Below are 144,179 nucleotides of genomic sequence, written 5' to 3'. Positions count from 1 at the left end.
GGAGTGTTGTTTGCTACTTGTAAACTGCGATCGCAATGTACGCGATTTTGCCAATCTTTCTTTTTGCATTAAATCTCCAAAACTGGCTTAAAAAGTCACTTGCTTATTTTACATGACACCCTGTTCTAGAAGTTTCCATAGCTTTTTAGAATATTTACAATCAATAATATCCAAAATATAAAAATATTAGTTTTGTCCAAAAATCTAGTATTTTTGGACCATCCATACTATAGACACTGACACAAATGACTAATATGGCTCATAACTCTCGTTCAAGTGGTAACATACGTGATGGATGGCTACAGTCCTTGTTAATCCAAAAAAAAAAGTCTTGTTATGATGCTTGGGTTTTTTTTTCTTGAGATATTTTCTATTTAATGATTTTACAGTTCTTCAAATCCATTTTGCGAGAAGTCGAGAAGATTTTATATCAAAGTCGAGATATCACAATAGTGAAGTACAATGCTTTATAGAAGTTGGGTTATTCCACTCTCCTCATTGTGCATATGGGATTCAGGACGTCTCTTCCTAGAGCATACATCATTTGTCTATTTCTCAACAAATTGCTCCAAATTAGTTGCATAAAATAGGCTTTGATGGGGATTCCTCTACACTAACAAAATCTTCTCCAATACATATTTCCTTTGTTGTAGGGGTATATAAGGCTTCTACATCAGTTATCTCTTCGTATCAACAAGTTGTTTGGTTGATTTCTTATCCTCTAGCATCTTCGTATGAACTAAATTGGAAAATAAATAAATATTTAGAAAAATAAAAAAATGGACCTCAAATTGACCCAGACCCCATGACTTGCTAAGAGACAATACGCAATGCAGGGTTCGAGCATAAAATGTCCCCAATTCTATCAATAATGACATGTGCGATGTGTCTGTAGGACTTTACAATGCATAACATACCAACAAAATGGTAGTTTATTACCTTAAAATAATGAACCCAAGCTTGGAACCATGCTGAATCCAAATGGAGATCCTTAATTCTTACCTAAAACCTTAGCTCTATGGCAAACATTTGTTTGGAAAGAAGCACTTTGGAAACAAATTAGACCCCTTGGAGAGTCTTTAACATTTCCTTTGGTGCACTCAAAGTGAAATATATTGCACAGGGTGCAAAACACAATGGCATCAACACTGTGTTGGAAGGAAACCACCCTTGCATAAATAGCCATTTAGGCATTAGTCTTTGACCTTGGGCTCGTGCATAGGATTCAACCCTTATCTAAACCCAATAATTTTCATGTTTCTTGAAGTCCTAAGATTTGTTCTCATGAAATGATAGTTTCTATTCCCAAGAAAGATCCAAATGTGTACTCTTGAAGACACAAAAGGGTTCTTGAAATACCCAAAAGTTCACTTCAAGCTAACCAAGAGCACCTACAAGTTTGTGCTTTCATGCTCCAAACTAATGGAAAATAACCTTTAGTCATAGTATCTACACATGATCTAGCTCAAATTCTCCATAAAGCCAATGGAACAAGACTTACCATTGAATAATGAATGCCAATGGCACTTATTCCTAGAGAGGACTATATTGGCTACAAAAATGACCAAGCAAAAAACTCCAAATAAGGCTAAGCTACAACAATAGTGTACTTTAGATGTCAAGACTAGTAATACAAGAGTTGCATGAGATGAATAAGGTCGCATTACAAACAAATTCTCAAGCTTGGATGTCATCAATATTACATGTGAACCAATGGATCCCCATATATTGCAACATGCCTACTATGTGTTGACCGGTCAATTGCATAGTTTGTAATTGTATACAAGTTTCATCCTCTCTATCATGCCACATGTCACCTTGAATTCTAGGACTAGTGTGTAGATTCCACATGACAATTGTGAGACATTTCTTACACATGCAATGACCAAGGTATAGAATCAAAGTCTACCTCTTACTTCTTATCTAGCCCAAGTGATATCTCAAGTTTTTTCTTCCTTTAGTCAACCTCCCACAATCTCCACCTTGCACACTCTCTAGTCCAATTCAAGGTATTTATCTTAGCAAATATTGAAGACCAACCATGAAAACAAGGTATCTACACTTTTTTTGCATGCATTGTGCCTAGCACATTATAGGTTTAGACAACTATTTCAAGTTTTCTCATCCATCTTCCTTCTTTTTTTGTTTTGCTCATTTAGCTAATTTCTTGTCCATTATTTAACATAATTTGAGTGCTTCTCATATCTATAGTTTTATTTCATCATGCATAAGCATTGGCAAGGTGGAAAGACTAGAAAAAAAAGCTCCAAATGTCCAAGTAGAGCCAAATACTCAAGAAACTAAAAGACCAAAAGAAAAACATAAAAGATCCCTAAAGCATGCCAACACAAGAAACATGTGCATCAGGTCCAAGTAGTAGCAATGTCACTTCCCTTAAGGTGTAGAAGTCTAGTAAGCTATAGGCAATAAACTTTGGGAAAGGTAAACAAGGTGTCTTTACCCATGTAAGGACAAAACCCAAAAGCCCATCCAAGGTGGAAACTTCCAACAATGCATACTTATTAATACTCCAAAACTCTATCAATATAGGAGGGTAAGCTAGATGCCCTAAGGGACATCCAAAAAGCACAAAAGGCCATCCGCATGCTTATTCCCAAGGCTCCTTTCTCGAGATTGGTTAGGGATGTCTATGAGACCAATCCAAAATACTTGTGAGGTGGAAAATCACTACATTGCCTTGTCTTTAAAGAGTCTATAGAGGACTTTTTGATTAAATTCTTGTAGGGTCTCTATATTTGTGTTGCCATGCTCACAAGGTTATATTAATGGACAAGGATATGCACACTACAAATTTTATCGTTGGATAGATTTGATAAGCTCTTGTTTCAAAACATACAATAACCAAGAAGTCTTATGTCATTTAAAACATTTCTCTTACAAGAAAGCCAAAGAAGAGCACAATCCAAGTGGAAGACATTATATAGGGTAGGATACCATTGAAGAAAAAGGGGGGAGAGAGAGAGAGAGAGAGAGAGAGAGAGAGAGAGAGAGAGAGAGAGAGAGAGAGAGAGAGAGAGAGAGAGAGAGAGAGAGAGAGAGAGAGAGAGAGAGAGAGAGAGAGAGAGAGAGAGAGAGAGAGAGAGAGAGAGAGAGAGGAGGCAAAGAGGAAATATGATCAAAGGTTAAGAGATGAGGAAGTAATATTCAACCATCTTATGGATCTTGAGAAGTAGAATAGCAAAAGGCTATTTATAATTCCAAGTTAACTTGTTATTGATTCTAGGAGTGAGAGAAAAGAATAGTATTTAGGCATGTCTCCAAAGGACACCATTTTCCTCAATAGGAAGAACAAGGAGATCAATGACACAACTATACCCTCCTAAGTTATATCTTTCTCACATTCTATTGAGTTGTTATCACATTGAACAATTTTATGACTAAAACAAGGCTAGACCTTATGGCATGCTAAGAGAGGATGTCATAGGTTCTAGGTCTCAAAATGCCTTCTTTCATGCATATAAACTACACACTATTGTATTCACATAATTGTTGACTCATTGTTTTGGGAATTTTATGCATTTTGAAGGCATCAAAACAATTTTGAGCACCAAATCCTACAACATGCCATAGGAAGTAAATATAATGCATTCCTTTTTATTGTTGATAAGATTCTAGTCTGAGTTCATATTGAATTGTGATTTTTAAAGGTGTCTAAAACTCACACTCCTAGTTGACAAATTAACCAAAGTCTTTGTTGTGGATCCTATCATCTTTTCGAAAAAGCAATGCAAGAATCATGGATTTTTTCTTGTAAGATTGAACTTAGGAAAATGTCAATATCTTCTCCTTCTTATATGAGATGTAAGTTCAAGCTTTCAATTGTTGCATTCCTAGACTTGATAGTTAGAAAAGTACTAAGACTCTTATGATTTCCTAAGATAATTTCCCCTATCATGTAGTTCACGATAGAATGCTACCATCCTTGAACTGAAATTCAAGAAGATAAGCCTTATGAAGAGGGTATGTTGCATTGGAGGAGAAGGATCCCCCCACTAAGAAGGGATAAAAAGATATTTATGTACACCCTTCAAGTCCCACACAAACTAGACAAAACCTCTTGTGGATGGAGAGTTAATAGCCAATTCTTGGAGGTTTTTGGAGGGAAAATCTATGCTTGATAGCAAGAGAATGACTATGAGCTATCTACCATGTTCCTTTTACATAAGAACATTCACGCTCTCACCTTTGTAATTCACTATATATTGCTATAGGGAAGGATTTGTATAGCTTCTAAGAGTCAAAGTCATTCTTAACAAACTTTTGGAAATTCCTACAGATCCACATTCTCCACCATATGGATGGCTCTTAGAAGGAGAAGAGAGCTACCAAGACAAGAAGAACCCTAAGGTTATCAAGGGTAAGAGGTCCAAGCTAGCCAAGAGTAGCACAAAAGCTAAGCCTAATGTAAAAAGGAAAAACAAAAATGAAGATGAGGGACCCAAGGATGAAACAACTACAAAAGAAGATTCATGACTGAAGAGAAGAACAAATTTAGAAAACTTTAGAAAGGAAGTCTCCACGAAAGAGTCCAAGAATAAGCCCTCAAAAGGGAAATACAAATTATGTATCCACAAAAGGATCCTTAGGAGGACATGAAGCAAGGAAGTGGAGGCTTGGGGGTAAAGGCCAATGGCCAAGCACCCTTGTATATGTATAAGATATACATTCATATATTAGGGAATAAGGGTAGCTGAAGTAGCCATGAAAAACTTCTCTCAAGCTAGTGACTCTGTATCCCATCACTTCCTCTCAATTTCTACTAGAGTCCCATCCTTGGGGACTTGTGGTTTGATCACGGAGTGTGAGGACTCAATGCTTTTCATGAGATAGATGAGTCAATCTCAACCATGACATTGATTCTCATTGCCCAAATATGAAAGAGATACAAATACTATTACCAAACTCTTCTATTTAAGAGAAACATGTGCTTTAACTTAGGGATCCATGAAGAGTCAATTCGCAAGCTACCATAGCCCAAATTTGAAGTGATTGGATAGCCAATAGAGGTTGGAATCAAGGTCGATCAATTTGGGTTTTGGATTTCTCAAGAAGAGATTTGGTTCATGCATTGATGTATGCAAGCATAAGGTCTACCTAAACACAACGTAGCTCTTTTTGGAAGCAAGGGGTTAGTTTCTTGAAACAAAAAAAGGGAGCTTTCTATTTGGTAGAATAAGCACAAGGTTTGTTACTATCAAAAACTGGGAGGAGAAGGGATTTATTATTTTAAAGTTTGTGTCTTGGTTTTAAACCTTAGTGCCTCCAAAATCAATAATGTGTATCTCGATTGTGTTCCAAATTAAATCAATTGATGTCAAGAATATACTTTTGTTCTAATGAATCCATACAACTCAAAGGGTCCCCCTCCTTCCCATCCCCTCTTTCCATTAAGCTTTAATCTTAAACCTTTACATGTCTAAAGCTCAATCTTTGGTCAATAAAACAATTTTCACACTATCTCTTGATGAAATAGTCCACAACAAAACTAGGTCGTTTTCACACTACAGATTTGGAAGTAGTTAATTTTCAAGTTGATTTCACACTATGAATGCATCTAAGATGGTTTAGATTGAACCACTTCGGCAAGAAACTATGTTCCACATGCAAAGAACTATTTTTACACTAGGAAGTATCTAAGTTGGTTATTTTAATCAACTAATTCAACTATTGTTCACAATGTAAAGAGGAAAAGTGGTTATCTAGAAGGCCCAAAAGGTGGTTTCTATGTGATATTTCAAGGGCTATGTTTTCTTGGAATGTTTGTCGAAATTTTGCCAAAAATCATAGAAATTTGCCATGTTTTGAGGAGTGTTTGGACCACATTTGTGGCATCAAATTTTGACTAATTGACATTGTGTAACCACTTAAATGATTTTAATAATATTTTTAGCTAGTTGTCAGCTCAAAAGATTGCTTTTGAGGACTTCATCAAAATCATGTTTTTGCTTATAACATCGCTTGAAAGTTGGGATACTTTTAGGACTACTCTCAGCAATTTAGCACTTGCTAGGGACTTGACTACTTCAAATGTTGAGAGCATTTTGCTTTACTAAAGAGGTCAATAGAAATAATAATGCAAGTACAAATGACTCCACTACACTCCTTGTGAGAGGGAGATCTAATGCAAGTAGACAAAAGAAGAAACTCTAGAAGCAAATATTGCACAATGAAAGATGTTGAATGTTTCTTCTATGGAAAGAAGGGTCACACAAAGAAAGATTCCTTCAAATGGAAGGGCAAATGCAAAGACAAGCAACAAAATGATGATGATTAAAAAAAGTAAGAGCTCCAAGGGAAAGATGGAGGAATTAACACTATCTACAGTAACAATGATGATGGGGATATCTTGTATGTCTCTACTCTTGGTGATGCATTTATTGTTGCTATTGATGCTAGTACATCATAGGATTGGATCCTCGATTTAGAAGTATTCTTTCGTATTACTCCACATGAGTGCTCAACTTCTTATGATGAAAAGATTAAAAAATGTGTATGTTTGGAAACAATCATGTATGTAAGATAATTGCAGTGGTAGATGTACATCTACTACAATAATGATGTACATCTATATCTTAGTAATGGTTCTTCTTTCTTCTCAAGAATGGGCAACATGTACCAAATCTAAGAAAATCTTGAGTAGCACTAGATAATTAGATAAATGTGGATATCGTGTTGTCTTTGGCAATCACTCTCATAGAATATTTCCAAAGGGTCTCTTGGGGCCAAAGTTTGGCACTTTATCCTCTTTGCATGTGTCTAGTGTCAAGGATCACACTATAGTTGTGACTGAGTAGCCATCTCTATCTCTTTGGCATCACCATTTGGGTCACATGTCTATGACATATTTGAATTTTTTTCTTATTTTTGTAGTTTCTTCCTTCTTTTAACTTTTCATACTTTGAGATGTGTGAGTGTTGTATTTGTGGAAAGAAAACTAAAGTGCCACATAAGAAGAATGTTGGTATGAAAAAATCCAAACCATTGAAAATTTTTCACATTAATATGTGTGGGCCTATTATACAATGTCATTGGGAGGAGCATCACTCTATGACCTCATAAAGACCAACCCATAAACAAACATAGAACTCCAATGCCTAGGCTAAAGCTTTAACATTGATCTTGTTGTATGCTTTTGCAAAATGACAAGGTGATTCCCACTCCTTCACTCTGTCACATCACAAGGACCAACCCCCCATAGACAAACATAGAACTCCAAGGCCTAAGATAAAGCTCAAGTTTGATCTTGTTGTATGCTTTTGTGAAATGGCAAGGTGATTCCCACTCCCCCACTGTGTCATATCACAAGGGCCAGCCCACAAATAAACATAGAACTCCAATGCCCAGGCTAAAGCTCAAGATTGATATTGTTGTATGCTTTTGCAAAATGGCAATGCGATTCCCACTCCTTCTAGGGAGTAGAGCCCTAGCCCCAAACTTATTGCTACAAACATGAATTTTGAATTCCCTCTAATCAATAGGATCAATTCTTGAGACTAGTCCTCTCAAGGATCTCATTGATCCAATAATTGACCTAGTCAACCAAGAAACTTCAAACCATAAACGTAGTACTGTAATAAAGCATAGGTTTAGGGAAGAGTATAAAAGGCTAAGAATGAAACATGCACACATCTTTTTGCCATTAATTGATTTTCCACTTACTCCTAGTTTTGGACCTCCCATCATAACAAAGGGGTGTGTACCTTGCTCCACCATAGCAAGAGTTGTGGATATCTTCTTGCCTTCCACATTTTCTCCATTTTATTTCTTCCATATGATAATTTGAGAATTAGATATGGACACCTTGCTTATGGCTTTTGCAATATTTCTTGGTTTACTTTGGCATTTCTTATTTAGAAGAAACTATATTTCTTACATTAGTATCAAGGCATGGCTTTGATCTAGTTGCAAGATTATTTTTTGGTCATAATCTAGTCATAGGCATTAAAGACAAACAACTACAATTGAAGACTTGTCACATGGTTTAGTTAGCTCAATATCGTTTGACTAGTTAGGGACTTCTACAACAAATCATGACTATTTTGGAGCTTCTAGAAAGAGATTTTGAAGATAATGATAGTACTCATGCCATTTTAGCAAGTTGTGACCTTTCTTTGAAGTCATTTTTAGTGATTCTTGGAAAAAATGGGGTTTTGAGACTTTGGTAGAGACTAAAAACTTCACTACTTTTCAAGAAACAGGGTTTTCCCTTCTTCTTCAAGCTTCATTACAACTCTCATGGAAGATTTCTACTTCTACCTTCTGTAATGTGCCTGCCAATCTCATTCAAGGTGCACCTTTTGTAGTCCATCGGTAGGTTTTCAAAATGATGCTACCTAGCGCTCCCTTGGAGTATCACGGGGTTTATCACTTAGGCCCTACTGAGTTTACATCGCAACGAAAGAGTTCTAGTGGAACCCGCTAGGATCGACCTAAAATTCAGGTCCCTAAAATCAATCAAGTCTCCTAACAACCAGACAATATCAGTAATTCGAGTTTCCACTTCTCACATAGGATCACTCGAATTGAAGCGTGGACTTGCCATTGCACTTGGTTCAAAGAGAATGGTAGATGAAGGGGAGACATGTCAACCCTCCTATGCCCATAAGGCAAAATCCCATTCCGGCCCCCTAAAACAATGTCAGTCAGTTCTACCTAGCAACTAGTTGGTCAATTTATCATTTTCCTATTTCTATCACCGATTTAGAAAAGCTCCCAGCTAACCAGAACCACCCTACCATTGGACGAACTTGTTGGGGTCACATCCACCCACTTTCCTTCGATGACGGTATCATCTTTAGTTTTTTAATTACCTACAACACATTTATTGAAACATATACAACTATCTTCCTTAATTAATCCGTTAGATCATAGGTTCCTTCATGTAATTTATCTCACGGACACACATAGAATTCAAACAATCCATGAGTAAAACAAATTCCTTTATTATATCAGAAGTTTATTACAATTTCTATATTTTCCAACCCTATGGAAGATATACCAAATTCCACGAGGGTATTCTACCCACTAAGATTCCACCCTTGTAACTAGTATTAGGATTCCAAGATCCCATCCTGGGTCACGAAGGGGCTCGTCAGATCCAAGAAGTAATGCAAAATTTATAGCCAGTGCCCCCCCTAGCATCCACATTTCCTACTACTCAAGACTATCCCTATGGACAGACCTTTCCACTACGAAGCCGGTCTAAGCCTCTCGAAGCGATAACCATGATCCCCTTAGAGTAGGGTCTTGCAGCTAGATTGGGGATAGCCTAGCGCGGTCTTTCCTTTATCCTATTTGTCAATGTTTTTAATCAAAGATCTAGATTCTAGCAAACACAAACAATCCTTTCAAACATATATCAATGATACAAAGACAATCACACCATCATGCAGCTCATAGCTTCACATAGCCAAGGTAGACCTTAACCTAAGGCAACCTTACAATCTAGTGAGGATTCTCCTCCCCATAAAGAAGTGTTGAGTACATCTCTTTCAACTTTGTTATGCAAGGCATGAATTTTCCACTTAGAGCTAACTTACCCAACATAAGTGATACCATTGCATAAACTATTTATAAAGAATATGCAATATTCCTCCATTTCAATTTCTAGGGGTTTTTAGGTAATACGATAGATTGGGAGGGTCTAAGTTGTTTTTCAAAATTTTTAAAAAGATTCCATCCAATATTTTCTTAACATTAAACTATCATAAGAAATAGTGAATTTCCTTTAGTAGTTGGTACTACTTAGAGAAATACAATGATGATAACCTAATGAGATGATTTACATGGTTTTTAAATAGAATTTTACTTTCGTATAACAAGTGTCATTTAATACTTAATCTTGTCGCATTCGACAATAGATATATCGAGTCATTTTACTTTAACTAATCTCGAGTGCGCATATAGTCATTTACTCATTTCATGCAATGCAATTAGAAATTCTTTTTGTGTGCTAACTAATGCATAGCTTGTAGTTCAAATAGATTGCATAGATCGTTCCGTAATACTAAGTTCTTTGTTTATGCAACCATCTACACAACTACCTAATAGTTTAGTATCTAGTGTAGTTTTTTCTACTTCATAACCTATGCAATATCCACCTATAACTATTTCTATCATGATTCTATGGATTATAAGCTTGACTAATCTAACTACAAATCATAGGTTGCAGTTATCAATTTATGCATGTACTAATGCACATTCTAGATTAAATTTATCATTTCATGTAAGTGTAAATATGAAATCCAATATTTTATGTACTTAATTTTTATATGGATGTTGTCATGCAATCTAACAAGTAGTTCATGTATCATTTAATGCAAAATTTAACATTTTAAGTAAAATTTTGGCAAAAACCTTATTTTTTAATGTGGCAATATGAAAAAAATAGCCTATTTCTGAAACATGAGTAACCTGGTTTGGCACAACGACATTGGGAATTTCGTCTTTGCTTGAAATTGTATTCTCCATACCAATGTTTCATTGGTAGTGGCAACTCCAACACCCTCGATCACTCTCGTATTTCTAGCAATACTCGTTCCATGGCCGGTTGCAACGGTTCTCATGGTCTTTGCACCTTGTTGCTTTGGAGCCATCGTCAAGAGTGGGGTTGAGAGATAAAGAAGAAGGATTGAACTTAGGATGGGAGAGCATGAGAGAATATTACCTAGTAGATGATTGAGAGGGGGGGGATTGAGTTAACTCTCTCTATCACTAACTCTCTATTCCTACTAACTCCTTATTCTCTCTCTCTCTCTCTCTCTCTCTCTCTCTCTCTCTCTCTCTCTCTCTCTCTCTCTCTCTCTCTCTCTCTCTCTCTCTCTCTGTGCCTCTTGAAGTATCTTTCTACTATGTTTTCAAGTAGAGGTCATGCCTTTATATAGGCAAAAGGGAGTATGTGCTACCTCTCCTTTCCCTTCTCTTTCTCCTCTCTTTTTGGCCATAATAGCTCCTTCACTCTCAATTTTAGAGTGGGAGATTTAAAAAAAAAACATGTCATTGACGATGACATCGATGATAATGATGATGATGATGATGATGATGAGGAGGAGGAGGAGGAGGAGGAGGAGGAGGAGGAGGAGGAGGAGGAGGAGGAGGAGGATCATGGCTTGTTCGTTAATCCGATTCGGGAGGTGGCACCCTTTATGGCGACGATGGCCAGTCAATTCACGATGCTTTTCTCTCTTTTTTAACATTAATTGTAACATTAGTTATAACGCTTATAATAAGTAATTTATATAACATAGAAGTTATATAACGTTAATACTAACCTTACTAACTTATTAAGCTTACTAACCAACAGATAAACTAACTAACTTATAATCTTATAAAACTAACTATCTTACTAACTAGCTTACTAACTTACTAGTTCTTCAAATAAGTCTTCAAGGTTAGGATAGAATTTCATCCAACAAAAGAGAGGTATTTAAGTAGGAAGGAAGATTTCCAAACCCCTACAACAAAGTCCCAACTTATCCTACAGTTTATAGGGCAAAAAATGTATAAATTCTAGGCCTAATATTGAAGTAAATTCAAATTTTAAGAGAACAAACTTTAGTGGAAGACGTTTGGCTAACAATGCACAAGAAAAGCATGTAACGAATGATAAACTAAAGGATATGTATAACTAATTATAAGAATAAATCCAAATCAAATAATTCCAAAGTTAGCATGATCATTGAAGAAGGATTGGATGAAGAAGCAAATGAAATGAGCTATTTCAAATTATATCCTTGGCTAGAGGAACCATATGAGGAAAAAAAGTTACAAATGAGGAATTATATGATCTTATGGATGGGTTTCCTTTTGACCTAGGTGGTTCTTCTATATTGTGCATTAGTTCTCATGATGCATAAACGTATAGTAGAGGTGAAAATACTCTTTGGCTCAAAGGACTTTGAATGGTAAAGTTACATATATTCTTGAGGATATAGGTAACACACATAGTTTTATGAATATAAAATCTTTGGATGGGCTGAAGCTTCTATCTAAGAATATGGAAGTGCTATTAATGGTGTAATTTGCCCATGGGGCATTTGAAGGTAGTCATGAACTATGCCCATGCACTCCTATCAAGTTATCACCATCATGTACGATTTGAGATAATCTTATAGCCTTAGAAATGGGACCCATTAGCATAGTTATGGCTATGATTACCTAAAAACAGTCGAAAGGTTTACATGGATTCAAGTTGAATACAAATGGAATTTTCTTGGGGTGAAAAGAAAGTAACATTGCATGGGGTGGTTTAAAAGTAAGTGAAGCTTATCTCTATGAAGAAGTTGAAGAGAGAGATCAATGCTAAGTCTTGTATATTCACTCTCCTTCTTTCCAAAGAGGATGAAGATCAGCCCACACCCAATTTAAAGAAGAAGAATTCAGCGTTATACAAGTCATTAAAAGAGTACAAAGACTTATTTCATCCTCCATCTTCATTGCTACCCAAGAGAGAGGTTGATCATCCTATTGACTTGGCACCTAATACCAAGCCCATCAATAAGCCTCCCTATCGATTATCTAAGTTTGAGCATTGGGAGGTGGAGTGGCAAGTGAAGGAGTTGTTGCAAATGGGGTTGATTCAACTAATCCAATCACCTTTTGCCTCTCTAGTGTTATTAGTGAAGAAGAAGGATGGGACATTCAATATGTGTATTGATTATAGGGAGTTAAACAAGTCCACAATAAAAAATAGATATCTTTTTCATGCATCAATGATCTCTTGGATGAACTTAAGGATGCAAGGACTTTTACCAAGATAGATCTTCATATCATCAAATCTTTATGAAAGAGGGGGATGAATACAAGACTATATTTAGGAGTGAATGAGGATTATATCAATTCTTGGTAATGCCTTTTGGACTTTCAAACATTCCAGCCACTTTTTAAACACTTTGAATAAGATTTTGTAGCCCTTCTTGTTCAAAACAATCCTTGTTTTCTTTGACATTTAAGGCATGTAGAGGAGGTATTTAACACATTGCAAAGGGACAAACTCTTTGCAAAGGAATCAAGGAATCAAACTGTTCTTTTATAGAGGATAAAGTGGAATATTTGGGTCACATAGTCAGTGTGAGTGGGATTAGAGTGGACTCAAAGAAGGTGCAATGTGTTAACAATTTCCCTATCCCTACTAATTCTATATCTTTGAGAGGATTCCTTGGATTATTATCTTTCTGATGGTGGTTCATTAAAACATATGCGCATGTTGTGGCTCCATTCACCAACTAGCTAAAAAAAGAGGCTTTCTTTTGGGACTTATAGTGGGATAAAAGCTTCAATGAGTTGAAGTCATTCCCAAATTCAGTTGGTATGTCCTCATTTTTGTAAGGAATTCACTATATATGTGGATGCTAGTGGAAGAGGTGTATGGGGCTATTCTATATCAATATTATTAGGTCATTGCCTATAAAAGTAGGAAGCTTGATGACAAGGAACATCAACTTCATATATATGAGCAAGAGATGTTCACAATTCTTTATGCTAACAAAAAGTAGTACCACTATATATTTGGTACCCATTTTAAGTTCAAGAGCAATCCCTATGTGCTAAAAGATTTCCTTTCATAGCCTACTTTATCTTCTAAGCAAAGATGGTGATTATCTACAAATATTACATGACATAATCTTTAACATCCTTCAAGCCTATTCAAGACATTTGGCACGATCCGTAAGAGCTTTTTTTGGAAGGGCATTTGATAGGATGTTAAAGATTATGTCATACAATGTTTGTTGTGCCAAAAAAATAAAGATTCCATGCTTCTACCTAGCAATTTGCTTTAGCCATTACCCATTCATTAGGAAAAGTGGATTGATAAGCATGGGTTTTATCATAGGATTACCTATTATGAAGCATGGATGAAATAGCATTTACGTGGTTGTTGACTAGTTAACTAAATCAGTCCATTTCAAACAGACTAAGGTCAAATTTTCAATCAAACAAGTGGTTGATCAATTTATGGAGGGTGTTTTCAAGCTCCATGGATGCCATTAAATATTGTATTCGATCGTGATACTAAGTCCATGGAGAGCTTGCATATAAACTTGAGTTGTCTTCTTTAACACACATTCAAGATATCTTTCATATTTCTAAATTCAAGAAGTATGTGGGTCCAACCAAGCAAGTTTTGGAAGACCTGCCTCCCATGGATAAAGATGGTCTCATTATTTATGAGCCCAAGAAAGTCATCGAAAAGCAATAGATAATTTTTAGGAACCAATTGTTGTTGGAATACCTTATTAGATGTGAGGCTTACCTATGAAAGAGCCTACTTGGAAGCTATCCTCATATATTGACTCTTTTCCTTGGTTTTTACATGAAGAACAGCAAAATTTTGAACAAGGAAACTTGTTATAATAAATTTCTATCATAAATAAAATTGTCCTAACTTAGTCAAAGTGTCATCTTTATGGCTAGAGAAGCTTCTATATGGTTTACTTTCTAATGATCTTTCATTTGCTAAATGTGGACATGAATATCCCAATTTATGATACAGCTCCTTGAGATAATGACTAGTCTTTAGCCACAATTTCTTCCTTGAGATAAGAGATCTCCTCCATAATTGATGATGGTCTCAAGAAGCTTTTTCCAAAGGTAATCCTCTCCATTTATAAAATATTCTTTGATTGTTCTTGATCTAAGCTTCTTGACTTGCTAGCCAATGACCTCCACATTATGCACATATTGAATAATGCCCTCCTCATCCATGGGTGGAAGCCTCTCAGCATAATCCATAGTAGATCCAATGAAAGGAGGACAAAGCTTTTTTACGTAGGGTAGGCTTGTAATAAAGCATCGGTTTAGAGAAAAATATAAAAGGCTAACAATGTAATATATGCACATCCTTATGTCATTAATCAATTTTTCACAAGGATTCCTAGTTTTGGACCTCCCACCATAGCAAAGGGGTGTGTACGTTGCTCCACCATAGCAAGAGGTGGGTATCTTACTACCATCCACATTTTCTCTATTATATTTCTTCCATACAATAATTTGAGAATTAGCTATGACCACCTTGGTTATGGCTTTTGCAATATGTCTTGGTTCAATTTGAGCATTTTTTATTTAGAAAAAGTTGTCTTGTTTAAAGTATGGATGAGGCAACATCGTTGGGCTCTCTTCCAAGGGATGTCTAAGTGTCCTTGGAGAGCTATTGACGAAGGAAATTCAGTATGGCAGCCTCTATACTATGCCAAACTCCCTTCTGCCACAAAGTGAATGAGGTAAGGGCACCGCAAGAGGGAGAGGAGCTTGTGAGGGAGAAGAGAGGAAAACTGAGAGAGAGAGAGAGAGAGAGAGAGAGAGAGAGAGAGAGAGAGAGAGAGAGAGAGAGAGAGAGAGAGAGAGAGAGAGAGAGAGAGAGAGAGAGAACTACAAAAAATAGATGAATCAATAAAACTTAAGAGAGCACAAGAGATGGAGAACCCTCAAGACATAACCAATATACACAATATGGATACCAATAGCATGGGCTTATTACACTGTAGAGCATGCATAAGCTATAGTAAGGGAATGAACTGCATAAGCTCATGAGAGAGAATGGGGAAGGCTCAATAGGGATGAAGAAGGCCTCTTGGCTCTCTCTCTCTTTTTTTTGCAAATCACAAAGAGAATGCCTCTTTATATAGGCCTTGAGGGTGTTTAGGGAGGAGGTTAAGATAGAATAGGAATTAACACCACCAAAGCTGCATTAAGGCGGTTCCACCAATGTGGAAGCTCCATCTAGATGTTTTGTTGACCAATTTTGTACTTAATCAAGTTCCATCATAGGTGAGTTTTCTCCATTCTCCCCCCCATAGCTCGAGTCCAAGAGCTCTCCTATAAAAAAATATAGAGAATATTTATAAAATAAGATCATATCTAGCAATAATGGAGAGAGAGTAGTGAGAATTCATACATTACTACTACAATTAAGGATCCCTGGGCCTTGAATGTACCTATTTACTGATGATTTTACAAATCATTCCATTTATCTTCTCCACCAATCCATTGCATTGAGGATAGTAAGGGGTAGAGTGTCGTCGTTGAATATTTAGCTTTTGCATGAGTTCACCCACCACATTAGCTCTAAACCCTAGTCCTCTATCTGATAGTATTTCAAGAGGGGTACCAAACCTACAACAAATGTGGTCAAAGATGAATTTACTCACTTCCTTAGCAGTGATTCTTCTAGTTGGCATAGCCTCGGACCATCTAGTCATGTAATCTACCCCCATGATAATATACTCTTTTCCTCTTAATGGAGTGCGTGGTAGAGGCCCTATGGCATCAATTCTCCACTTGTCAAAGGGTCCATAGACCTTGATTGGGGTTTGGGGTTCTGCTATGAGCCGTCATGGTCCTGATTTTTGACATTCTTCACATGTTTAACACCAATATTTGACATCTCTGGGCCAAGTAAAGCCGGCTTGTAGAACCTTTCTACTTGTGATGTTGTATGCAAAGTGGCCTCCACACACATCATCATGGAAAGCTTTTAAGATTTCTTCAATTTTCCACTTTAAAGGCACTTTCCTAAGCACACCATCCTTACCAAGACAATACAAACTATCATTTACCATGCGATATCTTGTAGCCTTCTGAATTAGCCATTGTCTTTCTCCCTTAGTCAGGTGTTTGGGAGCTTCTCCTTGCTCTAAGAGGTGTAGAATATCTTCTAAGTCTTCCTTGCCTTGCTGAAGTGGGGGTTTGATAGTCACTACTCCCACTACTGACTCATTCAGCTTTAATGATGCTAGATGGTCGGCATCCTTGTTCTGTTCTCTTGGCACATGATGTACTTGTGCCTCCCTATATCTTCTCATAAGAGATTTGGCCTCTCTCATTTTACTAGAGAGGTTTGTATTTTTGCATGCCCACATACCTTGCATCTGCCTTACCAATAGCATGGAGTCTTCAAAAGCATTCAACCTCTCGATTGAATTACTAAGACACCAACAAAGACCATGAATTAAAGCTTGATATTCTGCCTCATTGTTAGAGTGGACACCTTCCAAGATGATTCCTTCACCATAGATTTTCTCCCCTAAAGGAGAGAAAACAACAATGCCTGCGCGGCTGCCTTATCCTTAGTTCTCTTGTATGCACCATCAAAGTAGAGGCTATAAGCATCTACAAGAGTCTTTATGGATGGGGGTGGTGGAAGATCCTTTATTTTCGCCCTGAGATTTTTCTCATAGCACCTGTTTGTCAAAATATCAACCATGCATGCTCGAGTTGTTTTTTCAACTTGCACTGTATAATCAAATTCTTGAAGTTGGACCACCCACTTTGCTATTTTTTCAAAGATTTTCATATGTTGTAGTGCATAGGGAAACATATCCTCCACAGTGATGATCACAAACCTCTTTGGAAGCAAATATGGCCGAAATTTGGTTACTGCAAACATGAGGGCCAATACTAGTTGTTCCATGGAGGTGTAAGCCTTCTCTGAGGCTTTCATGAGGCGGCTGGCAAAATACACAGGCCTCATGAAGGATGTTTTTGAATCTTTTTGTAAGAGAGCAGCACCAATGGCCTCTTCTCCCACGCTAGGGTTTACAAAGAATGTTTCTTTCCAACAAGGCTGGAGGATTATAGGAAGTGACCACAACATTTTCTTTATCTCCTCAAAATGTCCTTCACTTTGTTCACTCCATACAAGTGTTTCTTGGCATGTCAGTTGCTGTAGGGAATATATGGCATGAGAGAGTAAGTGTATAAATCTACCCAAATATCTTAGCTTTTGTAAGAAGGAGACTAATTGTTTGATGGAGGTTGGGGAAGGTAAAGCTAGTAATGTTTCTACCTTTTTTGGATCTACCTCAATTCCTTCAATTGACACTACATGCCCTAGTAGTGTAACCTTGCTTTCCCCAATGTGACATTTTTCCTTATTTAGTTGTCCACCCAACCTAGCTAAGCGAGTAAATCCTTCATCAACCTTGTGTAGATGTATGTTCCTTGAGCTGTAAATACAAAAGTCATCTATGAAAACCCTTATGGACTTACCAAAGTAAGGTTGGAAGACCATATTCATGAATCATTGAAAGGTTGCTGAGGCATTTGTGAGACCAAAGGGCATGACCCGAAAGGCAAAACAACCCCATGGTGTGATAAAAGTGGTCTTCTTTTGATCCTCCTCTACAATGCAAATTCGGAAGTAGCCAGAGTAGCCATCACACACTGTATACCGCTCATGTCCCGCTACTTCATTCAAGACTTCATCCTGAAATTGGAGAGGGAAGTGGTCCCTCTTTGTTGCAGCATTTAGTGGCTTGTAATCTATGCATACTCGCCACTTACCATTTTTCTTTGGCCTCACTACTATCGAGGAAACCCATTCTGAATCTTCCACTGGGTATATGAATCCTACATTCAAGAGTCTCTTCACCTCTGTCAACAATGCATCCTATTGCACAATTCCCAGTCTTCTCAATCTTTGTACTACATGTTTTCTTCCTTTTTTGAGTTGGATGTGATGCTTCACTGTAGTAACACCTGTGATGTGAGTATAATCAGAAATAAACAATGATGCATGCTTCTTGAGAACATTCACATAACCCTCCCTTTCTTCATCCTTTATATCCTTGGATATCATCTTCTCTAGGCTAGCATCCCACACATCTTCTCCTTGGATTCTTGGGTTTTCTTCTGATGAGGTAGGTTCCTTTAAGGTGATGCCCATAACTTCGAGAGTGCTATCACTCTCTCCACTTGAACTCTCTTCTGCTTCTACCGATGAGGAACATCCACTTGAGCTCCACTCATTGGCAAACGTTTCTAGTTCAAGGTTCTCTTGACGCCCACTCTTCAAGTTGTAAACCACCTTTTGATCATGGCCACCACCTTACGTGGCCTCAACTCCAGATCCCCTGTTGCCCAATCTTGCCTAGCTCCGATGCCCATAAGCCAAGGTCTCCCTAGGATGAGGGAATATCCCTCTCCCTTTACTGGCATCACATAAACATCCACTGCTGCAGTGATTCCAAAAACAAAAACTCTCAAAGCTTTCACTACACCCACACATGTGACCGCATCATTGTTGGCCATCTTTGCCCTAAAGGTTGAGGATTCCATTACTTCTAAGCCTAATTGAAGCATAAGCTTTTTTGTCATGACACAAACCTCTGCTCCCCTATTGATGTATGTTTTTCGAATCTGTTGACTTTGATTTAAGCCTCCACTAAAGGCGCTATATCTTTGAGGCCATATGCCTTGATTGCACTAACCATTTTACCTTGCCTTGCCCTTGTGCTTACCATTTTTTACCATTTTCGTCGTAGCTTTGGAGAGGCATGAAGTAGTTGTGGCCAAGTAATTTTTGGCCCTTGAGAGCTCACATTTACTATCAGATCATAAGGTTGTGTCCGAGAACCCAAAGAGAAGTCAGAGATATCAATTTTAGACCTAGTTCGAGTCTTTCTCTTCTTCCCTTCATCTCTAGGTGCCCGTGATGTACTTACCTCATTGATTGCTTCCTTGCTTGCCTTAGTTTGGACACGTACCCACTTGATAGTCATGGTCTCTACTACATCTACCTTCATCTTACCTCTCGTTGTTTCTTCTTGGAGCCTTCTATCCCTGTCCACCTCCTCTATTTTTATGACATTAACATTTGAACAGCAAAGGCTTCAGATTGAACATAAGGTGGTTGTAAAACTGCAAGTCGTGACTGCTCTTTCTCTTGAGTCCTAGCACGAGGAGGGCTTACTTGTTGTCGAGGACCTCTAGCAGGGTGATCATATCTTCTAGGGTGAGGACAATTGTACATGCCATGTCCATTTTCTCCACAGTTGTAACACAACATCTCCCTTGCTTGTCACCACATTTGTGGTCGATTCCCACCATTCCCCTCGATAGGTCTTCTTGCACCTTACACAAGATTCACTCTCAAACCCTCTAGCTGATTAGTAAGATTGTTTATTTGTTGGATCATGTCTTCTTGACCTCTAACAAGGCCTGGTGCATTAGATACATTTGGGGGAACTTAAGAGGCCTCCATAGTTGTGATGTTGTTTCGCAAAACTGCTTGGCTAGCTTGGGCTTGGTAGAGAATCTTTTGATTCTTTTCCCTAGTGATTCTCAAAGCATCTTCAAAAGTGTTTGGAAATTTCACCTTTACCTTCTCCCTGAGCAAGGGGTACAAACCTGAAATAAATCGATCCTTTTGAAGGCAATTTGGAGCTCTCTCACCAGGATTCAGTGAGTCTGACCATTGCCCCCAAAGCTTCAAAAACCCTTCCTCATAAGTTGCATAACCATAAGGATCGCTTTGATGGAGGGCCGAAAGCCATTTCCATAACTCTTCAGCTAAGTTAGTTTGTTGAAATCTCTACAAGAAAGCTACCTTCGATCTCTCCCATTCAGCTCTTTGGACCGAATTTAGAGTTTGGAACCACATTCTAGCTTCTTCCTTGAGCACCAAAGGAAAAGCCCTCAACTTTAATGCTTCATCATCCCTCCCATAGACAAGGAAGGCCATCTCAAGGTTGTCCAAAAAATCCACTGCATTTTTCCCATTGCACCCAAAGAAGCTTGGAAATGCCATGTTGCCTTAGTAGAGTACAAAGATGAACACGTCTAGACTTAAGTTGTATTTTATGAGGGGAAGGATGAATGGGTTCACAGATGCATTGATTTCAGCAAGATGTCTAGGCCCCAGTATGCTTCTAATAATGCCTTGGAATCTAAGCTTTGTGATGGCTACAATATGCACAATTTGCATAGCAAGAGGTTGGATTGGTCCATACAACTCGCGATGATTCATAAGAAACTATTATAATAAAATAAAGACATGTACATTGAAGGATGCATTGTAGTCTTACATTGGGAAGATTATAGGTTCTGGTGATACAAGAATCTCCCTTAATCTTTCAGTCCCAAAGTACATGACAAGACGTTGCTAGAAGAAAATCTTCCTATTGATGCATACATTAACTCGAATGTTTTGTATAGAGTGCAAGGTGTAGAAATTCGGGCCATTATTATTATTCGTAAGTGGAGACTACTTAAGGGAGTAGAGAAAATGCACTTTCTTGAATTATAAAGGATTTTTCCCAAAGTGTTTCTTTCTAGAACCCACCAACTTTGCTATACAAAGAATTTGCTCACTAGTGATTGTTCTTGTCTTAGTGTGTCCATCCTCGGCGACATATATTTCATAAGGTGTGATGGCCACCTTTTCAACCACACCCAACCTTCGAGCTAGCAACAGTTGAAGGTAGTCTCCATACTTTGCACCTCTACAAAACTCCACACCGTTCATGCATAGTTGTCCTCCTTTGATGTGGATTAGGCCAGAGAAAGAGAGGGATTTGATGATTTGGAGACGAGGATCTCCGGAAAGGACCTTCACTTTGTTTGCAAAACACTCACCACAATTATGAGAACCTAGCAATTGATGGCAACATGTTTTTTTCTGTTGTGAGAGAATGGAATTTCTAAGGTGAACACCTTTTATCCGCATACGTACCGTCATCCAGTAGGCATACTTCCTTTCTTGGGCTTCCTTGGGAGACCATTATGGGAGTCGTGGACTTCGACCAGCTTCAAAAAGAGTTGGTGAAGGCATTGGAGAAGAGCCACTTGGAGCACTTGTTATAGAGGATGCACCACTATGTATTGTATCATCCCGCATAAGGAGGCATAGAATTGTGGATGAGAATGTCCTCAGTGGGGGCACCAATTTATGACGAAGGAAATTCGGTATGGCAGCCTCTATACTATGCCAAACTCCCTTCTGCCACAAAATGAATGAGGTAAGGGCACCACCTAGTTATGTAAGAGTGAACTAGGACGCTATGCAAGAGGGAGAGGAGCTTGTGAGGGAGAAGAGAGGAAAACTGAGAGAGAGAGAGAGAGAGAGAGAGAACTACAAAAAATAGATGAATCAATAAAACTTAAGAGGACATAAGAGATGGAGAACCCTCAAGTCATAACCAATATACACAATATGGACACCAATAGCATGGGCTTATTACACTGTAGAGCATGCATAAGCTATAGTAAGGGAATGAACTGCATAAGCTCATGAGAGAGAATGGGGAAGGCTCAATAGGGATGAAGAAGGCCTCTTGGCTCTCTCTCTCTCTCTTTTGCAAATCACAAAGAGAATGCCTCTTTATATAGGCCTTGAGGGTGTTTAGGGAGGAGGTTAAGATAGAATAGGAATTAACACCACCAAAGCTGCATTAAGGCCGGTTCCACCAATGTGGAAGCTCCATCTAAATGTTTTGTTGACCAATTTTGTACTTAATCAAGTTCCATCATAGGTGAGTCTTCTCCATTCTCCCCCCCATAGCTTGAGTTCAAGAGCTCTCCTATAAAAAAATATAGACAATCTTTATAAAATAAGATCATAACTAGCAATAATGGAGAGAGAGTAGTGAGAATTCATACATTACTACTACAATTAAGGATGATTTGAGGGTGATTTAGGAGGGAAATTCTAATGGTTTATTAGCTTGAGAAAGAGGAGAAGAGAGGGGAAAGGGTTGGGATTCTAATGAATGATGTTTTATGAAAGTGTTAAGTGTGGGGAAGAAAGTGTGGGTGTGTATAAAATTGGGAGGTGGTCTCCACCACAGTTGGGAAAAGTTGGTGTCCACCATTTTGGCCATATCACCAGACTCGTAGCTCCAAAAAATTATTAAAAAATACTAGCCAAAACTTTAGCTCACTCGCTGCAATTTTCAAGTTGAAAAGTTTTTTTGGATCGGAGTGGAAGTATTTTTGAAAAATATTATAAAATCATGTGCCTAATTTTTCTTCCACTAATGCTTCCAAGAAGGGTCTCATTTGTTTGAATTATCATAAGGCTCCAAAGCCATGACATTATGAGCCTCACATGCCCTTTAGATGGCTCCAAATCCATTTCATATCTTTTCTTTTCACGTTACACATTTTCCCTTCACCTTCTTCCATTGATCTTTACTCTTCACCCCCCCTTGGTAAACCGGTCCATGAAATATTTCCATCCAGTGATTTCTTGGATTTCCCAAGAGGTTGTTCCCACCCTCTTCTTTATTTCAAACCTCCAAATGTACAAAAAATCAACAAAGTGTTAGACAAATATTTTTTTGTGATTTTCTCGGATCACTATAAAAAATCTACACACTTTGACTATGCCAAACTCTTAAATGCAAACTTGGAAATTATCATCTTGGCTCTTAAGGACCAAGTGACTAGTAACTTTAGAAAGATCCTCAAACACACAATGGACATGCAATAATAGTTTCTCACCATGAAATAAGAATTAGATAGGATGAAGAATATGATTTTGAATGCAGGACTTTCAAGATTATCCATTGACACCATAATGGACCTAGTCCGATACAAGCTCTTTGATCACCCAGACTTGATAATAGTAGAAGCTCATATAGCCCAAACCTTGATGTGATCGGGATGGGGAATACACCTGCCCAACAAGATGCCAAACAACTTGACAAGTATCATGTCAAAGATTACCCATACATCTTCATAGAGCAATTCAAACAAGTTTATGAGGCCAATAACCTTATAGGACATGCTAAGAAAGTTCAAGCTTTTGGGCTCAACATGGGCGAAAGATTCACCCTTGGTTTACTCGCCTTCATGCAATTGAGAAGTCTTCCTATGCAACCCTTAAGTATCTTTTCATTAAGAGATTCAAAAAACTAGGCTATGGGGATAATCTAATTGTTCATATAATGAACACATCGCAACATGATGATGAGAGTATGAGAGACTATGTCTAGATTGAGAGGACTATAGAAGAGAATTCCTGTAGCAATAAATTTTTTTGCGAAATTAGTCGTGAAGGCTTTCATCAAGGACATCCACGATGAAAATATATGTCAGATGTTGGCTAGCAACTTTGTGCTTGGTTGCACGAATCCCAATGGAGAATAAATGAAGCAATCAGAATAGAGTATCTACACAAAGAGAAAGTCAAGGAAAGAAAAAAAAGACCTAGAGTTTTAATCCCAATCTAGCACAAGCATAATTGAGGTAGGAAACATCCAAAATCAAAACCTTATGGGACCGAGGTGATGAAAACAATAAGAGCTTTTGGAAATGATCAAATCATTCAAGTAAATCGGACTCTAAACATACAGTGCATACATTGCAGTGGTGATCACTTGCCATTTAAATAATCTCGATAGAGTAGGATGACTTGCACAAATTGTGGGTGGTTTGGGGATGAGTCATCCACTTATAGAGCCCTTGGGTGGCTCGCTTACTTTAACCATATCTCACATATCCCATACCATAGCAAATAGCCTTCCCTAATCCCCCTAATCAAAGACCTACATCTCCTACAACTAACACCCATCTATCTAGTTCCCCCCATGGCAATCGAGCTTGATCATAGCTCATCCACCTAGTGATATCCTAATTCATTATGTTGAAGAGGCCATTAAGAAAGATGATTATATCAATCCATTTGCATGTTATGATGAGGAAGGAAACACAAATCTCATGGATTATGATCAGTACCAATCATGATACTGAGAAAAGTTTGAGGGTGAGGCATGATGCACACTCAAGAGACCCATAGGTACCCATTGTATTAAAAAGTAGACCTAGGACTTTTAGCTACATTGACCTATACAAGTATCTCAATACCATTGGGTATGTTGTTCAAAGGAAATATTGCCATTTGGAAAACTTTCAAGACCTAGAATGATGGAAGTGACGAAACCCAACCTATCAAGGAGAATGCAAAAAATCATATGAATAGCTTCCCACCTACCCTAGCACTTGGTGCTTTAGGAGCTGCTACATTTTGGGAGAATGTTGCACAATATGTAGTTCTGCCACTAGTGGAAGCCCTTCATGACTCCACAAGAAGAGGCATTATAGATATACACGATAGTGTCAATATCATGAATTGGCAAGTGCTTAAGACATGGGGAAACCCTTTGATTGAGCCTATCAATTTTAATCTCATAGCTGCTGATGGTTCTAAAGTGCACCCGTAGGTGTGCTACAGGAATACTTAGTGAAGATTGCTAATATCAACTTCTCTATCATGTTTACGATCATACAAGGAGTTGACTCTAACCTATTTCTTAGATGATCTTGGATGCATAATGTAGGACTCATTGAAGATTAGGGAATGGTCTAGCATTTTTTGGGAAACCAAACTGAGGCTCTGCACATTGAAATGAATATCTATAATACTATCATAGTCAACCTAGACATTATTTCTAGCTCATTGCAAGGTGACACAATCTATCCCTCAACATAGAAGTCGTTGAACAAATATGTTCCATGCCTCCAGGATGAGCAGTATTGGCTTCATATTCGTGCCACCTTAGAGCTATCATTTAGAGAGGAATGAGAGTGCAAAGAAGACACTAAATACCCAAGTCAACACGGGATGAAAGAATCCCCTATCGATGTACTTCATGCTCTAGAAGACCTTCATTCTATGATATTGTTGATGAAGGCTAGTCTATCAACAACATCTAAGCCACAAGCTTCCATGCACCCACAAATAGACTTGAACTTCATAAAATCCTTTGACTATGGAGACTAGCTTGCAAGAACTTGAGAAAGGCCAACCTAATCATACTTGAAGAGCTCTTAAATAGCCCCTCATGGCACTAGACTAAACTAAACCTAGTCATGTCTGAATACCACATAACTTCCTTGCCTCCATGATGGCACCTAAAGAATCTAACATAAAATAGGAAAGTAAGTCTAAAGATGAATTAACACAGTATGAAAGTGATATAAATTCTAATGAGGACTATGAATTTGATAGGAGAAATTTTGAGAAAATCATAGTTGACCAAAAACCTTCAAAACATGACTCATTATTTCATTTATGTAAGCTTTGTCTATGTCAAGTCATAATTAGAATGATTGGAGTACTTGAAAGCCATGGACTACAATTAGCTAGAGTGTCACACCTCTGAACTAGCTTCCAACCCAAATATGTTCACTATCGAACCTTCATAAGACCTCCCTTTTGGTGCTTCTCCATTATCTAGGCATTGACTCATATCTTGAGATACCTCTGCCTATCCTAGCTCCCTACTTAAATACTTAAGAAGAAATAAGCTTATCAAATCTCAAAAGAACCCTGACTCCAATGTAGGCTCTCAATGTAAGCTTCAAAATATTTTTAAATGATTTACAAAGTTCAAGAAAGGAGATTGGATCATCATTATGCTTCATGCCAAATGACAAGGCACAACTAGTTGGCCCAGCTAAATTTAAAGGAAGTTGACCTTGTGGAGGAGGGGAAACACTAAAGGTGTGTTCATTGTTGAGGATTTGAGTAAAGAAGATAAGGAGGTGCTAATTTTTCAAGGAGTTTCATGATGTGTTTGCTTGGAATTACACAAACCTCAAAGAAGTGCCACTTTAGGTACTTACTCATGCCATTCCCTTATGGTTAGATGCCAAACCCATCAAGTAGAGGCCTTATCCCATGAATCTTCACTATACTCACCATGTGAAGGTGGAACTTGAAAATTGCAAAAAGCATGATTCTTTATAAAATTGAGCGTACTAACTAGGTATCACACATTGTTATGATACTCAAGAAAATTGTGAAATTAGAGTATGTGTCAATTACAAGAAGGTCAATGTAGCAACCAAACATGATCATCATTCACTACCTTGCATAGATGATAGACATAAGATTGCTTTTTTGCCACATAGTGGGGTGTCTTTGATTAGATTGTCATGTTGTTTGCATTGACTAATGCACCCATGACATTTCAACAATTGATGTGCACCATTTTTAAAGACATTGTATAAGTTTCTTGAAGTCTTCATTGATGATCTATGTGTCCATTTCATTTGGAAAGAGTGCTTAGCCATCTTTGAAAGATGTCAACAACATCAATTATCCTTAAATCCTCATATACTAATTTTGGGTAAACATGGTATTATTCTTGAACACATTGTGTCCAAGAATGGCATTGTGACTCATACAACCAGGATTAAGGTTACTATCAATCTTCCACCTCCCATCAATTCAATAGGCATTCAATGCTTTCTTAGGAATATTGGCTATTATCATCACTTTGTTTTAAACTACGATAATATTGTCATGCCACTATATAAGCTTGTTTTATGTCGGAGTGGAATACCAAGAAACCCATGAGGCCTTGAATAAGGATTTTATTTCTACACCCATTTTATTTGCTCTAGATTAGAGAATCACATTCCATGCACATATTGATGTATCCAAAATTTCCATTGAAGCTATATTATGCCAACTTGGTGAATATAACATAGACTTTGCAATGAGATTTTGTTGAGATATTAAGCTTAACACGAGATAACACTAACGTACCCATATGTCTATTTCTACTTTAATATCATTGATGTGGTTGGTACTGACATTGGTATGCCATTCCAATGATACTTAAATAACCTACTATTTAAGGTAAATATTTGATAATTTACCTTTTACAGCTTGTCACTGGACTATTTATGGGTTTTACACAATGTTTAAGGGATTTAATCAGATTTTCAAGCAACAAGCTTGACAAGCATAACTTTCATGTTTAAAAGTTTAGATTGACCAATTTCCTTATAAGTAAAGGTTATTGGGACTACATTGAAGGAGATAATGCTAAAACTCTAGCATTACTAGGGGAAAATGCCACACTTGAGTAGGCTAAGGCATTTAAGAAATGGTACCAAGTTTCTTGAAAATTTATGTATTGGATTTCCATCAGTATGTCACACAATATGATTGGGTACATATAGGATACAAATAGCCTTGCACAAGCATGAAATAACCTAGTCAAAATATTTGGGATAAATACCAAAGCTAGAAAGTTGCAGTTGAATTTTTAAGCTCAATAATGTCAATCATAACAATATATCTATAAATGACTATGCATTGAAGGATTACAAGCAATGTTAAAGCTCTTGGTCTACTAAAGTGTAGGTTGATGATGATGATATAGTGTTTGCATATTTGGATGGCTTAGAAGAAGACTAGAAGTAATTTTGAACCTCCATTAATACAAGAGACCACATTGGTAGAGAGCACAAGTAGAGATAGAGATCATGGTGGTAGAGGCCACATTGGTGGCCAGTATGGGAAAAATTAGGGGCAATCTCAGACTCACAAGACTAGTCACTACAATGGTAGAGGCCAATCTCAAGGCAGGGGGAGCCATAGAGGATATGGCAAACAAAATGCAAGTACGCTAATAGAGAATGATATAATTATGGCCAAAAGATCATATTTCATATGACTATCTAGAATTTAAGAGAAAAGGTGGAAGCAATAAGAATGGGAGAAGATAGCATAACAATAATGCATCTACCAATATTTAGGTTCATAATGAGAAGCTATTTGTTATGCAACATATGATGAATGTAGTAAATACAAGTATATTAGAAATAATTACTTATGTATGGTATGTGGATTCAGGTGTCTCTAACTATATGACATCTCATGGAGAATGGTTTAGAGAAATGAGAAATCATGAAATGCATGGTTTTTTGGAAACAAATGTATCCTATTACTCATGTTAGGAGTGTCCCATTGTCTATGTAGGATGGAAAAATTACGTGTTTGGTTGATGTACTACATGTGCCTAATATCACAAAAAACTTGATTTCTGTTTGGGAAAATAGTTGAGTAGGGATTGCAAGTAATGCTCAATCAAAATGGCCACTTTGTAGAAGATTTTAGGAATGGATGTAAACTAGTTACAAATAGCAAGCATGTGGGAAGGATTTTTATCTTGGATATAAACATACACAAGCTAAAGGTTCCTATGTTTACACAAGGTCCAAGAGTTGTGGCTAATATTGGCCTTTGGCATAAACATATCAGCCATGTAAATATACAGTGTTTGAAGAATATGCAATCACATGAAATTGTGATAGGCTTGCCCAGCTTCAAAGTGGTTAATATGCAAAAAATGTGTGAAGCATGTCGATTTGAAAAACAGACAAGGTATGCATTTACTCATGATAAACATATAAGTAGGCACTTAATTGATGTTGTACATTCATATACATGTCATACAAATATTGCATCGATGGTTGGATATAAGTATTATGTAATCTTTATTGATGATCATACAAGGAAGGTATGGGTATACATGAAGAAAAAAGGTAACGTGCTCTCTCACTTTCATGATTTAAAAATCTAATTAAAAAACAAATGGGTATATAGATTAAGTACCTAACGCCAGATGGAGGGGAAGAGTACCTCTCCAATGAATTTAGTAATTTTTTGGCATGGCATGGAATTCAAAGATAATTACATACAATGGAATGTTGTCTCTAAAATAAAAACATGCACATTGCAAAAATTGCACAAGCTTAATGGCTAAAAAGAACATGCCTCAATATTATTGGATTGAGGTTGTCTCTACAACTGTGTATATTTTGAATAGGACTCCCACTACTGTTGTGCATGATGTGATACCAGAGGAGAAGTTTACTAGCAGGAAACCAAATTTGTCACATGTTAAGGTATTTGGATGCATTGCATATGTACATGTTCCTAATGAGCTTAGAAAGAAGTTGGATCCAAAAGTAAAGTGTGGATTTGTGGGCTATTCCCTTGAGCAAAAGGATTACATGTATTCTAATCTAGTTACAACAAGTTATAAGTGAGCAAAGATGTTGTATTTGACGAGATGAATAGTTGGTATGCTACTAAAAATATATTGTTGCAGATGATGTAAAACAAAAGGTGATTGCAAAAAATGTGGGTCCACAACCACAACCGGAAGTGGGTTTTACATCAAATAGATATAAAGAACGCATCATTTCATGGTGAGTTGCAGAGAAGAAGTGTACATGAAGCAACCACAAGGTTATGAGAGGATGGTTCACCCTATTTATGTATGTCGGCTATGCAAAGCATTGTATGGACTAAAACAAGCATCATGAGCATGGCATGACAAGATAGCACAATATCTTATATCTATTGGTTTTCATGTTGAAAATAAAGATCATTCACTTTATGGATGTCAAAGTGATAGGGGCATTGTTGTGATTACCTTCTATGTGGATGATCTAATTGTTGGGGGTGAAAATGTGTAAGAGGTGGAGCATGTGAAATGTCTTCTTAAGTAGAACTTTGACATGAAAGATTTGGGAGAGTTGAAGTACTTTCTTGGCATTGAGGTGACAAGAACATCTAAGGGGATATGGCTCTCACAAAGGCAATACATCTTAGATATGTTGACTAAATATGATATGGTTGATTGTAAGTCAATCTTGGTACCATTGGATCAGGATGCGAAACTAAGTGCTAATGTGGATGAGATATTGGTGGAGGATCCCATGATGTACATGATGATGGTGGGAATTTTGATCTTCACTACTATTACTAGGCTAGATTATAACTACACATTTTGCTTAGAGATATAGGTGTCTCGTAAGCCTCATTTGAATAGTGTGAGATATACCTTGTGGTATCTCAAGGCCACATTGGTTTATGTTATCTTTTATGAGATTGACTCGATGGCACCATATTAAATTATATTGATGCATATTGGGTAGATAGTATTTCTAATAAAAAGTCCACCAGCGGTTATGTATTTTCCTTTTTGAGTGGGGCTCTAACTCGGAGCAATAAGAAATAATCAAATATTACGTTATCGAGTATAGAGACAGATTACATTGATGCTACTATGTTAGCATGTGAGGTATTCTTATATGAAAGCTATTTGATGATTTAGGGATATAGATAGATAAGAGAATTGACATTTATTATGATAACATGAGTAGCATATAGTTGGCAAGAAACCCAATGTTTCATGCATGCATGAATCTCAATATGTTTCGTGCATGCATGAAACACATTGAGATTCATTACTATTTCATATATGTACACATTGAGATTCATTACTATTTCATATATGTGAGCACAGAGAAGAAGATTGCAAATATTTTCACCAAGGCCCTAGGAGAAAAAAGCTTACTTGGAGTGCATGTCATGGAATTGAGCTTGAGGAGGAGTATTGAGATATCATGAATACTCATGTACTTAGATGATCATTTTCACATTCATATCACCAATGTGGTTGGTATCTACATTGGCATATCATTCCAGTGATAATTTATAGCTACAGTTAGTCCACCTACCTAAGTTACAGGATATCTATCTAGTCATCTTTCTACTTAGTGTGTTCACATTATGGATTGCTCGTATATTATGTATATTGTATTCTCTCTTCTTTTTTGGTAGATCCATATAATGAAGAAGAAGAAGAAGAAAAAGAAGAAGAAGAAGAAGAAGACTAGGGTTTTTAACTTTCTATCTTGTGTACATTCTCTTGTATTCTGTGCCTTGTAGGAGATATCATTTTTTCAGCTTTGTGAGTTGGCAACTCATGAGACATAGATGCATTACTCAACTATTGAACATGAAGGTCTCTCAATTAATTTACTTAAGAAGTTTTGATATTATTTTCTTACCACTCCCTTCACAATTTTTATTGATTATGAAGTTGTGTGTTTATCATGTATATAAGCCATGTGCTATAGGAAGAATTTACATATGGTTGTTGCTTTTGCTTGAGTTTGAGTTCTCTATGGTCATGTCCAAAGGAAAACAATATTCCATGGTTGATCACACTCAATTGAGAAGTGGAGAAAAGGCAACTGCCATGGATGATAACTTATTCAATGCCCACTTATTTAGACTTCAATAAGAGGCCCAATTATTTAAAGCTAACCTTACACGAAAGATAGAGCATGAGTGGAAGCACACAAGTAAAACTAAGAGCAAAGCAAGAGTTGTGGCATATAGAGCAAGGGAGCAAGAGAGAGAGACACCATATATGGGAACCCTAATAATCACAATGTGTGACCGGCCTTCCCTTATTCAATAGTCACTGAAGGAATAAAGAATAAAGTGATGGTGATAAACTTTCACCACTTATAATGTATAGGTGTGTAGTCACGGTGTGTAAAGTAAATACTAGGGGGCATAGTCACAAGTGTCTTTACACCCAACAACCTCCCACTTAAAGGAAAATGTGTCTCTAGCGAGGAGAAAATAATAAGAAAGTGACAAAATACAAATGTACATAAAGTACAATAGGATGAGGAATAGATATTATCTCATCCTACACCCATCATCTTTCTAAGAAAGGCAAAACATTCTACTAAGAGACTTTTAGTAAGCACATCTATAAGATTCTTGTTAGTGCAAATCTTGACGAGATCAACAGACTTGTCCTCTACTACCTCTCTAATGAAGTGATAATGCACCTCAATGTGCTTTGTCTTTCTATGGAAGACTAGATTCTTAGCCAACTAAATAGCAGTCATAAAATCCAAATACAATGTAGGAGTAACAGTAGTACCAAGGTCTGCTATAAGATAGCTTATAACCACAGGACCTCATTGCAAGCCTCAATGGATGTAATATACTATGTCTCATTAGTAGATAAGGCCATGCATTTTTGCACCCTGGACATCCAAGAAACAACACCTCCAACAAAAGTAAAGACCTACTCAGAAGTGAACTTTGCATGTCTTGTATAGTTGGAGTCAATGTAGCCCATGACTATAGTATCTTGGCCACCATAGCAAATGCTCAAACCTATAGTGCCTTTTAGGTACCTCATGATACCCTTCATGGCATCCCAATTTCATTGGCTAGGTGTAGCCTTATAGTGCGCCACAACTCCCACTACAAATGCTATGTTAGGGCAAGTAGCAATCATGGCATACATCAAGTTGCCCATTAGATATGTATAGGGGATCTTAGCAATCTTTGCCTTCTGCTCATTTGACTAGGGACAATTTGTCTGAATGACCTTCACATGGAAAGGTAAAGGATGGTCATTAGGCTTAGCATCCTATATATGGAAGTGCTCAAGGACCTTTTGTATGTACTCCTTTTGTGATAAGTTAAGGTATCCCTCAAAGCAATCATACGTTATGCCCACCCCAAGAATATATAAGGTCTACCCCATGTCCTTCGTCTCAAAGATCTTCTTGAGCTGAGTTTTTAAATCATCCAACTCATCAAGAGCTTTCCCAAAAACTAGCATATCACTCACATAAGAGTACCAAGATAATAAGACAAGCATCATGAGCCTTCTTCATGTAGAGAAATGGATCCATATCACTATGGGAGTAAGACTGTGAGAGCTAATTTTTGACTCCGAGAAGTGCTTTAAAATAGCCAAAAAATCCGAATTTCAAGGAAAAAACAGACTTCATCAAAGGCGGCAGCTGTGATTAGCTCAATTTTAAGCAGCAAGTCAGAGTGGGTTCCTAAAATGCTTTAAAGATACACCAACTGGTGGCGGTTCTGGATTTTTCATAATTTTTCCATCTGTCGGATTGGATCCCAAGAAGTGCTACGCAGTGTGGGACCTCAAGAAGATCGAGCAAAAATTTATAGATTCAAAATTCGATGCCGGACACGAGAATGGCGATGCCCGAAGTGGAGGACCAAAAGAGGACCAAGTTTAAAAGAGACTTAAGGTGCAAAAGGGTGTGACCCTTGGGGGCTCCCATTTGGGTTGGGGGGGGGGGGGGGGGGGGGGGGGGGGGGGGGGGGTGGGATGCATTTCTTTCGCATGGAGAGAAAAAAAAAAGGATGGCGACAACCTACACGACGATTTCATGAGCGGAGGGAGAGAGGGATAATGCCACCTCCATATATCCATATAATTTGATAACAACAGCCTGATGCTTGATGCCTACACTCTCCATCACCACTCTCCACTCCTCCAATGGTTGCCCGGATGAAGAGATCATGTTCTAGTCTTTCTCTCTCCTCCCTCTCTCTCCCCTCTATGGGCTGTTCATGTGCATTATCTTGAAGGAAGATTTTGGATGGAAATTGAAGCAAATGATAATGTAGATTAATGGAGATGCTGAAACTTGATGTGCAGCATGAAATTGAGAGCAATGGAAGCTCCGTCCACTGGCCACGCAGTCATTTAATGCATCTTGAGTTTCATAGAAACACGGTATGGCTATTTTTTATGAAGGAAATACAGGTTTTTTTGATATTTTAAAATTATGGAAATGATATTCTTATGTTATGAAAATTTGTTTTGAGTGTTGGTTGCATCATATATAATTGTTTTCTATCAAAAAATTCTGATTTCATAATGATTTACATGCATTATTTAAATCTCACAAAACCCGAAATGTGATTTTTAAGGATAAAGTGACGGTTTCCTCGTTTCAGGTGGGTGAAATGTGTTTCTATGGAAAAAAATGGAATATAAAATTAAATTTTAGCATGTTGAAAAGATCGGTATAAGAAAAATTAGAAAATAATAGTGATTTTTGACAAATAAATGCATAAGAATAAGGAAAAAAATAGAAATACGCTTCATAAAAATAAAGAAAAATATAATGAGTGTTTGTGAATGTATGGTAGTGGCGGAGCATGAGGTTGCTCTATCTTTTTGTCAAAGCTTGTGATTTATTGATTTTCATACATCAAAACATGACAAAATGAATCCCTACACCTATGCAACGGAAGCACTACCTAAACGTAGGGGGTGGGGTGTTTGAATGCTGCGATTTGGGTGTTGTTTATTGCTGATTTTGCTTATGCATATCATGATATGGTTCATAGTGTTTTAATTAAGAGGATAGTAGCGTGAGCGTTGTCTCGGTGCTATCCTTACATCGTCGCAACGAGTTAGTAAAGGAGCATTGGAAAGCATGGTTGTGCATGACATGTTTTTGATTGAAAATTATGTTTGAGCACATTAGGATCATCCACTTTTGCATGTGCATATCAACCATGGTATTGGAATATGAAGAATTGGATGCATAACACCTATTTTCCGTTATGATGATCTATACTTGAGTGTGTGAGACAACCTAATCTATAGGCTAGTCAATCGTTTTTTGGGAATTGTTTGGTAAGGACACATGGTATCTCTTGGAATACATTCAAAATGGAAGAGTGGAGCTTGTATTGTGTGTATTTATATTGGAGTGACGCATCTTGGGGCCATCCCCCCCGAGGTGTAGGAGAGTTGCAGTGAAGCCACGACAATCAGCTGAGAGGTGCTTCCCTATGTTTGTGATACGAGGTATTATACATATATGTTATGGGATCTCCCTCTGAGGAAAAGGGATGGTAAACGTTGGACTATGACCTAATACAAACACAGAATCGACATTAGCATTTAGTGTAGAGTGAGTCTTAGATGTTCCTGGCCCATGAGGCCATGTGGTGGGATTGTCTATTGTGTGCATGAGGTCCAACTAGTGCCATAGCCAATGCCAGCCCATTTTAGGTCCCATTAGACTGCAATAGCATAAATGTATCAAAATTATGATACCATTCTCCCTAGGTGCCTGCTTAAGAGCATAAAGTTTATTTCTCAACGTGCACACTAGGTATTTCCTACCCTTTTCCTAAAAGCCCTTAGACTGCTCCATATAAATCTCATCATGCAAGTTTCCATGTAAGAAAGTTGACTTAACATCCATCTAATAGTGTGGGAGCTTTCGCTCAACCGCCAAGACCCACGGACCGCTTATTATTTCAAGCGTTCCAAGCCGAGCACTAATGGCTACCTCTCACATAGCCGACGTGCCATCCATATCTATGGGTGTAGTGAGCTTACCTCTGTGCCGTTCGAGTTACCTCCTCTCCCGCGCACTCCGGTAGCTCCACGATCCAAGTGCAAGCTTCAAGCAAGCTACATCTTCAAGCTCCAAGCTCCAAGCTCCATTGCCGCGAGCAAGACAAGAGAAGAAAAGAGAAGAGAAGAAGAGAGGAGAAGATGGAGAGCTTCTCCTCCTCGGTCCCTCACCCTCACACACTCACTCCCTCACACTCTCACACTCCCTCTCTCAAGCACAAGCTCAAGAAAGCAAGAAGAAGAAGAAGAAGAAGAAGAAGAGAGCTACTTTTGGCCACACACAAGAATGAGCTTCTCATTCACTTTTCAACTTTATATACAAAACCCTAAATCCCTTTTGGGTGGTCATCCCCTTTTTCCCTTTTTTACATGGCCGACCGTAGCCTAGGCCCTTTTTTCCATTGTCCTTCTATCTTCCTAGCTTCCTTTCCACCGCCCATCTACATTTACAAATTGCACGGGTGAGAGCCCGATGCTCCTTGAATTAAACCACGATGCGCTTGCGCTCTTTTACAAAAGTTTTGACTTGCGCTTTTCCTTGTGCGCCTTTCTCTTCCGTTTCTCTTTGCCTTGGCCTTTGTCTTTGTCTTTAGCTTTCCGGATTTTCCACCGCCTGGCACTTTTTTACAAGATTTCAGGGTGCACCTTTGTATTTTAAAATGCACCTTTCCCCTTTTGCATTTGCCTCGGACTTTTTAAGGTTACCCTTGCGCTTTCGGCCTTTTCTCCTCTTCTTTCTTCAGTCGAGCTATCCTTTTTCCACCTTTGCCCTACGTCTTTTTTATTTCCTTTTGCTTTCTTCATGTTGGGATTAACATTACCCCCCTCCTAGACGAGTGCCAGTCCCATGGCACTCACCGTCATAGGTAGCAGGCTGTAGCATGCACCGAAGACGTGGGTGACAAGGACGCCTGTGGTTTCTGTGGAGGAGTGTTGGTGGTGGTGTGGAAGAAGGTCCTAGGGCCTGTTGGTGGCCAAGGTGGCTGGTGGAAGGTTGTTGGAGTTGGCAGTAGGGCTATTCTGTGTTTGGGATTGCATTGATAGCCAGCACAAGTGTTGGTTTGTTGGGAATTCTGCACATGATGATTCTTGGCGGGCTTATCGGATGGTAAGGGATAAGCATTCAGAGTTGGGTGTTGATGAAGAGCGAACGACACTTTCGTTGGAGTCTTCAACACCTGCAATTTGAAAACCTCTCATGTGGTCTCTCCCTAAGGGGTAGTGCTAGGCTTCTTATCGTGTACAAGACATATTTGATTAGTTTGGGAGACAGGTCGAACTCTAAGCAAGCCGAGAGTATTGTCCTGCACTTGAGGACCCAAACTGTGTATATACTTCGGTGCAAATATTATGTAAGTGCCCATGCATACTTAGATATTACGTAGTTAGAAGACCGTGGGCTAGTTTCTCGTAACAATGTGTGGATGAAGCAAAGTTGTCCATGTTGAGAAGAAGTACATGTGAAGGTATATGAGACATCCTTTGCATTGTGACTGCACGACGTAGCATAATTGAATACAGTGACACCGCACTTTCGGTAGCTGGAAGCTATTGGACTTGCTTGATGAGGACGGTGTACATTTCATGGCCAATCGTGCGGTGCTTACCACAATTGATTGCAAAGATATTAAGGCAGAGTGCAAGAGAGAATTGTGCAAGTGGGTCAAGGTGACAGGTCTAACCATTGGCGAGACAAGCTCCCTAGGTATGTCCTGCCCTTGATGTGCCCTGAACAATTGTGAGTGATGCTAAAGGGCTAGGGGACTAGGGACGGAGCCAGTCGATCAAGGTCACTGGACGTACCTAATTTGAGGACCCCTAGGTGCTGTGCTGTGATTGTGGGTGCTTCTTTTCGTTCATTTCTTTTCTTTTCTTTTTTACTTGCGTGGGTACAACCATTGCAATATGTTGAGGTTATCAGCCTTTCAATGGGTTGGAAAATGTCAAGCTTCGAAGGCTCAAGAAATGGATATTACAGTGATGATTGAGCCCTAGCCTCATTGTTAGAGAAGCAGTTGTTGAGATGGGGAGATACACTTGAGACATTGCAAACCTCCTTGCATCACATGCGATGTTGGTACAATTGAGGTAACGCCCGCCGTGAGTCAACTATAGAGCTTTACCCAGAAAGAGAGCGTAGCCCATGAATATGCTTTGGGCTATGCGATGTGGGCGGTCGGCAAGGGTGATTTTTGCTTTTGGCAGCGCGGCTTTGTCGTGGCTCTTTGTGGGGTCAATGGTCTTACGTTGATCGGGCATTGAACACTTTCACACAAGGACCTGTATTATCCTGCGTCCACTTGTCACTTCGTGAGAGTATATGCTCGCTTGTGTTAAGTGCATCGAAAAAATACAATCATGATGAGACATAATTTTTCAGAATTCTATGATGTCTATTGGGATGCCTATTTCATTGCTTGTTAAGGTCACATATATTAACGAGAAGTAACAAGAATGTGTACAAGTGGGGGTCTTGCCCTTTACTCATCAAAAAAAAATGTTATGGCATGCTGACTTGTCGAGCTACTTGTACATCATAGGGATTTAGTCGATAGGTACGAGGCGGGGTGAGTTCGGTTAGCTAGGCGACCGGGGCGCTGCTGGTGTGGGGCTCCCGTGAGGGTGGACAGGAAACATGTCGACCGGGACATGAATGGTGTAATCCCTGGCCGCCACCGTTTCCAAAATGCTTTTGAACAAATCATTGAATTCTTCCCTGTCTCGAGCTGCCCTTTCTGCCTTTGAGCACCTGCCCGAGCATCCGTTGGTTGTTTGCGCAACTGGTGTTGCCACTTCTCACATGCTGCTTTGAGCTTCTGCTCCCCTGGCCCGAGGATTCTTCAGCCTACATCCAAGACGGTGTCGCTTAGGCCCTCGTTTCTTCGCATACCATTTGAGGGTGGGCACGTAGCACACCAGCGGAGGGGCGTGTACTACATGTTCCCGTCGGCTGCGGAGAGCATCCTTGCAAGCCAGCTGCCCTAGGCTCTCCATGTTTTCCTCATAGGGGGACCTGTAAGGTGCGAACCAAGGGTTAGACCTTGATACAGGATACAACTATTCACATGGAAGGGATTTTAGTGTGATTTATCAAGCGCATATGACAAGAAGGGGAGGGGTGAGGCATGCAGTGTTTGTTGTAGGGGGATGGCCCCCATGATGATGTTCGTTTTGCCTCCAGTCATTAGCAGATATCGGCTTATGCTAAGTTGTGAGGACTGGTTGTCATGGAGTGGGACAGGGCACATCCTCGAAAGGATAGACCAAAAAGGGAAGAAGGTGTATAGAAAGGGACTACACCCTGTCTACACCATCAAAGTTGTTGGTCAAGGCTCCCTATGGCGGTAATGTGGGTTGCATGCTTTTCACTTGGAGGTAGGGATGGTCACACAGCTTTTAAATGCGTGATGAGAGGAGGACTTGAGGAGCTTAGTTTGTCAGACCCAACTCTTCTCCCTGCGCTTGACTATCATTGCTTGTGTGTGTTGACATTGTTTATACACGTGACACAAAAATTAGTGTTTATTTATATACATATTTATGAATCCATGTCACTTCATGAGGATAAGAACCAATGTAGAACTCGGGGTTGTACTGGAGCGTGGCACACGCATCTAGTATTCGTGGCAGCTTACTTAGTACCAATAGATATTTTGCCACATCGAGCAGCATGGAACCTTGTCCGAGTCTACTAGCAATATGTAACTCCTCCTCAGTGAGAACCTTATCAATCAAAGGGCTCTCTAGGCTAGTTCCAGCTAAGTCCGTACCCCGAATGTCAGTTAGCACTCGAAGGGAAGTTGGTGCCACATAGGTTGGGTCCCTTTGAGACCGCCATTTGGCCAATCGCTCCTCTGAGACCGTCATGATCTGAGCCCCTAGTTCGGCCATTGCAACGCGGTTCTCACACCAACGCTGTTCAAATTGACTTCGGCCCTTTGTTAGTCGCTTTAGTTGCTCTATGTCCACAAGATTCGGTCGGCAGAGCACATCATTGAACGTGACAGTTAAGCGCAGTTCGTCGGCTTCCTCGTCAGAGATGAGTCGCATGCGTTCACGTAAGATCTTGTCATAATGTCTGTCAAGATATTCTCACTCTTCCCACGATAGCGGATAAGGCAAATATTCCTCAAGCTGCTCCCTAGGGAATGTACCCATGTCTGCAAGAACATAGACACGTGCGAATAATTTCAGTTTAGTGTCCCACTCAGTCAAGCACTCTGTGACATCTCTATGTTCTATGAGGGCTTGCTCGGTTGCTATCACTTGCAAAGTTCTAAGGGTTTCCTTAGGCTTTAGCATAGCTAGGGGCTCAGGCCTAGATGAGCAAGATCGGTCAACGCTAGGATTGCTCATGCTCTCGGGGATTGTGCATTTTTCCTGAGGTTTTGCTGCTATTTTGTCATGGTTCTCCTCAGATGTGACTGGTATAGGTTTGTCACCCTGTTGTGGTAGCATTGTATCCACTCTTGATTGGTCAGCATGAGTTCTATTGTCGGTGGATTGAGTTTTGAAAGCAACTATTGATGGCAACGGCTGCTTTGATTTTTCAGAGCACACAGATGTGACTGAGGTTTCACCGCTATTAGGAGAGACATCAATGGGTTCATTGGTGGATGGACTTGATGCTTTATTCCCCATCTCTCCATCACTCTTGGTCTCCATGCTCTTGGGGTCCACAACCACCTGTGATTGTTGTTGTCTTTGTTGTTTTCTCCTCTTTTTCCTGGTCCGTGAAGGTGCATCGCTCAACGACTCAGGATTTGGGACTAGGCCAACCGGTGATGTGCTTGGTTGGGCCTTAGCATTTCCCTTCTCTAGTGTGTCCTCATGGGACACAGCTATGGCCTGCTGAATAGCCTTGCCCGGTTGTGAGGATACAACTGCCTCCCTTTTTGGAGAGTCTAGCTCTTTAGCCAACTCATTTGTGTTTAACTCTTCCGCCCTAGGCTTTTGGCACTTTGAAGGTGCTGGAGCTTTCAATGAAGTTGGTTGTGACACCTCCTCCACAGGTAAATCACTAAGGACACATTCCACAAGGGGCATTGTCACGGCCAAGGGCTGTGACTACTATGATACCTGATTGGAAGTGGTGGTGGCTAGTCCAATGGGCTGGCTACTCTTGGTGGATTGCTGTGTTAAGTCCTTAGGTCGATTGGAAGTGGTCATGCCTTTTGTTGGCCTTTGAGCACTCATCTGTGTAGATCGAGCATGAGTTGATCTGGTCACATTGGGTTGCACATGCATATCCTTGGGCCGAGGGCTGTGGCCAGTGTCATGTTTTCCCTCTTGGATATTTGGAAGCCTCGATGGAGATAGAGATTGGGAGTGAGCAGCCGCCATTGACGATTGCTGTTGTGCTTCCTGTGTCCATTTGGAAAAAGAGGATGCAGGAGATCTAGGACTCTTAGGTGGACTTGGCACTGACTGAATGATTTGCTCAAGGCTATTATACGATTGTGCCATTTGCTTTGTTGAGCGATCAGCCTTGCCTTGAGCAATGTTGTGCCTATGATGCTTGTTCTCCCCTTGGAAAACTAAAGGCTCTTTGGGAACTAATGATTTTTGTGCATGCTCAATGGCTACATATGACATCTGTCTATTTAGCATGCTAGGCTGAGGCTCTTTCTTTCGAGCAATCATGTCCAATTTCTTGCCTCGAGACCTAGAGCTTCTCTTAGATTTTCTCCTGGGCTTCATTGCTTTTGATGCACTCTGGCCTTCAGCTGATGGAGGCGGTTTAGTAGGGAATTTTGGTACCCAAATCCATTGGTTACCTGCGTAGTACCCTTGAGCACATAGCAACACTTTGGATATCCATCGCGACGTTGTGCTAACCCTCCATCGATGCCTGCATCTATAAGGCTTGGGCTTCTTTTGGGATCTTCTACGATATTTGTAAGTCCAAAGCCCGTCCTTGGCATTGTCTCTTGACCTTCTTTTTTCAGGCCTGGCCTCACTCACTGGTTCTCGTTGTTCGACCTGTGCTTGTATTAACTCTTCCAACAAGTCCTCCCTCTTGTCAGCAAGCTTGACTATTATGTCAGCACCTTGCTTGCCTTTCCCTCGAGGTTCGATGAGGTCACCCTTGCTAAAGGTCGTGACTACCCTCACACCTGGTAGTGCCAGGTGTATCCTCTGTGCTACATAGTCAACCTCACACTTGGTCACCCTTTTGAAGGGTCTTCATAGGCGGGTTTCTTTCCCGCAGCTAGCACTATTTGGAGGAACATGAAATAGGATAGGCAAGCTTTCCGTTTCAATTATCGCAAGGATTTTGCACTTCCCTATGAGTGCTTGTGGGTGTCTCCCATAAGGGCTAAGAGTTGCACTAGTCGGTGTGAGATCTGGTTGGCCTAGTAGGGTCCATGATTCATAGATCAAGATATTAAAATCTGCTCCTTCATCAATCAGAGCATCGATAGTATGCTCTCTTTTCGCAGTGAGTTTGACCCTAAGATAAGCAGGTGGTACTATGTCTCCATCTTCCAGGTCTTGGCTTGTAAATTTAAGCCTTCTGACAGATGCCCTTGAGTCCCCACTTGCATGACCAGACGTGGGTTCTCCACCAATGTCTTGGGTTGTCTATGCAGTGTTGCTCAAGGTACATCTCTCATCAAGAGTGTCATGTCTAGTCATCCTTGCTTCGATAGCTCGATGATGTTGCATTTTGCTTCGACTAGACGCGGTTTGAACACAATGTACATGTGTTCTTGTGGTGTGGCCTTTTTGCCCTGGATGGCTAGATCGGCCCGTTGAGGTTCTAGGGTCTCTGTTTCTCTCTGTTCGGGTATGGGCTTGTGGTTGCTCTTTTACAACTGAGGATCCATGCTCGTGTAGAGCCATTACTACACTAGGGTTCAATTTGGAGGACCTCTCACGACGCGCATTTTCCCTCCAACTTGCTTGGGGGAGGTGCGGAGGGGGCAGGGCCCCCTCTGCAGGGGTCCGGGGGGGCAATACCCCCCGGCCCGGAGAGCCGTTATGGTAAAAGCCATGCACAATTTGGAGGACTGTTTATAGCCAAATTTTGAACCACGTGCTCTAAATTTTAGCCTGGTAATGGATCTATGATATGGTTTCGGCTCTATATGGTTTCTCGGTTAATTTCATTGTCTTCAGGTTAACATTTGAGAAAATCTAAATTCGGCCTAACAAGTCCAAATTGCAGGGTCCGAGTGGGTCACTCGGACGGGCCTACGTGCATGGGCCGAGGGCTGAATTCAGACGATTAGGACGAATTCGAACGAGGTCACTCGGACAGGCCGAGGCACTTGGGCCGAGGGCCGAATGTGGGACGTGGTCGAGGGCCGAATTTGAGGCTCAGACGAGTCGTTCGGGCGGGCCGGGGACAAATGTGCCACGTGGCAAAAAGTTTTGACTCGGACGGCCAAATGGGTTGCCTCGGACGGTCCGAGGCCGACTAGGGTTTAGCCGAGTGGGCTAGGTGGTCCGAGGGCCGAGTCTGGGCCTCGGACCAGACTCGACGTGACTCGGACGCGCCGAACGACGCGCACGCTTTTTCCGAAGCTTGCAAAATTCGTCGTGCAGGGCGCTGGGGGTCTTCCCTGTTGTCATGCAACTCCAGATTGGTCCTACTACTGTAGGGGGAGGTGTAGAATTACCTGGGCTAGCCGAAGATCTCCCTGATGCTAAGATTGAAGCGGGTTTTCTCGCCAAGCCTTCCTCTTCTCTCTTGCTCTTCTGAAACCCTGCAATGCACAATGTGGCCTTTCTTGCCACTTATGGCCCTTATACCCTCTTCCGGGTATGGTATTGGCACCCCCAATAACTCACTTACCGACCTTAGGCATCAGAAGTAAGTTTTTTACCACTTTTGCTGATTCTTGCCCTGTTTCTACCTTGTTTTGCAACAGTAACCCTAATGCTTATTTTCTTTGTTTTTCTTTGTTTTCTCCTACTCTAATGCATCCAAATCACAAAGTAAATACCTACACTACTCCATCTCACAACATAAATCTCAAGAAAAACAATAAACCTACTTGCCAAGGAGATCGAATACCATCTTCAACCCCTCGCTTCCTACTTATCTCAAGCACCGGTTCGGGGAAAACCCTACTCCAATGCTCGATTCGAAGTGCGCAAGCGCTCAAGGCTTGAATCCGTTGGTCCCGGCAATTGAACCAAAATGTGGGAGCTTTCGCTCAACCGCCAAGACCCACGGACCGCTTATTGTTTCAAGCGTTCCAAGCCGAGCACTAATGGCTACCTCTCACATAGCCGACGCGCCATCCATATCTACGGGTATAGTGAGCTTACCTCCGTGCCGTTCGAGTTACCTCCTCTTCCGCGCACTCCGGTAGCTCCACGATCCAAGTGCAAGCTTCAAGCAAGCTCCATCTTCAAGCTCCAAGCTCCAAGCTCCATTGTCGCGAGCAAGACAAGAGAAGAAAATAGAAGAGAAGAAGAGAGGAGAAGATGGAGAGCTTCTCCTCCTCGGTCCCTCACCCTCACACACTCACTCCCTCACACTCTCACACTCCCTCTCTCAAGCACAAGCTCAAGCAAGCAAGAACAAGAAGAAGAAGAAGAAGAAGAGAGCTACTTTTTGCCACACACAAGAATGAGCTTCTCATTCACTTTTCAACTTTATATACAAAACCCTAAATCCCTTTTGGGTGGTCATCCCCTTTTTCCCTTTTTTACATGGCCGGCCGTAGCCTAGGCCCTTTTTCCCATTGTCCTTCTATCTTCCTAGCTTCCTTTCCACCGCCCATCTACATTTACAAATTGCACGGGTGAGAGCCCGGCGCTCCTTGAATTAAGTCACGGTGCGCTTGCGCTCTTTTACAAAAGTTTTGACTTGCGCTTTTCCTTGTGCGCCTTTCTCTTCCGTTTCTCTTTGCCTTGGCCTTTGTCTTTGTCTTTAGCTTTCTGGATTTTCCACCGCCTGGCACTCTTACAAGATTTCAGGGCGTGCCTTTGTATTTTAAAATGCACCTTTCCCTTTTTGCATTTACCTCGGACTTTTTAAGGTTGCCCTTGCGTTTTCGGCCTTTTCTCCTCTTCTTTCTTCAGTCGAGCTATCTTTTTTCCGCCTTTGCCCTACGTCTTTTTTATTTCCTTTTGCTTTCTTCGTGTTGGGGTTAACAAATAGAGATCTAGATCTAACTAAGAAACCAAGGCCATTACCAAGTGTAGGGTAGTCATCTTGACTACAAGAGAAAATATCTCATTGAAGTCAAGAGCTTGCTCCTACTTAAAACCCTTGGCAACAAATTTAGCCTTATATGCTAGCTTGGGTCATCTAGGGGTGCTCTTCAACTTGTATACGCAATTGCATGGCAACGCATGTTTTTCATTAGGTAAAGGAACCAAGTCCCATGTAAAATTTTTTTGTAGTGAATCTAACTCAAACTACATGGCTCTCTCTCAATAGTGACTATTATCTCTACACATGGCCTCCTCATAAGTGAGAGACTAACCAAAATCTATCACCATAACATAGTCTATGGAAGGTGCAAACCAATCAAGCTAGCATTTATCTCTAGTAAACTGTCACAAAATAAGATATGGGACCTATACATCCCATCGAACATCATGGTCATGGGCCACTAAAGCATCTAATATTGCATGTCATCTAGCTAGTTGTATAGTAATAGGAGGCTCCACCTAAAAGGTCACCCCTACAAACCTCAACTACTTGATCATGTTTCTTATGCATCTTCTCCTCATGAAAAGCAATATCATGGTTGCAAATAACTTTCAAGCCTACAAATCCCATAAGCGATAGCCCATCTCACCTACATCTCCATAACCAATAAAAATGCATTTCACTGACTTAGGATTTAGCTTGTTGCATTTATCCTTAGGTATATGGTAAAAAGCCTCACATCCAAAGACTCTAAGATACACATATGAGGGAGATTTTCCAAACCATACCTTCTCCACAACCTAACAACCAATAGAAGTGCATGGGGATCTATTGGTCAAATGCTTTACACTAATAATTATCTCAACCCAAAATTCTATGTTAAGCATGCTTGACTAAGCATACTATAGACTCTCTCATAAATCGTCTTGTTCATGTACTCTGCAACACTATTCTAGGGTGGGGTGTAAGGGGCACTCAATGGATGCTTAATACCTTGCTCATCACAAAACTACTCAAATGCATTAGAAACATATTCATCCCAATTATTTGACCTTTAAATATATTTTAGCCTTTATCCAAAGTAGTTCTCAACAAGAGAAAACTAATGTTGAAAGATAGCCAAATTATACATCTGATTTTTTCTTTATGGGATGTGCCTAGACCTTATGTGAATAATCATTAATGAAAGTCACAAGATACTTCGAACCACCTAGTGACTAATAGGGCATGGGACTACATGCATGAGAATGAACAAGAGCAGAAGATATTTCAAACAAGAAAGCATTTCCATTTCTTTTAGGGACATGTGTCCAAGGCAATGATGCCATAAAGATACATGTGGTATATCAACCATAACCAGCACTCCTAGCAATCAACATATCATCCACATAGAGAATCAAAATCATAAGGTCACCATCACAATCCTTCTTTGTGTATAAACGCAAATGCATATCACTATAGGAATATCCATGTGAATCCATAAAAGCATCAAACTTGTGGTACCATTTCCCAACTGCCTGCTTAAGGCCATAAAGGCTCTTCCTCAATCTACACACTAGGTGGTCCTTGCAAGGTTCTGCAAAGCCCTTAGGCTGCTCCGTGTAAATCTTGTCATACAGGTCCCCATGAAGAAAATTCATCTTAACAAAACATCTAATAAAGATCCAAGTCAAGCTGAGCAACCAAAACCAATACCGAAAATAGGATAGTCATCTTCACAACAAGAGAAATGACTTCATCAAAGTCCACACCATGCTCCAGCTTGAAACCCTTAGCAACCAATTTGGCCTTGTATGCTAGCTTGGGGTGTCAAAGGCTTTTCAACTTGAATACCAACTTGCATGGGAAAGTAAATTTTTCACTAGGAATAGGAACCAAATCCCATGTATGCTTTTTCTTCAGTGAGTCATACTCTGACTACATGGCCCTCTCCGAAGAGTGACTATCATCTTTGAACATGGCCTCATCTTAAGTAAGAGGCTCACTAGCATCTATCACCATAACATAATCCATACAGGACTTAAATCGCACAGGTTTTCGTCTATCTCTAGTAGACCACCTCAAAACAAGCTATGGGGAGCCAAGACATCCTGTGGAGCATTAGGGACTTGGGCCACTAGAGCATCAGTGCCCCACTGCCGCTGTTGATGCCTGCAGGTTGTCTACCTAGTTGTACAATAATAGGAGGCTCCTGCTGAAATATCATCCTACATACCTCGATGACATGCTCAAGCTGCTTATACATTTTCTCCTCATGGAAAACAACATTATGGTTGCGGATAACCTTTCGATCTTGTGGATCCCATAGATGATAGCCATCTCACTTGCATCTCCATAACCAAGAAAGATGCATTTTCTAAACTTAGGATCTTGCTTGTCCTTAGGAACATGGTAGAAAGCCTCATAACCAAAGACACGCAAATAAGCATATGAGGGAGGTTTTTCATACCAATTTATCAAGTGTAGGGCAATAGTAACTACCTCAATCCAAAAATGCTACAGTAAGCTTGCTTGGTTAAGTATACTATAAACTTGCTCTTGAATTGCCCTATTCATGCACTCAGCCATATCATTTTGGGGTGGGTGTACAGGGTGGTCAACTACACTTAATACCCTTGTCGTTACAAAACTACTCAAGGGATTTAAAGACATACTCACCCCTATTATTTGATAACCTAAGGCATTTTAGCTTATACCTAGACCAATTCTCAACTAAAGCAACCCAACGCTGAAATGTAGCCAAGACTTACAATTTTTGCTTAATAAGATATGCCTAGACCTTATGCATATAGTCATCAATGAAGGTAACAAAATACTTTGCACCGCCTAATGACTTGCAGGACATGGGACCGCATACATTTGAATAAATGAGAGCCAATGGCTCACCCAGGCATATCATACCATACTTTTTATGCGTATTATGTGTCTGGCTATCATATAAACAATGATCACAAGACTCAAAGCACTTATATTCAAGGGGTGGAAGATACTACAAATGGGTAATCATTTTCATTCCTTTCAAGGACATATGCGTAAGGTAATGATGCCAAAGAGATACATGTAAAACAGCATCCACTATCAAAACAGGGTCAACTAGCCTAGATACAAGAAAGGGGTAGAGAGTATTGGACTTAACGCCACGTGCAATAAGAAGATTGCCATGGATAATCTTCCATGAGGAATCATCAAAAGAAACTATATAACCTACATCATCCAAAGTGCCACAGTAGAGATAAGGCTCTTTGCAAGAGCCGCTACATAATGTACATCATGAAGAGTAAACATGCAACTTGAATCAGACTACAACTGGACATCACCAATACCAATTATCTTTAGTGTCATGCCATTACCCAAATAGACAAATCTAATCAGATTGTGATAGAAGTGGAACCACTCTCTATGAGGGGTCACATGAAAGGAAGCCCCTGAGTCTATCAGCCAACACTGAGTATATCCTGACAAAGCATTAATGAGCTGAAGCATCAAGAGAAGAATATGCAAGTATAAAATCATCATCAAAATCAGCCTACATGACATTAATCTCTTCAATCTTAATGTCAAACTTGCTAGGGACAATGCTACAATTATCATTTTTGTCATGTACTTTACCCTTGTCCTTTTCTTTGCACTTGTTAAAGCATGAGAGGTGCAGGAAGCATCAACATTCTTTCTGATAACTTCTTCATTTAAGAGTACACCCTCCCTGTAAGTCTGGCCCATCAGTAGGCATGTTGACACATAGTAGTACGAAATGTATCCCGTGATTTAGGCGATGTAACCAAGAGGGACAAAGGGGGGAGATTAACCTTGAATTCAATCCCCTGTGAAGATAAATGACTAAGAATAGAATGGAACGCATTTAAGTAGGCTAACATGGAAGTTCCCTCCTTCATATGAAGGTCTATGAGTTGCTTCAATCAATACATCTAAGAAGCGGGGCTCTGCTTATCATAGGTATTCTTAATCTTTTCACATAGGGACCCCTTAGAGATAACATTATAGAACACCTACTTAGAGAGGAACAATATTATGGTGGACTTACATAGCTCTTCTAATTCAACCCAATCCTTTGCATCAATACATTCAGGCTTGACACCCTCTTGTTTCAAAGGCTTAACCTACATTTTTTACACTGAAACTTGCCAAATTTGGGCCTTCCAATAGCTATAGTTGGTGCCATCTAACTTGTCAATATTAAAGATAGCTCTATCATTGGAACCATAGCCATATTGAGACCAAGTAAATGCACAGAAGGGCAAAACAGGTGGTTGTAATAACCTACAAATTAGCCCAAAAAACCACTGGTAGATCGAGCTAAAAACAAAAGGTATTGACCATGTAATGTATTGTCCACAAACTCAATGCAAGGAACTATCAAATGGAGGTGACTGCTTACACTGAAACAATGCAGTAAATTGCAATTATAGCATGTTAAAAATGAGTATAACAGTAAGAAATAAATGCCAAAGATGGGCAATCACTGATATAAGACAAACTGCAACTGCCAAGGAATAACTCCAACTAGCCATGGCACCGAGAGCTATCAAGAATCAATGTATCAAACTTAGATACATCCCATAAGCATAACCATTACGCATAAAGTGGGTCTCACGAGTAACAAAAGAGACTAACTAAAGACACAATGAACTGAGCAACGTAATGGAAGATCAATACATAACCAACTAAGATGCATGCATCACTAACAACATCGTGATAGAGATAGGTGCTGGCCCAAGATGAATGTAAGATCAACCCACCAAGCATCAACTACGTACATAAAGCATGACAAGAGTATGTACATGTCACCAAGTCCCACGGTCTCATTCGAAGACCCTCAAGTTCAACTATGTAACCAAATGCTAAATGTAATATCCAAGTTTAAGTAGCGGCTCCCACTAGAACAAAATTCAAATTCTAGACAAGCGAACAAAGCTCAAAACATCATGTGGAAGGCATCCGTACATCCAAAATCCTAGCATATATGCGAGAGCATTCGATCCAAGTAACTTGCAAAGCTCTTACTGAAGTATCAAAATCCATACATAACAATGAATGATAGCCAATGTCAAGATTCAAAGCTCCAATCTTAGCTCAAAAGAAATCTAGAAGCATAATCAAGCATGTAAGTTCTATGGTATACCCCAGTGTAGCATCCAAAGTGCTCGAGAAGCATCAACAAGCAATAGTATGAAGTTTCTCTTATAAAATAGCATTCAGCACTACTTATAACAATAGTAAAAAACCTCTATAAAACTGAGCAAAAGAGTGCTCAAATCAATGTGTTAGCATTCCAATACATTGGGATAACATCCCAGATGATCCAACATCCAATAGACATCCCGGGAAGCATAAGTGACCTCCAAACCATGAGTGAAGGGCTATCCAAAAATTGTAATATAACAAACCATCATAAACTATGAGCTAATGGCTAAACCAAAGAACCAAACTCATGCCAAAGGTATCGAGTATAATGCCAAGTGATTACCCAAGGCCAGGAGCAATGCTAAGAGTTGGAGATGAGTTAGGATGATGCAGACTTGACCAAGAAAGGGAAAAGCCCAATCTGTGTAAATGGCACCTGCTATCCTAGGCTTACTGTTGGCTAGGTTGAGGTCAATAGAGCTCAAGGACAGCTCAGGGGGAGCTCAATGAAGCTCCAAAACACGCCTTGATGAGCTCGGAAGTAAATGAGCAACAATACATACCGCTTCAAGCTAAGCCATGGCTGCTATTAAAACTATGAATTGAAGCTTTTCTCCACAAGCTAAAGCAATGTCAAGTTGAGTTCATCAATGCCAATGCAATGGATGTGATACCACTTGAAGGGAGTGAATCCTGAAGTGGAAGCTTGTAGTGGAAGCAAGAGCTATGGTAGAAAGAGCAAGAGCAAGAGAGAGAGACACACACAAGATGTGGAAAATCCAATAGTCACAATGTGTGTTCGGCCTTCCCTTTATTCAAATGTCATTGAAAGATTAAAGAATAAAGTGATAGTGATGGGCGTCCGCCACCTGCACTATATAGGTGTGCAGGTAACTAATACACGGTGTTGGTACTATCAGTGTAACTAATTCACAGGCAGCTAGAGAGAGTAACACAAGATGTGGGAACTCATAAATCACAATGTGTGACCGGCCTTCCCTTATTCAATAGTCACTGAAAGAATAAAGAATAGAGTGACAGTGATGGGTGTCCTTCCGTCTATAGTGTATAAGTGTGCAATCACTGTATGTGAAGTAAATACAAGGTAGCGTAGGTACAACTGCCTTTATCCCCAACAGCTCTTCATTGTCTGCTTGCTTTTCTTTTCTTCTCTACTAGCTTCTCAACTTATTGGTATGCTTGATGGTGGATGCGAAGGAGCAATGGCATCAAATTGTGTTTCATGGGTCATGGAACTATCTTTGAGGCTTCAAGATTTCGGAAAATAATGCGAGAAGGTAAGTTGGTGAGATTACTACACCTCGAAGCTAGTCTTTTGTTCTTGCTTTATTGGTTTGGAGAGAAGAATGCATGGTTAGTTAGAGTAGAGTGTCGAGGGACAAAGTGAGAGATTGTTACCGAAGTGAGTTGCAGCTTCTGAAATAACAGAAGTCAATCCAATGTCTCAATTGTCGTGCATTTAGCCCAATACACTTAATCTTGAACTTCATTGAAGGGTAAATTTTATTACCTCACAATGGGCTAGAAAAATACTATCCTTTGTAGAAAAATTGTATACCAATGTTTATCATGTAACTTGAAGCCCATAATCCATCCTTTCAAATGAAATGGCATAGTTTCTCTTTTTCATTTGTTGATCTTGTGATGAGGACCTTTGGAAGAGGGAAGAATTGTTTTTCAATTGTGGAGCTTATAGGTTAGTGTGGATGCCACACATCATCCTCACATGTATTGTAGCATGTACAAATCTATATAAAGTTAGATAGTCATGTGTAAGAAGAAGCATGGGTTATTAAAAAGCAATGGGATTAGATTAGACAAATGTACACAAAAGGGTACAAATAACAAAATATTGAAAAATCTCCTAGATCAAGATGGAACTTTTCTAGTTTTTAAATTTTGACAACTAAAATTGATCCCAATTTTCAAAAGTCGCATCAAGGGTATTGAAAACAAAAAAAACAAAAGAGAGCCAAAAAATATCATGTCAAGTACAATTCTCTTGGTTGGAAGTACCTTGAGAGGATAAATCTAGACGCCCTTTTTCATATTTTTGCTAGATATTAATGAAGTTTGGGTGAATTTTTATTTGGTCAAATGTAACATCTGATCACCCATGGCATTGTCCTATTTGCCTATATGCTAATTTTGTCATTAGCAAAAGCTAATCAAACATCATGTTTAGGGGCCCATGAGATGACAAGACAATTGAGAACCACCCATATACCCTATATGTCACAAGCAGCCCTAAATCCTAGCTTGTAAGATAAAGAACTCAAATCTGAAGCCTTCAATGCAATCATTCCATTGACTCACCTTGTCACTTCACTTCTAATGGTTCCACTTGAGTTCTCACAATTCAAAATGAAGCTTTATGTAGCCTTAAAATCATGGCATCATTCCTATCAACATCTAGGCACCTAATTCTTGCATAAGTATAACGCAACCTAGCTTAACCCCTACTTCTTAGAAATATATAAAAAGGACCCATCCATTCATTGATGAGTTCTCCATCTGTTGCCCTATGATATTAAAGCTAAACTTCTCCATTAGTTGATTTTCTTTTGATGCTCTCCAATCCGTCCTAGGTTACCTTGTCAATCTTCTCCACTTTTGGTTTCTTTGTTCACTCAAGTTATTGCAAAAACTAGGAAACCTAGAGATGATGATGTTTCAATTGATGTAGCAAAGACTAGGTGAAGAAGGGAAGCCTTTCTATCAATCCCCCTAAGAAAGCCATATTTTATTAAAGAAAAGTAGATGACTATCCAAGCAATGACAACTAGGTAAGCAAGAGCTAACGAAATTGAACAAAGAACTCAATCAAGGGGTGTTAGATAAACAATTGATCCAAACACAAATTATTCACCTAATTATGCCTCAATCACACCATCAGATACTCTTAACTCATGTTTCCATGTCCTATAGTTTATCCTTGTTACCACCCTTGTCAATCACTCCATTAAGTCTAATCACTTGGTCATGTGAGCTTGTCTTAATCCAAATTCTCTTCCATATCCTAGATTTTATTATTCTTACCATCCTTATCAACCACCCCATCAGATCTCTCTAATCACTTGGTCATGTGAGCTTGTCATAGCCTAATGTTCTATCATATTCCAACTCTCAATTGTATCTAATGCAATCAACAAACAAAGTGCAATATGCAATGAAGAGATCCCAATAAGAGATAAAGAGAGTAATTTCCAACTTATACAAATATAGAGGAGGGGGACAACATGTCACCATGAGAGTTTATCTTGAGATTCAACTTTACCCAACCATTTTTGGATTCATTCCAAATATGCTTCACACATCCAAAATAGAATGAAAGGGTGAAGATGACAAAAGGCATCAATGGCAAGTACTCAAGCTAGGATTTCCACTATCCATGTGAAAATGTATGTTGTCATTGGCATGATTAGATGCTCATAATCTTGTCAAATTCAATTAGTTATATTGTGGTCATTTTATCAAGGGTGGGAACAAAGTGGACATGAGTTTTTTTTTGCTACTTGGATGGATGAGTTGTAAAAACCCGTTTGAAAGGTGGTTGCACCAAGACATTAGTCACTAGTGTGACATACCATCATCATATTGTGGAAAATTTGTGTGAAAAGGATGATAGGTATTAGAACACCCTCCTTAGACGGTTACAATCTTTGTTAGGTGGGCCTCAACTCTTTCTAGTGACTTGATCAAGTGAATTTAAAAACCATGTCTACAATGGAGATTCAATGTCAACTTGCAAACCAATTCTTGAAATATCCAAACTATGATGCAATTAGGTGTTTGCAATCTTCTTAAGACCCTTAATCATCTATGAGGTAGCTTGTTTAAGAGTCTTGAAGAAATTTGAATGTATAGCTTGAATTCACAAGAAGAAAAAGTTGATTGAACAAATACGTGAATTTGAATAAGATGTTGCTCTATCTTCATTGGAGCAATCCCCTCATGCGTTGTAAGTCCCTGATATCTTTGTTGTGCAAACTTCTTAAGAAGGTTCAAAGGAAAAAAATATTGATTCATTGAATCCCAACATGAATCCAAAGTTATAATCTAAGATGTTCCATTTTTCATTAGAGCAATCCCCTCTATTGTAGGTCCTCGATACCTTTGCTATCACATTTCCTTAGGGAGTGTCATATTATATGTAAAAATGATGTGTAGAGTGTCATATTATATGTAAAAATGATGTGCAAAAGTAGCAAACTGATCACTCAATGTGATAGATTACAAAAATCTTATAAGTTACCTCTAATCATTTGGTGATGAATTTCTCATGGGTATCACGCATTGCTCTCACTATGAGATACATTGATGAGAGTTTCCTATTGCATCATGGAGAACTTGCGTAGAGTCAAAGCGTGGTTATTACAATGCAACTATGAGGTATAAACTAATCAAACACCTCAAAGGGTGTCATAGAAATGGACCCAATCTTTTATCTATAGCTCACATTCACAAGCTTTAAATGATGGAAGTTAGTCTCCAAGTTTCTACATGCTATGTCAAAAAATATCATTCTCATGTTATAGGCCCCTAACCTACCTTTTATAGTAAAATTTTCCAAGAAGTTATCTTGTTTAGTTTGAAAAGCAACCATTAACTTGACCAATCCTTACTATGAGCTACCACAACCTAGTGCCCTCGTAGTATGTCATGCTACAAAACTAGTGTCCTATTTGATTCATAGCTACATAATCAAATTCTCTTTTTGGATACCTCTACTCAATTGATTTTCTCAAGGCATTGGAACAAACAACTCGTTATACGAATATGCTGCATTCTGGGAAATTGCACAATCTTATTAGATGGTTGCAACCATTCACAAGGGCACCAAAACATGGCATGCTTTTCGAGGGCACCAAAACATGGCATGCTTTTCGATACATAGTGTGGATTACTGAGTGGTATAAGACAATTCTCAACTCCCCTAGTCTATCCAATGCATTTTAAGGTTTACAAGAAAGTATTCTCTAAGAAGACAACACACTTATATTCAGCATAGCCTCTATATGCCCCCACGCACTCATAAGTGGTTTTCTCAATCATGTTAAACTTTTCCTCAAAGAGCTTAGGGTACGATTGTCAAGAATCCAACCCTTGCATCAAAAAGAAGCAAAACAAAGCACACCCTTTCAAGATGAGAGCTGACTTGGCTTCATGAGATGGCATGCTTATGTCATAGATTTGTAATGGCATACATTGACCTGTGTAAACAACAAATGAAGCGCTAACTAGTGATATGCAGCCTGTGTTGCTTTTGACCACGTGAAGCTACACAAATAGCCATTGTCCTTTGTATGATCCTAACTTTGATAGCCAATGCATTTGCAATCTCTAGATAATGGTTGTATACACGAGATATGATTCTTGATGTCAACAAAACCAGTTTAGGGACCAAAACATCCAAGCCCTAAATTGTATATATTGTTCACATTTTGGACCTAAATACCTACGAATACAGAATTATCAATATCCACCCACCACTTTGCGGACCCACTCATTCACTTCTCACCACATTCACACTCGTGCTTTTCTATGGGACATGGCTTTTTTTTTTTAGTGGGACCTAGTAAACCAACCATTGTTAATTCCTAAGGGCTGGAAAATACCAAATCATTAGGGCCAAATTTTTGGCCCTCTTGAACATCAAGTCAAACAGGCTGAGCCTCAAATGTAAATGTGCAATGATGAAATGCCCTCTTACAAGCATCTACAACACTCACTCATAAACTTATGTCTATGCAAACATGGCCTTCATGCAAAGCAACATTCACTTGACCTTTCCTCGTTAGCATGTTACAGGTGGGGACATTCCATTTCATTTCTTTGCCAATAAAGATTATCCCATGATGCCAAGAAAAATCTAATTAGCTATATTACTTAAAAGGCCTTGGGTTCATCCTTTAAAAGGCTCACTTTATACTCGGCAGATGAATCCTTATTACAATCCACGGTATCTGTGGGATTACAATGCGCGTAAGACCCAATACAGCTTTGTTTGGGTTGAAGGCTAAACTAAAACTGAGGCAGAACCCACCCCACACCAAAACTCGCCCACCCAAATAAGGGGGGGGGAAAAGCTTCCACACTTCACAGAGGCTAAGCAGTAAAGTGTTCAAACAGAGTTAAGTGTTCAATTTCAGCCCTAAACGTACAACATATTCTAAGATCGACATACAGCTGCTTCAGGCAATGGTGTTCTGTAGATTAAAGCGCTCACAAGCAACATCCCAGAAAGTTCATCAGAACCATGGTTTTGTATTGCCTACACATGGTTCTTCATGAATGTATACATCCTCCTGAAAGTTTGAAAACCGTGGGTACAAAAAAGCCAACATTATTGATACAACTGCACTACAAGTAAAAAACTCATACAAGGCTCCATGTAGTGAATTACATGTTCCCCTAGAATTCTTCACCATTTGTTGTTAGGTCAGGTTGGAAATTGCTGTGATGAACAGGGGCTATATATGCATTCCAAACGATCCCCACAAGTTTTCCATTCAAAAACATATTGAACACATTAAGGCCCTGAACACCACCACATTAAGCTCCTGGAGGGCATTTGCTCATTTCCTTCATTTTTTGGAGCTCTTTCAATGCATAGAGAACAGAGAAATTGGCTATACACACTTTACAAGAACCCACATTAGTACAGTAGTTTATGCCACAAATTTCCATTTATGAAACAAAAAGAACACTGCAGCAAGATAAAGTACACCAAACTCATCCCAATGCATACATTACAAAGCTCATCATGATACTAACCTTCTCTAGACAGTTTTTCTTTCTACAAATTTGTGTAAATTAAAACTGCATAAAATTAAAAATATAGAAACTCCTGGCCAGCTCATTGGCAATAGCAAAGATCACCACCAATATGGCCCACTGGTGATCATACCTTATGCAGATCTCTATGTGAACCAAAGCAAGCAAACCATTCCACTCATTGAGGATGCAAAACAGGGGCGAAGTCCTGTCTCTTTTGCCAAGCAAGCAAAAGCTAATAACACTTCCATGCAGAGGTATTGACACTTTTGCCAAGTTGCACCTGCATAGCAAGCTATTCGAACAGGCACAGCCTCATCCACTTTTGTCATAGCTGCTTGACTAAAGGTCGCTTTTCACGAGCAGGCCTAATTGCAAAGAAATAAGAAGGCGGATTCAAAAACAAATGCATATAAATTCTGCTGATACAAAAAAGCATGCACCATCATTCCCTCCACCATACTTGGTAGCATACCTTCAATGGAAAGGCAGCGTGACGTCATTGTTTAATATGACTGCTGCTGATTTTGCTGTTGCTTATACTGCTGTCCTTCGTGTTGCCGACAGCATTACTCAAAGGGCTATCTGGCCTTCCCCAAATCTTGACATGCCCTTCATGGCAAACTGTTAGGATGGAATCCTTGGTAAATATCAAACCTGACAGGGGTTCCACATGTACACGATGGGCAACAACAGGTGCCAATTTTGGCACTTCACGTCTTACAGGAGGTGGTTGTAAGATTCCAGTTGGATGTGCATTGTCCCAATGAGCAGACTGTCCACTGGCACTGCTGTATGTGGGTGAACCTCCTGAAGGACCCAATCTGCGGAGTGGCACCACAACCTCATCCATTGACAGATCCCATAAAAGTAGTTGAGTGTCCTGATTTAGAACATAAGAGATTACACACAACTTGAATGTATGGTTATTTAAAAAGCCTTTAAAATTGCCCAAAAGAGTGTTACCTGTCCAACAGAACCAAATCGATATGTAACTGTATCCCCAGTACCATCTGAAGCAGGGGGTGTCCAAAACGGATCAAATGCAACACCACTCACCTGCCATGCAAAAAAAAACTTAAGAGCATGATGTTGGTTCAGGTTCAAGTGATTTGAGCAACATTTTTTATACCCTCACCCAAGAGTTGTGCCCTTCACCCCAAGCTACAACAGCACGATCCTCCATACTCCAAACCTGAACAAGGTCATCTTCACCTCCAGTCAAGACATACTTGCTGTCTGGGCTGAAGTTCAAAAAACCAAGCAGATACAGTCTGATCATTATTCAATATACATAACTTGAATGGGCAAATCACTCCCATTAAGACATTCTCAACACTACATGCATATATCCAGCATGGCATGTTAAGGTATGCAGGTTGCTAAGAAATAAATTAAGATGATTCCATTAATGAAGTAAAGTCTTTTGTATGCTGTAGCTCTCCAATTCCAGGTTTTTAGGTACATTATTGAATAGGCTTCAATGCAACTAGCTTAATTGTATCTTCATATGCATCAAGTGCTTCAGTTATGTGCTGCAATGCTCAAAAGCAACTAGCTTTACAAACCATATCTTCAAAAGCACAAGTTGCAATAAAATTATCCTTCAAAGATTGTAAGGTGTACAGTATATATACAAAACACTTGCAGGAAAAATCTGCAGAACTTAGTAGCTTTTACCAATCACCAGCAGCAATTTATAGCTGAAAGTCCTTGTTTCATGCCATTAGATTCATCATAACACAAGGACAGATACAAAAAATGCACTGTCCTTCAAATCCCTTTAAAAAGAATAACATTCCTTGAATTAGCAACAAGGCACAAGGGCACAGTGCAGTTGTGTCACTTTATAAAAGCAAACTATTGGCTGGGCCACATACCTCCAAGAGCAGCAGAGAAGGGCACCAAAATAACTTTTGCCTCCACAGATTAGCTGTTCAGTCTTGAAATCAAAAACTCTGAGATAGCCTGTCAATTGAACTTATCAGATGTATGTCGATAGCAGCCACTGCAGACAAAACTAGGAATCAAATGAATATATCACTACCATCTCGTCCAACACTCGCTAAATACAAGCCATCTGCAGAGAATGCAAAATTGTTGATAGAACCTTGGCATATGTGCCACCTTGCCAAGGGATTGCTCTGCCAACATGATTCAGATCAACAATGGTTATAAGAGAAGCACACAAGGATGACAAAAAAAAGCAAGCAGATTAGTTCATGGTGATCCTCTCTGTAAGTTCATGAGAATGATAATTTCATCATTCATTCATATGATAAATCACCTGTATCATATGATATCATGCTGCATGTGAGTGTGTGCATGCCTCATCCAAATCACGGCAGACAAGTCAGGGAGTTCTATGACTTACTAATAATTTTCCATCCACAGAAAATCAGCACAGGATTAGGCATCCTCTGTGTGGTTTAAAAAATTGCCTCAAGGAGGATCTTTTTGTTCTGAGATAAGAGACACTTGCCTAACCAGCAGGCAAGGGATTACACAAGATTGAGTTAAGTTTCCCCTAAAACAACCAGCTGCAGCCAGCACATGTTTTTGTAGCATGCAACTAAGCACGAAGTATGTACCACTCTTTATACCACGGTATTCAGCATATAAAGAAATTCTGCAAGTATACATATACATTAAGCTCTCTTTAAGCCTCCAATTATTCCCCTTGCGATCTGTAACAAAACTTCAGCATTCATGCAGCCAGGTATTTTCAGTAGCATGCAACTAAGCACAAGTGTGTGCAGCCAGGTATCTCTGTAGCATGCAACTAAAGCAGAAAGCATGTGCTACTCTCTACACTACAGTAATCAGCATATCTGAAATACAGGAAGAACTCCTGCAGGTTCACAATGCACATATACGCTCAGGTCTCTCAAAGACTTAATTATTTCCCTTAGCACATGCAACTACACTTCAATAGTCATCAAATGTCCAGTCTTCCCCCCCCTCCCCACCAGGCCTCAAAAAACCACCCCAAAAAAACAAAAAAAAAAAAACACCTGGGGGGTCGTTGCTCTCTTGAAATGGCTTCATCCCTTGTGACTTTGTTTTAATCACTATTATGCCCCAAATGGATGTATATGCACACATGCATTGGCCTCTAGCATGCAGTAAACATGTGTAAGTGTTGAAAAGGTATGGGTTTGTTGGGACCTGTTTTACTTGCCTCTGTTTACACTGCACAAATGCCAGACTGCAACTACTAACCAACTTGCAACAAACATGCTTAGGATAGGATCATTAAGTCAGCTAATAACCACTATCCTAACTAAATTGAGCTACAACCCATTCAAGTTCATAACAATAATACTCAGTTTAAACCCATACTCACATGAGGAGATGGAACCTATTTTGTCCATTCAGTTGTTTCAGGGCTGGCTATCCTGGGACTCTTGTCCCTTGATCTACCTTGTGAACTGCAGTCAGTTAGTATAACACACTTTCATTCCTAGGTCTAATCTGTGAAGAGCATGACTTTGGAATAATTGAAGGCTTGAAGAATGGGATTCTCATGTGGACAAAGTTTATCTTGCTGTTCGTTGTTTTGAGATTTTTGCATTGCCTGAATGGGTTGGAGCATATTAGAAGTTTACATGAAATTATCAGATCCACTTTTATCTTGCAGGCAGAGGATAGTTTGTGTTTGCAACCTTTGACCTCAAATAGGAAGTAAAGCATATGCAACCCCACAACACAGAAATAAGCATTGTCTTACACACTCAACTAACTAGATTTACTCTCTTTCTATGCAGGATTACATGCACATGATCACACAGGAAGGAGATCAAAGAAAATCTCAGAAGCTTAGAACATCCTGGGAATTTTCTTTTGTGGTCTTCTGTATGCTTGTTTTCAAAGAATAAGCAGATTTGGATGGGGTTATTCATCCCAAGGTAAAACAGGCACCTAGTTATAGGATGAAAATGCCAATCAATCATGGATAGCCCAAAGGACACATCAGCAATCGTCTTTAATGGAGGTGCACACTACCAAGAGCCAACATAAACCTAGAGCAGTCCAATATGATCAGGTGAAGCATAAGATCTTCTCCACGTGCTTCATTAATGTGGCTCCCTACGTGAAGACCACAATTAGTTCTAACTTTTTGGGTTGAGAGAGAGAGAGAGAGAGAAAGAGAAAGAGAACTACAAAAGAAAGATATATTCGTGTCTCCAAAAGGCTAAAGGCCATATGACACAAAGAAATGAGTACATTTGACAATGTCATCTCGACTGGAGAACAACGATGAAAATGAAAATGACTAACTACGACTATTACAAGTATAGGCTACCATCCTGTACAAAATTATCTCTTGATGATCCTTCAACTAACCTGCAGGATCTCACCCCAATCAATATGACTCTCTAGAAACAATGTGCCCTCCTCAAGGCAAGAATATATGTCATGGGGTGGTCCAAGACATCAAGTCCACAAAGGGGAGGCATTCACCTCTCATGGTGAGCAATGACGGCTCGAATGAGAGACCTTTTTAAACTAAACAGCCTATCATAACCACCTAGTCACAACAACCTAAAGGATAGAGAGTGCGCAACGGAGTGCGAGATTGAGGCGGGAGCGGCAAAGCTGAGAGTTAGAGAGAGTGAACGCAGAGGTAGGTGTACCAAATCGTGATGGTACACAAAGAATGAAAGAATGTATTTATATGTTAGGGTACAATAAGGGTGTGTTCACACCCGTATGACAATATACACGGAGACGAAGGGACTTTACACCCAACAACCTCCCACTTAAAGGCCCGAAGTGGTACCTTTAAGCTAACCAACTCCCACTAAACGAATACAATGCCCATGCTCAGCCTTTGCAAAACACTTAGTGAGAACATATGCAAGGTTATCTTGGGTTTTGACCTTAGCCAGTGTGACAAGACCATCATCCAAGATATGTCGAATGAAGTGGTACCGAACATCTACGTGTTTGGTGCGTGCATGGAACATGGCATTCTTAGCCAAACATACTGCACTCTGGCTATCACAACCAAGCACTGGAGTACGTGAAGAAAGACCAAAATCCTTGACCAGACGGCCAAGCCAAATAGCTTCCTTAGAAGCTTCTGTGGCTGAAATATATTCAGCTTCTGCAATCTTGAACACCAAGACATAGCCCCACGAGCCAAAGTAAAAACATACCCACTGATAGATTTCCTAGTGTCAAGATCTCCTGCCATGTCCGAATTACAAAATCCCTACAACTCTAGTGTACCCGTCAACCATATCAAACCTATCAAGTACTTTGCTGATGTACTTGTCCTGTGAGAGAGATAACAAACGTTGTTCTCTGTCTCTTTTAATGCACATGCCCAAAATGTGTTCAGCTGCCCCCAAATCTTTCATGGAGAAGGCTGAACTCAGCTACCTTTTAAGAGCATACAAAGTACTCTTATGCTGTCTTGCAATCAACACGTCATCCACATATAAAACCAGCACAATAAGGCTTCCATCATCAACCTTTTAAGTATATAAGCAGTGATCTACATGACTGCATTTAAATCCATGGCTCACCATAAAGGTATCAAATTTTTTGTACCATTATCTAGGGGCTTGTTTCAGCCCATATAAGCTAGGTTTCAGCTTACAAACCAAATGCTCTTTTCCTTGAATGGCAAATCCTTCTGGCTGCTTCATATACAGCTCTTCATCCAAGTCACCACGAAGAAAAGCAGTTTTCACATCCATCTGATCCAACTCTAAATCCAAGGATGCAGTGAGAGCAAACAAAACACGAAGCATAGTCATCGTCACCACTGGTGAAAAGAGACCTCCTAGAAGTCTCTGTCTTCCTTTTGTGTATAGCCCTTAGCAACCAACCATGCCTTGTACTTGGGCTTCCCATCAATACATTTCACTTTGTAAACCCATTTATTAGGAATAGCTTTCCTATCCTTGGGCAAAGGTACAAGCTCCCATGTGTTATTTGCATATACAGACTTCATCTCTTCTTGCATAGCAAGCTCCCATTTTCTCTTGTTTTCATATGACTGTGCCTCTTTAAATGTTTGAGGCTCGCCCTCATTAGTCAACAAAATGCAATCCAAAGATGGCCGAAACCTCTGTGGCTGCCTTCTGACACGTGTAGACCTTACCCAATGATCTGTATTATTAGGCAATGGACCTACATCCTAAGGAATATGCACACCATCACCAGGTGGCTGATTTTCAGCATTAATTTGTTTTCAACATGTTCTTCTTGCTGTCCTATTTCATTCTATGCATCTACTTGCTGCCCATAATCTTCTGGCTGTAGCACAATAGGTTGCTCCTCATTTTCAGCATCAAAAGGGACAGAACTTTCAGCTAATGGCTGCTGAATGGCTAGCTGTTCATGATGAGATTTGACCTTCTTTTTGTCAAGATCACCATGTATAGCATTTTTCAGCAACTTTGCCTCATTAAATACTACGTCTAGGCTGCGTACTATCTTCCTACCTTGAGGAAGCCAAACTCTATAACCCATCTCTCCCTCATCTCCATATCCCATGAAGATGCCCTCGATGGATTTCATGTCTAGTTTGGTCCTCTCTCCTACAGGTATGTGCACAAAGGCATCACAACATGGTCATATGAAGCAGGTTTGACAGACCAAACCTCTTCAAGAATGCCATTTTCCAATGCGTGATTGGGAGAGCGATTGCATACATGAACTGCAGTTTTAAGAGCCTCTCCCCAAAACTATTGTGGGAGATTATCTATGGATAGCATGCATTTAATCTCTCACAAAGTGTGAGATTAAATCTTTCACCCACACCATTTGATACAGGATTATAAGGGGCTGTCAACTCCCTCTTAATGCCATGCATCTCACAAAACTTGTTAAATTCATTTGAGACATACTCACCCCCATTATCTGTTCTTATGACTTTCAACTTAAGCCCTTTCTATGTGGTAACAAAAGCATGAAACTTTTTAAAAGCAATCCAACAATTTCTTTTTGCTCTTAAGTACATACACCCATGACTTTCTACTGAAATCATCAATGAAAGTAACAAAGTAGCATACATCCACATACGAATTAACAAGCATAGTGCACACATTAGAGTGTACTAAGTCAAGAGCATTAGACTTCTTAACAACACCAGAGTAATAAGGAGACTTCACTTGTTTTCCATATAAGCAATCATTACAAAATTCGAGACCATAGCCTTTTACATCAAATCTCCCTAAAGAGGAGAGAATCCGAAGGCCTTTCTAGCTCATATGACCAAGTCTTTTGTGCCAAAGCTCCATTTGTGAATGGACTTCAGCCACAGCCAAGAACTTGCCAAGTAATGCTTTACAATGCAAGTAATATAAAGTCCCCCTTTTGCTGCCTTTAACAATCAGCATAGAGCCCTTATGGACCTTCCAAGTTCCACCACCAAAGGTAGTAAAATACCCTTTAGCATCAAGCTGCCCAACTAATAGTAGACTTTTCTTTATGCCAAGTACAAATCTTACATCCTGCAAAATCAGCTCTTTGCCATTTTCAAGGGCCAAGTGAATGGTGTCACCACCCTCTATCTCACATGCATAGTTATTACCCAAGTAAACCTTGCCTAGTCAACCTGTAGTGTATTCAAAAAATGACTCCAAAGAGGGGGTAACATGAAAAGAGGCACCATTGTCCACTATCCATGATTGTGACAGCCCATCATGAGCTGAAAGTAAAGCATCAATTACATCCTTTTTGGTGATGTGCATATCACCTACTATTGCCATAATGTTTACATCAATGCATGAGACTGCAACAAGTACCTCTTTCATGTCAGGAAGCTCGTCGATAACCACACTAGATGCAACATTTGCCTTTGCAACTTCTTTTGAGGAAGAGCTGTCATCATCCTTGTTTTTCTTACCCTGCTGTTTCTTTCTTTCTTGCTCTTTCTTGAAGTACCGGCAATCGGGCTTTTTATGCCCTTTATGTCCACACTGATAGCATGTAACATCCTGTTGTTTGCCCTTGCTTTTGCTTCTGCTTTCGCCTTTACTGGCTGTATTATCCCTCTTTTCAGACCTACCTCTTACATGGTGAGCTGAGCCACTGCTTTCACCACTAGACTTTCTTTTGATTTCTTCATTAAGAATTGAACCTCTTACACCATCAAAAGTCAAAGCGGGGTGGTTGCTAAGTGACACAACCAAAGATTCCTAGCTGTCATGCAAAGTCATCAATAAGAAAATAGCTTTCAATTTATCATTAAAAGCCACCAAACCAGAGTCCTACAACTGACTCGAAACCCTTGTGAAAGCACTTAAATGTTCAGATGTTGGCTTAGACTCATCCAACTCCATGTTCACAAGTTTACGCATACGATACACTCGATTCACAGGAGTTGTATTTTCACAAGTGTCCTTAAGCTTTTTCCATATGGCATAACCTATATCAAGACACTTGATGTCTATAAGTACATCATCAGATACTGCTATCTTAATATATGCAATGGCCTTCTTGTTAAGTCTAGCCCAATCCACATCTATCGTAGCTACAGGCTTAGTCTCCAAGAGAGCATCTTCACAATCCTTGAGAAACAAAATGCCTTGCATCCTATCCTTCCACAAGTCAAAGCCAGTGCCATCAAACCTCTTGATTTCAAAGAGGGATTTAGTGTCATTGCTGCTAGAAGCATTTGCAGCCATTTTTCAGCAATACACCAAAAATTCAATGCTGCAATTTATGACAACAAAAATGAGCTGAATATTCAGCTGATTTCAGCCCAAATTTTCAGTAAATATTAGCAAGATTCAGTCCAAGAACATGTACAGCAGTAGAACGAATGACTTTCAACAGTATGACTGCAATTTCAGCATAAATTAAATGCATACATCACTGCCAAGTAACTCCCACTTCAGCAATATCACCACAAATACATTTGCAACAATCCCAGATCTGCAAATGATCACTAAGACTACTACAACATGAATAATCAGCAATACATCAACTCAAGGGGAGCTATCCAACATGTGTACTACATACATATGTGCTCGTATCAACTTCTGATACAAAAAGCACTGAGAAATCTCTACGATTTCTCCAAAATTGTATAAGCAGGAGATAAAAATGCTCAAATCACTCTATTTATGGCAACAAGATTGCTTCAGCAATATTCCTAAAGTGCATTTCACGCATCAACTTTGCCAAAATCCACATATTTCAGCAAAAGCCTCAAATTTTCACTATTAAATCTACCCAATTGCATTAATACATGTTCCCGAGAGCATAAAACGGGCAAATTTAGCAAAATTTCACAAAATTTTGCAAAAGCCCCAAAATTTCTGGGTCCAAGTGTGCACGAATGTCAGCTAGTCTAACTCAGCTGAACAGAATTTCACCAATACAGCAAAAGCCCCAAATTTTATGGATCCAATGTTGAGAAATTTCACTCAAATGAGCAAAATTTCACTGAATTTGGCGAAATCCCCAATTTAAACACGCGCAATGTCTGCAATTTCTGACGCAAATGCCTCAATTATGCATGAACAGCACTAAATCAGCAAAGCCCCGATTTTCTGGGCCTAAATCTGCACAAATCTGTGCACAGTGCTTGCACGTGCAAACACCCAGAAGAGAGGAAATAAAATAACCCAAAATTTCTGATTAAAAAAATGGGGCCGTTGACCTGCCTGTCTCACAAACGTCAATCCGTCCAGCCCCGCGTGCCAATCGTGCGACCCCTCAGTCGCGTGGCTTGGACCTCGTCGACGCCTGTCGCCCGTCTCTCAACTGGGCTTGTCCTCTGTCGACTGTCCAATCGTGTACGTCTGGCACCTGGCCTTGTTGCCACACGCTAGTCAGGCCGTCAGTCCCTGTCGAGCCATCCATCTGACTTGCTCCTCGCAGTCCAACTAATTGATATGCCTACAGCAATCTGTTGCCTCTACAACCCATCGCCCGTCAGTCTGTCAACACGCACCTTGCGCTGGTCGTGTGTGCGACCTGTGTTGATCGCTTCTCCTTAGCTCTTCACATCAGCTCGACCTAATGCATGTGTCGAGTGTTGTTTGTTGGCTGGATTTTGTGTCACAACGTGTGACACTCTTGGAAAGTGCGAATGTTGTAACCAATAGCTTTGATACCAGTTTGAAGGATAGAGAGTGCGCAATGGAGTGTGAGATTGAGGCGGGAGCGACAAAGCTAAGAGTTAGAGAGAGTGAATGCAGAGATAGGTGTACCAAATCGTGATGGTACACAAAAAATGAAAGAATGTATTTATATGTTAGGGTGCAATAAGGGTGTGTTCACACCCGTATGACTATATACACAGAGACGAAGGGACTTTACATCCAACACAGCCGAGGCCAATCCAAAAAAAAAACCTCCTCCAAAATTGCATTAAATGCAATCAGCACACTATTCTATGCACAATTCTGTCTCCCAACAGCACTCTTCACAAACTTTGTCCTCATACTTAACGTATTGAAACAACTCTCACTCTCTCTATCTCACCCAACCTCTTGCTCTCCAATCACTTTTTATACACAACAATTCTCTTTCACCAACGTGGCCTCTCACAACATGCCTCACTTTGACACACCAATTGTGAGGGAACCTCACCACATGAAGTATGTCCATCCAACTTCTCTTGATCCTCAACACACACACAAGCATCATCCCAAAGGTTCTTCCCTAATGTTGGATATAGATTTGTCCCTTGTGGTGGCTTTGCAAGCCTAGCTGAAGGAAATGCAACGCCAACTTGCTGAGATACACACTCCCCATTTTCCATTTTTGCTCGCAGCCATAGGACTTTGCCTCTTCATTTCCAACCTAATCCCTTCAAAGGGGAGAAGAAGGAATGTAATGAGACACATTGACTCATGATTGGCCAAATATTGATGATTTGTCCCAATTCGATGATGCTCAACACATCGAATAGATACAAATCATGTTACAAGGAAAGCATATGCATGGGGGGCAAGGTTACACCCCAAGCATAATAAAAGACAAATTTTCAATCCATTTTTTAGAGACAATTTGTGACCAACGATCACATTGAAATTTTCCACAAGAAGTTTGAACTAGACATGAAGAAGAAAACTTTGGACATGTACTCCCAAGAGTTCAAGGACCTTCTTCACAAAATAAAGGCCTTGGATGATCCCCATGCGCTATTCTACATGCGTTTTCTTAGGGTAGCTGCAGACTACCAAAATGAGGTACTATGCAACCCTTGGCATTCCTTACAAGTCATCTATAGATACACACAAAATATTGACAATACTTTGGTTTCAAGTAAGGGTGGCCAATCGATGTGTCCCATCGAGCTACCTCTACCTCCAAGTCAAATAAACCCCTATAACAACTTCTCATTGATCACCTTCAAATGTACAGAAAAAAAAAGAAGGGAGACACAAAGTTACTCACAATGAAGATCATTCGAAGGGTGATTGTTGTGCATGTCACCAAACTAGATACTTCCATGGAGACAAAGAACATCCACAAAATAAGAAAGCCCACACAAGCTCCAAAGTATCAATAAACACCATTGAAGCTCTAGAGACTTCAACTCCATGCGACCCCTGCTGATCGAGAGAATTCAAGCATGTTACGAGGGCTTAGTTGTGGATTGTTGGATCAAATGGTGTTAAGACTAGATCTTTCGATTGAGCAATACCACAAGCATTTGGACTTCCAATTCATGAGTCTCAACCATGTGGTTGTCATTCTTGACATGCCATGGTTTTTTGATAGATTCTTCTCACTTCATATAGATATAAATCTCATGTAATCTCTTTTAAATTTGATGGTCAATTTTATGTGATCAAGGGCCATCCACCCTCCAAGATCACAGAATCTAATGTAAATATGATATCAACTTTGAAATTCAACAATTGTTTCCTTGATCGAGACATTGTTAAATGTATTTATTTTATTGAAAAAAATTTATCATCAACATTGCGATGTAGTTTCTCTTTCTTTTAATAATAATATTGATAATGACTTTAATGTTAATAAGTATCTAGATCCATTATTGCAAAAATTTGCTGATGTCTTTCCGTTCAAATTACCTAATAAACTTCTACCATCTCACAATACATCACATCATAAGATACAAATGTTACATGGTAGCCATCCATCTCTCAGTAACCATATAAGTTTAGCCCAAAAGCGGAGAATGAGATAGTTAGACAACCAGACAACTTTTTTAAAAAGGCTTTATTGAACCTAGTAAATCTCCATGGGACATATCCATCCTCATGAGAAAGAAGAATGTCAAGATGTGCTTCTGCATTAATTATAAAGGTCCCATTAAAGTTGTTACATCCTTGGACATCAAAATGGATGCCATTAGTACGAATGCACTAGGGACACTTTAGGGTTAGAGCAATTGAGTCCTATTGGGAGGTGAGTCTGATGTCCATTTCTCTTATGTTCTTTGTTGTGGATACGGTTTATTTCATGTCTCGGTGTGCAAGTTGGATCCTAGGGGAATATTGCAAAAGTGGCCCATCAAGTATAAATATCCCTTACCTCAGATGGATGATCTTATTGATCAACTCTATGGTGTGCATTACTTCACCAAGGTCAATCTTAGATCCAGCATACCATCAGATATGGATAGCTTCTAAGAATGTTACGAAAACTGTGTTTCTGATGCAACATGAATACTATAAATTTTGTCTTGCCTTTCGGATCAACAAATCCTTCTACCACTTTGCAATAGATGATGAATCAATTATTTCAATCATATCTCAAAATAATTGTTTTTCTCAATGACATACTCATTTATAGTAAGTAGATGGGAAAACACACAAATCATTTCCCTATCGTCTTATGTCTATTAACGTGAGAACGTTTGTTTGAAAAAACATCAAAGTGTTTTTTTTTTTGCCCAAAGCTTTTACATCTCGAACATGTCATCTCGGTTTATTGCATCTAAATTGAACCCATAAGTACAAGGAGTGCCCTATTGGGGCCTATTCCAAGGACCATCGGGCAAATGAAATCTTTCTTGGTGATCTTTCAAATGTTCATCAAGCACTATGGTAAAATTGTTGAACCCTTGATACAATTGCTTGAGGATTCAAAGTAGTGCTCAATTGGCCTATTCCAAGGACCACTAAGCAAGTAAAATCTTTCTTGGGTTTCACTTGATATTTCAGAATTTCATCAAGGACTATGCTGAAATTGTTCAACCCTTCACGCTATTGCTTAAGGTATCCGAAGCAAGAAGCATATTAGTCCCCTATTGTTTAGACTAGTGAGCTCAATCAATGTTTTCAAATATTATAACAATTGGTTACTATTGCACCCACGTTGTAATTATCAATCCAAATAAACACTCATATGGATATGAGTGATTATACAATAGATATTGTTCTTTATCAAAATGGCCAACCCTTCACATTTGAGAGCCATAAGCTTACAGATGCCCCAAGAAGTTATACCACTCAAGAGGAGGAATTATTGGCAAACATCCATGTCTCATACAGCCAAAAGACAATATGGGTGAAACTTATGCAAAAGTTTGACTTCGAGATCCATTACCAAAAGGATGTAACTAGCTTGGTTATTAATATCCTTAGTCAAATCTTTGAAGCCAGTGCTTTGTTTTTCTTCCAGATTTTGACTAATTTCTATAGTTCTATAGGTTGAATCCTAAACAATGAACAACAAGAGAGAAGAAGACATTCTTGGAAGGTAATATCTACTAATGTGACAATAACTAGTATCAAAGAAAAATCCTTGAGGTACTTTAGTATTACACCCAAAGTGGATGTTCACAGGAGGAAAAAACCCTTTCTCTAGCTAGAAGGTAAAAAGTATCCATGAATAAGGAAGAATTCACACCAAAACAATGGAGGAACATGATAAGTATCACAAACCCCCTTGGAGTTAATGATGCAAGCATATCCAAGTAAGCCTAAAGCCCTACAAAAGCCCTCCAAATTTTCTCTCGAAATAGCCTTAGTAAATATACCTTCAAATTGTCATGTACAAAAACATAAACCAAGACAATCTCCCCGACATGGAACCTCTCTCTAACATAATGTATAATGTATCTCAAAGTGCTTGGTATGAGCATGAAACATTGGGATTCTCGCAACAACCATGGCACTATGACTGCCATTATAGATAGGAGTGGGAGATTATCGTCCACAATAAGATCAACCAATAAGTATTTAAGCCATACACATTCCAATTTAGCTATAAATGCTGCCCTATATTCAACTTCACACCTAGATGTAGCTACTCTAGACTATTTCTTGCTCAACCAAGAGATGTATTCGCTAAGCATGAAACAATTACCACCAGTGGATACTCTGGTTTCAATACCACCAGCCCAATCATTGTTTATAAATGCATGCAAGCAAAGAGAACTGCCTCGAAGGTAGGAGAGGCCCAATGATGGAGTTCCTTACAAATATCGAAAGACATATTTTACTGCTTGTCAATGCTTAGCGCCAAGGCTGTATATGAAGCCTGCCAACTAAGAACTCCAAGTTGACTATCTAGTTTTGTATTGCACAAGTACAAAAGACACCCAACATCCCACTAATGTAGACAGGTATCAAAGGAATCTCTTGCATCATCAAGTGTAAACTTGTGGCATGTCTCAGCTGGAGTAGAGATAGATAGGCTTGCATTCTTGCATCTAAAAATGCTCAAGGAGCTGCCCAAAATATCCCAAAACAATGCCTACCCCCCCCCCCCCCAATTGCAATGAACTATATGCCAAGATAGTAGTACAAATAGCCAAGATCTCTAACATTAAATTAATGATATGATTCAGCCTTCAAGGCTGCAATATGCATCCCATCAGGTGATATCATCCACACAGAACGAAAATCAAGAGATCATCTAAATTCCTACAAGCATAGTGAAACGTCCCCCCCTAGGATCCAACCTACACACGAGGTACGACGCAAGCCAACAAACTCACCATAAACGGGACCGGACATCAAACTCGCCTCCTAGCCAAAGAGCCAAATGGGCTCACCTGAGACTAGGAGCTAGTGGCACTTTAGATCACAACCACATCCCAAGGGTTGACGTCCCATACACCAGCCCACACCATCTTAGTGTAAGTGATGAGTACACTACACTTACACCCGCTAGGGTGAGTTCACGTGTGTGAAGTAATATATACATGAGAGCATAAAGGGCCTTTACACACAACAACCTCCCACTTAAAGGTCCTAAGCGAACCTTTAACCGACCCCCATAAGTCTAATGCAATGCTCATGTTGAGCCTTTGCAAGACTTTTAGTGAGAACATCTGCAGGGCTATCCTATGATTTGATCTTAGTCAAGGTGACTAAACCATCATCCAAAACCTGTCTGATAAAATGATATCGAACATCAATATGTTTGGTACGTGCATGAAACATGGTATTATTGGTCAGGCATTTGCCACTCTGGCTATCACATCCAAGTACAGGTGTTTTGGTGGGCAGCCCAAAATCCTTGACCAAATGACCAAGCCAAACTGTTTCTTTTGAAGCTTCAGTCTGAAATATATTCAACCTCAGTGGTAGAGAGTGCTACTATCTTTTGCAATCTAGAGCACCAAGAAAATTATCCCACCAATCAAGATAAAGATGTACCCGCTACTAGACTTGCGAGTATCCAAGTCACTTGCCATGTCTACATCACAATACCCCTGCAGATCTAACTTACCCTTGCCATAGCAAATACATTTTCTTTGTGTGCCCTTAAGGTATAGTAAGATACATTTCACTGCTTCCCAATGTACTTTGATAGGATTTGACATAAACCAGCTCACAACTCCCACTGCGTAAGCAATGTCAGGTCTAGTGGCAACCATAGCATACATGAGTAAACCACAAGCTGAAGCATAAGGAACACCTTTCATAGAGTTGGCTGCCTTATTATCTTTTGGACAATCTGCCTTGCTAAGCTTAAGATAAGGTGGAAAAGGTACACCAAGAGGCTTAGCATCAGCTATAGAAAAATGATCAAGTACTTTGCTGATGTACTTTTCTTGTGAGAGAAATGAGAGCTACTGCTCTCTATCTCATGTCACACGCATGCCCAAAATATGTTCAGCTACACCCAAATCCTTCATGGAAAAGGCTGAATTCAACTGTCTTTTCAATTAATTAATTTGGATTTTATGCTTACCAACAATAAGCATATCATCCACATAAAGCACAAGTATAATAAGCCTTCCATCATCAACCTTCTTAATATATAGGCAATGATCTGCACTACTCCTTTCAAATCCATGTGAGAGCATGAAGGCATCTAACTTTTTATACCATTGTCTAGGAGCCTGTTTCAAACCATACAAGCTTCTCTTAAGCTTACATACCAAATGCTCCTTTCCTTGTATAACAAAACCTTCGGGCTGTTTCATGTACAGCTCTTCCTTCAGATCACCATGCAGAAATGCAATTCTAACATCCATCTAATCAAGTTCAAGATCCATAGATACTACAATGGCAAATAACACTCGAAGAGTAGTCATTTTGACAACAGGAGAAAACACTTCCTGAAAATCAATGCCCTCCTTTTGTGTATAGCCCTTAGCCACAAGTTTGGCTTCGTATTTGGGTTTGCCATCCACACATTTGATTTTGTAGACCCATTTGTTAGGAATGGCTTTCCTATCCTTGGGCAATATAACCAAATCCCAAGTATCATTTTGGTACAATGACTTCATTTCTTCTTGCATAGCTAGCTCTCACTTTTTCTTCAATTCACATGATAAGGCCTCTTTATACGTAAGAGGCTCACCTTCATCTGTGAGTAAAATGCAATCCAAAGAAGGATCAAATCTTTGTTTGGGTCTTCTGACACAAGTAGATCTTCTTACCCAATGATCTGTGTTATTAGGTAATGGATCCACATCCAAGGGAATGTCAATGACCTTGCTGAACTGCATGTTCAGGTTGCTGTAATACAATTTCAGGCTGTTGTAATTCATTCTCAGCATGCTGATTTTGGTGCTCCAACTGATGTTCAACATCCCCTTGCTACCCATTTTCATCTAGCTCAATAATGATACGTTGATTGTCATAATCAGCATCAAAAGGAGCTGAATTTTCAATGGTTGATGGCTGCTCGAGTGACTGATCATGCTGAAATTTAACTTTCTTTTTGTCTGAGTCATTAGATGTGACATTTTTCATTTGCTTTGACTCATTAAATACCACATCCTAGCTGCATAGCACCTTCTTCATGCTTGAAACCCAAACTCTATAGCCCATTTCACCTTCATCTGCATAAGCCATGAAGATGCCTCTATGAGATTTCATGTCAAGTTTGGTTCTGCTATCAACATGTACATGCACATAGTATTCGCAGCCAAAGACCCTTAAGTGGTCATATGAAGCAAGCTTGCTAGACGAAACCTCTTCATGAATGCCACTTTCAAGTGCACGATGTGGAGATCGGTTGCAAATATGCACCGCAATTTTAAGTGCCTCTCCCAAAAACGATTGCGAGAGATTAGCTATGGACAGCATGCACCAAATCTTCTCACATAATGTGCAATTCATTCGCTTAGCCACACCATTAGATGACGGATTATAAGAAGCTGTAAGCTCCCGTTTAATCCCATTGGCATCACAAAACTTATTGAATTCCTTAGAGACATACTCTCCCCTGTTATCTGTTCTTATGCATTTTAATTTTAAACCCTTTTGAGTACTAACCAATGCATAAAACTTTTTAAAAGTATCAAATGCCTCACTTTTCTGTTTAAGCAAGTAAACCCATAGCTTTTTAAAATGATCATCAATAAAAGGCACAAAATAACAAAAACTACTATGAGTTTTTATTGGCATGGTGCATACATCAGAATGGACTAAATCCAAGATGCATGCCTTCCTAGAGGCTCCATGAGAGTGTGGACTCTTTACATGTTTACCAAGTACACAATCATCACAAAAGTCAAGCTTTAAGTTTCTCACATCAACTCTTCTAAGTGAAGATAGTACCTACAAACCCTTTTGGCTCATGTGTCCAGGACGCTTGTGCCATAACTCCATCTGTGACTGCACTTCCGCAACTACAACAAACTTTCCAAGAAGTGCCTTGCAATAGAGATAATAGAGTCCTCTTTTTACCACCTCTAGTGACTAGTATAGACCCTTTCTGTATCTTCCACATTTCACCACCAAAAGTAGTGAAGTATCCTTTGCTGTCTAGCTGTCCAACACAAAGCAAGCTCTTCTTGATGCCAAGTACATACCTAACATCATGAAGTATTAATTATTGACCATTTTCAAGATCAGGTGTATGGTGACCATTCCTTCAATATCACATGCATAATTGTTGCCAAGGTAGACTTTTCCAAGATTACCTTTTGCATAAGACGAAAAACACTCCAAAGATGGAGTTATATAAAATGAAGCACTGCTGTCAACAATCCACGATTGTGACAAACCATCATGAGCCGACAACAATGCATCTATCACATCCATTTTAAGTGATATACATATCCTCCACTGTCATAGCATATGGATCTGAAAATGCAACCAACAAATCAACATATTTATCCTCTTCTATTTCCTGAATAACAACACTAGATACCACATTTACTTTTTATGTTTCTCTACGGGTAGAGCTGTCAACCTCGTCATTCTTTTTGCCTTTTGCATTAGCCTGCTTCTTGCGTTCTTGTTCCTTTTTCAAGTATCTGTAATCGGGCTTTTTATGCCCTTTACAACCACATTGATAACAAGTTATATCTTGTTGTTTTTCCTTGCTTTTGCTACGATTTTTTTTCTTATTTCCAACATTAGATATTTTTTCAGTTCTTCCTCTTACATTGTAGGCTAATCCACTTTTTTCCCTACTTGCCTTGCGTCTAATCTCTTCATTGAAAATAGAACCATGCACACTATCAAATGTCAAGTTGGGGTTATTGCTCAATGACACAACCAATGCTTCCCATGAACCGGGCAAGGTCATGATCAAGAAGATAGCCCTCAATTTAGGATCAAAAGCTAGCAAGCCCAACTGATTTTTGCAGTCCATCAAGGACTAATCAGTATGTTCAATAAATATCACATCTCTACTAAACGAGAATCTTGTTCTTCATGGTTGTTACATCTAAGCATGTGCCAAATAGCCAAAGACATGCATACGACACCACTAGCTTTTGGCCATTTCAAGCCTCATAAGGTATTCATTCGGCCAATGCTTTTGTGGGGGTGCAATTATGTACATGGTTGTCAAGTAGGAAGAGTATGCCACAATACGGTATGATAAAATACAATATGAAATGGTACCTTAGGATTTTTAAGATATGATATGATTAGAATACTTTATTCTCTACTAAAAGCTACTTAAAACCTAATTTTTTTTTACTCAAGCAACATAGCTCCATGAGAGAATCATATTAGTATAAGAAGCATTTAACTTATCTCAAAGTACAAATCGCGCTGGGAAAGAAGTATCCCTTAAGATGACACCTTATGGTGCTAATACGTACGATACAATATCTATAGTACAATACAATACGAACCCTTTCGTACATGGTACTAGTGCAACTATGATTAAGTACATAGCCTAAACACATGGCAACATCCAACTTAGGGGCAGCTTGTTATTAGTTGGCATAAACCGTGCCATCTCCGAACTCCATGAGAGATCCTATTTTTTTTTCAACCATACCATTTTGCTAAGGCATATAAGGTGTAGTGCATTAATGGGTAATATGCTGCTTGGCCATAAAAGCATTGAACTCTTTTGACATATATTCCCCCCCTCAATCACTACGAAGTAAACAACTTACATTTGTTTGCATTTTCAACCATAGCTAAGAAAGTTTTGAAGCATGCAAACAACTCTAACTTGTGCTTTAATCCATATAATTTTTGTCCCAACATACATAGATCCATTTTTAGGAAAAGAAAGGCACAATGCATTTTCCCCAAAATGCAACTTTTGCTTACATTCTCTATCATTGCCTTCAATGGAGGGAGATTCAATAAAAATTCCTTGCTTCTAAGACAAAGCAAGCTATTATAATTAAGGTGACCAAAACAAGCATGCCATAACTAAATGTTATCCATGAGTTTGCTATTCAGGACTAATGCATTTTCTCATGCTCTCTCATACATGTCGAGCTGATAGAGACCAGGGCATAATGTGCTTGTAACCACAAGGTCTTCCTCATCACTACAATGATGCACGCTACATCTGTCCAGGTTGAATGTAACCATGAAACTACTTGCGGTCATGATTGTCATGCTTTGTCATCTCTTGTTGGTGAGCCTCAATCTGAGTCAAATGAGGGCTTAAGAAGCTCTAACATGTCAGTCATTTGCCTTGACAAAGGAGGTAGCTCATTCTAGAGCAGCCATTTCATGGCCTTTCTGTGCATTTCCTCCTCTAGTTGGGTTTCAATGTGTATTTCCTAGGGACTTTCTGCACTTTCCAATCTATCATCACATGCCAGACATTGTTCATTCCAGTCGGGATTTTTTCTGCCACATCAGCATATTGTGACTACATTAAATATAGTCGGCCCATATTTTGGGCCCTTGCACATAAATCGACCAACATTTTGGAATTTGGGCTATTTATAGCCCCAATTGGCTGGTCATTTTCATTCCTTTGTCTTCCACTTGGCAAATGCACACTCTGACTTTGGCTTTCTCCTCCATCTCCAGTGTTGCCGTCATCATTAGCCTGATCTGGTGCCCTCACTAACATAGTGGGCTGCGTGCAGGGATTGATCAGTCCTCTTCTTGTATTCAGCATTCTTTCCTTGTTCAGTGCAGATTTCTTTTCTTGCAAAGTCTCTCTCTCTCTCTCTCTCTCTCTCTCTCTCTCTCTCTCTCTCTATATATATATATATATATATGTGTGTGTGTGTGTGTGTGTGTGTGTGTGTGTGTGTGTGTGTGTGTGTGTGTGTGTGTGTGTGTGTGTGTGTGTGTGTGTGTGTGTGTGTGTGTTCCTTCTTCCGTTAAGGACAAGTGCAGGTCGATGTTGCAAACTTGGCAGGCAAGGAATGAACGTGTTGTGACAGGAACACGAGAGCGGAGCCACAAGCAGGCAGGTTTGAACATTGGAGTGCTGTCCAGCCTTCTACAGCTGAGGTGCCCTGTTTGCAGCTATCACCCCAGTTCCCTAGCATCCACACAAAGCTGGTGGTCATCACCGACATCTGTGTTCACCTTCATCAGCTGCCACCCACCCAATTTAGAGCTGTTGGCTACCTGCCCAAGTCATACAGCAGCTGTGTTTTCACTTTGCAGCTACCACCTAGCATTCCTGCATTTTGGAGCTGCTGCCACTATGTTGGACTGCCAGCAGACCACCCTCTGATCTCAACCTGTTCTGGACAGATTTTGTCACTGTGATCCGCGTTTACAGTAGCTGATCACACTTAGAGACTCGTCTGCTGCATTACAAGATCCATTCAAGATACAACATAATCTCGGAGCTGTCATCGATGTCACAGACTCCACCTCCAACTCACCTCTTCCCCAATCCACCCAATACACAGAGGTTCAAGGCTCATTGCATTCATATCAACATGGACTGTTTATTCATTCATTCATCCATTTATTCTAAGCTCTCTTCACCTTGAGTTCTATAATGTTCACTGTGTTCTTGTCGTATAGTTTGAGTTCTCATTCTTCGTTCAAGCATTTCTTTACAATATGTTCATTGAAGAGTTGTTTTCCCCACTTTGTCCTTGAGGATATTGCTGGGGATAGCGATCATTTATAAAGGGGGAAGTGTTACATCTCTGGATATTTGGATGCGCACTAGTAAAATTGATCACAATGGTCATAAAGTGACCCAATGTTGTGCAGCAAGAGCACTTTTAGGGTTAGGGTATCTAAGTTCTATTTATAGGACTCAAGGCCGTATTGTGTACATCATTGGGCATGATCATCACTCTTGGACTCTTGGCCCATAGGCTGAAGGCTGCAAGGTGAGCAAATTCCTTTTATGTTCTTTGTCATGGGTGTGGCTTGTGTCATGTCTTATGTGCAAGTTGGATCCTTTGGGTACGTTTCAATAGATATGCATTCTAAAGTTCTACATCAGCTAAAATGATCATCAAGATAGACTCCCAAAAATGTGTGCTCAAATCCTGCCTTAAAGCATATCTATCTTGATGATCATTTGGAAGATGCCAAGCTGCAACTTTCACTTGCATTTGGAAAGCTGAGTGACTGGCTCAATCAGCTTGGCCACATTTGAGGAAGATGGGCCAGTTTAATATAGAAAGGTGGTTCAATTTACTATCATACAAAGATGTCATCGAGCTAAGTTGGTATGTTAAGGACAACAGTTGTCATTTGCTTCTCTCAAGAGTGACAAGAAGATCCTCCATTACCATGCAACCTCCAAATATGGTATCAAGAAATATCTTTGAGTCTCCATCTTCCAAATTAGTACTGGAGATAATACTGGTATATAGAACAGGCTCCTAGCATTTAAACTACCTACAACTTTTTTGCTCAAAAGCTTCAACGATTCCTCCCCATCAAGCTTGCTTTGATTGCCAATTTCTTTTTGAGTTGCTCAAATCACTGGCGAACTTCCCTTCACTTTAGCTCGTGTATACAACTATTTTTTTAGGAGGGAAAGCTTATAGACAAGATGCAGCAGCCTCTGAGAAGCTTGATATTCTTCAATTTTAAAACATAGCTTTTGATCAAGAAGTTTTCAAAGGTAACGCAAAGCAGGAAATCAGCTTTTAGCTATTTTCTAGAGGACTTGATATGGAAACTAGGCCATTATGTTTTTGCCAGCTACAAGCATACGCGATACTAGACACAACCAACTGTAATAATGAAACCTGGACATAACTAGTGTATCAATCAAATTATAGAACCAAAAGAACCTAGACCAAACTAAGGAAAGGAACTAAGACAGAACCCTACAAGTAAACCCAATTACGATTAGATCAATTGAGTGTGATTTGACTAAACTTAGACTTAGTTGAGAAGACTCATTAGTGACCAAACGGATGTAGCTCAATTGGTTAAGTTGAATGTGTGGTGACCAGAAGGTCTTGGGTTCAACTCCTACACTTCGCATGGTCATTTAGTATAGGTGTAGAAAAAGGGACATTTAAACCCTGGTCAACGGATTAATAAAATAAGTCACTTACCAATAGGGTGGTCAATTGATTACAAAAAAAAAAGACTCAATTAGCAAAGTTATGGGAACCTTAGAATAACAAAACACTCTATTAAGTCCCTATAAGTTGCTTGTAAGGGACTGTTGGAATATTGATCTTAAAGAATTATTTTGCTTGAAATGGTAAACCAAAGGTTTTCAGATATATTCCTTAACATTATTGATGATACCCCAAGGTAGATGTTATAACAGTTATGCTAGAATAACTTACAGTTAATTTACAAAGAGAATATGTACAATGAAAGGTCAACTAAATAAATGGACAAACATACCCTAAACTAGACAACACTAACAGAATTTAGACTAATCCTCTTAGTTCAAGTAACTGATTCCCTACATAAGATAAACCTTGTACCCAAAGGTTAACTAGCTAAAGTATATAACTAGAACAAAAGAAGGCCCAATTAAATGAACAGAAGAATTAGACAAGTATCGAGATCTTAGCGTAAAACAACCTCTAGTAATACTCAGCTCTGCAAGAATCGATTCGGCACATCAATGTGAAAGAACAATTAAGGCCATTATACCCCCAATCAAACATAGGATGTTTTGGAATCTGGAGTTCTGACAGCAGAAGTATGCATATTTTCCGCAAAATGTGCATGCTTTTTGCCCCCCCTATTGTTTTCACATGCTTGATATGCAAAAGTGATTCGAATCTTGAGACTCAAAAAAGCTTGAAACTGTAATAGCTTGGACCCAAGAAAGAATGGATTTGTGAGAAGATCAACTGCATTAGTCCTGGATTTTCTGAATTCAATTGTAAGTTGTGCAGTATAGATGCTTGAGAAGCACAAAATGCAGGATATCATCAAATCGAACAATAAGGAACCGACAATAGGTCCAAATTTTCATGATCAATGCTTCATTAATCCATTATTTTGACTTGAGTTTAAATCAGGAAAAGAGAAAAATCAATGTCATCACAGAGGCCTGGATAGACCCCAAGAAAGGAAAAAACCTTGCTGGATCTTGCATGAGCAACATGAAACTGAGCAGCATCTCTTACAGGAGCAAACGATGCATCACCACTTCCTTCTTTGTTCTGCAAGAAGAAGACCAGAATAACTTGCACATTTTTACTAACTCCAGTAGCTTGATAGCAAACATAAACGGCCAGAAAGACATGGCCTTACTTTATCATAAACATAAAGGTTCCCATCAGCATGGGCCACAACAAAATGGCCATCACCTTGAGGTACCCAAGCCACTCCAGTGCAACGACTGCACCAAACAAAAGAAACAGGCAAAAAACACAGATGTTTCAGATGAGCTAGTGAGATGCATTAAAGTATTACCATCATACAGCAACAAGGAATCACAGGACTGGTATGCCTAATTTGCACAGTTCAAACAGAGCACTCCAAATCAATGAAAGTATTACAAAAACACAATTAGTTTGGAAGCACAATCGTAACTCAACAAAACTTAACCACAAGCTAGTGCAAAGATAGCAAAAAAATTTGCACACTCAGTGTTAGATCTGTTAAAAGACACATCCAGCACAAATATCTGAATTGAGCAGAACAACGAAGACATCAAACTGTGGCAAAGCTTCAAGAACAGTATTATAAACTACTATCGCAAGCTTACAACATTGGCAAATTGTTACTTGTCACACCATGATTTTTATGCACCTATGGTGTGGGCACCTTTCAGCAATGATATAATGGGAACTGTTTAACCTATCACACTAAGGCATAAGTGAGGATTGTAATTGCAAGGCCATCAGAGGGGCACATGATAGTGACACACTAATTGGAGCCTAAAAATTAACAAATTTGTTTTCCTCACAGATTCACTTGCTCATTGTGGATGTGCGTGTGTAGACAGTCATTTTGAGTGCATGTCTCCTATTGTCATTTTATTCATCAGTGGGGAGCAGAACTGAAGGGAAGCACCATTTGATTCATTGCATGAACCCCCACATTTTGAGGACTCTTCATGGTCTGCTGCCAAATGATCATGTTCAAGTTTCAAATCTGTGAGCTCCAGTCAAAGCAGAGGCAACAAGCGTAAGAGAAGTAGTCTAGATATGCCCACATAGATCTCCAACCTGCACATGACATAGCACAAGCCCTACAAGACTAACACATACATGGCCCTTGTGGCTGCATGGGCGAAAGACACAAAGTCAGTTTAAAGTTATTTCTGTATGGAACAAGGCCATTGAAAGACCAAATGCCCTATCTCCCTCTGCCTTAAGCTAAAATTGCCATCCCTGGAGCCTATGTCTCTCTCTCGATCAGCTCATGATCTGCCTAGGAGATCATTCTAGGGCTGACACATGAATATGCAGTCTCAAGCTTGCCTCACAGCCATAGAGCCAAAAAGGTTCAACCCCAAGCCTACAACCAGCATCAAATCATGCCAAACTCCCATTGCAAGAGCTGATGTCCCATAACATCATCCCACACCATTGCCAAGGGTCTACAGTCCAAGTTTATGATCACATGAGATGTGTCATGGTCAGCCCTTACATGCTATATTCAGGACTCCTTACCCATCCTAGCATTTAGGTCACAAGACCCCTTAACCAAAGTGTTTAGGACACACTCACATACAATACCCCTTAACCACCCTAGCCCTTGGGGCATGTTCACACCTAGTGACCTAGAGTCAATGGTCATAACTCATTTGGTAGTGAGTCCTTAGAAGACAAAGAAGCTTGTCTAGAGGTAGTTGGGTACAAAGGCAGACATGGGTAGCCACTTCCACGATTATCATATTTAGCAAGGATGGGCTAACAGAACTTATGTTCAAGAGGCTATGGGGTTGAGTGCAAAAACCTGAGCAACGTCATCTCTTGGCATCAACAGGCACATGTCAATGTTAACTCGAAAGGTTCTGCTTCTAAACCAGAAAGCAATCAGCCACTATAGCCCAAAGGCATGTGCAACACAAGAAGTGTAAGTTCATCAACAGCATTGATAGAGACTTTTCAGCATCGGTCCAAAGAGGGAAGATTTTTGCAAATTAAGAGGTGTCCACAAGGTGTAATTCGCAGCAAGAGAAGTGCAATTTGTTCAGCATCATTCATCTAAACTTTTCAGCAAGAGTGCAGTGAGGGAAAATTCAAATTTTTGCACATGCAGAGGTGTCTAAGCACACTGTGCAAGGGTAGGAGTAGCCTTGGGAAAGTTGGATAAGGGTCAGCCATAAGAGTTGTGTAATGCCAGTTCTAAAGCAATATCTTTGCAAGCAATTAGTGCAGTAAGCCAGCACAAAAGGACTCTATGGAAAACATCTTGAACCCAGGAAAACCAAGGCAACAGAAATGAGAACTGAATACCAAAAATTTGGACTAAAGGACCTGGGGGCCAAACCAGGTCAGGTCAAGTACTGGGAAACTATATTCAGTACAGCCACTAATAAAATGCAAGTCAGATAAGCCTGAATAGTACAATCAAAATGCATAGAAATATCAAAATGCAAGTCAGATAAGCCTGAATAATACAATCAAAATGCATTAAAATATATTGTAGTATATATACAATAAATCTAGGCTACCAAGATGTTGCTATAGTAATAGCACACTACATAATATGCAGATTGTCATCAGCCACACATACATATACAGACATATACATATATTGTTTATTTGCCTTTTTGGCACCACTATCATTTGGCGTGCTCTTTTACAGCAGGAGTCCCATGGCTTCATGAGTTCCTATGTGACTGACCTTTTCTTTTCTCTTTTCTCTTTTTTCTTTTGAGTCCTGTTTTTGAAGCTGAGAATTATATTGCAAAATCAAGATACAAGGGGGTGGTCCCAAGGGATCATAGAATTGACAGTGCTAGGCTCACATGTACATTCTTTAAAAGCTCTTAAAAAAGAATCATCTCCATCCTGTCACTTTTGCCTATGACTTCCGCCCATGAAGGGCTTTCTGTAGGTGAAATACCTTGTCTATGTGGCCTGGAATTACAAAGCCAAGTGGCTAAAGCCTAAGCCATATAGTCCTCTTCCTCCACATTCCATTCATGAAGGTGATTGTAACGTCCGTTTGGTAGATGGGCTAGTCATTATGAGCAATTGAGCTCAAAAGCAATGGAATAGACATAAAATGAGCATTGGGTACGAAGGTCTCGTCAATACCTTCCTTCTGGCGAAAACCTTGCACAAACAACCATGCCCTGTTTCTGTCCAAGGTACAATATACTCTAAACTTAGTAGAAAAGTCCATTTAGTCCAGATGACTTTCTTGTTATTCATTTTGGTATCAACACTCAACTTTCTTCTCCATGATAGTCAGCCACTTGAGACTCGAGTCTACACTGCCACATAGTTGGCTCCCTATGAGAGATATTATCAATGGTAAAGACAAGCAAATGTTGTGGATGGAGTAAGCTAGGGAAAGCATTGTGGGCATTCAAGGGTTGCATCTGTGCATAAGACCCTTTGAATCTCATATGGTTTATTGGCACCAATGACATGAGTCCTTGAGAGACTATTATGAAGAGAACAATGCCTCAACAAGCTAAAGAGCAGAAAGGACGGTAGGCAAGAGAGGGACCTAACTCAAGTAACTAGAGCAAAGCTTGTAAAATGTCTCTCTCTCATCAAGCGTATCATCTCTTCAAGTCAAGATCTTGTCTACTTGAGGATTGAAGAAATGATAGGCCTTGGCCTTTAAAGAGTAGCCTATAACAATCAAAAGCTATCATCTAGCTTAGAGCTTTGTTTGCTTATCATCTCTGTGTGTACAGACAATAACCAAAGATGCACTATGGGAAATATACAGCTTTTGGCCAAACAAAGCCTCATATGGGGTCTTGCGAGAGACCAACTTTGTTGGGTTGTGGTTCAAAAGATATACCAAAGTGTTATTAGATTCTAACCAAAGGCACTCATCAAGAAGTTTACTACAAACATCATGGAGTGGACTATATCTCTGACGAAACATTTCTTGCACTCGGTCGCTCCATTTTACAAGGGATGGATGGTCGAGGCCAATTTAATGGACATTACCATACTGTTGCAGTAACTTTGTGACTAGTGGAAGACAAACTCACCACCACCATCAAATTGGGATATCCCTATCTATACACCTGTCTAATTTGTGACAAGTCTAACCCACATGGCAAAATAAGTAAAAGCCCCTAACTTTTGCTTTAAGAAGTAAAGCCAAGTCCCACATGTAATGACAAAAGTCATCCACTATAAGAAAATAATACAATGAACCATTTTAAGGACATGATGGGTAACTAGCTATTGAGATCAAGGTGAAACAACCTCATGATACCTGAAGCTCATTCTTAGCCTTGCTATCGAAAAGATGTTTGGCATTTCTCGCCTAGTTAGCGAGGCCTACAAACATCTCAAGCTAGTCTAAGTTTCAGAATACCCTCAACCAGCTTGTCCCTTGGATCTTGATAGCATAAAGAGAGTCATGGAACAAGTGACCATGATGATAATGCCACGGATACCCTGAAACCAGGCTTCCTCCTTGGATAGGGTGGTAAATAACCTAATTAAGCACTATATACAACAATTAACCAGTTCACAAAGCTGAAATGCACACTTTACCATATCATCTTGTACATTGGACACCTTGTTGACCCCAAATGGCGCCCTTTTCGGTATTTATTTAACTTAATTGAAGAAGAAGTTGATGTACAATGGGGTTCTCCCAATCCCTTTTAGTATTCCAACTTTCCTTATTGTCCAAAATGACCAGCAAGTTTTCAATCTAATTTGCCCCTTGATTCAAGCAGACAAGTGGCCTTCACCTACTTTGATGGAGATGAAAAATGCCCCGAATTCATTGATTTGATGGTCCCTCCACGTGAAATCTTTGGCACGCTTTTCAAGGTTGCTGCTAAACCCTAATTTCTACTGCAAATTAGAGTTTACAACAGAGAATTCTTCTGAAATTTCTTAGCCTCTGGTAATCTCAATGCTGTAATCTTTGAAGCAAGAGTATAGAAAGGCTCAGATATGTGAGAGAATACTGAAGAGAGAGAAAATTCAGACTTTCTTCACGAAGAACTGAAGAAAATCTGTCATTTACTGCTGTTGATGCCCTGTCTCAACAACTTATACATGCAAAGAACTAAAGAAAATCAGTCATTTATTGTTGCTGCCATATCTCAATAGCTTGTAGATATTGTCATTTGTTGTTGATCGGTCTTCTTCTACCCCTAGCTACCTCAGATAGTCCTCCAATGGCTGCAAATCAAACTAATAGCATCTTCTTACCCTATCTTGTAGGCTGAATACACTAAAATGCCTCTCTCCAGTCTCTAAAGACGTTTTTCAGTCTTGCATGGGCATTTTTGACAAGTGGCAACATTCCCAAATGGTTTTTTCAGCATTATCCATTATTAAATATTAATTTTCAGACTTTAAATACTGAAAATTAATCTAATAATTATTTCAATACTCTGAAAAATAATCTAATTGGCCAATAATTAAATTGACTAGGCAACTTTCATTCCCAAGTGTCTCTGTGCCATCTTTGACCATCAATTTGGCGTTAGGTACCATTAAACACCACTTCTCTAGTGTCACCAACTAACACTTATGGCCAAATGAATGACCTAGGCCAACAATTAGCACCAAATACCACCAAGTACGTGTGCGGCATAACTTACAACAACTTTTTCCTTCAACATCCCGTGATTTTCTCGAAACCTGGGCTCGTAAATTTACTCTAGCCCCAGTTACATCTCACATGTGCAACATCTACTTAACCATGTAGTTAAAAATTAATCCACATGTTAAGTGAGGTTTCAAAAATACATGTCCTCATGACACGCTCACAAATCGCAAGATGCCTAAGTTACGAGGGCATAGTTATCGAGTACAAAATGTATAAAAGATACACTACAATACCATATGGTAACTAAATGCTACCTAGAGATTTTATAAGGTACAATTCAATAAAGCTGTGTTTTAAAAGTAAACTTGATTATTCTGGACAATAGATAATAGAACACATGTTGAAAGCCAAATAACAATGCCATTAGCATACAAACTGAGTACAAGAGAGCAAAAAACCAAAAACTCTATGGTGTAGCATTGGATACACAAGATGTACTAGAAGTAGATACAAAAAAGAGGTGTAAGACTTGTCAGAGTGAAGCAATGCAGAAGCGAATGACCATGACAAAGGAGTGAACAGAGAGAGAAGAGAGAGGGAGAAAGAGACAGTGAAACCCAAAAAATCTGCATCGAAGAATGCTATATAAGGATGCAGAATTATACACGTGTAGAGAAAATATCTGCGTATGTCTCCACCTTGAGGATCTCGATCTCCATAAGCCCCGAGAGCAATCTCCGTCACCAGAAATCTGTCAGATACAATACACAAGACAGCTGGAAACTCAGCCTTATAAAGGCTGAAAATAATAGCCTCAATATAACCCGAAATAATCAGATCGGCAGCATTAAACGCAGCCGCCACGTGGTAGTCTGTCATGTGGCATTGGTAACGTGGCACAGAGAATGACTCTCAACACCCCCTCTCAGATCCTGGACAAGGCAACAGACGAAGGGATCTAGAATGTCAATGAAATAAAGCCTAGGAAAGTGTCTTTATAAACAGATCTGCAAGATTGTTTTCAATCTTACAGTATTCCACATCAATGGTCGCATTCAGAAGCTTCCCCCTGATGAAGTGATACTAGATCTCTATGTGCTTCGTCCGGGCATGGAATACAAGTTTCCATGCCAAGGCAATGCAACTCTCATTATCGCACAGTAAAATAGTAGGACAAGTCTGGGGGCAGCCAAGCTCCTCCAATAACCGTCGAAGCCACACAGTCTCACATGTAGTAGAAGACATAGCCCAATACCCTATCTCAATCGAAGATAAGGCTACCGTGGGCTGCTTCTTACTACTCCAAGAGATAGCACCAACACCCAAGGTGAAACAATAACCTGTAGTAGACCGCCTGTGATCCACATTGCCAGCCCAATCTGAATCACTCCAACTTGCAAGAACAAGATCAAAAGCACCTGTACCTGTTGGATAGGAAATCCTGAGGTCCAAGGTCCCCCTCAGAAACCGAAGTATCCTCTAAGCAGCCTGCCAATGCACTTGCTGAGGTGCACTCATGAACCCAGCCAAAAGACCTACAACAAAACATAGATCAACCTGTGTGTTGAGGAGCCAAATCAATGATCCAATCAGCTGACGGTAGTGGGTAGTATCCGCCAAAGGAGAATTTGTGTGTAAAGTGGCCTTCCAATTCGGATCCATAGAAGTAGAAAGGGACTGACAATCCTCCATCTCAAAAGTCACCAAGAGCTCCTGTACATATCTCTGCTGAGAGATGAAAATCCCCCTCTAAGATTGATAAATCTCGTGGCCCAATGTCAAGAGGACATGTATTTTTAAAACCTCACTTAACATATGGATTAATTTTTAATCACATGATTAAGAATTATGTTGCACATATGAGGTGCAACTAGGGTTAAAGTAAATTTACAAGCCCAGGACCCAACGAAATCATGGAATGTCAAAGACAAAAGTTGTTATAAGTTATGCCGCATAGGTACTTGGTGGTATCGGATGCTAGCTGTTGGCCTAGGTCGTTCATTTGGCCGTAAGTGTCAGTTAATGACACTAGAAAAGTGGTGTTAAATGGTACGTAACACCAATCTGATCTACAGACTGTTGAGACAGAGCAGCAACAGCAAATGTGACTGATTTTCTTCAATTCTTTGCATCTACGAGCTCTTGAGACAAGGCAGCAAAAGTAAATGATAGATTTTCTTCAGTTCTTTGCGAAGAAACTCTGAATTTTCTCTCTCTACAACTTTCTCTCTCATCTCCCAGCCATTTCACAACCTTGCTCCGAAGATCTCAGCATTTGGACCCTTGGAGGCTGAGAGAGAAATTGCAAATTTCTCTGCTATAAACCCCCCCTAATTTACAACAAAAATTAGGGTTTATCAACAGCCTCGAGAAGTGTGCCAAAAATTGGAAGCTCCGAGACTTGGATTTCTCAAGGCTAAAGGTGAATTTCAGCTAAATTCAAGTGGAGGACTAGCCAGTCATTAAATTTGGGGCATTTCCATCGTCCATGAAGTGGGTGAAGGCCAATTAAGTGCCTGAATCAAGAGGCAAATCAGATTGAAGACTTGCTGGTCATTTTGGATAGCAAGGGGAGTTTGGATTGCAAAGGGGATCAGGAGAATCCCATTGTAAATCAACTTTTTTTTCAATAAAGCTAAAGAAATACCGAAAGGGGCGCCAATTTTCAGGCCAATCGGGTGTGCATTGTCCAACATCAGTAGGTAAATTTGTGTTTTCAGATTTGCATTAATTGTTTGCTGCTGTGATTAATTTGTAATCAGGGATTTACCACCCATCCACGAAAGGAAGGCTGGTTACACCCAAAAAGAAATGGAGAAGTCCTAAATCCGTCGTCTTGAACTTCTAATGTAGGGCTGCCTTCGTCTCTTTGATCTTCTGGGTATGATCACCTGTAACAATCAAGTCATCAACATACAAAACAAACAATACATGACCACCCTCGGAAGTGTGCACATAAAGCTACGGATCTCGGCCCTAGAGTGCCGATATCCCAACTTGGCCTAGAGAAACAAATCAATCTTCTCGTTCCAAGCAGGTGGAAAGCCATACAAGGCCTTCTTCAACCTGTAAACTTGCCCATCTGAGGAACCAAAGCCAAGAGGCTACTCTACATAGATCTCCTCCTTCAAATCACCATTCAAGAAGGCCAACTTCGCATCCAACTGAAAGACAGGCCATCTCCTATAACCAACCAAAGCAAGAACACGAATAGTCGCCATGCGAGCAATGGGGACAAAGATATCATGAAAATCAACACGTGGGTGCTGTGCAAAATCTTTAGCAACAAGTCGAGCCTTGTACTTGTCCAAAGAGCCATCACTATGATACTTGGTCTTGAAGACCCATTTGACACTAATCACCTTCTTATGAGAGAGACAAGGCACAAGAGACCAAGTGCCATTCTGCTCAATGGCCTCCAACTCGGCTCCCATCACCTTCTGCCAATGATCAGACTGTAAAGCCTCCTTTACTGATGTAGGCTCTCTATCCTACATAACACGGGACATCAAACAGTAATTAAAGCAAACAAGCTCCGTAGAATGTGCCTGGTGCCTTCATAACCTCCGCGGTTCATCCTGCGGTTCCCACTCTTTAAGGACCCCCTCAATCCTTGAATCTCGGAGCGTGTCACGAGCCCAACGAGGAGAAGACCGAATCTCACCTCGACACTCTCCATCTGCTGAAGTAGGCTCCTCATCCGAAGAAGAATCCTCAAGAGAGAGAGACTCGAGAGGAACAACCATTGGGGCCCAACTATCATCGGGATCTCCAAGTATAGGGTGATACTCACCCCCCTTTGGGGCTGGAACCTCCAGAAACAGAACATCACAGCTCGTATAGACATCCCACTTAACAAGATCATACAATCGGTAGAGCCTTGAGACTACAAGCTATAGCCCACAAAGACCTATCTTCTCAAAGCCACTTCAAATTTGTCACGCTGTGTCTTCAAGATGTGAACATAAGCATCACACCCAAAAACCCTAAAATAAGAAACATCAGGCTTGAATCCAAAGTACGCCTCAAAAGGTGTCATACCAACAATAGCGGAAGTAGGAGAACAATTAAGGATGTGAACTAAAGTGGCCACAGCGTCAGCCCATAGACACTGAGGTGTCTGACGATATTCCATCATAGTACGAGCCATCTCGATCACACTACAATTCTTCCACTCCAAAATGTCATTCTCTTGAAGGGTGTTTGTATTGGCAAACTCCTAGTGTATGCCATGATCTGCACAAAACCAAGCAAACTCATTAGAAACAAATTCTCCTCCCTTATCCAATTGTAAGGTCTTTAGCTTCCGCCCTGATCAGTTCTCCTCAAAGAGCAACCAATCCTTGAAGTTGGAGAAAGCCTCTGACTTCAACTTCAAGAAATAGGCCCATGTCATCCTGCTATAATCATCTACAATGAGCATGAAATACAAACTCCCTCGTAGACATTCCATTCTCATTGGTCCACAAGGATCGGTGGAAACAAGCTCCAAGGGTGCTAAAGACGGCCTCGAAGCCTTGTTGGGAACAACATCACGAATCTGCTTCCCATCGATGCAGGATACACAAGGCTACTAACTCACCACAATATCTGGCAAACCTCAAGCAAACTGGTCCTTGGACGCCTTCAGAAGGTATTCACAATTGAGGTGACCAAACCGAGCATACCAAAGCTCGCACTGTGTTTGAGAGGTAAGAAGAAGAGAAATCAAGGCAAAAGAAGACCGCAACTTGTAGACTCCACTGTCCTCATAACCTGAAGAAAGAACCGCTCTCGATCCTCAATCAAGAATCCAAAAAGAATACACATCAAATTCGACCAAGAGGCCGAGACTCGAGTGCACAAATCTTGTCCACCGAGAGAAGATACCCCAATGCCGGCACATAGAGTACCTTAAAAGCATGGGCACCACCACACCCATCTAGAATAAGATGCATAATGCCCCATCCCTTGATAGGAATAGACAAACTATCTCCAATAAAAATCTGACCATGAGAAGGCCGCAAATGAGTAACACCTGCTGAAGGAGTCATGTGCCTAGAGGCACCACTATCAACAATCCACTCCCGAGTAAATGGGGCAGTCAACGCAGCATCAAAAGCCGGCATAGTTGAATCCTCAACCACCTCCAAATGGAGAAAAGTAGCTGATGAGGAAGCAGCCACCGCTCCGGAATCCTTTAAAGATTTCTCCTTCTTCTCCTTGTCGGGGCAATCCTTCTTCCAGTGACTTGTTTTGCCATAAATGTGACAAGTAGACTCTTTGTCTTTGTCCTTCTTGGATTTTTCTTTCTTCTTCTTCTTTTGATCCTTCCCCTTCTTCTGAGAGGATTGACCAACCAAAGCTTCAAACTTCGAAGCATTGGTTCCTTTCAATCGCTCCTCTTGGTCCAAGACCATAGGAACCAACTCTTCCCACCGAAGAGTCTCATACCGCCTTGAAGCAATCAAGGTGGAATAAAAACTACTGAAGCAAGGCGATAACTGTAAAAGGAGGATTATCGCCATGTCTTCAGAAGTGATCACCTTCCCTGTGTTTTGAACCTACATCTGAAGCTGCATTAGCTTGTTGATATGTTCCCGCATGGAAGATGACTTGTTGACACTCATAGTTCTCATTTGCACTTCCAGAGACACACACTTCATGACGGTCATTTGATTATATATCCAATCCAACTCCAACCATATCTCCCTAGCCACCGTCAAATGCTCTATGTAAAAGATAATAACTGTAGTACATGAGAGAAATAAAAATGAGCAAATGCGTACATTGAGTTTATCCCAATGTGCCTGAGCCTTTTCCAACTCCGCCTTCTCACTGGAAGAGAGTCTGGACTCATCTTGTGAAGAAGGACGATTGATAGCCTCCATAACAAGCTCTACCAAATCATAGAACTCCAATATGGCAAGCATCATAACCCCCAGATGCAGTAGTTCTCACTATCGAACTTTTGATCTGAAGGAAGAGCTAGTAGGACGAGCACCTTCTGGTTCATGATCGCTTAAAACTTTGTCTCAATCTCAGAGGACATCTTTACCTACAATGCCTGCACAAAACACAAAAAGCAGTCCCTCTCTGAATGTGAAAATACAGCCTGCTAGGGCTGAGGTTCGCTCATCCCGTCCCTTCTTTACCCACCGGAGGCGATGAAAAGGTAAAATCTGCACTTGAAGGCCAAAAACACAGCCTTCTTCCTTCTCTAACAGCAAAAAACATTAACAGCTTCAGCAAATCTTCTCTTTTCTCGCACAAGCACACTCGCCTCAGCCTTGTTTTATTGCGCAAACCACCTACTCACACTTGAACGCTGAAAACGCAGCCTTGTGTCGCACTGAAAACCCCTCTTCAGATAGATCCACCCTAATCTTCTCTTTTCTCGCACAACCACACTCACCTCAGCCTTGTTTTATTGCGCAAACCACCTACTCACACTTGAATGCTGAAAACGCAGCCTTGTGTCGCGCTGAAAACCCCTCTTCAGATAGATCCACCCTAGGTCAGTGCTTCAATGCTCTGATACCATGTCAAAGTGAAGCAATGCAGAAGCGAATGACCATGACAAAAAGTGAACAGAGAAAGAAGAAAGAGGGAGAAAGAGACTGAAACGAAAAAAATCTGCAGTGAAGAATGTTGTATAGGGATGCAGAATTATACACGGGTGCAGAGAAAATATATGTGTATCTTTCTAACTTGAGGATCTCGATCTCTGTCAGCCCAAGAGCAATCTCCGTCACCAGCAGGCTGAAATCTGTCAAATACAATACACAAGAATGCTGGAAACTCAGCCTTATAAAGGATGAAAATAATAGCCTCAATATAACCCGAAATAATTAGGTCAGCTGCATTAAATGCAGCCAACTGCAGTCGGACAGTCCGATTGCTGCCACATGGCAGCCTACCACATGGCACTGCTGATGTGGCACAGGGAATGAATCTCAACAAGACTGAGCCATCACTATCATTGTCAATGTCATCCACATCAGAGTGCTCATCAAGGAAATCCAAAGATAACTCCTCAGAAGTGGATGATAAGACACTCGACCTCATCCCACTAACAAAGTTACCATCATCATCAAATAGAAAGCCAACATGAATAAGTTAAAACAATCAAGAAAACGGTCACGAGACTCTTAGAAAATGGTCAAAAAATGGCTAAGGCCCCAACACTCACTACAAGGAAGAGGGGGGAGGGGAGTTGTTTTTTCCTAGTATGAATTGGTATGAATCGGAACGATAAGGTACAATACCGAGTATATAATACCCTGGAGGCAAACCGAGTACAACTGAGATCCACTACATAACCAAGTTGTCTAACACTAGGGGAGTGGAGATGCAAGCTCCCCATTGCATCAGACAATACTTTAGACATTCTATGCTTTGCTAAGCCTAAAAGAGCCCAATCCAAAATCGGCTCTAACTCAAACACATCAAGGTAAAATGCATCACTGAGGATGATCTGTGACGTCACCCTCCATCCATTTGCAATAAAAAACAAAGAAATACCACAAGGGGTGCCAGCTTTGGAGCCAACAAGCTGTCCATTGTCCAAGCTTTAAGAGGTAAAGTGTGCATTTCAATTTATGTGAATACCCACCATAGCATGGAAACTAGTGCCACCACCAAAGTACCCTAGCTACCCCATCATTGCATACGTGCTCTGCTTTCCAAAAAGCATTGGATTGGTACTTCCAAGTTCGCCTTGCATATCAACTTCAAGAGACCTAGAAGGACCCACATTTTGATTTAAAGTTTAAACCAACATTATCAGCTTGCTGCCCATGCTATAAGCATGTTCCAAGATTAGGCATTGCATTTTCACCTTCATTATGTGCATTTTCAGAATGAGATGCATCATCACTGCTCGATCCCATCTCACTATCTGAAGACATCCTTGTTGTAATTGCTCAGTTGAATACAATTTCAACACTAGAGCAATGCTTCTAACCTTCAATCAAGTGCCTTGGGCCCACCAAGTCAAGGGATTTGATGGTATCCTAGCAACTGAATCTTGAAACCAGCCTACCTCCTCAACGAGGGTGGTAATGACCTGATTAATCAAACAATTACAGCAACCATAAAATTCACATAAACTGAAAATGCACACTTTACCACTTTAATCTTGGACACTATATAACTTGTTGGCCCCAAAACCGACACCCCTTGCGATATTTCTTTAGCTCTTATTGCAAATGGATGGAGTATAACTAAGATTCTCTGATCTCCTTTGCCCATCCAAGTGCCTCTTTTGCTACCAAACTGAAACAAAGCCTTTAAACCAATTTACCCTTGATTTGCTTGGGGATTGACCTTCACCTTGCTCCTTGAAAAACAAATTAAGCCCCAAATCTAATATGGGCTAGCTGGTCTCTTGAATCTCCTTGAAATTCTTTCATTTTAACTACTTGAAATTCAAGGCCTAGGCTCTTAATTCTACGCATGCATCCTAAGGTGGCTGTCAAACCCTAATTTCTACTGTAAATTACGGCTTACATTAGAGGTTTTCCAATGTCTCCACCTTTGATGACTCAAATGGCTGGATTTTCTGAGATAACTTGAGAGATGGCTGTAGGTTGAGAGAGAATGCTAAATTTCAAAGTCTCATTGTGAGAAAGACTAAAAAAGTGTTGTTGTCCTTGCTCAAACAGCCATGGAAGTTGTTACCTACAATGTAAGGACCACCAAAAAGACTACTGCTCCCTCTTGTATGCTATCACCTGCACTAAAGGACATTGGGCTGCTGTCACCTACCCCTTAAAGGCTCCAAACTGCTATCACCTGCTGTAGCTCAAGTCCTTGGTAGCTGTAAATTACATCAACGACATCTCCTTGCTCTCTAACAACCTCCTCCTCTTTCAGAATGGCTTAGACTTCCACCAGCTCCAAAAACGTTTTTTTCACTTGCATGGGCAAGTTTTGCCAAGAAGGGGCAACCTTCTAATCCCATTTTATAGCATTAACCAATTAATATTCTGAAAATTAATTTAATCATTATTCTAGTGCCCAAAAAAAAATTCCACCTTCCAATAATTAAATTGGCTGGACCAATTCGTCTTCCAAGTATCCCTTAGTAATTACTAGCCCTTAGACTAACATTAATTAATTAATTAATGCCTAGTTTCTAATGTCACTTTGACATTAGTGACCAATAAATTGGTCTAGGTCAAAGTCTATCATCAAGTACCACCTAGTATCTGTTAGACATAACTCATTACAACTTTTGTCTTTGGCATGAACTGATATTTTGGGATCCTAGGTACCATACTGTGAAATAATTAACTTGCATCTCACATGTGCAAGTCCCTTCGTACATTTGATTAACTTTTAATCAAATGCTAAGTAAAGCAATAAAATTTCACATCCTCATGGCATCCTAATAGATTTCCACTGTTCTGCTACCTGTTTATGACACTATTCATATGCTTGAGAAGTTTAATCAAAGCTATTGGCTACAAGAAAGGTTCCAAATAATAGCACCTACCAAGAGTGGCTTCTGTTAGCCTATCTTATTTTGTCAGTCAATCATCTCCTAGTTGTGAGCCCTAGTTAGATTCTGACACAAACATTTGGAGCTCTCACTATGTTTTCTTCGAGTTTTGGGTGTTTGTTTGGCAGCTATACTGCCCCAGATGACTGTGAACTGCCACATCAGCATGTTCTATGCAATCACCAGCATTTATTGCTACCATGTCAGCAGTCACCAACACGTCAGCAATCTGTCCAGGTCGAACAGCATTGATGGCATATTTTATTGCTGGTCCGGCTAGTTTTGTACATATTTGGCTATTCATAGCTGTAACCAGCTGGCTGGTCATTCATTCCTTCTCTATCTTGGCAAGTGCTCCGTCACATGGCTGCAGTCTTCTCCATCTCCATAGTGGACAGCAGGCTGCCCACTCTCCCTCTCCGTCACCATCAAAGGAGTTGTCATTATTATTCATGTTGATCCAATGCCCTCACTGACACTTTGAGCTGTGTGTAGGGACTGATCGGTCCTCATTCTATTCAGCTTTCTTCTTTGTTCAGTGCGGATCATTCTTCTCTTCCTGCTCTCTCTTCTGCTCTCCTTTTCTCTCTATGTTCATGATTCACTTCCGTTAAGAATTCTCACATGGTACCATCGCCTACATGTAGGGACTCATCAGTCCTCATTGTATTCAGCTTTCTTCTTTATTTACTGCTGATCATTCTTCACTTTCCGCTCTCTCTTTTCCTCTCCTTTTCTCTTTATGTTCATGATTCTCTTCTATTGCACACCCTCACATGGTATCATCACCTACATGAGGACACGAGGTTCCCAGCCAAGGAGAAGACCAAACTGTTGCTTAAAACTAAAATTTCAGCCTGCTATCTGGTGCTGTGAACGCAAATTTTTTGCATTCTATAGGTGACATTCAACAAAGATGGGACATCCACAACTCTTCTTTTGTAGGTGTTGCAAATTTTCCCTCTGTTCAAGCTCTCCTACAACAAAACATAGCAGCCTTTTGTGTGTTTCCAAGTTATATGAAGATATCTAATCCCTGGTTCCAAGGCTTTGATGACTCGGATTATTTGCTTTGGTCATGCAAGGTGGAATGCATCCTCAACACCTTTGATCTTTGGGAGATTGTTACTGTATCTATACCCAATCCCATGGAGGATCCCCGTGAGGGAACATCAATGGATAGTGCAGCCCTATGGGAATCTCAAGCTCGATCCTTTCCTTTCATGAGCTTACAAGACTCTATCCTAGTGCATGTTCACAGATTGAAGACAGCAACAAAAGTGTGGAAGAAGCTCATGTCTTTGTATCATCAAAAGATGTTTGCCCACAAGATTTCTCTTAAGAAGAAACTTCGGATGCTTAGCGTTAATCACATCAACAAATTGGAGAACATGAGGGATGAGCTTGCATCCCTCAAGAGGACTATATATTCGAAGGATATGGCAACGATTCTCTTAACTCACCTACCACATCCAAAGTTTGATGTATTCTACATCAACCTTCTTACATGGAGGACCCATGAGACACTTCTTTGGGAGGTGTTGAGAAACCCTTCACCCACAATTTGCGTTTTTGCATTTCTGCGTATTGCGTTTAGGGTTTGCAGCCCCAAAAAGGGGCGCCACCCTAGATTGACTGTGCCTATTTATAGGCCACTCTCTCATTCATTCCATACAGCTAGTCCTTCAATCCATCACTCCCACTCTCTCTTCGTCAGTCTTCTGACACTCTCTCTCTTCCATCATCTCTCTCTCTCCTCTCCTACCACCATCTCCACGCTCTCCTGGCACTAACCTTCATCTCCAGTTGGCTGCATTTATGGTGGCAGTGTGCTCCTCTTCAGCTGGCGCCCATCCTCCATTGTTGGTAACAACATCTTCTGTGCTCCTACACCTTGCGTTTGGAGTCCACACTCTCTTGGTGTCAGCATCCACCCTATCTAGCGTCATCCTTTACCCTATCTGGCGTCATCCTCCACCCTTTTGGCGACTCCACCTTCTTGCATTTGGCTGCTAGGGAGATTCCTCACCATCTGACGCCCCCTTCATCAGAGGCAGTTGCACCTTGCGTTTGGTTCTTGGATGCTTCCCACCCTTCTAACGTCACTCCAGTAGCGTCACCTCATCAGGCTTGCATTTGCAAACAGATGCTTTATCAACTGTCTCCCTACTCATAGGTATCACTCTTCATCCTTGTGTTTGCAGATTTGGAGGCTCCTCACCCTTCAAAGACAGTCTCCCTACTCCAAGCGATACCTCCTCATCTTGCATTTGCAAACTCAGAGGCTTCTTCGGCAGTCTTCGTGCACTCCAAGGCTTTATTTGTGCTACAGCACCCTTGTATCATATTCATTTCATCAGCATGATTCATCTTTCATCATCTTCTGTGTCTCTTTTCTCTATCAATGTTTGCCGTACACACTGTGTTTTCTCTCGCAAACCCTACTGTCTCTCTAGTCACTTAGTCATTTTGACAGGAGGATCTAGCCCCGCTAGTCTTGGAGCTTGACAAGCAGCTCAAAGAGATAGGAGCCAATGGATCCAACTCCACGAAGGCTTTTACCACAAGTTCAAGGAAAGGGAAGAAGAAGGCAAAGTCAAAGGCAAAGAAACAAGACGACACAAAAGAGGACATGAAGGATACCAAACGAAGCCCAAGTGCCCAAGTGCCCAAGTGCCCAAGATACCCCAACAACCATCGAGTCCATCTTCGTACATGTGTTCAAGGAGGATGATACTACTCTTGCTTCTTCCACTACAGAGAAGTCTTGGCTTATGGACAGTGGGGCTTCTTCCCACATGACCTACCAACAAGGTTGGCTTCAAGAAAGTTTGAGAGAGGATCCATCACCGTTGGTGACAATTCTTCCATACCCGTTCATGGAGTGGGGACCATTCCCCTATTACCAAATCAACAACGTTCTTCAACAAAAGTTCTTTATGTACCAAATTTGGGTATTAACCTACTAACTATTCATGGTCTTGCATAGCTAGGTACCGTACCTGTGTTGTATTCACACACAATGCACTAACTATGGAAAATGCTTCTATAGGAGCGGTTCTTTGAATAGATACACAAGTGTGTTGAGAAACCAAGTCATTCAATACATTTCCCTCCTCCATTCCTGTTTTTGATTTCCGTTTACAGCTCCAAAAAGGCTTTCTAGGTGTCTCCCAAGAGAGTTGGGGCACCACCCAAGAGACTTCAGTGGGCACCACTCAAGAGAGACCATGCCTATAAATACAGCATTGACTCCACCCATTCATCATCCCACACATTCATTTTTTTTGACACTGTCACTCTCTTCCATATTCTTCTCTCCTTTCTTCATCCTCTCCACTATGATTCGCGCCCTGCAAGGAGGACATTACGATTCATGGCTTCTACATCCATCTCCACTTTGTGTTTTGCAACCTACATCATTTGACATCAGCCCTCCTCACCTAGCATGATCATCAAGCTTCATTTGGAGCAAATTCAAGCCATTTACAGCAGGTTAGACCTTCTTTATCAGCCCTACATCAAATACCTACGTTTTTGTGTTTTCTTCACTCCTGAAGGGCTGCCCAACAGTCGCCTATCTACAGCCGCTTACATGGAGAGATCTTCATCAGATATTCTTGCATTTTCTCCTCTAGCTGGCTGCCCAACAGTCACCTTGATAGTAGCCATCATCTTGGAGAGATTTCAGCATATCCTTCATCTCTAACAGCTCCTAAAGATTACATTTCACTCCCTCTACAGCTGGCTGTCCTTTCCTTTACCCTTCCGCATTTACCTTTGATATCCTACTACCAGAGGACTACATTTCGCTCCCTTCACTATGCAGATTCCCTACAAATGCTGCCACCTAATTCAGATTGGACAATGCAGTTATCTTCAAAGCTTCAACTCCACTATATTAGCTTAATTCACTAAGTATGATTCAGTCATTCATCATTCATCATCATCTTCTTCTGTGTTTTCGAAGTTTCTCCTCTCTCAATGTTTGTCATAAACACACTGTGTTTCTACCCGCAAACCCTACTCTCCCTTTGGTTTGCTTTCACCCGTTTCGAAGAAGGCAAAGACAGGTTGCAAGAGCAGTAACATCTTCTGATTACCCCCCATTTCTGCTACATCGCTAGGAGTTATCCTCATCTTCTTCTCTCTCCCACTCTCCCTTTTACAAATTGACACTTTGATGCTATGGCTTCTACTGACGAACAATCCACTAGGTGCTCCTATTGTGACAAGAACAGTCATACCACTGAAGACTGTCAACTTCGACCTTTGCTTCCCCCCCACCACCGGAGTATGCACGTCTACCACCTGGCCCTCCTTATGCCACATCTCTTTTCTAGGCCACAAAAATCATTCTACATTGGCTATCAGATTATTACACTCAAGGCAATAACATGCATCCAATGCATTAAAAGTCCTTATGAGCAAAAAGAGAATCATCAGGTGCCACAACCTCCTAGAGACCGCCACAATGCACTACGCAAGTTTCCCCTACCCATTTTCGAGTGCAATGGCTTTCTCCGCCACCAATTTTACAATCCACTCTACCAAGAGGCAGTGATTGTTGGATACCATCATCTTACACTCAAGGCAATAACATACATCTAATGCATAAAAAGTCCTTATGAGCAAAAAGAGCATCATCAGGTGCCACAACCTCCTAGAGACGGATTTCTCCGCCACCAATTTTACAATCCACTCTACCAAGAGACAGTGATTGTTGGATATCGTCATCTCGTCAATCCACTCCTTCGAGAGATAGAGAATTTCCTTTCTCTCCTTCGACTCTACAATCTGCTCCACTATGAGATAGTGACTATTGTCCACCCCTAGCTCCTTAGGAGCTATCCATTTTCTCATCTTGATGCGGGCATCAAGAAGATTCTATGTGGTACCTCTCCCTCCACTCTTTCTTGTACTTAAGTTTGAGAGGCCACCTCTAGGAGCTACCTAGCTTCTATTTTATTGGCACCCTAGATACCTTCTTTGTCCCTGCCAACAGCATTTCCTTGGTCTCTCAATGTTTCAGAGGCCACGATCCATGAGTTTCTTGATATCCTATCTTTCTTCAAGGGGGATTCAACAAGGAGTTTAAAGGAAGCTCACCTTTCTTCTTCAAAGGGGGGTCCCATTCCTTGGACTTCAAAGGGGGTCCTCTCTCATCCTACGGTTCTTCACCCAACTTGTCGACAACCCTTTACATTCTTGGAGTGCTTGATATATCTCTGTCTCATCACCCATTTTCTCTATTAAGCTAAAAAATCATTATACTTTGATTAGCTCTTCAAAGCAGCCCCAAAAGAGTGAATTACCAAAGTTTCATTAAACGGGCAATGGTTCTAGAGAGTTTCTGTGTCCCACATGTAAAACCCTGATTTAGGAGGATCCTTCTAAGTCTCTAAATAGACAAGCTGCCCACCATTCAGCCCCATCCTTGTCTTGCAGGTTTTAGTCATCACCCCTCTTCCACTAATTGTCTAGCCCCTAGCCACAGTTGCTATACAATCAACAATTGTCACCCAACCTCCCAATATTGTCGTTGATCAATGTCCATCGTCTATATCAAGTCATTTGTGTTTCAAGACTTTTCTTCATCAACCTCTGCTCAAACTCGTGGTTACTACACTCAAGTTCCGTCTCTAGAGGACAACGCACATCGACACTTTCCTCAACCCGCTCTGATAAGAGTTGCTAGTTGTTGGACAACTCTACCCTTCAGCATTCTATATATTCTTTCCTTCATTTACAGCATTGGTTCACTCACTTCAGATGAAACTAATCTTCCTTCTCAAATAGGGTGGTAGTTCCTTGATCAAGCACTTAATTACAACAATCAACAAATAAACACAAATTGAAATGCACAATTTACCTTAATAGTCTTGGACATTCGGCATCCTGTTGGCCCCAAAACTAGCACCCCTTTCAACATTTCATTACCTTCAATTGCCAATGGATTGATTACAAGCACAGATTCCACAATCTCCTTGGCTAATCCAAAAGCCCTTTACTATATATGCAATCAGCAAACAAATTGGATAATTTGCCTCTTGAATTTCACCCAGGACTTACTCTAATCAGACCCCAACTAGCCACATGCTGCCCCGAATTTAGAGTGGATGGCCCCACATCTGAAATCACTATTAATATCACAAATTGCAGGTGTTGATTTCAGTGTATGATGCCTTCTCCTATTGGCACAAGTTCCAAGGTGTCTACTAAACCTAATTTCTACAAAAATTTAGGGTTTACAAAGAAATTCCCTCTACTGTCCACCAAATATAGTTGAGATTTGCTCCAAATGGCTAAGAAATGCTGAGATCTCTTGAGAATTGACTAAAGAAGATGAGAAAATGCCAAAGAGAGAAATTTCAGAATTTCATACGGGAAAACCCTAGATTCAGCTTGCAACCTGCACCACTCAGCATTTAATATTGTCGCATGTTGCCTAGAGTCCTCCAATCTGCTATTGCCTGCATTAAATGCTGTCATCAACAACTCCTAGTGCCAAAATTGCTGCCGCCTACTGTTCCTCGCCTCCTACCTACTGTCTACTACCTCCTATGGCTGACAACAGGTCTGAATTCTGACCAGTAATACCTTTTTCCTCTCTCTCGAGCTAAAAACTGACTGAATGGCTGAGACCCAAACCCCAAAAACGTTTTCTGAGTTTGTATGGGCATTTTTGCCAAGTAGCAGCCTTCTAAACCCATTTTCAAACATTATCCGGTCGTTAAATTAATTTTTAAAATTAAATCATTTTGAAAATTAATTTCAACCCTTCTGACCCTACCCAAACTTAAAAATGCCCATCCATAATTAAATCAGCTAGGCCATTTGCAACTTGCAATAGTCCCCAACCTTTGTTGACCCTTAGACTGGCATTAATTAATTAATTAATGCTAGTCCCTAGTGTCACCATTGATACTTATATTGGCTAAACAACTGTCCTAGGGTCAAAATTGATACCAACTAACCACCAAAACCCAATTGGCATAACTTATCACAACTTTTGTCTTTGACATTCACCCTCTTTTTCTTCTCCTATTCCATTTTTCAATCTCATGAAAAAGGAGTTTAAAGAGTAGTTGCACATTACCTATAGTCAAGCTTACACCCCTTCTACCAACTTTGCTACTCCATCCAAACCAATCGGTGAGGCTGGTCCCCCTCTTCGATCATGGAGGACATATGATATTTGGGATGACTAGCAACACATCTTCTTCATCTCAACAAGGCCCAGTGTCAAGTTCATACAACCCCTTTGAGTCGTATGAATCTCTCTCTTGTTTCTCCTTTTGGTCAAACGATCCAGATCATTTTCAGTATGTAAAATTCAATAGAGGGGGCTCTCAAAGCAAACATCCTTCATCAAGTGTATCTCCATCTTCTGTTTCATTTAACCATGTAAACTACTCTTCTCAAATTGCTCCCATCTCATCCACTTTTTATCCACACCTTGATTTCCTCTCTTCTTCATTCTAAAACCTTGAATTACACTCCATTTTCACATCCAACACAATAGGAGTTGAATCCTCCATCTCCACTCCTAGCACTTTCTCTTTCTCCACATCATATTCTACCTACCTTCACTTCACTACCCCTTTGCATTCGTACATTGTTAAGGGAAATGCCACCTTTAATATTGTGCCTTCCACATTCTCGCCAGTGAGCACTTGTTTTCACCCTAGGCCAGCTGTGATGGGCATCCCTCTCACTACCCCAAGTCACTCACCTCTCCACTTATCAACCTTCCAAACGCAAGGATTCCCATCCTCTACTTATCACGTGTCATCCCGCATTCCATGGGCCACTCCAATGCAAGAAATTCCATCTTTTGCTCCATGTGTCCCTCTCTCTCCTCCATGGGCTACTCATGCGATCAGCATGCTTGTGCCTTATCAATCCATGCCCACAATTAGATCCATTGTGCACACTTCCCACATGCATGGTAGGTACTTTCGGATTAATTCCCAAGTGTACTCCACTCCCCTACCCTACCCACCTTTCCCATCATATAGCACTACCACTCTTGTTGCTACAGCCAAGAGTGCCTTCACGAATAAGACTCATTTTCATCATTGTACAAGGGTTACTTCTTGAGTTCCATTCTCAGTTACAACATTTTCCCCTCCCATCTAAGCGTTGGAGTTGTCTCATTGACTGCTATGCCACACAAAATCGCACTCCGTGTATCAATCTCAACTTTGAGATTCAAGAGTTTTCCATTAATGAAGGGGATGATCTGAAATTCAAGTTGGCTGAATATCGACAATTACTCACTGAGTTTGCCACTGCTAACTCCTCGAAGTCAAGATTACGTTCTTTTTTAACAAACTTCTTGAAAAATACTTCCATTTCAAAAACTTCTTGAAAAATACTTCCATTTCATTCACCACATTATCACGTTGCCCTAATTGCTGACCTTCTATGAGTTCAAGTGTCAGCTGTTGCATTACATGAGGGTACACAATCAAGTCCATAACAAATCCTCCATATACTCTTATTCAGAGAGGAGTTTGGTCGACTCTTCCTCGTAAGGAAAAACCAGCAATGGCAAGAGCTCATAAGATGTTAAGGCAAGTCAAAATAAGGGTGACACCCCTTCCTTTGACCAAACCAAAGATGCAAAACTCATCATGCAACAACTCCCTAGGAAAAATATGTTATGCACTCACTGCCAAAGATCAGGCCATGTGGACGAGAAGTGTCGTGTCAAGGCCCAGGGTCTACCTCCTAAGAAACCCCAAATCCATCACCCTCTTTACATCCATTCCTAGGTCACCCTCTACACCTTCATCTAGGACCACTTCTCCACCTTGTCAAGCATTCCATTGACAAAGACCTACTAATGGACACATGTGATAGTGGCCCTACCTTTAGTTTTACTTCTTTAGTCTTCCATTGCATTCACTCATGTATACACACTCATTGCACATCTTTCATTTAGCTCTCCTTTTCTATTATGTTTTACTTTGGAACATATAAAAACAATCTTCATTCTTAGAGAGGGTGGTGAAACCTAATTAAGCACTTAATTACAGCACAATTAACAAATTCACAAAACTAAAATGTACATTTTACCATACAAACTTCGATATTGAACACCATGTTGGTCCCAAACTAGCACCCTTTTCAGTATTTCTTTAGCATATATTGCCATTAGATGGAGTATAACTAAGATTCCTTAATCTCCTCCGCTAATCCAAATGCCCCTTGCTATCACAAATGATCAACAAGCCTTCAAACCAATTTGCCCCTTGGTTTGCTTGAAAATTGGCCTTCACCCTACTCCTTGAAAGACAAATTAATCTTATATTGACTAGCTGGCCTCTTGAATCTCCTTGAAATTCCTCTAATTCAACTACTGGAATTCAAGTCCTAGCCCTCAATTCTGAGCACACAACCCAAGATGGTTATCAAACCCTAATTTCTACTATAAATTAGGATTTACGGCAAAGATCTTCCAGTATCTCCACCTTTGATGACTCAAATGGCTGGATTTTGCTAAGATAACTTAAGAGATAGTTGGGGGATCAGAAATAATACTATAGAGAGAACAATTTCAGAGTTTCATGAGAAATGCTGAAAATTTGTTGCTGCCTTGCTCAAACAACCATGGAAACTATCGCCTTACAGCTTAGGACCACCAGAAATATTGTTATCCCTTCTTGTATAGTGTCACCTACACCAGAAGGACCTTGAGCTGATGTCACCTGCTCTTGGAGGGCTCCAAACTATTGACACCTACTATAGGAATGGTCCCTGATGTAGCATCTCCTTACTCTCTAACAACCTCCTCCTCCCTCATAATCGCTATAAAATCCCTCATCTTGTTCATCACCAACAAACAAATCAAATCATGTAAAGCAAAGATTAGTAATGAGATGTCGTTACGAGGACATGAAATTTTATTGCTTTCCTTGGCATTTGATTAAAAGTTAATCAAATGAGCTTACGTGGCTTGCACATGTGAGATGCAAGTTAATTATTTTAGAGTATGGGACCTAAGACCTTGAGATATCAATTAGTGCCAAAGGCAAAATTTGTGATAAGTTATGCCCGACAAATACTAGGTGGTACCCAGTGTCATATTTGGGCCTAAACCAATTTATTGGCTACTAATGTCAATAGTAACATTAGAGATTAGGCATTAATTAATTAATTAATGCTAGTCTAAGGATCAATAATTGCTCAAGGATACTTGGAAGATAAATTAGCCTACCAATTTAATTATTGATTTGTGGAATTATTTTTTTGGACATTAGAATAATTATTAAATAAATTTCACAATTAATCTTTTGAAAATTAATTTAATAAGCTGAATAATATTAGAAAATGGGATTAGAAGGCTGCCACTTAGTAAAACTTGCCCATGTAAGTAGAAAAACGTTTTTGGGGGCTGGTGAAAGTCAAGTGTATAACAAAGTACAAAGTATAAGCCTTACTTAGACTTTAGGGTTATATAAGTGACTTAAAGTGCATTTACACACAAATGTATGTAATGTGCAGTAAGTGACCAAAATATGTAACATAAGTACACAAATTGAAAAATAATGTAAATAAGAAAAAAAACCTCTTACGAAGAGTAAAAAGTGCCCCAATGTTCTACGTGCAGATCACCGATACTCCTTTGTGAGCATAGACGTGAGTAAAACCCAACAAACCCCCATGGAGTGATAAGAGATCAAAATACAAGAATCATTGACCAAAGGTTGATATCCCTAGCATGTAGTCTCTCCCTGACAAAGTGATAATGTATTTAAATGTGTTTCGTACATGCATGAAACATTGGGTTCCATGCCAGTGCAATGACACTCTAACTGTCAATAAACAAAGGAGTAGGCTCCATGACAGGCATATTGAGATCAGCCAACAAACATCTCAGCCATACACATTCAATTGTAGTAGTGAAAGTTGCATTGTATTCAGCTTCACAAGAAGATGTGGCAACAGTGGATTGTTTCTTGCTAAGCCAAGAAATGCAAGAGCCAAGAAAGAAGCAATTTCCACTTATAGAGTAACGAGAATCAAAATCTCCAGCCCAATCAGAATCACTATAAGCATGTAATTGCAGCGGTCCCCCTCTTGGCATAAAGCAATCCAACAGTCCTAGTGCCCTGCAAGTAACGGAAAATACGCTTCACAGCTTTTCACTGTAACATGCATGGACTGTGCATATATATTTACTTAAGGCTGAAACTACAAACTGAAAATCTAGCCTTGTGTTGCATAAATAAATAAGGCATCCAATTGTTGGAGCATATGTATGAATGTCAAACATATCACTATCATCATGCAAAGACAGCTTAAGTCCAGTCTCCATCCGTGTGTCTACTGGCTTGCAATCCTGGAAGCCAAATCTCTCAAGGAGTTTATCAATATATCAAAACTATGACAATCCAATGCCTCTAGTATCATGAATAAACCGAATACCCAAATAGTAATACAAAGGCTCCAAATCTGACATATCAAAAGTTTACCACAAACTTTTCTTACATGCTGGAATTTGACCAGCATGTGGCCCTATGAGCAGAAGATCATCCACATAAAGACAAAAGATCAGCAAGGATTCCCCCTCTTTGCATATGTAAAGAGTAGACTCTAATGGGTTGTTAATGAACCCTTGGCTGAGTAAGAAGGCATCAATTTTGACATACCAAGCTTGTGGAGCTTGTTTCAAACCATACAAAGCCTTTTTCAACTTGCATACCAAGTGTTCGGACCCGTTCACTACAAAACCCATGGGCTGCTGAACATACACTTCTTCCTAAAGTTCCCCATGTAAAAATGCAGTTTTAATATCAAGCTGGTTTGACTTGTTAAAACGAGTCTGCATGCTTGGCGGAAGATGAGGTAGAACCATGAATATTCAGCAAGATGTTGAACATCAGGTTCATCAAGAGCATGTACATAATTAGTAGGCTAGACATATACGTAGATGGTACTTGCAGACTCTATAAGATAGTCATTTGGATACTCCTCTTGCTGGTTGTACTCAAAGACAAACATGTGTACATGATCATGCTAATGCTATGGAATTTGTTATGGCAGCAAACACACTTGATGATGATGAGCTTGATTCTATTGAGCATGTACAACAATGTGTGCATTGGATGGTAGCAATGCAAGTTGAATATGATTCTATCATGAAGAATCAAACATGGGATTTAGTCACATTGCTTGTTAGAAAGAAAGCCATTGGTACTAAATAAGTCTATAAGCTAAAATGAAAAGTGGATGGATCCATTGACAAGTAAAAGGCAAGGCTTGTGGCAAAAGGCTATGCACAAAAGAAAGACATTGATTAGGAGGAGACATTTGCTCCTACATTCTGTACGACCACTATCAGGTGTATGGTTGCATTGGCTGCCCATATGGTTGGATTATGCAAAACTTGGTCGAACTTGATGAGACATGTCCCTGACTCACAGAACCTATGGGATCTTGTGCAAGGATTGAAACCCCAACCCTACCCCACACTTGTTCCATACGAGGTCATCCGCTCATGGAAGACTAGGAATGCCTTCACTATTGTCAAGCTAATGCAGGGCTTATTGCCTGAGTTTCATTTTCAACTTCAGCATTTTGACTTAGCGTCAAAGCAATGGGCACACTTGACTAATCACTATGTGGCTTGAGATAGGACCCATCAAATAAATCTTGACCATGAGCTTCAAAACTTCAAAATCCTGACCGGGATGACTTGAAAGTCAAGTTGGCTGAGTATAGGTATCTCCTTGTCAAATTTTCCACTACAAGGACTCCTAAGTCCTCTGACAATCAGGTCACATTGTTTCTTAACAAGCTGCCATGTAAATACTTCAATTTTGTGTAGCAAGTGGTTTCTCTATCCAATTTACCCATATTCTATGAATTTGAGTGTTAACTATTGCGTTATGCACGGCTGTTAGATCAGCTTCATATGAATAATCCCTCAAAGGGAGCCATAATACTTCAATTTTGTATAGCAAGTGGTTTCTCTATCCAATTTACCCACATTCTATGAATTTGAGTGTTAACTATTGCGTTATGCACGGCTGTTAGATCAGCTTCATATGAATAATCCCTCAAAGGGGGCTATTGTTACTCATTCTCAAAAGGGGCAACAAGGGAAGAGTAAACAAAAGCAAACTTCAAATCAAAATCAAAATCAAGCAAGGGAATCACAAGAAAACTCCCAGTCTCAACTCAAACCCGTGTGGCAAGAATGTACCTAAGAAGAATAGGTATTATCAACACTGTCAAAAGGCTGGCCATTTTGGTGACAAGTGTCAATCAAAGGCAAAAGACACAGCACCAAAACCCAAGTCACACACCCCCACCCCTCAGTTGGGCAACCCCCATTAGGGGAGGCAAGATGATGGCAAGGGGCAGTGAAAAGGTCAGACCCACACTGTCATCGCTCAGCCATCTCAGCTAACAGCATTCTCAACTCCAAAGGGCTTGTCTGATTGGTCTACAGAGGCCCACATCGTCTCCGTAGAAACATCCAATGCAAGTCTCATCCCCATCTATGAGTTGTCTCCCGACGAGGTTCTCAAAGAGGCCCATTCGTCTCACTGCCGAGCACATCAACACCTATTTGGATTGTGGACAGTGGAGCTACACATCACATGACTCCTATAGGGGACATCTTCCGTATTCAAGCCCCTACAGCAAAGCCAGGCGGGTCTGCATAAGAAACAACTCCTCAATCAAGATCCAGGCTTAAGGTTACACCAATTTTGCCACTAACAAGGGTCCATATCTGGCTTCAATGGACAATGTATACTATATCCCTCAACTTGGGGTGAACTTGTTATCTGTTCAGCAGCTTTGCCGGTTGAGACGAGCAATTTTCTTTACAATGACCACAATTGAGGTCCTTGACTATCAAACTAGTTTAATGATTGCTTGCGGTGAGGCACAGCCTAATGGCCTATACCACATGACCCATTTTCTTATCGAGCCAACAGCTGAGGGCTCTGTGTTCTATCGCTTCAAGGCATTAGCCACCTCTCGTGAGCATACGAACAATGAGCATCTTTGGCATTTCCATCTAGGGCATCTTGGCTATGACTCTCTTTATGACTTGTCTCGCCATGAGATGGTTGAGGGCCTTCCTCGCCTAAAGCTAGCTAGAGATGTCTATAAAGCATGTCAACTCAGAAAGCAGCACCGTACCCCATTCCCTCAGTAATCTACACATAGAGGTGAGGCACCTCTTAGATTGATTCACGTTGATCTTTGTGGGCCAACATCCACTGCCACCTTGAACGATGCGTTGTACTTCTTTTTTATCGTGAATGATCATTTGAGACACATATGGGTATACTTTCTCAAGCATAAGTCCAATATTTTCACATATTTCTTTGTTTGGGTGTTACTGGTTCATAACCAGACGGGTCGTCATGTGATTACATGAGAACTGATAGTGGTGGTAAGTTCATCTCCCACAAGTTTTCCGAGTTTCTATAGCAACATGGCATCTCTAGCCAACTTACCTCTACTAACTCCCCCTCTTAGAATGGAGTCATAGGGCATAGGAACTGGACAGTCATGGAAATGGCACGCTCTATGTGTTCCCAGCATAGCTCCCTAAGCGCCTTTGGGTTGAGGTTGCTAACACTGCGGTATATATCCTCAACTGGTGCCTCCAACTGTGACTCTTCCTTAGAAGACGCCATACAAGGCATTATTTGGCTCGCAGCCTGTCATACCCCACTTTAGAGTCTTTGGGTGTCATGCATACATACACATGCTTGATGGTAAAATAGAAAAGCTCACCACCCAAGCTGATCTCCTTATCTTTGTCAAATATTCCTCCTAACCAAAAGCCTACCGTTTGTTTGATCCCCGGACATCCCCAGACAAACAAGGTGATTGTTAGGAGGAACGTCATATTTGACGAGAGGGATATCGTACAATTCTCTGCACCGGATTTCGATCCGATTCCTCCTTCCACATCATTGGAGGTCGTGCCTATTGAGCCTAGTCTACCACCCTCTCCTAACCTACCTACAGATTCTTCAACTCTCAGGTTCCCCTCCGTGAGACCCGTTACCTCATTGGTACCAACAGACCATGCGGGATTCGGAGATCTTACCACCAGATTCCACTCCAAAGGGACCTAGAAGATCTACCCGACTTGCATCTCGAGCATCAATTGCATCGTTGTTTACAACTGATTACATAGCGCATTCTAAGCCAAATACATGGCACAAGGCTCTTCAACACCCTCACTGACAAGAGGCCATGGAGAAGAAGCTAGAGAGTATTGACCGAAATGAGACTTGGACATTGGTGGATCATCCAAGCCACAAGGAAGTCATCAAGACGAAATGGAATTTCAGAACCAAGCTAAAGGCTAATGGGAGTTTAGACAAGTACAAGGCTCACCTTATCGTGCAAGGGTTTCGACAAAAGCATGGTATTGATTATGAAGAGACCTTCACATCTACTACGTGGTTGACATCTTTTTTATTATTACTCACGCTACTCACTAACCACGATTAGCCGATACATCAGATGGATATCAAGAGTACCTTCCTAAATTGGTTATCTAGGGGAGAAAGTCGATGTGGAGCAGCCACCAGGATTTCCTTCTACGAACCCAAGGCATAAGGTATTACCCTTCTGCAAAAATATCTTTATGGGCTGAAGCAAGCACCACAGTCTTGGTTCCATAGGATGGACGAGTTCTTACAAACTCACGGATAACATTCTACCCCTTGTGACCTAAACTTATATGTTCAGTCTACTGCAGAGGGAGTCAGCTACATCTTATTGTACGTTGATGACTTACTCATCACAGGCTCACATTCTGCTACCATAGCAGAAATCAAAGCAAAGCTTAGTGCTACATTTGAGATGACAAACCTCAGTTTGTTGTCTTACTTCTTGGAGATGGAGGTAGTTTGATCTGGGGGTTATATTTTTATGTCACAGTAAAAGTATATACTTCAGCTCATGGAATAGCTCACTATGGATAAAACACAGCTAGTAGCCACGCCTCTCGATCCTATTGTCTACCTGTCGAAGGATATCCCAGATCAGCCCTTCGATGCACATACCTATAGACCTGTTGTAGAAAAACTTATTTAGTTAGTTCATACTAGGCCAAACTTAGCTTGCTTAGTCAGTATTTCACAGCACCTAAGATGTCACATTGGATTGCATGTCTTCGTGTGTTGCATTATTTACGGTGTACTTATTCTTATGGCCTCACTTATGGTTCTCGTTTACGTTTGCAGAGGTACACTGATTCTGATTGGGCAAGAGATCCTGACACCTTGCATTTCCATGGCGGCTACCTCTTCACCTTAGGCACTGAAACCGGCCTTCCTTCTTGGAATGGATGGTGATAACCTGATTTAAGAGTTAATTACAGTAATAAATAAGTGCACATAAAATGAAATACACACTTTACCATAACATTCTTGGATAGTAGACACCCTGTTGGCAGCAAAATTGGCGCCCCTTGCGGTATTTCTTTAGCTTTCATTCAATTGGAAGGAATACAACTTGAGATTCTTCAATCTTCTCCTGGTAACTTAATTGCTCTTGCTGTCATAAATGTCCAACAAGCCATTTGAATCATTTGCCCCTTGATTCACCCAGGACTTCTTCTCCAATTTGATCCTTGGCTGGCCAAATGCTGCCCCAAATCAATTCAGGATGGGCTGGCTCCTAAAATCCCTTGATAATCTTCAATTATCAGCTGCTGATTTCAGTCCCTTGAGCCTTCAATCTCTGGCATGGATCCCAAGGCGGATGCTAAACCCTAATTTCTATTGTAAATTAAGGTCTACTACAGAAATTACAGATCAGCCCACCAAAAATGGCCGAAATCTCCTCCAAATGGCTGAGAGTTGCTGAGAATGGCTAAGCATAGGCTGAAGGAATGAGAGGATGCTGTAAAGAGAGAAAATTTTGAGATTTGTCGTGAGGAACTGATCAAAATCAACTGCTGCCCTGATGTACCAGCCCCAAACAAATGCACCAACAACAATAGGAGCATCAAAGACTGTGATCTTCAGGAGGAAGTGCATCAGCAGCAATTGTCAGCTTTCCAAGGTCAAGAATATGCAATCTCCATCACCAAAATGGCCTCCAATGGCTGGGAATTTGCCCCAAAAGCTGGCAGCAACAATCCAACAGCTCCAAAAATGAAAAAATGAGATTTCCCTCTCCCTTCAGCCCTTTTTAACCTTTCCCCCACTTGCATGGGAAAGTTTTGCCAAGTGGCAGCTTTCTTAATCCATTTTCAGCAATTTTCAGTCATTTAATTAATTTTCAGAATTAATTAATTCTGAAAATTAATTCAGCCCTTAATCCATGCCCAGAAAATTGACCTTGCCCATCCAAAAATTAATTGGCTTGGCCATTTGCAACCCAAAGTGGTCCCATGCATTAATTGACCCTTGGACAAGCATTAATCCATTAATTAATGCCTAGTCCCTAGTGTCACCACTGATACTTAATGGCCAATTAATGGTCCTAGGGGCAAACTGACACCAAAATTCACCTAGAATCTAACAAGTGTAACTTGTTACAACTTTTGCCTTTGACACCCATCTTTTTCACAAGGTCCTTCGGCCTTCACCTGTGAAAAAGTAGCTTGCACCTTACATGTGCATCTTTTAATTGCACATTTGATTAATCCTGTAATCAAATGTCAATTAAGCATTAGCAAAGCATCAAATTTTCATGTCCTCGTGATAGGCACGGCTCCCATTTCTTGGTCCAACCGTAAGCAAGAGACAGTGGCAGCTTCCACAACCAAGACTCTCTTTGATGGCACCACTAAGGCCATCTATCTTATGAGCTTAATGGCGGCGCTTCACTTTCCTTGTGACTCTCCCACCGTTGTCTACTGTGACAACCAAAGTGCCATTGTCCTTATGGGCAATCCGATCATCACACCACGGATGCAGCATGTGGGAGTTCACTTTCACCTTTCCAAAGAGCAAGTTGAGCTAGGCACTATCCACCTAGAGTTTGTGCCTTTATCAACCCATTTTGCAAACATTTTGATCAAAGCGATCAACTAGCCGGTTCTTCAATTCCTTCTACCCAGGATCAACTTGGGTACACCCTCCCCTACCTCTTCAAATTGACAAGGAGAGGGTGCTTCCCTCTTACTTTCCCTTCCAGTTTAAGAGGCGGCGGCTACTTCTCTTAATAGTGAAGTGATGATGCTTACCGTTTTCAAGCATTCACTAATTCATTTATACTTTTGTATTGTACTTATGGTCATTTGTAACTTCATCCGCACTATCAAAATGACATGATTATAAAAGGACACTTGGACAAGTGAAAATTTTCCCCTATGAGGGCACTGTCCAAGTTGCACCATTGCATTGCATTTTACATGAGCATGACATCTTGCATCTCCCTTTGCATTACCCTATGCATTGTCATTCTGTTCATGTAAACATGCATCTATGCGCATTTATCCCTTTTCGGTCTTTTGGAGTGGTCGACTCTGGAACCACCATATTCGTGGAATGCACATGGCAATCTCCAAGGTAATTCTTTCCAGCTTGCTTACTTGCTTACTTTACATCTTTGTTATATTTATGTCACCCATACCTTAGCCATTTTCCTTCTTCACCTATACCCAAAAATGGTCGGGATAGTATGCTTGCTTTGTGAAGGTCTTGGATCTGGCCATGCCTTATCACTCTCCCATTTGGAACATGGATACTCCATAGGACGAAAACTAATTTAAAACCCTCACTTAATGTTAAATCTATCAAAACTACAAAGCCCTCCAAAAAAAAAAAGTCCATAGTTGATTCCATCTGCCTTTGCAGAACTTGGTAGGCCACTAGGCAACCGTCATACACCCTTTACCCAATGCCCTAGCCTCTCTTGGGTGATCACTTGGCCTCCCTTGGTAAGATAACCATCATCTCTGTAGTCTTAGTAGGCCACTAGGCATTCAACACGCACCCTTTGTCCAATGCTCTAGTTGCTTTGGGATGGGACGCCTTAGGGTAAAAGATAAAGAAAAAACAAGCTTAGCTAGCCTACTTCTCGTGCCACCAATGTTGGGCCTAAGAGGGGATGTTGAGCTAAAAATGTGCTAGCTTCACTTAAACAGCCCCAAAACATGCTTAATTAAGGAAGAAACCTTGTTTATTTAAAAGAAATGCGTTCCTACAGAGTGTCTATATTCCATAAGCACAAACCCACTTGGGAGGGCCCAAACTTTCTATAAATAGGTTTACTACCCTCCATTCAGTTTGAATCTCGTTTTTGTAGGTTTCAAGTGTTTTCAGCTTGTTGCCCACACCCTGTTCGCGGAGGACATCACAATCCAAACTGTCCATTGCAACCTTCACTCATCTAGCGCTTGTTTCCAGCCCTCCATCATTATTTTGCTGCTGTTTCCAGCCAAGTGACTGCTGCTGTCCACCCATCAAACTGTCGTGCAGCCTGCCATGTTAGCATACTGCTGCGTTTGCAGGCCCCAGCTACTGCCCTGCCAGTTTTCTCTCTCCTTCCTGCTGTGTTTTGCAGCTTTCTCTGTCCTTCAGCTGTCGCCATCATCATCTCAGCCTGCATTTGAAGATTTTCTCTCCTCAGCCTACATTTACAGCACACTCTCTATCTAAACTGCCGTCTACATCACGTCCAACCACACATAGGCTGCATCTACTATTGTTCGACACTCAAAGGCTGCCTTGCTACGATTCGGGATCCGTTCCGAGTACGACACACTCTCCAACTCATTACCCCTGCCTTGATCCTTGAGATACACGAGTTCACGGTTCAGTATTCATCCACTGTATAGTGTGTTTGCTGCATGAGCAGTGTATATTCAGTAGTCATATCACTTCATTCATTATTTGTGTTCATTGTCTCTAAGTTACCCTAACCCTAACAATGTTCTATCAATCTCTCCTTTGTTGAACGGTGTTATTTGTGTTTCTATATGTTAGGGTATTTCTTCACAGTTAGTTCATTGATCTAGCTTATACATACTCGGCTGTATATTTCCTTTGTGCTGGCATCATTGTCTTCTTTTATATTGACTCCTACTCAAGCTCATTGCACAGCCACTATGCGTGTTGTACAATATGCACAAACGACTGAATCCTACGAGATCATGTACGGAGAGAGGGCTCTGCTTTTTGGAAGGAATGACTCAAACTAGACAGATGATGTGGATTCGAGACAATCCACTACAAGTTATGCTTCCTTTGGTGTTCTTTTTCTTGTTGTGGTTACATAAAGAATAATAAAAAGTTTGTTGATACATACAAGATATATTTTCTTATTGTAAGATCCATGTTTCCTTGGTGTTCTCTTTAGAGCTCCATATTTCTTATGAAAATGTGTAGTGCAAGGAAAAACACATCAAGGCCATTAAAAAATGAGGTTATACTGGTCATTCTTTACCCAAGATGTCATTATCAATATTTTTATTGTCATCTTGAAGTCTAAAAAATAATTTGAATTGTTTCCATTTTGTCTCAACAATCATATAAGATTACCGCACTCTATCCAAATCTTCATATGATCGTTTTCTTTCAAACAAATGGTAGAGATATACTTAATGAAAGGTATTTGCTTCGAGAGCCTCCTCTATTAAACTTAACATACTAGAAACCGTCCGAATCCTGCACACCAAAAGGAGAAACACAAGAGGGTTTTGGCTCATACGACTCAAAAGGGTTATACGAACCTCACACTAAGGCCTAGCTATGATGAAGGAGATGGATCGCCAAACACGCCGAATGTCATGGTCCCTTCAAGATCAAAGAGATGGCCAGTCTTACCAATCGGTCAAATGGAATAGTAGCACTCGTTGGAGGAGTGTAAACCGAGTTGTATGTGATACGCAAGTATTCCTCAAACTCTTCATCTGTAAGGTGACCAAAACAAGAAGAAGAAGATCGTAATGGTGAAGGTGTACCTACCTCCTCCTCAAGACCATAATGCCTTCTCAGAGACTCCAATGATGGAGAAGCCTAATTAGTAATAGGGCACATAGGATCCGAAGAAGAAGGTGCCTAAGGCATTGTGAGTCGGAAGCGAGTCGTGTGTGAGTCTCGCACAGAGACTAGCCTCCACAATCACCACAAGATACTCTTTAGAAGAGCATCGGCTCTAATACCATGTGAAATATGCTAGGGTTTGCAATGAGGAAACACAACATGTATGACCAAGACTGAAACATAAAAACTCAAACAAAGACAAGCAAAACTCAAACCCTAAATGCAAAACACAAAAACTCAAAACTCAAACACAGAGACAAACACAGGGAGAAGAAACTCTAAAGTGAATGAATGTAAGGATATATAGAATACCCAAGGGCAAAGAAATGCAATGTCGAAGAGTGACATCCACCGGATCCGGAGTGTTGTAACCACAAGTCAAAGATGAGAGAATGTAGGAAACATCAAATGTTGATCACCAAAGTATCAAAGAACTCGAGCAACAACAAGAGAGGTATTCGCTGATGTAGATGGCCTGCTGGACAGCAAAAACACAAGTACTACAGTAGTCACCTAGTGGGAAGAGATGGCAACAACCTATCGCCTAGCACCACATGCTGAAAACGCAAGCTAATCAGGTGCTATGATGACGCAACAAATGGAGACCTCCAAACAACAAAGCGATGGCTGAAAACAAGCCGCCTAGGACTGGATAATGATGGGTTGTAGTCAGTGATGGCTAGAGAGCAGATGATAGATGGCTGATGGCTGATGGCTGAAATTTGCAGACATGGTAGAGTGAGAAACCTGCACAAAAGGATAAGGTTGAATGGTGGGCAACCCGTCTATTTATTAGATGTTGAAGAGTGCCCCTTTTTGGGGCTGTTTAAAAAATGCTAATCAGCTGCAAAGTGTGTTTTAGCTCAACATATTGTCCTATGGCAAACAATGCAGCAGATCTCTTCACCAAGCCTATAGCCGAGGCTTCTATGCTTCATCACATGAGATTGTTAGGTCTTCAGAGTCTCCTAGGATCTGAGACGGGGTGTTAGCCTACCTTTTTTTGTCAGTTTGTCATCACCTGGTTGTGAGTCCTAGTCAAAGTCTAACAAGGACAATTGCAACTCAGACTGTGTTTTCTTCCAATTTTGTGTGTTTGTCTTGCACTTGTGCTGCCCCAAGTGGCTGCAACCGCCCCAAATGGCTGCAAACTGCCGCATCAGCATGTTCTTTGCAGTCACCAACATTTATTGCTGCCACATCAGCAGTTGCCAGCATTTAGTAATGCCATGTCAATAGTCTGTACAGGTCGCCCAACATTTATGGCATATTCTATTGCTGGTCGGCCAGTTTTCTGCATATTTGGCTATTTATAGCCGTACCCAACTGGCTGGTCATTCATTCATTCTCTATCTGGTAGATGCTCTTTCAAGTGGCTGCAGTCTTCTCTGTCTCTATCATGGACAGCAGGCAGCACACTCTTATCTCTGTCTCCATAATCCTCAAAGGCACTATCATCATTATTCAGCATGATCTGGTGCCCTCACTGACACCTTGAGCTGCATACACGGATTGATCAGTCCTTGTTGTATTCAGCTTTCTTCTTTGTTCAATCTAGACCATTCTTCTCTTCCTATTCTCTCTTTTCCTCTCCTTTTCTCTTCGTGTTCATGATTCTCTTCTGTCGTGCACTCTCACAGCTTCGACCTCTTCTTCAATCGAGGCAATTCTAGGTGCACATGGCAATGCAGATATGTTAATTGAGAGAGTTTATTGAGGGTTGGTCTTATGAATGACATTTCAAGTAGCAAAATGTTGATAGCACTTGCTCAAGGCTTCAACCTCTTCTTCAGCCAAGGCAATTTTAGGTGCACATGGCAATGCAATTATGGTAATTGAGAGATTTATTGAGAGTTGATCTTTTGGATGACACTTCAAGTGGCAAGATGGATCAATGTTAAGCCTTGTCCATAGCATATGATGGATGAATACAAACCTTGACTTGCTTATAGATAGCTTTTTGCAGCGACGTCTCCCCTTTTTCAGCCTTTTCTTTCACTTGATCCTTAGTTTCAAATGATCAAGCATTACTTGTAGTGGTGTCAAATAATAGATTCCTTTGAGTTACTTTTGCTACAAGCAGTACCATTGGCATTTGTAAGGATTGCAACCCACAATTCTTATTTTCCTCCAAGTAGTACCATTAGCATTTGTAAGGATTGCAACACCACAATTCTTCTTTTCCTCCAAAATATTAAGCTTTTATTATTGGCTAAATTCCTTTAGCTTTCGTAAAACCCCAAAAAAGAATTCCTCGTACAACTAAACCAATTACCAATTCAAGAATTTTGGTAGGACAACTAGCTTAGAAGGTTCTATAAAAGCAAATCATTAGCATCCATCCCTCTTATCTCACTATTCCGATAAACTTTCCATCACTCCTTGCAAGCCATCATTCATTGCTACAACCTTGCCCTCCTTTCCTTGCTTTTTTGGGGTCCAAGTGTTGCCATCTTGCTAGTTTGGACTTTCCTCTCTAGCAAGCTTAAAAATATGCATTAATATTAATACCTTAATTAGCTCGTTTTAAACCCCCCCAAAACTCAAAATGCTACGAAGTTTCTAAGTTTGATAAGGGAACCCATAGTTAGATCCTCATTTATAAATAGATGGGCTGCATAGCCACTTGTATCCCTAATTGTCTAACTTCATCCCTCAGCTGGTCACCCTATTTGGCAGATATCTCAATTCATGGTGTGCTGCATAGCCCTTCTCCAACCTGGTGACTTGATCAATCCTACTCTATAGCTTGCATTTGCTGATCACGACCAATTCTCACCATCCTTAGAGCATCTAGTAGTTGTCGCAACAATCAAAGGCTGCATTTTTCAGTTTTGCAAACAATCATGGTTTAAAAGGGGGTTGCTTTTCCCACTTAATACATACAAGTTTTGGCTTTCTCTTCTTGTCTTTGACTTCAACATCTCTTCCCTACTGTATCTCTTATATTAATAAGGTAAATTACGGGAAACAGGGACGAGGGATGACCGTCTGGGGGCCTTGGGCGCCCGAACAGGGTTTAGGGGAGCCTAGAATTAAAGAGAGTCCAAGAATAGTAGGACTCACCAACAAGTGACAGCTGGCAATCGGATTACGATGAAAGTTGCTAGCAATAACTAGGCAAGGCTAGGAGGAAAAAAGGAATCTCATGCCCTTTGAGTGTCGGACTGTATTCCTCTAGAATTTTTCATCTTCTTCTCAAACGCCTATCATTGGTATCAAAGCAGCAATCGTATCCTGTTGGAGCCGTCAGGTCCTGTTTTTTTTAGTCATTCATGAAGTCTTTTTCAAGCGTTTATAGGCGAGGCCAGGCGATTTGACAGACACATCACCCGTCATACGTTAAAACTGGCCGCAAGGGAGACAAAAAGCGTGAGACGCCGTAAGGCAAGGTGAAAAGCGTGAAGACGCCGTAAGGCGTGAGCCGCCGTAAGGAGTGTGAGATGCCGCAGGGAGATCAAAGCGTGAGACCGTACTTCACGTGCCTCACGTCACACTAATTGTCTTGGGAGAGCAATCATTCGACGGTTCGTCACCAATCGACTAAAGTTAGGAGCCAAATCTATTATCAGTTGACTGACATCAGTCAAACTCGTTTTACACATAAAAGATATACTGGTGGTTCACATGATAGTCCCGTTTTCTGCCAAAGAACTTCATTTCCAACGTGACTGGTTTAGTCCGGGAAGACAAAAATTGTTCCTTACTCTTCGGGCTTATTAATAAAACCAGCAACAGTTGCTCTGTCATCATAACCAAGGAAGTTCTTTACTTTGTATGCAAATTTCTTATCTTTGCTTTCCAATTCCAGTGTATTAATGGCAGAAAAAGGGAAAGAAGGAGTAATGGAAGGTTCTAGTTCTGGGGACCACCCTATGGTGGATACCCATGAAACGGAGATGCAAAAAGAACAGTGGGAAGATTTTTTTGCTACACGAGAACAATTTGATGATCTTACTGCTCGTGTGCAGGCTCAGGGGGTTCAAATGGAATTTTTAACTCAAACACTCACTGAAATAAAATCTCAATTAACTTTATTGTTGAAAAGGGATAAAAACAAGATAGAAACCTCGGATATCCATCTTCATCGAAAGATTTAGATGTGACTATGCGAGATCCTAAAGAACCCCACCACAAGTTGAGGGATAATCCAGTTCTAAAAGATATGACACCCCCTAAGTTTCACGGGGAGGAAAAAGATAGAAATAAAGACACAATCTTTAATTTTCTCCAAAAATGGGAAGATTTACATAAACTTAAAAATACTCCACCACATCTCCAAGCACTGGAGGCTAGTTTAACTTTGGGGCCCAAAGCGTATAAATGGTGGCGAACTTTAAAGAAGGCAAATAAAATACCTGAAACCTGTGCTCAATTTGAATCCGTCTTTTTCAAAGAATTCCTTCCTGAAAATGAAATGGAAAGAAATTGGGAAGACTGGGATTATGTCAGACAAAAGGGAAGACCCTTACTGACATATTTGGAGGAATATGAGATAATCCTCAAATTGGAAGGAATAGATGAATTTCAAAAGACAAAAGGATTCATTAGGGGACTAGATAAGGCCTGTAAAAAGGAAGTAAAAAGGAGTTCACCTAAGACGCTGGAAGAGGCAATTAAATTTGCATTGATCAATGAAGATAGTATGTGTCTAGGTACACTCTCACTAATCTCACTGATACGGAGCCCCAGTCTAAGGAATTGGAAACCTCAAAATTTGTGGGCAATTTTAAAAGGAAAATGCCATTTTTTAAGGGCAAAAAACAACCTTTTGAAAAGAAACAATATGTGAGGCCAAAGTTAAGTCCAGATGACTTTGATAAAGCCAAAAAAAAAAAGCTGTGTTTCAATTGCCTATCCCCTAACCATGCTGCTTGGAATTGCCCTCAAAGGAAAAAGAGGGAAGACAAAGGAAAGGATAAGAACAAGGGCAAGGGAAAAGAAAAACAAATCCATGGAGTGCAAACCTTAGAATTAAAGGGGCATGAAAGGTATAAATCTTTAGAGATCTTGCACATGGATGTACAACACAAGTGTTGTATGTCAACTTCTATGTGGCAGCCTACCTTTGGGCCACATGATTTAGTTAGAGTGCATGGATTAATAGCTGGAAAGAGGTTTAGAGTCATGATTGATGACTCTGCTACACATAATTTTATAAATTATACACTTGTCAAAAAATTGAAACTTCCCCAACAAAAGAGTAGGCATCAATATGTTGTTCGTATGATGCAAGGTCAAGATAATAAAATATGGAATACAATGGTATCCAATTTGGAAATTGAGATTCAAGGATATAAAAATAAACTTGATTTCCAAATTATGAACATGGAAAGAGCCGATATTACTCTAGGGAGGGAGTGGCTATGGGGATTGAAACCATCCTTAAAACGTAGTTATTATCATAATACACTGGAATTTGAAAGAGATGGTAAGACTTTTGTCATTCAAGGTGAACATGAAGTATCTGATAATTCTTTGTTGTGTTCCACTGAGATTCAGAAGCTGATAAAAAAGGAAGCTTGTGAGGCATATATGTTATGGTCTCTTCCTATACAAAATACTTTTACTTTCTGTAATATTAAACAACAATTTTCTTATGTTTGTGAGTTGAATGTAAATAATGAATTAAGTGGTTTGTTAGATGACTTTAAAGATGTGTTTCCTTCTGATTTACCAAGTGGCCTTCCACCAGATAGGGGTGATATAAATCACCCAATTGACACAAATAAGGATACTCACCCTATTTCTAAACCACCTTATAAGTTAAGTGAAACGCAGCACCAAGAAGTTGAAGGACAAATTAAGGATTACATTGATAAAGGGTTTATACAACCCAGTAATTTACCTTGGGCTTCACCAATTTTATTAGTAAAGAAAAAAGATGGTTCTAAGCGACTTTGTATTGATTATAGAGCACTTAATAAAATAACGGTGAAGAATAAATTTCTTATGCCCAGAATGGAAGATCTTTTTGATCAATTACAAGGGGCAAAATTCTTCACAAAGATAGATTTAAGATCAAGCTATCATCAAGTAAGAATTAAGGCACAAGATGTTCCTAAGACAGCATTTCGCACTAGATACGGGCATTATGATTTTTTGGTGATGTCTTTTGGCCTCACTAATGCACCAGCTACCTTTATGAAGCTGATGAATAGTGTCCTACGGCCCTATCTAGGACATTTTATAGTAGTCTTCTTGGATGATATCTTGATCTTTAGTAAATCAAGAGAAGAACATTTGGAACACTTACAATTAGTATTCCAATTGTTAAGAACACATTCCCTTTATGCGAAGAAAACTAAATGTGAATTCTTTGCACAAGAGGTCAAATATTTGGGGCATATTATCTCGAAAGAGGGAATCAAGATGGATCTAGAAAAAGTTAGGGCAATTATTGAATGGCCATCTCTAAGGAACCTGGAAGAGCTGCAGATCTTCCTAGGTTTATTTGGATTTTATCGTAGATTCATTCGAGATTATGCCAAAATAGTTGTTCCAATGACAGACCAACTTAAAGGGAAAGGAAAGAGCTTTAATTGGGGAGTAGACCAAAATGAAAGTTTTCAAAAACTTAAGATAGCTATTGCTACAGCTCCAGTATTATTAATTGTGGATCCCAATAAACCATTTGTCGTTGCCAGTGATAAGGCGATAGACGCGGTCTTATTACAAGAAGGTCGACCAGTTGCTTTTTAAAGCAAGAAATTAGACCGTGCAAAACAGAATTATTCTGTTTATGAGAGGGAGCTGTATACAATAATACATGCAATGAAGAAATGGAGGCACTATTTGTACGGTGCCAAACTTTTGATTTTATCGGATCATGAAAGCATTAAGTGGCTTAATGATCAACCGGATTTACACGGGCGTAAAGCCAAATGGGCCGAACTCCTCCAAGGGTTCGACTATGAGATAAGATATAGAAAAGGAAAGTATAATATAGTAGCTGATGCACTCAGCAAAATGCCCATCATAAATGAATTGAGTTTTACTCAGTTCACTTCTGACTTGCTTGAATCTTTAAAAGGGAAATGTCAGGTTGATCCCGCATATTCCAATATATGGAAAGCAATAAGAAATGGGGATCCAAATGAAAGTGCTTCTACTGAGGAAGGAATATTTGAAGATTTTCAACAAGGAAATGGAGCATCAGGGGTTGCTCAAACCGGATTCAAGTGGAAGAATTTTACCATTGATAATGGTTATTTACTCTACAAGGGTAGGGTATGTGTCCCGAAAGATACAGAAATTAGACGCCAGATACTCTTTGAGTGTCATGATACCCCTAGCGCGGGACATCCAGGAGTTAATAAGACTTATAGTCTTATTAAAAGGCAGTTCTATTGGCCTGGAATGAATAAGGACGTCCTTAACTATGTGGTCAAATGTAATAAATGCCAGGTTAATAAAGCTGAAAGATTGAAAATGGGAGGACTTTTCCATCCACTAGAGATTCCTTTAGGAAAATAGGAGAGTATCTCCATGGATTTTATTGTTGCATTACTCAGAATACAGAGGGGGCACGACTCTGTGTGGGTGATTGTGGATAGGTTAACCAAAATGGCTAGGTTCATTCCAACTTCAACTGATGTTAAAACACCAGAATTGGCTAGATTGTTCGTAGAGAACATATACCGATTGTATGGCCTTCCGGCAAATATAGTTTCTGATCGTGATAGAAAATCTGATAGTCAATTTTGGCGTGCGGTATTTAGGAAGTTGGATACTAAACTTAACATGAGGACAGCGGATCACCCGCAAATTGATGGGCAAACTGAAAGGGTTAACCAAACCCTTGAAGATATGCTTAGGGCATATGTAAGTAAAAGGCAAACTAATTGGGAAGAGTATCTACCGATGGCAGAGTTTGCATATAATAGTGCCAAGCACTCTTCCACTGGATATAGTCCATTTATGTTAATGTATGGGTTTCAGCCCATAGCTCCTTATGCAATCCTACTGCATAAGGAAAAGGTTCAGGCAGCTAAGGATTTTTTGGAGGATATGAATAGTATGTTAAAATTTGCTCAAGAAAATATTAAAAAAGCTCAAAATCGAGCTAGAGCATATACAGATCCTCATCGAAGAGACATCTCCTTTGAAGAAGGAGAATTGGTCTATCTTAAGGTGCCTGAACAAACCAAACCCATGAAAACGGGACAATGTCCAAAGCTTTCACCCAGGTATTGTGGTCCTTTCACAATACTTAAAAAGGTGGGAGAACTGGCTTACAAGCTCCAACTACCTGTTGGTAGTAAAATACATCCAGTTTTTCATGTAAGTAAGTTAAGGAAGAAGCTAGGTGATTTGGATAATCTAATCTTAAATGATAATATTGAGGAGCTATTAAATGACCGATCTAATCCACATGAACCAGAAAGAATATTAAATGTTCGTAACAGACGAACAAGGAATAATATTTATCAAGAATGTTTAGTTAAGTGGAAAGATTGTTCCGAAGAAAGCTCAACATGGGAGCGAGTAAGTACCTTAAAGAAAAGGTTTCCCAATTTACAGTTAGACCTTCCAAGTATCGTTTTTGAGGACGAAACCAATTCTTAAGGGGAAGGAAATGTTATATTAATAAGGTAAATTACGGGAAACAGGCACGAAGGATGACCGTCCGGGGGCCTTGGGCGCCCGAACGGGGTTTAGGGGAGCCTAGAATTAAAGAGAGTCCAGGAATAGTAGGACTCACCAACAAGTCACGGCTAGCAATCGGATTACGATGAAAGTTGCTAGCAATAACTAGGCAAGGCTGGGAGGAAAAAAGAAATCTCGTGCCCTTTGAGTGTCGAACTGTATTCCTCTAGAATTTTTATTCATCTTCTCAGACGCCTATCAGTATCCAAGATAACCATGAAATATTTCACGCCTGAAGCATTGCTTACATATGTTTAGCAAGTTTTGTGTCAAAAATTGCTTTTGCCCCTTCAAGTGAAACAAGCATGTGAAACATTGCGTATTAAATATTTCATTTGTGAAACATGTTTCACATTTCACACTTCATGAAACACACATGGTTACCATGTTTGTATCTATCTTTGCATTACACATATAATTTCATTCATTTTCATCATTGCATCATTCTTGTAAAAGGGTTCTTGGGCAAATGAACAATTCCCCCATGAGGGCACAGTCCAAGTAGCACCTTACTACGTCAACTACCCCTATTGTATTACCCCTTTGCATTAGCATTGTGTATATATATTGGGTGTGTGGTTGGGTGCAAACTTACAAAGTAAGCATCTTTCTAAGAGGAAAACACATGCATTGTGTGTAGCATGATTCCCTTTTACCTCAACAAACGAACTATATATGAGTACTCCATCCCTCACATTTACCCTTTACTTCTTCTATACTCCTACAACACCACCCTTGATTGTGGTTGTGGATCATTGGGTCGTACTTTTGTATGAACTGAGGATCCAATCAAAACCAAACAAATTTAGAAACAAAACAATGCACCAAAAACGCATTTTAGCCCTTTCGTATGACACTCTAGAGACTCTAATCTCCTAGCTCCAACATGTTCTACAAAAGGGTGATGCACTTTTCAACCATTTTAAGATTGTGGCAGCATTATTGTTTTGGGTTTTTTTTTTCTTTGGGGCCCCGGCTTTAAGATATGTTTGTAGTGAGCCTAGCTTTAGCCACAGGCCATTCTATACTCAACTAGGCAATTAGTTCATCCTCAAGCCATATGGTATTAAATGGAGAGAACAAAAGAATGCCTTGGTACACAAAAGGCGAATAATTTGATTTCTAGGTGCCAGCTTGGGCATGCTTGGCAAGAATGTGATTGTGAAATCGAATCCTTTTGAGGAGTAGAAAATGCAGCAGGAGGAAGAGCAACAAGATGAGGACAAGGAAGATCCTAGTCTTAATCATGAATGCAAGGTCAGAAGATTCTGAGACTTGAGTAATGCTTGCAACTTTGCCATGGTGCATTTTGTTCTGCATTTGCTCCATGTATCTTGGCATTTGCCGTTTCAATTTGCAACTTATCAAGCTTCAATCTTGTGGGTCTAGTATTTACTTTTGCGACTTTGTCAAATTGTCTATTTTAGTACTTGATACTGCAGCTAAGCAACTACTTGAGTCTAGCTAGTCTTTTATATTCCATGTTTTATCATGAATGATGACTTGTTATATAAGCCATGACACATGTCCTTTGAACTTGCTAGTGTCTACAACTTATTGGACTTTGTTATTCATTGTTCAACTTGCCCTTGGACTGCAATTTGTATCTTGTTATAAATATGTATTAGCAACACCTTCATCGTTTGTGATTTTGACATTCACTATATTAGTTTTACACATTGTTGTTTGTTAATGTGATAGTTTGATGATTTACAACCTGAATTTCAATATTTCGAGTTTTAAAAATATTCTACAATCTTGAAGTAAAGTAGATATTTTTTTCATGACATCCCAATTCCCTAATCCCCTAGTTGTGGCCAACCCCCCCATCACATTCCCATCTTGATCACTTGTGACTATGCCTCTACCTATTCCACTTCATAACATGTGGATAGAAACTAGCCTTGTGCTACTCCACTTTCCCTCTCAAGACTAATTTTCACTACAAAAAAAGCTCTCCGCCTCACATTCTACATCAAGTTTCTTTACTATAATCGTATGTACAATAGCTGAAGTTGGTTGTTCACAATCATTCCCACCATCATCTACCACATCTCATCAAAACTCCCAACTCCCCTCTTCTCTCATTGCGTCTTCAAAACAATAGACAACTTCAAGCCTCCTTTGAAGCATTTCTATCTTTTATCTTGGGATTTGAAGGGAGCCAAGTTTGAAGTCATGTATTAGTCATCATACATGAAATGGTTGAATTTCCCTCTATTACACTCTTCACATGGTAAAGAATTTGCTGATTTCTTAAAAAGTAATCATATATACATGAGCATGTGTGCATCTACAATCATAATTTCACAAAAAGGGCAAGCATTTTGTGAGGTATTAAATTAATTGATATCTTACATCTAAGAGCAACCATTTTGTGAAACATGAAATTAATTATATCGTACATTTGATTTTCACATTGTCACACTACCACTCTTGCCTATAATATATATTTGCTAGTTAAGGCAATCTGCTCCATTAAGCCTACAATACAAGCACGAACTTGGATCTCACCTCTTGCCCAATCATACCAAAGCTTGTAGGTCAAGTTCATACCATCTGAGCTACATATCTTGCTCAATCACACCCAAAAGTTTCAATATCAATATTTTTTACTCTTTGAACTGTAAAAAAGAGACAACAATGACAATTCCAACCCTTGTCAAAGTAGGATCTTGGGTAAAAACAAGAGGTGTTTTGTTGCAACAAAGTAAACGAAGAGGAGCAACAGAAGCTAAATAGCTTTCCATTTATTGTATTGGGTAAGGTCCAATTTTGAAGATGTAACTTACTCCATAGTTGGGACTGATAAATGTCCTAAACTCCATTAAAGTTCCATATCTTCCACAATCACTACTAGCTTGAAAGTCAATTTTATTTCTACACTATCCTAGACCAATCATCCACTGTTTCATAATGATTATCCTTCTATGCAAAAGGACTTGTCTAGACGAGTTTTAAAAACAAGAGATTTTCATATGAAACATTTCACATGGTTCCATGCATAGGAAACAAGTTAAGAAACCCTTAGCATGATGACCAATGAAAAACACCCAATGTTCATGTGAATGTTTCACACCAAAGTAAAACATATTTGAAGATCAAAGGAGTTAGAGAGAAGAAGATATGCATTTATGATGCACCCTAGTGCCAAAGGTGGTCTTGTTGCACTTAATGCTCACTTATAGGTGGATCCCCAACTTGCAGGCCTCCAAACCCTACTTTCTACATCAGAATTTTCTAAACCTTGTCTTCCTCAACACTTTGCTTACAAGCAAAGTTATATCCCTACTTCCAAGCCACTAATCATGATGACCAATGCAAACCACCTATCTGCATGGACATGTTTCACACGATTGCAAATAATGCTGAATATTAAAGGAGTTGGAAAGGGAAGACATGTATGTGATGAGCCCTAAAGACCAAAACCAGTCTTGTTGAGACTAATGGTCTTTTGTAGTGGAATCCCCAATTTGCAGACCTGCAAGTTGTTATCTTATTCCTCCAAACCCCACTTTCCACTTCAGAAACTCTTTTGGCTTAGACGACATGCATCACACCTCATTTCCTTTGCTTGGGATTCCAAAGATAATACTGATTCATCAAATGACGAAACATGGAACAGCAGTCCTTACGTTCTTTAGGCAACTAAGCAAGTAAGATGATGCATCCAGAGTTTAATGTCACCTGAAAAAACCATCTCGTAGAATAGCTTTAATATGTATCTCAAACGTCAGATTCTACCTGCTATTTATTACTCCATCTTTGTTATAATGCAATGCCCCAACAAGCTTTCTTCCAGGATCTTGTAGTTGTTGCCTCAAAGACACAGAATACACTGCAGAAACGGCACAGACAATGTCAATCTACCAGAATGTGTGAAGTAATACTTCATGGGCACCCACTGATACTAAAACTAGAAAAGTGAATCTTTGCACATGTACCGTCTCCAGAACTCAAACCAATTAGTAGGTCGTGGCCATCCTTGGCCTCTGAGTCAAATGCATGGCAAACTGGATTTGCATTGCTGAAGGAGAGTGCTTTTATAGGGTCCTGGCAAATGACAGGATCTTACAAATCAGACACAAATGACCCCCTTGAAGAATGTGACCAGTCAAAAGGTCCTTAGTATTCTCCCACTTCCACTGAATGGAGTTGGCAACCAAAAAAGCTGTATGTGATGACTCGTACTTGCCTTGTCGTGAGAATTGTAATCGCTGACAAACAGAGTATCACCAACGTTAAAAATCAGGTAAGTACCCTCTCCGTCATAGCTTCGAACTGCTGGCCCATTGCTTGTGCTGATACCCAAGGTGGTTGTGGTTGCAAACTTATTCCCACCGCTGGCTTTACTGGTGCCATTCCCTCCACCAAAACCTAAAGCTCTAGCTCCATTTCCAGAACCTAAAAGAAGCCTTTGAGTTACCATCTTGACACTGCTGCTAGCGCTGGAAGAAATGTTCATTGAGGATGCTGGTACAGGCCTATCTCTCAAATGTGCCATGGTCGCCTGCAAGAACACAAAGACCTAGCAATTCAATACATACACTTTCCAGTAGAGCTAGGTTTGGATACTGACTGATCTGGCTCTGCATATACCTGTGTGACAGCTTTGGCATGGCCATAGTGAAGAAGCCCTGGGAAATGTGTTTTTTCATGAGACAATCTATATCTTCCTTCTGGTGTTTTGAAATTTGGCTTCACGCCAGGCGATTGAGCATTCGATGATGCCATGTCCCTCAATCAAATCCAATATTTGAACAAGCATAAACCAAACATGCTGCATAACATCTATGCAACTATTACTCGTTTTATCACTTACAATCGGATAATCTGCGTCTATAAGTGTTTCTCTGCATAATCAGAGGGTAATTTTTGGATTTTCAGACGCCTATGCACAGGTCCTTAGAAGCTGTATCTGGTACAACTTCAAGCTTCCAACTTGTCCCAAAGCTATAATATTTTACTGTCAGGCTCAACTCTGAATCTTCAAGCTTTGAAAAGATGTTCTTGACCTGACTTGAACGATGCGTTTAAGGCCCGTTTAACATACAATTCGACCCTTGGCTTATCCCGCAGTACAGCAAGGCTCAATCTACGCCTTCCACAAAAAACTTCTGCATACCATCTGCGTACCTCGAAACGGCACGTGCCTGGAAGCAAAATTGGCCATTGCCAAGTCTGTGAGTGAATAAATAGGGAAAAGAAACTGGCGAGTTTGGTATTGGCTGCGGCGATTTCTATGGCAAGAGCAGGAAAAACATCAGATGCTTGAAACGCGCGCGCTTCTACGGGATGGAGCTTCTTCGGAGATGATGCGATCAAAGCGACCTTGGTGGAGAGAGAGCTGACGATCGATCTGCACAAAAGGAGGAAGAGGATGGAGGAGGAGAAGAAAATAGCGATGGCAAGAGAAAAAGCAGCAACGAGCTGACATTAACTCCATAGGCTATGTTTGCTTCGTCAAAATTCTACGATTCCATTGCTTTGCGCCTTCTCTTCCGGATTTCCTTTTCTTTTTCAGCTCCAAACCCTTCTTCCTCTCAACATTCAAGTATTTACCTACGCCCAGCATTTTTCTTTGAAAAAACGGATCCTAAGACCTATTCTCGAAGGAGACTTGTATGCACTCTTCTTTAAAAAATTTATCGTAACAAAAAAGGACCACTTGCCAATGGGGTCGTGGCGTAGTGGATCATACATGGCTTGAGTTCCTGGTATGAGGGTAGTACTCCTCCCTCACCCACATGATGGCGTCGTGGTATGCAAGTTGATAGCGTCCACCCTCTATCTGTGATTTCTCTTCCCTCCAGCCTTTTTGGCTTCTTGTAATTATTCTCGTGCCTCCGTTGCACTCCATAATCTACATATCGAGTTACCTCATTTCCGTGTTACCTCCAAAAAAGCTTCCGCACTATTGTGGGGCTACCGATTAGAGGGTGATCCCTCATGAGGCAGGCTCCACAGGGTGGGTGTTGCCTACCCTAGGACGGCACCAAGAGGTCGTCGTCACACTTGGTATCAGAGCAAACTCCTCGGCTGGTGCGTAATGACCCCCGAGTGAGTGAGCCTGGGCAAAGTAGGATGGGTAAAAAGAAGAAACGTGCTGGAAAAGTGAAAAATGAGCACAAAAGTGTGGATAGGCCCGAAAAAGAGGCCGAAAAACTGCAAAATGAGCAGTTTTATGCTGAAAAGCACAAGATTTTGACTCACTGGTCCAAAAATGAGGCCGAAAAACGGCAAATTAAGGATTTTTATGCAAAAAAAATGGAAAATGAGCAGAAAGAAGCAGAAAAAACTGGTTTTCAGGCCGAAAAACGGCGAATTGAGCAAAAAGAAGCAGAAAAAACTGATTTTGAGGCCGAAAAACGGCGAATTGAAGATTTTTATGCCGAAAAATATAAAATTTTGGCTCAATGGTTTGATTTTGAAGATGAAAGAAGAGTTCTCTGGGCCACAAAAGTAAAGTGGCTACAAGGTGGCTATCCTTTTTCAGAGCATGAAGAAGTAGATCTACACACTCATTTGAAGCTTGTTAAGCAACAGCAGATATACCTCAAAATCAAGCTTGAAGAAGTCAATGATAACATAGTCGAGTGGTCTGAAGAGCGCAAGAAGAAGCTTGCATTCGACCTCGTGATGGTGGAGCGTAAATTACAAATGTTCATGATAGAAGAGTATGGTGACATCATTGCTCAAGGGGGTATGCCAGATGAGAAGTGGCAAAGTGACACAACCCCAGTACGCCAGGTTACAACAAGTATTCAAGGCTACCCCTCTGAAAGTGAATACGAGTCAGAAAGTCAGTCAGAAGGGCAATGTGCTGCTATGCATAATTCACATACAGACTTTGAATCAGAAAGCGATACCAGTGCAGATGACCTATTGAATGATCAGGAATTTTTGTCTGCAACAGAATCTCTCATAGCCATGGCCGAACAAATGATATCACATGGCCAATTAAATCCCAAACAACAGATAATGCTACCTCAGATAGTAGAAAGGATGAAGCAAGCGCTGGCAGCACACAAGCAACAAACTCAAGATACTGTCCAATTACAGCTGAGTACTATGCATTCAGTATATACAGATTCCGATGCTGAAGATGAGCAAAGGGTTAGTCAAGAAGAAGCAGACTATGAGCAGTATTATTGGAGAGCAGAAAGCTGGTGTGACGACTCAATTTATGATCACAACACACAGCATAGCCATATCGCAGAAGTAAGTATGCAGTCACAGTATGAGCAACCATTGAGTTCAGATGAATTAGTTGTGGGCAGTGAGTCATATATGAAGGATCAGTATGAAGAACTCGTAATGGCACGGGCGAGTATAAACGAAACCATGGCCCAGAAGCCTCCAGTATATATACAAGGGGCCCGTATGCCCAATTACATGGTAGATGGAGTGCTTATTGAAAAATATGAAGAATGGCAAGCGACCTCTGGGTCGGATTCAGATACAGAAGAGCAGCATGACGAATTCGTGGTGGCACGGGCGAATATAAACAAAACCGTGGCCAATCAAGCTCCAGTGTGCTTACCAGTGGCATGTGGGCCTAGTTATTTGTTTCATGACGTCTTGATAGAAGAATGTGCTGAAGAAAAGACGACCTCAGAGTCGCATCTATTATCAGATAAATTGATACTGGAACAATGCAATATCGTGGATGAGGCAATTTTAGCCCATTCCCAAGTAGTTTTTCCCCCCTATGGCATGGAGTCGAGTTCGAACTCGCATGATCCATTCAGCTATGAAGACTCCTGGAGCCGGGAGGATAAACGAATGGCCATATTCCATGCTAACATCTTTGAAGACTCCTTGAGCCGGGAGAATAAACGAATGGCCAGAAGTCAGGATCAACTTAAGCCGTATCGCCAGGAGCCGAGTTCGAGCTCAAGCGATGATGTTTCTAGTGAGTACACATATGATTCTTGTATGTCCAACCTTGAAATTGACTCTTCGGAGTTCAGTTTGTCACAAGAAACACCACAACTAGAAGAAGAACAAGAAGAAAACGTAGAAGAACAAGAAGAAGAAGAAGTACAAGCAGCAGAAGAAGAAGACGAAGCAGAGCAGAATGCACATCTTACAACATACGAAGTCAAGTCAGAAGTAGATCAGGAAGACAATGTTCAGCAAGGGAGAGCGGTCTGTATCTCCTCACAACGTAATGACATGGCAAAGGTTATGCTCAGACGGGGTGACACCCTGAAGGGAACAAGCGCTCAGACGGAGTCGAGTTCGAACTCACGGGCTGCTGACCATCCCATAAAGCTGTTGGAGGCCATACTCAGGTTTGAAGAGGTGAAGGCAGAAACCGAGCTCCCAAGTTCAGATTATGACAATATTGAAGATCACTTATGGGATACTGAAAATCTACAGTCGAAGAAGACCGCCATGTACCAGTTTATGCCGCGATGGGGTGAAGCCCTCAAGCGAAAAAGGGACCAGATGGAGCCCGATGCGAGTTTGCCGATTGGTGACCCTCCCTATGGTATCATCCGGCTGCTGGACCTCATGCTCGGGTGTCAAGAATATCAAGCAGAAGCTGAAATGTTATATACAGACAATGGCAGTATTGAAGACTCCCTGACCCAGGAGGATAAAGAAAGGGCCATACAAGAGATTGTGAACACTTTCCTTCACTCCTTGACCCAGGAGGATACAGATACCGTCATTTACCACGAGCAGAAATTAAAAGACTCATGTGGCCGGGAGAATACACAAACGGCAATATCTTATTGTGAAGACTCCTTTAGCCGGGAGAATAAAGAAACGGCCATCTTGGATGTCGAAGACTCCTTATGCCAGGAGGATAAACGAACGGCGAGAGTTTATGTAGAAGACTCCTTTAGCCGGGAGGATAAACGAACGGCCACAGGTTATGTGGAAGACTCCTTATACCGGGAGGATAAACGAACGGTAACAGGTTGTGTTGAAGACTCCTTTTGCTAGGAGGATAAACGAACGGCCAAAGAGTTTGTTGAAGACTCCTTGCGCCGGGAGGATAAAGAAATGGCTATGCAGATTGATCATATTTTTGAAGACTCCTTACGCCGGGAGGATAAAAGAATGGCTATGCATATTGATAATCTTTTCGAAGGCTCCTTCTGCCAGGAGGGTAAACGAATGGCTATGATTATTCATGATCTTTTCAAAGATTTCTTGAGCCAGCACCATGACCCTCATAGGTGTTTTCCGCTCCAACGGCAAGACATACCTACAAAGCCCGAGATTTCTCAACAACATCAGGAATCGACATATCCACCCCAACCCGTTCCCATCCCAATCTTCACCGGGGATGCAGCCAGAAAGAATGTTGTGACCGATCATGACTCCCTGTGCCAGAAGGATAAAGAAACGGCCAACCTTGCTTCACATTATGTTGAAGACTCCCTGTTTCAGGAGGATAAAGAACTGGATCACCTTTGTAGACTTTACCTTGAAGGCTCCTGGTGCCAGGAGGATAAAGAAACGGCCCATTGGGATAAACTTTATGTTCAAATCTCCTTGCCACGGGAGAATAAAGAAACGAGCATTTGTGCAGTCAAAGACTCCTTGCCGCGGGAGAATAAAGAAACGGGCACTTGTTCTCTTGAAGACTCCTTGCCATGGGAGAATAAAGAAACGGGCACTTCTCAGGTTCAGCCTGAAAAGATATCAAGCTCCCTGTGCCAGGAGTATAAACAAAAGGCCATTTATCCAGTTACTATTTGGTACTTGAATAGAGTACAACTTCGAAGGATAAACATCTCCCGTCGCCAGGAGTATAAAAGAATGGCTTATTTGCAAGCTGCCAGGAGTGCAGTCCAACACTCGCGGTGCCACGAGTATAAACGAACGGCTAGTTCCTCTTCACTTGGCGCTTTATGCGTCATTATAAGGAATGGAAACTCGCGTCACCACGAGTATAAACGAACGGCTAGTCCTATTTCACTTGGCGCTGGAGGCGTCATCACAAGAGTTGTAAACTCGCGTGGCCACGAGTATAAAAGAACGGCTGCTTCTCGTTTACTTGGCGCTGTAGCTGCCAAGACGAGTACTGGATACTCGCGTCGCCATGAGTATAAAGGAACGGCTGTCCCCCCTTTATTGGGTGCTTTATGCGCCATCAAAAATGCTACCTTCACAAGACGGTGGCATACTCCAAAATATTGGGCTTACCTGGCCCAATTATTTTTAAGGGGAGGTGCGTCATCACAACGCACCTACTATTTGAAGAAAGGATTGACAGATCAGGCCAATTGGGGCCTTCTTTTCCAGATGATTCAAGGATTGACAAATCAGGCCAATTGGGGCCATAATCAGAAAGTTTGGGCTTACCTGGCCCAAGTTCTTTTAAGGGGAGGTGCGCCATCACAGCGCACCTCGCGCAGCCACATTCATACTGGATTGACAGATTTGGCCACTTGGGGCCATCAAACTAAGGGCGCCTCTTCATGGGCCCTTGCATTCATGGCGTGGCACACTCCCAGCTGAGTTACGCGCCTCGCCTCTTCAGTCCACTGACAGTTTCTGCACACTCATACTGTCAGGCCCTTCAGTTATTTCAAGTGAACACAACTTGTCTTAACTTGGTTACTCTCCATTCTGTGATTGTAAATCTCGTCAGCAGATGGTTGAATTTGAAGTGTTTCCAATATTATTTTTCTGCCTAGTCAGTCAGGTTGGGATCATTCCACAACTGTAAATTGAGTCAGTGGATGATCATCTTTGAGTCAACAAGACCATGTTTCCACACCTGTAATTGAGTCAGTGGGCATGGCACCTAGTGGGAAGACACTGGTCGGCTTGATATTGAGTCGGCAAAGACCCCCAAGTTTGTGGTCATAGGTTAGGTCTAGCGGGTAGACACTGGCTGTCTTGATAATGAGACATGTTTAGACCCCCGAAGTTTTGAGTCTCAACACACCGCTCTGCGTGCAAGTCTCTTCATTTGCACACTGAACACGAGGGCGTCGTTCTTTTAAGGAGAGGTGTGTATGCGGGTAGTACTCCTCCCTCACCCACATGATGGCGTCGTGGTATGCAAGTTGATAGCGTCCACCCTCTATCTATGATTTCTCTTCCCTCCAGCCTTTTTGGCTTCTTGTAATTATTCTCGTGCCTCCGTTGCACTCCATAATCTACATATCGAGTTACCTCATTTCCGTGTTACCTCCAAAAACGCTTCCGCACTATTGTGGGGCTACCGATTAGAGGGTGATCCCTCATGAGGCAGGCTCCACAGGGTGGGTGTTGCCTACCCTAGGACGGCACCAAGAGGTCGTCGTCACACCTGGCATGCATGAGTTCAATCCTTGTGATATGTTTCCCCCACGGCATTGCCGAATCGGCACGCATTATAAAAAACAACCAAGGACTACTTTCACATGTTTATTGCAAGTGCATGCAAGGCCTCTTATGTTGGAGTATTATACACACACACACACACAGGGAGGGAGAGGAGCTAAGGCACCTGAGGATGCCCATTAGGCTTTCGGTGGAGAGCCTACCTATTGGAGCCTATTTGAATTTGAGGTATGTAGATCCTATTTGAATTTGAGGTACATGTCTACATAAAGCGTGACAAATTCTCCTAGAAATCGATCAAAGTTTTGGGCACATGCTGGAATAGCTTTTTGTGACTGTTTCAGGTACACCAAAGGTAGACATGGAAGATGCAAATGGAAGGTGCTCCTTATTAGACCTTTCTTTGCCATTGCCTGATGATACATGATGATGGCATCAATCAAGGTCAAAGGCATTTTGATTAGGGATTTGATTAGGAGCACATTGGGACCTACTAACATATCGATCCTTTTCTGCCAAAGCCTGCCCCGGGAGGCATGTGTGCCCAAGGTGAGAGACAAAGTTGTCCCACATTCTCAATTTATCATTTCATGACTCAGTTGTTCATACATACATACATACATACATACATACATACATATATTTATTTATTTATTTATTTATTTATATAAAATACGATTTAAATTTTTTATTAGGTCACATGTCTAGTTAACTTGGGGTAATTTTTTAAAGCTTGAACAAGTGAGGCACATCATTACCTAAGCATACCCTTAAGGCAATGCTAACAATGGTGATGTAATCATATGGGCTATTGTAAGATAATATGAAGCAACAGTGTGGCTTTTTTAACTTCTAATGAAAAACTATTTTTTGAACTTAGAGCATAGGCTAGTAATAGAGAGGGGGGCATTTGAGTGACCTCAAACATGATCACTTTTACATAGGTGAGTATGATTCAAATAAAACTATACTTTTATCTATTGTTAGGACCAAACCTTTCCATAAGGGAGGGGGTATTTTTTACATGGTTTGTAATGCAATATGTTATGTAGTTTATATAATGCAATGTATAGAGATGACACATCGCTACGCAAGGGCTAGGTATCATACCGTATAGTTGGTAGGATGCACAATGTGAGATGTTAGTTAGTGAACATACACTATATACTAGATTAGTGGTCCAAGTTATCCATAGTTAGGTTTAGGTGGTTCTAAGGTAACCAAATGGTTAATATCACTAATGGGTTGCTTATGGCTCCAAAATAGAGTGGGACCTGACAAAAGTAGGATTGCACGTATATTCTAAGGTGGAGAACTCCTTGCATGGTTATGTATTTTCTCACATAATGCAAATATTCCAAGGTTATGAATGCATTATAACTTTGATTGCATAATATATGTCTTTTGTAACAACATTTGTACAATATAGCTATGTCAGATAGTTAGGGATTTGTTGGAAAGAGATTGTGGTTGATATAGTATGTTGTGAATAGTTTCCAAGTTCTTGTTATGGATTAATTGGAGGGAAATTATGAATAGTGTATTGTTATGGATCAATTGGAAGGAAATTATGAATAATGTATTGTGATATTAACTTTGGTTGTGCCATGCAGCCATTTTTGACTTTGTACTTTGCCCTAAAGGTACTTAAGCAGTCTCTTGTTCTCTCATACCATGCAGGGTGGAGTGACTCCTCCACATGATGGTCTTATTCCCAAATCCCACAAGATGCTCATGACACATTTGTTTGGAATGGTAAATGGTCTCTTCCTCTATTATTTTCTCCTCAAAAGCATGTTTTTTAGGGTCAAATTCATAGGTTGTCACAACAAATTCAATCTCGCTACAATCAATCCTTCAATGCAACCTTTTTTAGACTTTTCACAACTAAAAGAATATAATAACAATATCATTTGAGTGCATTGTCAATCTATTTATTATTTTGCTTTTCTTTTCTCATTAATAATGTTGATGATGACTAGCATTCCTTGTGCTTGGAATGCTAAGCTACTTCACAACAACTTTGCACTATCATGCAAAGCTATTTGCAAGTGCTTCTCACTCTCCTTCCCTTTTGAATTACAATTCGAGCACATTAGGAATCACACACACACACACACATCTCTCTCTCTCTCTCTCTCTCTCTCTCTCTCTCTCTCTCTCTCTCTCTCTCTCTCTCTCTCTCGGATCTAGAAAAGGGCCGGCCCCTTATTATCAAATTTGTTGATTTGGAGTCACAACAAGTCTTTCTCTCCAAAAGGAAGGCTCTCAAAGGAGAAAAAGTATACCTTTTGAGGATGATCTCACACTCACCCAAGTAGCCCATCTCAATGAGTGCATGCTATAGATTATGGAGGCCTACAAAGCAAGAAAATGGGCAGTACATAAAGATGGGTGCATCATTATCACAAATAGATGCCAATGATGGAGTGTAGCCTACAAGACATACTTGAAATTCATAGTGTGGAACTATAATGGAGGCATGAGGCGAATGCAAGGCTATTCTAGGAGACCTTCACTAACAAGGACATCATCCTATATATGGAGACACACCAGAGCCCAGGCACACACTTGCCAAAGGTGAGAGGATATAGATGGGAGACAATGTGCTGCCTTAGAGCCCAATCTTGAGGGGGGACCAGAGGGTCTAAAGGAGTAGCTATGTTGTATAAGGAGAAACTACAGCACATGGTAAAGGTCATGTGGAGAGACGAGGAGGCTCGCTTCATGTGGATCTGGATAGATATAGATTGCCCCCGTGATATGTACATGGTAGTGTGCTACTTTGCCCCAACACATTCTCCATACACCCCTCAAGGGGAGAGTCACCATATCTACCATTATATGAGGACATTATGCATTATTCCAACATTGGAGATGTCATGTTGGTGGGGGACTTCAATGCTTGCATAGCACAGATATAGGTTCCCTTCTTCGAGAGTGAGGACCACGTGTATAGAGAGATAGCACCAAAGGAGATGGGGCTCAATCGAACATCATAGGACACCAGGTTATGGTGACCACGTCCTAACCTTAGGAGGCGCACATGGATTAGCCATCCTTAACAACTTGGCTAGATTTCTTGGATCATCCACTCTCACATGCTTTCCCCGTAAGCATGCATCCAAATGTACAGGAGGAGCCCCTTCTAGAGGATCTATATAGAGACGGGGAGTGAGCATGGTGGACTATCTAATAGGGCCCTTATCCCTCATCCCTGACATATAGTCCTTCAAAGTGGCCCCTTGTGCACTAGCAATGATAGTCGACCATACCTACCTATAGTTTACCATCACCTGTAGACATGAGGTGATTTCTCTAGTGAGCAGCCACCCGAGATTCCCTAGATAGCACTTCAACAGATTGATAATGAGTGCTTAATTGAATCATCTCTATTGGAGCTTGCAAGAGATGGATCCCCACATACCCTTGGAGGATTTTACAACATAGCTTGCAAGAGCACTTCACACCTCAACTACTATGTATTTTCCCACACATGCACCCATACCACCCCCCCAAGCTAGAATTTCCACAGTCTCTAGCAAGGTGAAGCACAAGGGGCCTATACACATAGCCAAACACACTCAAACTTTCACCACCTAGTGTGGCAAAAGAAAGAGGGCATTTCTATCCAAATTTGAGCACGAGTTTTATCAGCTATTCTTGGGAGAGGATAGCAAGGAGGCATGGAAAGCATTCTAGGAGCCTTGAGCCCATACACCCATCACCTCCCTATACACATGGCATGCATATGCTACTCATTATACCAAGTACATGGCCAACCCTTGTTGCCTCAACTAGACCCACACCATCTACCTTCTTTAGCACAGCAAGGGTTTGCGACACCATCGATGGACTCCAAAACGGCTAGTTGGCCCAGGACCATGATGGATTAGTAGCGAAGCACATATCATATGCCAAAGACATCCTAGCACCCCTTCAAGCTCACCTATTCAACAAGGCCATGTGTGAAGGCTTCCTTGTTAGTTGGTTAGCTAATACTATAATACTAATCCTGAAAAAAATTGGAGACCCCATGGTTCTTATGAACTATAGGAAAGTCATGGTTGGCCATGTGCTAGCCAAGCTTTATGGATCGATACTAGAGAATGAGCTGAGCAAATGGGCAAAGAAGCACCAATATCGAGCATGTGGACATGCATAGTTTAGAAGGGGATACTCCACTCTTGATCATGTCCTCACACTCTAAGCCATCATCAAGGAGAGTAGGGCACACGAGAGGTGGGTACACTATTACTTTAAGGATTTCTATAAAGCCTTTGACACAATACTGCGCGCTAGGCTCATGCAGAGACTACAAGAGTTAGAGGTTCCAATGGAGATGAGACGGGGGATATTAGTGTTGTACGCATCTATTACAATACAAGGACAAGCACTAAGAGGGATGTTAGAGGAGATCACCAACACCACTGGGGTGAAATAGGGATGCCCACTCTCACCTACTCTATTCGTCCTTTATATTGATGAGACATTAGACTACATTGATGGACTTGTAGGTGAGGAAGCTAGCCTGGGGGGGGATTGATACCCATATTACTGTATGATGATGACATAGTCCTCATCTCTAGCACGTTAGAGGGATTGTAGTGCCACCTAGATGCACTACAAGCCTTCTGTTAGGACAAGGATCTCGCAATGAACCTTGGGAAAACCAATATTATGGTGTTTAACACTTCATCCTAGTGGATTCATCAATTAGTACCCCACTTCACATATGAAGAAGAGATAGTGGAGGTGGTCTAGAGATATATTTACTTGGGGATTACATTTTCAAGGTTGCGATTCATGTTGAGGAGAGTAGTAGAGTTAGATTGAGATGAGACTATGTAGCTCTAGGGGCAATAGAGAGTCAGTGCACACGCATATAGTTTTAGAAGCCTTAGATGAAGCTCTACCTCTTTGACACTTTAGTCACACCAGCACTTCTTTTATGGGCCCCCCATATGGGGATTGAGACTCTACCACATGAGGAGAGCTACACAAGATCAACCCCACTACCTAGGGAGAGGAGATATACGAAGGGTGGGAGGAGATGGAGAGACCCCTAGTACTAATGATTTCACATATGATTCAAAGTAAGCCCTCTATACTGCATGAGATTATCAGAGTAGAGATGGAATCACCATCTATAGTGGAAGAGGGCCTCTTCCAGACAGTGACTTTCCTACATAGGCTCTTGACCTTGTTGGGATAGAGATACTCCCACTCACACTAGAGTCATCTAGATAGCTAGCATTACAAGGGGGGATACTAAGTGTTGGTATGCTCGAATAGAGGCATGGCTACAATTACATGGATTACGCATGGATCACCTACCACCACTATAATACAGCTTGGATGGCCCCACTTGGAGCTCAGTCAAGAGAAGCTTAATAGCATCATCAAGATGGACATTATTCAAATACACACAACCATGACATGGGTGACACCTATTGAGGATCTAGGGATGAAGATGGCTTTCTACTAAAACATCTTCTACATATATCCCCCAATGGCTTTGTTGTTCGCCCAAGATACATGGATGCACACCTCTCTCATGGTGTATGATGTGCCATTGGGCAGTTCCATACATCCTTCAATGGCTTTGTTGTTTGCCCAAGATACATGGATGCACACCTGTCTTGCGGTGTATGATATGCCATTGGGTAGCTCCATACGTCCTCACAATAGCTCCAAATAGAGACAGGTAGATACGATGCAAACTCCCTCCCCCCAAAGGATAAAATTTTCCAACTTTGTTAGCTCGAGGCAATGATAGAGAACCACTACTTATGCAAATTCCGAGTGTACTATAAGCTTTGAGGGCGCTTCCATTGCTCGTTTAGAGAGAGGGATTTGGGCCATTTTCTAGGGTTATAAATTTCCCAAATTAGAGACGTCTCGATCTTTTCTTACTAAAGTTGCATTACCATAGAGCACCTATTGTGGACCCAATAATAGAGACGCTGAGCCATGCACCGGTGTGCACTCACAGAGTTCTATAGAGCATTGACTACTCCCTCCACCACAAAGCCCTCATTGGTCCAATTGACAATCCCACCATGGGGGACCACCTTAGACATAGCCACAAAGAGATGTAGAGCCCATCGCCCATGTCTACCTAGTCCAAGCTCTCGTAAGAGGCATCATTTGTAGATAAAGAGGATACTACACCATCATAGGGGGACCCTACCTCACCACTTTAGCCTCTCTATGGTAGATGGACCCATGAGAGATATCTTGAGATGAGAATGCTTCCTGAGCAATTCCACATTGTATCTGGCTTAGACGTCATTTTGTACCCATCGGCTATGTATTATTTGCTGTTTATTTTCCATTTAGATAGTCATAGCATTAGATATCAGCTATTTTGGGACATGGAAAATTCCCTAACTTTTCAATTGTAACATTTTGGTCTCACAAGCTAATTTGGCCTTTTGCAAGCATTGATATAACTTTCTTCCTTCTTCTTCTTCTTCTTCTTCTCCTCCCTTCCTCCCCCCCTCTCCCTCTCTCTTTCTCTCTCTCGCTCACTCACTCACTCTCTCTCTCTCTCTCTCCCCCCCCCCCAAATGATTGCTACCCACTGTCCCTCCACCTATCAATGACCCATTGCCACTACAAATGCCCACCATCCCTCCATTGCTGCCACTTTCCACCGTAGCATGATTGCCACTTTTCACCAATAGCCATCGCCATTATGGATGCCCTTCCACTATTGGGGAGCTATTGTGTCGGGGGGGAGAGAGAGAGGGCTACATTGACACAAGTTGGACCCCAAAGAGACACAAAGAGAGAGGTAACATGCCATCTTGACTTCACACCCTGCTTGCTCACCTTAGCATTGCTGCTTGCCACTTGACTTGGCACTCCTACTTGCCACCTTCCAGCTCTTGCCTTGCACTTCTACCCATTGAGATTGAGAGAGAGAGAGAGAGAGAGAGAGAGAGAGAGAGAGAGAGAGAGAGAGAGAGAGAGAGAGAGAGAGAGAGAGAGAGAGAGAGAGAGAGAGAGAGAGAGAGAGAGAGAGAGAGAGAGAGAGAGAGAGAGAGAGAGAGAGAGAGAGAGAGAGAGAGAGTGAGAGAGAGAGATGGGAGAAGGAGAGATAAAGAAAAGTCGTATTTGACAAAATCACTTAAAATAATGAAGTGTTTGTTAGGGAAAATGTTTGAATTTAGGTTGGGAGCTTGTGTTAGGTTTGAAATCATTTTGGCACTTCATATATTACTAAACCAGTGACAAAATAATAATATAATATAGATATACTTTATAATAATGGTTTTTTTTTCATGTATTTCAACTCTGAGTTCAATGTATTGTTGCCCAAATAAGTATTAGTGGCAAACACTTCAAGTCAAAACAAGGTTTTGAGTGTCAAAGGGAAAGTTCTAGTCAAATGGAGAAACTAAGTATATGTGATGGATACACAAAAAAAAGGTCTTGAAGGTAATCTCAAGCTCCCTCTAATAGAAAGGCTCATTGTGTGCATTGGTATCCACTAAGCTTCAACTATTA

The 144,179-nt window shown here is 40.5% G+C and overlaps 1 protein-coding gene across 1 annotated transcript; it reads right to left on the bottom strand.

The window, feature by feature from the left end:
* Positions 1-56,571: 56,571 nt before the first annotated feature.
* On the bottom strand, positions 56,572-130,929 carry LOC148025410 (uncharacterized). Its single transcript, XM_087692529.1, has 12 exons — positions 129,969-130,929; positions 129,565-129,879; positions 129,314-129,422; positions 129,114-129,207; positions 80,838-80,925; positions 80,663-80,746; positions 58,661-58,757; positions 58,494-58,581; positions 57,752-57,857; positions 57,580-57,672; positions 57,089-57,496; positions 56,572-56,981 (listed from the first exon to the last, which is right to left on the bottom strand). The coding sequence occupies exons 1-11, from the start codon at positions 130,101-130,103 to the stop codon at positions 57,113-57,115; spliced, it is 1,593 nt and encodes a 530-aa protein (XP_087548655.1). The 5' UTR covers positions 130,104-130,929; the 3' UTR covers positions 56,572-56,981; positions 57,089-57,112.
* Between the last annotated feature and the right edge of the window lie 13,250 nt (positions 130,930-144,179).

This window comes from Lygodium microphyllum, chromosome 14 (genome assembly GCF_053477565.2).
Source record: "Lygodium microphyllum isolate KBCC chromosome 14, Lygodium_microphyllum_v1.1.10, whole genome shotgun sequence".
Taxonomy (NCBI): Eukaryota; Viridiplantae; Streptophyta; class Polypodiopsida; order Schizaeales; family Lygodiaceae; genus Lygodium; species Lygodium microphyllum.
This window is presented reverse-complemented; position numbering and strand designations above follow the sequence as displayed.

What these genes read in the sequence shown, in the direction of transcription:
- LOC148025410 (XM_087692529.1), bottom strand. Translation starts at nt 130,103, where the DNA reads ATGGCATCATCGAATGCTCAATCGCCTGGCGTGAAGCCAAATTTCAAA. An exon ending in ATGCCAAAGCTGTCACACAG is followed by an intron (nt 129,880 to 129,968) that starts GTATATGCAGAG and finishes GTGTTCTTGCAG; the next exon opens with GCGACCATGGCACATTTGAG. An exon ending in GATTTGGTTCTGTTGGACAG is followed by an intron (nt 57,497 to 57,579) that starts GTAACACTCTTT and finishes GTTCTAAATCAG; the next exon opens with GACACTCAACTACTTTTATG.